At 32.4% G+C, this 144179-nt stretch overlaps 16 protein-coding genes, 2 long non-coding RNA genes and 2 pseudogenes across 21 annotated transcripts; 5 read left to right on the plus strand and 15 right to left on the minus strand.

Annotated features, from left to right (window-relative positions):
- Positions 1-1928: 1928 nt before the first annotated feature.
- Positions 1929-11449, minus strand: LOC146930979 (uncharacterized). The gene is made up of 8 exons (XM_085702473.1): positions 11306-11449; positions 11131-11201; positions 10989-11037; positions 4713-5077; positions 4480-4630; positions 4089-4364; positions 3894-4001; positions 1929-2549 (listed from the first exon to the last, which is right to left on the minus strand). Exons 4-8 carry the CDS (start codon positions 5075-5077, stop codon positions 2172-2174), a joined length of 1278 nt encoding a protein of 425 aa, XP_085558599.1. The 5' UTR covers positions 10989-11037; positions 11131-11201; positions 11306-11449; the 3' UTR covers positions 1929-2171.
- LOC146930980 (uncharacterized) lies at positions 5241-9270 on the minus strand. Its single transcript, XM_085702472.1, has 4 exons — positions 6756-9270; positions 6353-6667; positions 6172-6271; positions 5241-6095 (listed from the first exon to the last, which is right to left on the minus strand). Exons 1-4 carry the CDS (start codon positions 9182-9184, stop codon positions 5325-5327), a joined length of 3615 nt encoding a protein of 1204 aa, XP_085558598.1. The 5' UTR covers positions 9185-9270; the 3' UTR covers positions 5241-5324.
- Positions 11450-20384: 8935 nt separating the features above from the next.
- On the minus strand, positions 20385-20987 carry LOC146930981 (uncharacterized). The gene has a single exon (XM_085707626.1). The coding sequence runs from the start codon at positions 20985-20987 to the stop codon at positions 20385-20387; it is 603 nt and encodes a 200-aa protein (XP_085563752.1).
- A 3122-nt stretch (positions 20988-24109) lies between these two features.
- Positions 24110-28520, minus strand: LOC146930982 (putative calcium-binding protein At1g02270). 3 transcript variants are annotated; one of them, XM_085702474.1, is made up of 9 exons: positions 28054-28518; positions 27817-27976; positions 27613-27706; positions 27059-27137; positions 25978-26077; positions 25413-25524; positions 24926-25065; positions 24419-24805; positions 24110-24297 (listed from the first exon to the last, which is right to left on the minus strand). In XM_085702474.1, exons 4-7 carry the CDS (start codon positions 27127-27129, stop codon positions 25052-25054), a joined length of 297 nt encoding a protein of 98 aa, XP_085558600.1. In that variant the 5' UTR covers positions 27130-27137; positions 27613-27706; positions 27817-27976; positions 28054-28518; the 3' UTR covers positions 24110-24297; positions 24419-24805; positions 24926-25051. The 3 variants fall into 3 exon arrangements, 2 of the variants coding, with proteins under 2 accessions (XP_085558600.1, XP_085558601.1); XM_085702475.1 differs by having other exon boundaries at positions 24110-24805; positions 27613-27976; positions 28054-28520; XR_015006549.1 differs by lacking the exons at positions 24110-24297; positions 25978-26077 and having other exon boundaries at positions 24439-24805.
- Positions 28521-30390: 1870 nt separating this feature from the next.
- Positions 30391-32362, minus strand: LOC146930983 (uncharacterized). The gene is made up of 2 exons (XR_015006550.1): positions 30851-32362; positions 30391-30760 (listed from the first exon to the last, which is right to left on the minus strand). It is a non-coding gene; the product is annotated as an uncharacterized LOC146930983 (long non-coding RNA).
- Positions 32363-40673: 8311 nt separating this feature from the next.
- LOC146930984 (putative lipid-transfer protein DIR1) lies at positions 40674-41293 on the plus strand. The gene has a single exon (XM_085702477.1). The coding sequence runs from the start codon at positions 40726-40728 to the stop codon at positions 41035-41037; it is 312 nt and encodes a 103-aa protein (XP_085558603.1). The 5' UTR covers positions 40674-40725; the 3' UTR covers positions 41038-41293.
- A 3560-nt stretch (positions 41294-44853) lies between these two features.
- Positions 44854-47979, minus strand: LOC146930985 (uncharacterized; annotated as a pseudogene). The gene is made up of 5 exons (XR_015006551.1): positions 47176-47979; positions 46955-47090; positions 46168-46443; positions 45971-46078; positions 44854-45465 (listed from the first exon to the last, which is right to left on the minus strand). The product of XR_015006551.1 is annotated as an uncharacterized LOC146930985 (transcript).
- A 5777-nt stretch (positions 47980-53756) lies between these two features.
- LOC146930986 (protein neprosin-like) lies at positions 53757-56241 on the minus strand. The gene is made up of 7 exons (XM_085702478.1): positions 56079-56241; positions 55878-55964; positions 55597-55791; positions 55222-55389; positions 55026-55079; positions 54441-54587; positions 53757-54198 (listed from the first exon to the last, which is right to left on the minus strand). Exons 1-7 carry the CDS (start codon positions 56223-56225, stop codon positions 53824-53826), a joined length of 1173 nt encoding a protein of 390 aa, XP_085558604.1. The 5' UTR covers positions 56226-56241; the 3' UTR covers positions 53757-53823.
- A 3112-nt stretch (positions 56242-59353) lies between these two features.
- On the plus strand, positions 59354-59668 carry LOC146930987 (putative lipid-transfer protein DIR1 pseudogene; annotated as a pseudogene).
- Positions 59669-64079: 4411 nt separating this feature from the next.
- LOC146930988 (putative lipid-transfer protein DIR1) lies at positions 64080-65066 on the plus strand. The gene is made up of 2 exons (XM_085707627.1): positions 64080-64371; positions 64954-65066. Exons 1-2 carry the CDS (start codon positions 64080-64082, stop codon positions 65064-65066), a joined length of 405 nt encoding a protein of 134 aa, XP_085563753.1.
- Positions 65067-66133: 1067 nt separating this feature from the next.
- LOC146930989 (uncharacterized) lies at positions 66134-67562 on the plus strand. Its single transcript, XM_085702479.1, has 2 exons — positions 66134-67025; positions 67100-67562. Exons 1-2 carry the CDS (start codon positions 66810-66812, stop codon positions 67394-67396), a joined length of 513 nt encoding a protein of 170 aa, XP_085558605.1. The 5' UTR covers positions 66134-66809; the 3' UTR covers positions 67397-67562.
- A 733-nt stretch (positions 67563-68295) lies between these two features.
- Positions 68296-72816, minus strand: LOC146930990 (uncharacterized). The gene is made up of 6 exons (XM_085702480.1): positions 72602-72816; positions 71587-72503; positions 70262-71482; positions 69901-70134; positions 68962-69822; positions 68296-68873 (listed from the first exon to the last, which is right to left on the minus strand). Exons 1-6 carry the CDS (start codon positions 72799-72801, stop codon positions 68296-68298), a joined length of 4011 nt encoding a protein of 1336 aa, XP_085558606.1. The 5' UTR covers positions 72802-72816.
- A 2896-nt stretch (positions 72817-75712) lies between these two features.
- Positions 75713-79016, minus strand: LOC146930991 (uncharacterized). The gene is made up of 12 exons (XM_085702481.1): positions 78878-79016; positions 78459-78623; positions 78115-78382; positions 77933-78026; positions 77725-77849; positions 77470-77560; positions 77244-77385; positions 77006-77163; positions 76796-76916; positions 76495-76665; positions 76263-76349; positions 75713-76161 (listed from the first exon to the last, which is right to left on the minus strand). Exons 2-12 carry the CDS (start codon positions 78615-78617, stop codon positions 75934-75936), a joined length of 1644 nt encoding a protein of 547 aa, XP_085558607.1. The 5' UTR covers positions 78618-78623; positions 78878-79016; the 3' UTR covers positions 75713-75933.
- Positions 79017-80768: 1752 nt separating this feature from the next.
- Positions 80769-81229, plus strand: LOC146930992 (putative lipid-transfer protein DIR1). Its single transcript, XM_085702483.1, has one exon. It carries the CDS (start codon positions 80834-80836, stop codon positions 81149-81151), a length of 318 nt encoding a protein of 105 aa, XP_085558609.1. The 5' UTR covers positions 80769-80833; the 3' UTR covers positions 81152-81229.
- A 1343-nt stretch (positions 81230-82572) lies between these two features.
- On the minus strand, positions 82573-83282 carry LOC146930993 (uncharacterized). Its single transcript, XR_015006552.1, has 2 exons — positions 83049-83282; positions 82573-82745 (listed from the first exon to the last, which is right to left on the minus strand). It is a non-coding gene; the product is annotated as an uncharacterized LOC146930993 (long non-coding RNA).
- A 1615-nt stretch (positions 83283-84897) lies between these two features.
- DGL1 (dolichyl-diphosphooligosaccharide-protein glycosyltransferase 48kDa subunit family protein) lies at positions 84898-89962 on the minus strand. Its single transcript, XM_085702482.1, has 13 exons — positions 89659-89962; positions 89356-89492; positions 88697-88822; positions 88496-88549; positions 88279-88392; positions 87570-87625; positions 87426-87467; positions 86801-86876; positions 86609-86680; positions 86389-86514; positions 86197-86301; positions 85413-85496; positions 84898-85083 (listed from the first exon to the last, which is right to left on the minus strand). The coding sequence occupies exons 1-13, from the start codon at positions 89921-89923 to the stop codon at positions 85036-85038; spliced, it is 1305 nt and encodes a 434-aa protein (XP_085558608.1). The 5' UTR covers positions 89924-89962; the 3' UTR covers positions 84898-85035.
- Positions 89963-92303: 2341 nt separating this feature from the next.
- On the minus strand, positions 92304-95990 carry LOC146930995 (putative NAD(P)H dehydrogenase (quinone) FQR1-like 2). The gene is made up of 2 exons (XM_085702485.1): positions 94233-95990; positions 92304-92763 (listed from the first exon to the last, which is right to left on the minus strand). The coding sequence occupies exons 1-2, from the start codon at positions 94775-94777 to the stop codon at positions 92580-92582; spliced, it is 729 nt and encodes a 242-aa protein (XP_085558611.1). The 5' UTR covers positions 94778-95990; the 3' UTR covers positions 92304-92579.
- A 2068-nt stretch (positions 95991-98058) lies between these two features.
- Positions 98059-101074, minus strand: LOC146930996 (arabinosyltransferase RRA3-like). The gene is made up of 2 exons (XM_085702486.1): positions 100750-101074; positions 98059-99449 (listed from the first exon to the last, which is right to left on the minus strand). Exons 1-2 carry the CDS (start codon positions 100945-100947, stop codon positions 98334-98336), a joined length of 1314 nt encoding a protein of 437 aa, XP_085558612.1. The 5' UTR covers positions 100948-101074; the 3' UTR covers positions 98059-98333.
- An 8975-nt stretch (positions 101075-110049) lies between these two features.
- Positions 110050-114920, minus strand: LOC146930997 (arabinosyltransferase RRA2-like). Its single transcript, XM_085702487.1, has 2 exons — positions 114555-114920; positions 110050-111451 (listed from the first exon to the last, which is right to left on the minus strand). Exons 1-2 carry the CDS (start codon positions 114750-114752, stop codon positions 110333-110335), a joined length of 1317 nt encoding a protein of 438 aa, XP_085558613.1. The 5' UTR covers positions 114753-114920; the 3' UTR covers positions 110050-110332.
- Positions 114921-128553: 13633 nt separating this feature from the next.
- On the minus strand, positions 128554-134713 carry LOC146930998 (arabinosyltransferase RRA3-like). The gene is made up of 2 exons (XM_085702488.1): positions 134392-134713; positions 128554-129850 (listed from the first exon to the last, which is right to left on the minus strand). The coding sequence occupies exons 1-2, from the start codon at positions 134587-134589 to the stop codon at positions 128753-128755; spliced, it is 1296 nt and encodes a 431-aa protein (XP_085558614.1). The 5' UTR covers positions 134590-134713; the 3' UTR covers positions 128554-128752.
- Positions 134714-144179: the final 9466 nt, after the last annotated feature.

Below are 144179 nucleotides of genomic sequence, written 5' to 3' on the forward strand. Positions count from 1 at the left end.
AGCTGCGTTATCAGAAGATGTATCATTCAGAAGCTGCATCATCAGAAGCTATGTTATCAAGCTGCCTCATCAGAAGTCATTTCACCAGAAGCTGAATATCAACTGGATTTGCAAAGATTCAAGAACTGAAGAATCATCACTGCAAAAGCTGTCTATTGGATTCGAAAACACAACAAAAGATTAGTGGAATTTTGCAACGGTCATTTCAAAGGTGTTTGAAGGCATGTGCTTGCAATTTGGACGAAAGCGTTGACATTGTACTATTGTACGTGTACAACCACGTTCTTCACTACTCTGTTTTGTGTCCACGCTACAAGACAAGAAAACAGCTCCAGAATACGGCTTCGCGTGCATAGATGTTCCTTTGGATAAGGAATGGATTTCAAATTGGTTCTTCATAGGACAACAACCAAATCAGGCAAAAGATCAAAGGTGAAAGATCAAGCTTCAACAACGACTCTTTGATGTGCTGGCAATTTCACAACGTCTCTTTCACACCTCTATATAAAGGAGTGAAAACTTAGAGTTTTGGTAATGCTGAACGAAAGACTCACAACATTTTTACAAGTGCCAAACCTCTGCTGAAATTGTTCTGCATTCACTTAGAATTTCTGTGTCTCAAAGTCATATCTTAGAAATTCTTAAGTCCATTGAGTCTGTATCTGATTTGTATTGTGAGCACCTCTGATTATATATCAAGTGTTCAACCTTAAACAATTTTCTGTGTAATTTTGTTTAGTTAGAAGTCTCTTGCAGTTGTGCTTGAGCAGGAAGTCTCTTGATTGTGTTCTTGAGCAAAGGAAGTCTCTTGCTTGTGTGCTTAAGCAAAGGAAGTCTCTTGCTTGTGTGCTTGAGCAATTGTAATCAGATATTACTCTTAGTGAAATCTCCTTGGAAGTGCAAGGGGGACTGGACTACTTCCGGATTGTGGAAGGAACCAGTATAATTGCTTTGTGTCGTTCTTCTTCTCTCTCTGTTTTATTCCGCTGCATTTAGATTCTGATTACCACTTCAGAAGCTGTCTCACTTAGCTTCTGATCAAGTGTGTTCAGTTTGTAGGAGAAACGAAGAATTTTCCAAAACACAATTCAACCCCCCCTTCTTGTGTTTTTCTCACCTTCAGTATGTTCCTCCAGCTGTCAAATTTCACCTGCTGATCACTCTAAGGTAATATGCAACACTAAATGGTGCAAAGTCGTCAATCACACAGTGGTTAATAGGCTAACATAAGTAATATTAGAGTGGGGTCTTACTCTCTCAGAGGTAATTGAAACATAAAAGAATCGGGATTCCTAAATTTTCATATAAAGGCTACAACCTGATTTATGATTCTTAGAAGTTCATAACATATTCTTTCTTATCTTATTAGTTCTACTACTAGAAAAACGCAAATTAGAGAGGGTAGAATTCCGTAACTAAATTACTATAATTCCCTCACTAACGAATTTAGTGACGGATTTTGTGACGACCGGCAATCCCTTTCGAATTTTGGCCTTGCTAAATATTTGTGAGGGATTTTGGTATCCGTCCCTAATTGACACGGATAAAATCCGTCCCTAATCATATAAAGCCGTCACTAAATATGAACCAGAAATGTGCTAAAACTTGGACAAATCCGTCAGTAATTAGTGAGGGATTCTTGTTCCCTCTCTAATAGTGAGGGACTATTCCATCAATTTTTACCAATATTTCCGTCACTAATTAATGAGGGATTGGTTTTCCCTCTCAAATTGTGAAGGCATATTTAGTCACTAATTGTGATGAAACTGAATTCCCTCACTAATTCAAACAGAAATTTGCATCGCTGATGTAATGTTCAATTTCCTACCAGATTTAATTAATTAATTATATTAAGATTTTAACTGCATTTACTATATTAAACCATATTGAACATGTTGGAAATTATAAGTATACAATAAAAAAAACACTTGATAAATTGTCTTCATACCCATCACAGACATTCATCGCCATAAAAGTCATAAGGAAAATGTCAATAAGTTTACAACCATTGTTCAACTCTCAAAATACATAGAGTCATATGGAAACTCTCAAAATAAGTTTCATAAGAAACGCTTGAAACATTTTTAATGGTACTAGAAGTAGCACATTAGCCAAGTTTGCAACCAAGCTATCAAAATAACCATATATTATACATATTATATATCTATATATCAAGTAGATGGAGGTGGAGGTGGATGTAGATGACCTTGAGAAACCATTTCCATCAATTTAGTCATTTGCTCCCTAAGAAAACGTGAATCTTCCTGCGATGCACGAATCAACTCCTCATGAGCCTTCAATTTCTCTTTAAGTGATGCATTTTCAGCCCTCATTTGTTCAAATTCAGATTGTAAGATGCCGTCAGATCTGGAAGATCTAGACGGCTTATATTTCCCTGCTTCCGGGCCCAAACCATATATACGACCCTTCTTATTTACTCCTCCAACAACATCTAAGAAGATAGTGTTGTCACTTTCATGTCTAGAAACATCATCCCCTAGTGCCTCCTCATGTGAATCCCTCTCAATAATCCTTTTTTGAAACTCATCCTGCAAAATAATAATATTTTACTAACAAGTAATAATTTCATACTTCATTCAGTCAACATAAACAACTTTTTTTTTTTAAAAAAATATTGAATACATGAATAATTCCAAGTAAGTATATACAATATTTTGATAACTATTGTCCCCTGGTCTTAAACAGAGTACTTTGTCAACTTTGTCACCTGATAACTATATGAAATGTTGGCCTAAAACCTTATCTAAAAACAATGTTGTTGATTTTTACCCGGTATGTTGTCCTAAAAACTTATACTGTGTTCACTGCTTGCCTATATCAGTTTCCCAGAAGCATCAAACAAACTAGGGAAAATTACATTCAAGTGTTTTTCTTATTCTGAAACAAAATAAGAAAAACTAAAACACAGCTTCATCGCAATTATACAATAGAAGCATACAAGCCAATTTAAACACACAAAAAACTAAACCACATAAAAAACATATCCCTAACCTATAATTGGTAATCTGGGATCTGATTAAATGCATAATGGTTAATATCATGACCCTGAGTAGTTTCAGCTGAGTGGTACCCATCAGTTGAGCACATGTTCGTATAATTATTATTATAGTCAAAGGACATAAATAAACCATATCATACTGATCATCTAACTCATTCCATTGTGTGCTAACATTTGCTTCATTAGATGGAAGTAAATGACTCCTCTCTAGAGAAGTTGGAACTGACTGAACAAGCTCAACTAGAGGATATTGAATCATATAGCTAGGATATTGAGTCCGTGAATATTGGAGTGAAGGGGGCTCACGCTTCATGAACCCTTGTATTGACTCAAAAGAATAGGTTTTTGGTGTGGCGTGAATACCAACCATAGTGTTATCATATTCATGGAACGAATTGTAGCTATATGATTCAATATCCTCCCATGAAGAAGAAGGAGACGACATAGGATTTTTCTGATGCATTCAATCATAGAGAGGGATAATTCACAGCACCATTGACATGATAATTCACAGCAATATTGTTGGCTATTTACTGTAAGTTTGAACTAACAGATCATTAACAGAGTTAAATAGAGGGAGGTAATTGTATTTTCTCAATCTGCTTCTAAAACATACACTCACAGACTGCTACATATGTGCTTAACAATTAGCATCAGTGCAGAACCTCCATAAAAATAGCATCAGTGTATACTAGTTCCCAACAACTAGCATCAGTGAACAATTATTTCAGTGCAGAACTATTAAAACAATTAAAAATAGCATCAGTTCTTGCACAATTAGCATCAGTGCAAAACCTCCATATCATACTTCAACTACTTTAAAAATAGACTAAATATTCATCAAGTTCAATAAGGTAATGAGGTAATAACTTACAGCAACATCCTTTGATTTTGAGGAAACCCACTTGCTTGGATCACCTTTCAATCTGTGTGTGTATTCAAATATTTCCCAAGATGTTGGAGTCATTTCTGGAGATTTTTTCTAAAAACAAAACGGATCAATCAATTTTAATTGAAATTAAAATGCTTAACCTAACAAATACAATTAAACTCAAATTCAATTACTTACTATTCTCTTAGAAATCTCAAATGTTGGAATCGACCCTCCAGTGTGGAGTGGAGCATCAGAAGATTTTCTGTTTTTGCTGTTAGTTTGTGCCTTGCTTTTCCATTCATCCTCACTCCATTTTTCATCCAATTTCTTACGCATTTCAACTGGAATCCAATCACCATCATCTTCCCCTGTTCTGACCCTATACATTGCACTTGAGTATAACTGAGAGGCTTTATGGTCAAATGACTTCTTAATCTCTCCATTAAGTTCAGGTAGCCACTTAAACTTCCTCTACAATATAAAAAATATAGGTTAATAATAGAATAAAACAATATATTGAGAATAATCTACATGGAAAAAAAATATAACTAGTAAGATACGTAAATATTCATGAATACTTTCATACATTAAACTCTCTAAACCACATTGCAATCACACTATGTTTCCCGTTTTTTTTTTCATCAGCCTTTAGTTCTCCATACGTTGTCCAACATCCATCAAACTTTTGCTTCATAATTTTTGTTATCGCACGTGTAGGCGCAATAGGAGGGTCAAACCTATTAAAACAATATTGAAGAAATTGTAAGATACGAGTATGATATATTTAAAATTAAAGGACAAAAAGTAATAAAAGCATACGTGCTCTCAGGTCCTGGACGAATCCAAATACGATCATCAAGAGGGTCCTCACTCCCAATGTTTGGAGATGAATCCACATCATTTGATGATACATGTGGATCAGCAGCAGATGCATTAGATGATGGGATTTGTGGCAAGCTTGTTGATTGAGAAATGGGAGGGCTAGGAGTAGAGTGGGGAACTTGTGTATTTGTTGTTGTATGAGATGTGGAAGGATTTGTTGCTTGCCCAACAATAGAGTGTGATGGAGTAGTGGCAGCCATACCTCTCCCAGATGAAAGTGTGGTACCCCTAACTCCCCTACCTCTACTGATTCCTCTACCAGTACCTCTTCCTCCACCCGCCAGAGTATCATTTCCTGCCATCTATATATACATATAAAAAAACATATATTTGATTAACACATAAAAATCTGGACACATCTAAAAAACATATAACGCAGATGTCAGATCAAAATAATAGACGCACAAATCAACATTTACCGGCATAAAATTAAATAAACGCACAAATAATAATATTTTCATTGAATATGCATAAGAATAACACATCAAAATAAAAATAATACAAAAAAAAAACATGTGTGCCACTTTCAACTTAATTTAGCTCAATGACTTAGTTTGAATCTATATCTTCATAAATATCTTCATATTCATCTTCATCTTCCTCCCTTTCATATTCATCTTCCTCCTCCACCCCTTCATATTCATCTTCCTCCTCCTCCTCCTCCTCCTCCTCATCCTCAACAATGGGTTTGGCACTTCTCCTCAACAAAGAGTTTGGCACTTCTTCAGTTACACCATTAATGTCAACAAGACATTGCTGAAAATCATCATTTGAAACAACTATAGGTAGTGTATTAACATCATCATCTTGATATGCATCTGTTGTTTGCTGTTTTTTTTCCACAGTTTGAATGTTACTGCGTGCCTTGGTTTTTATGACACCTAGCCAACCTTGTTGCCCTTCAGGAAAGGATGTAAAGTAAACTTGATCCGCCTGTTGGGCTAATATAAAAGGATCATAATTTTGATATTTTCTAGATTTTTTTATTTCAACATTGCCATAGTTATCCGTCTTGGTCCCTTGAGAGCTCGGATCAAACCAATCACATTGAAATAAAACTACCTTCTTTGTAGGATGACCGGTGTACTCTAATTCGACAATGTCAGTCAAAACACCATAGTAATCATTTTCTAATGAATCTAATTGCCCTCCCCGAACACATATATTGCAATTGGTTGTACTCATCCCTTCATTTCGAGATTTTGTCACAAACTTGTAGCCATTAATAACATAACTATGCCACTTGATAACATTTCTAAGAGGGCCCCATGCCAAACTTGTTAACAGCACATCATTTATCCCATTCCTTGGATCAAGCACCTACATTAGGCAAAATATTGTAAATTCAACCTAATAAATTGGGTACTATAATTTTAAACTATGGAGATTCACATACATGTGTTTTGAACCAAGTTGGAAATGTTGCAGAAATTTGTTTGTCCAAATCTGGTTCACTCAACTCGGGGTCTAGTTCTCGTAACAAATCGGAGTACATGCTACACATGTAAAATATCCATTAAATTTGACTTCATAAACAATTAATACATGTGTGCAAATTTCAACTTGGGAATACTTACTTCAGATAAGGCACCACCTCAGGACAATTTAAAAGCACATAAAGGTGTGCAGATTTCATTTCCCTATCAGTCAAATTAGAATTAGTACGTTTTCCAAAAGGACGACCCGGATAGTTAAAGATTGACAATGGAGGATTCACTGAAAAATCTTCTCCTCCATCATCGTTCCGCGGCACTCTTGTTCTCCTCGATGGAATATCAGCGGGATGATAATAGGAACCTAATGTAGACATCTCCTCTAGTAAATATTCTTTGGCAATCGAACCTTCCACATTAGCTTGATTTGTTACCTTTTGTTTTAAAGTTCGTATGAACCTATAGACCAAATTAAGATTAAGCTTAGATAAATGAAGAAATAACTAAGAAAACTAACCAAGAGAGTATATAAGGTTGAACAATTAACCTTTCAAATGGATACATCCATCTATACTGCACGGGACCACCAACTCTTGCTTCATAAGCTAAATGAATAGGAAGATGTTCCATTGAGTCAAAAAAGCTTGGAGGAAATATTTGTTCTAATTTGCACATAATGATTGCGATGTTTTCCTCCAAACTACGCAATTTATCTTCACTCAACACTGATGATGTGATTTCTCTAAAGAATTGGCTGAATTCGGTAAGTGTATTCAAAATAGATTTGGGTAAGGCTTTAAATGCTAATGGTATCAAACGCTGCATGAATACATGGCAGTCATGACTCTTCATGCCAGACAACTTTGCTTCCTTGAAGTCAACACATCTACTCAAATTCGAAACATAGCCATCTGGAAGCTTAAGGTTTGTAACCCATTCACATACATCTGTTCTTTGTTGTTTGGTTAGTGTATACTGTGCCTTTGGTTTTACAAAGTTACCATTCCTACCAGGTTTAAGCTCTAGGCCCTTACGCTTACAATGTGCTTCTAAGTCCTTTCTAGATTTGTAAGTATCTTTTGTCTTGCCTTTGGTATCCATTACTGTGAACAAAATATTAAGAAACACATTTCTCTCGATGTGCATTACATCAAGATTATGTGGGAGAAGATGAGTTTTCCAATATGGAAGTTCCCAAAATATACTCCGTTTTGTCCAATGATGCTCTTTCCCATAGCCTGGTGGTTTACATTCTTGGGATTCCTCCGCACTTGGTATATTTTTAACACTTTCCCAAACTTCTTCACCACTCAGCCTTCGCGGAGGACTTGACGTCTCAACTTTATCTTTTGTAAATGCAGTCTTATTCCTTCTAAATGGATGATTTTGTGGTAAGAATTGTCTACTACAATCAAACCATGAGGTCTTTTTACTAGCATCTAGGGTAAATGCCTTAGAGTGCTGCTTCATGCAAATTGGGCAAGCTAGTTTTCCTTTTGTCATCCAACCACTTAACATCCCATAGGCTGGGAAGTCATTAATTGTCCACATTACAGCAGCCTTCATCAAAAAGTTTTGCTTCAAGGACACGTCATATGTCATAACCCCATCCTCCCATAACATTTTCAATTCATCTATTAAGGGACGCAAATACACATCAATGTTTCTCTTTGGGTCGTCCGGACCAGGAATTATAATGGTCAAGTACATAAATTCCCTTCTCATACACATCCATGGGGGCAAATTATAAGGGGTAACAATCACGGGCCAACAAGAATACTTTCGGCCCGATATGTCAAATGGAGCAAAGCCATCTGAACACAAACCTAATCTAACATTTCGAGGATCTTGAGCAAAGTCAGGCCATTTTTCATCAAAGTGTTTCCAGGCTTCTGCATCTGAAGGATGAGACAAAGAACCGTTCTCCCGAGGTTTATCACGATGCCATGTCATTTCACCAGCTGTTTGTATGGAGGAATACAATCTTTGTAGTCGCGGAACAAGCGGAAAGTACCACATATGTTTTTTTGGTACTAATTTATCCTTTCCTTGCTTTTTAACATGCCTATACCGCTCCTCTCCACACATTTTACAACTTTGGAGCGCAGCATTCTCCTTATAATACAACATACATCCTTTCGGGCAACATTCAATCTTCATACTTGACAACCCTAGTTCAGCAACCGTCTTCTTTGCTTGATAAAATTTTTTCGGCATGCGGTTATTATCAGGCAATGCATTTCCCATAAATTGCATCAACGCATTAAAACAACCCTCAGAAAAACCATAGTCTGCTTTCAAATTTAATGCTGTTAAAGAAGCTGACAACATGGAATATCTATCACAACCATCCCATAAAGGAGATTGTGCGGCCTTCAACAATTCAAAGAATCCTTCAGCTTCTTTGTTAGGAGATTCTTCCATTAGGTCACCTTCGTCTTCACCGTGTTGATCCAGATAGTTGCCAATGTCTGGTCCCGCGGCATCCATTACTAACTGCTCATAATTGTCAAACATTTCCCTTTGACCTCTATTTGCATAATAAGAGTGATTAACAGCCACTTGCGGAATCGGGGGAATTTCCTCACCATGGTTCGTCCAATGATAATAATTACTCATGAATCCCTTCAAACATAGATGTGCCCTCACAGTTGCTGGACTTTCATGTTTCAAACACTTGCAAATATTACATGGGCATCTAATATCCCCTCCTCCAATGTTATCTTTATCTTGTTCCAAAGCAAACTTAATAAACTCCAGAACTCCAGTATTAAATTCTGCAGTAATGTTCTTGTAACAATCAACTCTGTTATACATCCACTTTCTATTTTCAGGTACTTCCATTGCTGATGCATTATTTATGAGATAAAGCATTAGTCGTGGGTCATATATCGCTTGAAATTTTAACATCAAGCGATAGTAAACTAAATTACCCTCTAAATTATCCTCTAAATTACCCCATAACAGATGTATCATTCACAATACAAAGAAAAAAAATTCTAAAAAATAAACATATCAAACACAAATGCATCCTTCACAACTATAGCTGAACAATCCCAAAATGTCCGAGAACAATCCCCTACCCCAACAGAAAAAACAGCAGCCCCTATAGCAGTAAAAACTAACGATAGCAGCAGCACATTTTGCAGTTGCAGCACATTTAGCATATATAAACGCACAAACATACAACGTGTTCTACATCAAATTCAATCAATGCAAAATGGCCAATATGTGCACACTATCTTTTAATCAATCAATATGTTTTCAGAGCAAAAAAAAGATCATAGGGTCAGAGTAATGAAAAGTATATGATACTGCTTGAAAAGAAATGTTGTTGACAGAAATGTGCTAAGCTATAAACAAGGGAATATTCCACTAAAGAGGTACTAACTGCTAAGCTAAGCTAAAAAAAAATTGTTAACATTTCACCCTTTGTTAATCATTTTCAGAAGACACGAAAAGTTAAAAAAATTGTAAAACCTAACAGCCTTTTGTTCTTTTTGTACTAGTATTCTTAACTATTGTTCACAAGATAGAGAAAAAGAAAGTTTCATATATGATTTTATTTATAGAATACAAAACGTGCATGGAAAGTAGTAAACTAATGCATGGCAATAAACACAATAAGTTTCATTAGAAAAGTCTAGTTGGAACTAGTTTATGAAAAATTAGTAAGTAGTGCTAAAAACCATGATGCTAAAAATACTCTCTTTTTTCTTATACTTTGTGACAACAACTTGTCATCACATGAACTATGAAAGTAACCAATTATGTTATCGTTTGTAAAAGACATTCTATCTAATTATGAGTGAAAAATGAGACACATTATAAGGCATCATGACTATATATGCAACAAAGCCCCATAATTCTCAAGGACAAAAACCACTTATTTCTAAAACTCTGCAGAATAATAGAAGAATAAAGTTTCAAATTTTGCAAATCCCTTTCATGAGACAAAAGTTTCTTATTCAATAGTGGACAAAACAGATCAAAAAAAGGAATGGAATTTTCTCCATAATGTGGTTTCAACTCCACAAATTTTCTTATAAAATTGAAAAATAAGTTAGGGTACCCTCACAATCAATAAGTTGGGAAACTGCACTGCTACAGCAGCCTTCTAAAGCTGTAGACAGAGCTTGAATTTAACTTTATCTTTTGTAAAGCATTAAAAATTTATGAACTTGGTAGTGTCTTGTAGTTTTTTTATGAACTTGGTAGTGTCTTGTAGTTGAATTTTGCTTCTCTTTTTGAAAATGAAGGATGATTTAACAGGGGATATTAAAAGTGACATTGAAATGAATGATTTGAGGATGAAAGACCTCATTGTTCATTGACACGCAACAATGCTAAAAATGGTGCCCAAGTCCAACCAACATAAACCAACAAAAGTAGGACATACTAGCAGACGCAAAACTCCAACAAGACACGTAACAGTAACCATAAAGACACAACATTCACCAACATCAAAAGGCAACAATACAAATCAGAGAAAGCTAAACAAACTCAAAAAAACCTGCTAACTGTCATACAACCATAGTGCAGCCAAGGATAATAAATTGTAACCTCACAACATACAAAACCAATTCTAGCACAGGCCTAAGAACTGAAGGACGGCTGAAAAACAGAAAATTCAACACGAATTCATTGAAAAACAAGTCTTATACTACCAATCTTCAACAAAATCAAATGTTAAATAATCTCAGTCTTCAACAACAATCATTCAAAATACAAAATTAACAATCAAAATTAATAACAAACAGAAGGAATGGTTTAGATTTACCTGTTTCAAAGCAACTTCAGTTTTGGATTCAGAAATGTGAGTGAGTTCACTGTAAATCCCCACAAAACCCAAATCAGATTACAATAAAATGTAAAATAATAATAAATAAATAAATAAATTCTAAGATTTAGGGAGAGATTACAGTGAGTTTTGAAAGAATGAAGGAGATTTGAGGGAACAAATATCTGAATGTAGCAGCAGTATCAAAAACACCTATACCATGAGAAGAGTGATGCGGTGAGTACGATGAGAAGAGTGGAGATTACCAGTATGAAAAGAAGGAAGGATATTTAGAGAAAGAGAAGAGTGGAGATTACCGTGTGACGAAGAAGCAGTGAATACGCGATAGCGGAGTTGGACGAAGAAGCGGCGAATACGCGATAGCGGAGTTGAAGAGTGATACGGTGATGAATAAATTTGATTTTGGTATGATTTGAGGATTTGAGGGAGATTTGAGAGAGATTTAGTGAAGATTTTGTTTTGATTTGAGGATTTATGAGAGATTTGAGTTCATAAGCTGTTTGGAGTAGGATTTGGGGATTTAAGATTTGGGTTCATAAGTTGTTTGGATTGTTTGGAGTGTTCATCTGATTTGTGCATTTTAGAGTTCAACAAGTTGAGTGGGTTCTGAGTTTGGAGTAAAATTTTGGGGGAAAATTTTATTTTTAGGGTTTGTGAAAAAAAAGAGGGGGAATGTTTTGCATAAGAAGAGGGAAAGCCAAAACGTGAAATAATTGGGGGGGGGGAATGATTCAGTTTTCTCATTAATATCAAATAATTGTTTGTGAGGGATTAATTTCCTCACCAACTATGTAATTGACATTAGTGATGGTTTTAGTGAGGGAATCATTAGAGAAGGATCACTTCCGTGTCCCATTCCGTAGCCAACGTTTAACTCATCAATTTTGTGAGGGATTTAGTGAGGGGTATTTTGTGAGGGATATTTTGTGAGGGATGTTTAAACCATTCCCTCACTAATAATTGGAAATTCAATATTTGTAATTAATACCGAAATCCGTCCCTAAATCCGTCACAATTAGTTACGGAATTTTGTCCCTCCCTAAAATCCCTCTCTAATTCGCGTTTTTTTAGTAGTATACAAACGGGCAACCCTATCTCATCCACCTTACCAAGGGGATAATAATAAAATTCAATACGCAATGTTTAGAAAAAAAGTGTTTGCTATATTTCTAAGCTCATACATCAGTGCTAGGTATGTCACACTTCCTAGGTCAATGAAAGTGTTAAGTCTTTTGCATAAGAAAATTAAATAGAAATTATAACATAACTGAGAAAAAGAATTGAATTAAAGAGATCTAAAAAACAAATATAAGTTCATCTTAGATTTCTACCCAATTAGAGTTTAGTTACTCATGGTAACTAAAGACAATATTATAAAAGAAATAAACATACCCTAGAGACTAAGGTTAAGGAGAGACAACCTTCCCTTGAAACTCCTAGTGCTTGCCTTCCACTTGAAACACTTCATTCTGAATGAATAATTGTGAATGAGAGGAGTTTTAATTATAAGTTGATTTCCAAGTGAGTTTAGGCCGAAAAATGGGCTTTTTCCTCAAAACCACAGGAGAAAAACATCAAAAAGCTGTTTTCCCCCCGCAGGCGCACGCGCCTAACGTGTGGGATGGAACACCTCATACGTTAGTGCAAAGACAATGCTTTTCAATATTGTTTTGCACACCCGGGCGCTCAGCAGCATACCCGGGGCGCACAAGATTAATTTCCAATGCCTTTTTTTTCACTTTTTCTTGGTCTTTTTGATTGTTTTCTTCCTTGAAAGTCATCTTGGGACTTGGAGTAAAATTTATCCATTTTGTAATGAGAGAGGGTTGAACTAATTGCAAGCGAAAAATCCATTTGCGTTCAGGTGATTTGTGATGATGAGAATTCATTTACACTTTTAGAGTAAAAATATCAATAAATAATAATGACATTAATTTTATTTTTTGTGGTTGAAAATATAATTTCATTTTAACCAAACTAATTTTGTAAATCAATATTTCAAATATCAAATTTGTAAAATGCTCATCCACGTATGAACGCAAGACATCTTAAAGTTAATTTTAACTTAATATTAATACTACACAAATTGAAACATGATTTAGGAAATTTTGATGAAATGTCAATCAATTACATTATTGTTGTCACATCATCTATAAATAATATATTTTTTTGGCACTTTTAGCATTCACTAAAAAACAAACAGTAATATATTATTTTTCTCATTTTTCCACTTCAATTCAAAATTCAAAAAATTTCAAATCACTCTTTTCCTCCTACATTTACTCTTTATCACTATCAAATATTAAAATATATCATTTTATCTATCTACATAAGTCTTTTTAGCCACCTCTTATTAATAAACCCAAAACCAACTTTTTTTCAATGATCCAACTTTCTTTATTGATGGCAACCTCCCTCCCTCCCTCCCTCCCTCCCTCCCTCTCTCTCTCTCTCTCTCTCTCTCTCTCTCTCTATCTCTCTCTCTCTCTCTCTCTCTCTCTCTCTCTCTCTCTCTCTCTCTCTCCCTCCCTCCCCCCCCCCCCCCCCCCCCACACACACACACTCTACACATTTTCCCTAAGGCTCTGTTTGGATAACTTCAAATTAACGGAGCGGAACGGAATGGAACAGAATGGAATGGAGTGGAACGGAACAAAGATTCCATTCCATTGTTTGGATATTTACGATATAATGAAACTAATTTTCCATTCCATTGTTTGGAAAGTGGACGGAACAGAATGAATTATAGCTTTTTTATTCCAATTTTATCCTTATTTAAAAAAGCATAAATATGTTAAATTCTCAACTCAACTCAATTCAATACGTGGTTATTGACATAAAAATACACATCGTTTAAAAGAACTACATACATTTGTGCTAAACATACATATCGTTCATATCTGAAATTATATATCTTTCTCCCCAAGAATATTTTTACTTGTTAGAATGGAAGAAAGAATGCAACAAGGTGACCTGCTTTTGACATGCCACGTTCCTGTTTATATAACCGCAAGTAACTCTTGAAAAACTTTGGCCACAACTATCCCCCTCTGTTACAATGCAATATCATATTCAAGGCATGGCGAATATTATTAATCCACTGCAGAAGTTGGTTGAAAAACATGTTCATGTGTTCATATATCAAAAAAGCATGATGATAGCAAAATGAATAAGAAACGTGAATAGGTGAAGAGAAAAAACGAGGGAATATAGAGCAAGTAATGAAATAGGAAGTAGGGACAAAGTGGTAATTATATTATTCATGTGTTTTTATTTCATTATATACACCCCAGTTTGGGGGGAATGAAAAATTGGTTAAATGAGTGGGATTGGATGGAATGGGTTCCATCACACTCCATTTCATTTCATTCCTTTTTTACAAAACCAAACAATGGAATGTGGGTCTATCCCACTCTATTCCATTCCACCATCCTCCATCAATCCAAACACAACCTAAGGATTATACCCTATCCTTTCTCTCACATACCTTCACTTGTTTCCCTCATTAAAGGACACTTCTCTAACCATTTTTCATTGAATCCATGAAGTTGATAAAAAATAATAATTTTGGAGTTAATTATGTTGATGGATGAAACTCCTTTATCCAAAAGAACATGGATGGAGCTCCTATCAAGTGGAAATTGAACGGTAGATTTGGAAGAATGTGTGTGCGTTGTTGTGATGTTAATTAGTGCTACAATGAAGATGAGAGACAGAGAGAGAGTTGAACCAATTGCAAGAAAAAAACCTATTTGCGTTCTAATGATTGGTGATGATGGAAATTCATGTACACTTTTAGTGTAAAACTTCAATAAATAATATCACTTTCGTTTCATTTTTTTGTTGGGAAAATTTCCGTTTCATTTTAATTTTAACCAAAATAATTTTGTAAATCAATATTTCAAATATCCATTTTAACAAATGCCGATCCATACACACAAGACATCTTAATCTTAATAATATACAAGTTTTTTTTGAAAGGATAATAATATACAAGTTGACAACATATTTTAGGCAACTTTGATGAAGTGTCAATCAATCACATCATAAAATAATAATAATAATTTTTTGCCACTATTAGTATTCACTTAAACACAAACATCAAAATATCATTTCTGTCATTTTCTCACTTCAATTCAAAAATATATCATTTTATCTAATCTACACCAAAGTTGTCAACCACTCCCCACCACTCGACTCAACTCTACTCTCTCTCTCTCTCTCTCTCTCTCTCTCTCTCTCTCACACACACCCTCCCTCCTTCCTTACTACTAGGAAAATGTGATTCAGTGACGGAATATAGTGACGAAATAAAACCCCACACTAATTATGACAGAATTAGTGGTGGATAGTGTTGGGTTTCAAGTGTAAGTGATTATGTCCCACATCTACCAGGAATGGAGGAAATGTTGGATATATAAGAGAGGGGGCCCATATACCATTTGCCTTAAGGTTTTGGGTGGAGATATGATGTTTAAGTCTCTTAGAGTCCTGGACGTTTGACCCATTGCCACTCCCGGCGCTCCTCGGACTCCCCAACAGTGGTATCAGAGCCCTGGTTAGGCTCGGTGGGGAGTGGGAGTGGGGTCCTAGTGTGGATCAGGCTAGTGATGTGGGTGACTCACACTTGAGGGGGAGATTGTTGGGTTTCAAATGTTAGTGATTATGTCCCACATCGACTAGAAATGGAGGAAATGTTGGATATATAAGAGAGGGGGCCCATATACCCATTGCCTTAAGGTTTTGTGTGGAGATGTGGTGTCTAAGTCTCTTAGGGTCCTGGATGTTTGACACATTGCCGCTCCCCGGACTCCCTAACATATAGTTGTGTTTCTAATTACCTACAATATATGAAGCTCGTATGAAGCTTAGCGACGAATATGAAGCTTAGCGACGAATATGTGAAACATTTTTCGTCAATACTTTTCCGTCATATATTCTGTCGACGAATATGAAGCTTAGCGACGAATATGTGAAACATTTTTCGTCAATACTTTTCCGTCATATATTCTGTCACAAAAATAGGGGAAATTAAATTAGCATTTGTGACAAACTTTTTTCGAATCCAAACAATCCGTCACAACCTTTGTCATTAACGTGTAAGATGTGTTTAGCTAAGATTTGAGAGGATATATTTTCGTTTCTAGTAAAAAAAACTGCTAAAAAACTGAATTATAAATAAAAGACATGTTAATAAGAGATTTAGTGAAAAATAAGTACCCTTATTTAAACTTTTTTAAAGGAATACTAAACTTATTTTTTAACATTAGATATAGAGATCCGATAAAATATGAAATGTTTATTAAAAAAATTTCCACTTGTTTCTCTGAAACATAAAGAGATAAAAAAAACCCTATCTCCAAATTTTCATGTTCCCACTTGTTTCCTTCCTCAAAATTTAGATTTTTCCTTTCACTCATCCTTGTCTCACAACATCTCACTTGGCTGACTCATCTCATCTATCTCAGTGTTTCACGTCTCTTTCTCCTTTGACGGTGTAAATTGCACGGTGTAGTATTTCCCTTTTCTTTACACGGTGCAACAACTCTCCCTCTCATATGCACGCTGACAAGTTCCTTTCTCTACCATCTTATATCCCTCACTTGTTAGTGACAAAATTTCAAGTTTTAATGCTATAGTTTGGCCAATCATTAATGACAAATGATATATCTTTGTGACCGATTAAATTTCGTCACAATAAGTGATAGATTTACAATTTCCTTGCTAAAATTTTGCGAGGCCAAAAATCTTTACAAATTCTTGGTGCTCGCAAAATCCATCTCTAAAATTGTTTGTGAGGGAATTTTAATGATTTAGTGACGGATATATAGCGATCTCTCTCTCTCTCTCTGTGTGTCTCTTCTCTCTCTCTCTCTCTCTCTCTCTCTCTCTCTCTCTCTCTCTCTCTCTCTCTCTCTCTCTCTCTCTATTCAACACCATTTTTTCCCAACAATTCTACCATCTATATTCTCACATACCTTACATCGCTTCTATCATGAAAGGATTTCACATACCACCTCTCTAACTATTTACCATTGAATCCATGGAGTTGATAAAGGATAATAATTTTGCAGTTGATTATGTTCATGGATGGATCACCTTTTTCCAAGAGAACATGGACGTAACTCTATCAAGATGAAATTGAACGGTAGATATGGAATAATGTGTGTGCCATATAGTGATGTTATTATTACAACGAAGATGGGAGAGAGAGAGAGAGAGAGAGAGAGAGAGTTGGACCAATTGCAATAAAAAAATCCATTTGCATTATGATGACTGGTGTCTAAAGTGCATGTATAATAGTTCTTCAATTTTTTTCATTGTGTTTTTGTTGTTGAGTTTCAATTTCTTGTTTTGATCAACGGGTTTGTAAATCCTTGAAAATGAAAACCCTCTTGAAGATACCCACACCAATTTGAAATGTGTAGTTTATATGAAAAATTTATTGTGAGATAAATCTGAAAATCAACAACAATGAGTTATATGAAAAATTGAAAAGATCAAATTTTTGGATGTGAGGTTTGAGAAAAATTTTAAATTTTGTTAGGTGAGTAATATTGAATTATAGTTTTTGTATGAAAAAAATGGCTATTGGTGCATTTGTGTTATGCTGCACAACTCTTTTTTTTTTTTTGAAGTAGCTTAGTAGTTAGAGCTCACACAATTTAATTGTGGAGAAGTTGGGTGTCCAGGGTTCAAACACCTACGTAAATACTTTTTTTTTTTTACTAACCCATTGATGTGGGTATATCAATATGTCAAGTGTAACATTGACGCGTCATTTTTTCCAACAGATAAAAAGGAAAGCATTGAAGTGTGTCCTCATGATCAAGAAGACACATTCAACTCCTATGACAACATATTGCGAGGTTGTGATGACAATAGTAGGGGTGAAGTTGGGGTTTGTATTAAGATCCTTAGGATACGATAAGGTGATACGATAAGGTGATTTTTGAGCTGGATTGTAAAATGGTTATGGATGATGTGCACAACAATATAAGGCTTAATCTCTCTGAGTATGTTCGATTATCCAAAATTTTAGAACCATACTTGATCACTATAACGACTTTGTAATTTTTTGTTTTTGTTTTATTTATGGTAGCGCTCATGCTCTTGCACGAGTAGCCTTATTCCATACTTCTCACTATACTTATGATGTAATTCCTCCTTATATTAATACTATTGTTATTGTTATGTATTAAATTTACTTGCATATATTTTTTTAACATAATCGTATATAGTAAGGTGAAGATGGGGCGATTGGGTGTCAAGTGTCAATGAAATTATCAAAAGTTGAAGCTTTGCTTCCTTAAAAAAAGTTGAAGGCTTAGGCAGTTAGCAATGAGATACTAATATTACTGTTGTACCTATAGACGGGTGAGTGATGTTGAGTTTGATGACTTTATCTATATTTTTTTTAATTAATCATTCTTTTTCATTAAAATAATTTATGTTAATCATTCATTTATCAACTAAATATACTAAAATCACCTATTACCCAACTAATTTTCGTGCATGGCTTCTGGAAACAAGATAATGAGTTTCATTTCATCAAAATCAGCAAGTCATGACCACATATTCCAAACCATTAATTTTTTATTCAAGTAGGGGGCTTCATCCTGCTGCCACGTAACTGAGGATAACACGTGTTGGCAACTTAGTGGTTATTGCCACTAGTCCGAGTTTGAAAATCAAAAGTATAGTCCACCCTACCTCACGCACTTCTCTTCTCTTACGTGATTTCTTTCTGTCGTGCCATATCACATGCACAATACCTTTTTTTTTAGTTAAAAATTAATTATGAAAAAAACAAAAAAACGAAAACTGTTTTTTTAGTTAAAAATTAATTATGAAAAAAACAAAAAAAGAAAACTGTAAGACATCAGAGTCTGTTTACGACACATATGATAAGAAAATAGAATATAATAACAAAATCATATCCTACTGGAATTCGATGTTTAATGCATCAATAAAAAAAGATAAAATAAACCTATTAGTTAACATAATTTATTGGTTCTTTGTAATTTTAATCCTGTGACTATCTATTCACCAAAGAGACTCTTGTTGTCTAACACTTACACAGGTATTGTACAATTGGGATTTCTTCTACACATATTTTCCACTTCCCTTAAAAATCACCTTTGTAAAAGAATCCTCACTAGCAAATGGACGATTTTACGAATATCTATTCCTAATTGGTATATACTTTGTCTTTAGTAACCCTAATATTATTCTTTAAAAAAATAGTAACTCTGATATTTTCTTCTTAAAGAAATACTTGATCATTACCTCAAAGGCATGAACAACATTTACATTTAAATTTTCAACAATAACATAAACATTTGGATATGTGATATCAATTATAACCATAGCCCTTGAATACTTTCTACAATGTTCTCCCTTAACGCCGCATCATTTTGAGAGCCTGCAATACACACACACACATATATCCTGATAATCTTCTCTTTGTTTTTCCTGTGCTATTTTATGAGCATGATCCAAATGTTAGAACCAAACTTAATTTCAAACCCTAAAGTCGATCATGTACTTAATCATCAGAAATAACAGATCTATATGCGGAAGCGCACTTGAATCCATATTCGGAGATTGTTGATGTGGTAATGGCCTTCCAGATCAACACACACTCTCACTGAGAGAACCCTTTGTTATTCTCTTGATTTCCTTGTGATGATGGGATGTCAGCAAAGAACGGCGGCTTGGTGTGTGTGACCTGAGGACCATGACCTCTTTATTTATAGCACCCAAATTAGGGTTAACTATTGGTATTTCTATTTTAGCCCATCATAAAAATAGAAGAGAGTTGCTTTTCTGACATATAATACTTCATATTGACACATGGAAATGACCAAAATACCCCCAGCGGTTGTTAACTGCCGCTGGGAAACACGCCGGCTGTTAACTGCCGCTGGTACCCAGCGGTTGTTAACTACCGCTCACACCAGTTACAGAACCAGTGCAGTCTGAACTGGTTTTGCCCAGGAAATGTGTCCTGTTTGACCTGTAATTTCAAACGGCAATTCCGGAGGAAATCAAACCAAAACAACAACATCCAGCCATCACAAACATCAACATTTCATAGTTTATCAATTATTCGGTTACATTACATCAAACCGATAATGCGTTAACGTTTAACAATTGTTTGAAATTCATCAAATTTTCCACATTATGCAAAACATTACACGTAATGTACATTAATTACTAATAAATGCGAAACTCAAATATATTGATATACATATAAATAGTTAAAGGTTAGTTACATTATATCACCCAAAAAATTGGTCATTACATTATATATCCAAAAAAATACGTCGGCGCGTATCAACCAAAAAACGGATTAACACCGACCAAAAAGTGTCACATTTCATCTAATAAAAGCAAATCATCTAAATGTTCCAGAACATCTTCAAATTCGGTGTTTGCTTTAACCAGAGTGTCATCAAACATAATTGGATTGTCTTCATTTGTTGGCTCCTTTGGTGGAACCGGTCTCTCTTTGAGCTCAATGTCCATGAGTGTTTGGAAACGATCCTGTTGATCCAAAAATTCATCCTCCCATGTTGCCGCCTCTTCGCTCCTGTGATTTTTCCACTCCGTGCATGTTGGAGGTAGTGGGCAACCATCTTTTAATGAAAGAAGGATAAAATGATCTGGGATTAGACCAAGGCAAATCATGTTGCTTTTCGGGTTAACCGGAGGCCGTCCTCTAAGTGGGAAAAAAGTCTCGGAGATGTAGTCTTTCCATGTAGTCATCTCTAACACCGGCCTATTGTAACATGATGCAACGATGTGTCCCATATCCGGCAATGTCAACCATTTGTCGGGAGGTGCAAAGCTACTAGGATTTTTGGGAGGATACAATCCATCCAAGATGTAGTTGTAACGGTTCTCGCTCGCATACACCTCAATGTATTTACTCCTATGCTCTTTCAACTCTTGAATAAGTGCTCTCCGCACCATAACATGACTTTCTTGCGTCTAACCCAAGGCTTCCGCTATAGCCCTAAACCCACAATGACCGTCACCAATAACATCCACAACTCTCTCAATGTATGGTATCATGAACTCTCGCCGCTCCGTTCACAAACCAACTCCAACATAGCATTTCTTCCTTCACAAGATCTTCTAATGATAACCGTAAATCCAGCCCTATTTGCTTGTCGACGGACCCAACCGAGCAATTCGTTTTTATCTTTCCTTGTGTCTTGGGTTGAAAAGAAATGAGCCGTGTCCACATCGGAATTGACGCTTGAAGCCTCAACTTTAACGGAGACTTCGACCTTAGCGAGAGCTTCAACCTTAATGGAATCGACATTATCTATAAATAAACAACAAAAAAGTTGCTTATTTGACAAGGAATAAACAACATACAATTGCTTTTTCTCAACATTATCTATAAATAAACAACATACAATTACTAAACTAATTAATAAACATCTATCTAATATCATATATTAACATAAACAAACAAAAAAAAACAAAAGAAATTTTTTTTTGGAAAAACACTGTTTTCACAGTAGCTATTGCAGGAAATTTTTTGAAAAAATTTCTAAGTCTCCAGCGGCAGTTAACAGCCGCTCACTCCCAGCGGTAGTTAACTGCCGCTACAACGCGTTCCCATGCAAAAAAAAACCCAGAAAAATGCATCAAATGTAATGGATTTTAACGTTGTAATACCTGTTCTTTGATGCATTTTGTGTGCAGAAACGTCTTAGCATTCGATCAGCAATGATTTGGAGGCATGATTTTAACACAACATTTTTGAAATGGGATTTTTTTAAGGTTGGTAATGGTGAGAAAGAAGCTGATAAGTGAATAGGAGGTAGGGGTTTGCTGGTTTTGGGGGGGAACACTGGAGCGGTAGTTAACAACCGCTGGGTGCCAGCGGCAGTTAACAGCCGGCGTGTTTCCCAGCGGCAGTTAACTACCGCCAGGGGCAATATAGTCATTTCCATGTGTCAATTGGAAGTATTCCTTGTCAAAAAAGCAACCTTCAAAATAGAATTACCCCATTAGTCTCTACACATTAAAGGCTCACACCCTATTAGATACTCATAAGCCCACTTTAGCCAAACCTTATTAGATCACTTTAATTGGGCCTAACTTAAATGACAGTCCACAATACATAATTATTCACATATAAGGCCAATGTTGGATTAATGATCCAACACCAAAAACTCCATGAAAAATATTTTTAGAACACTTGAGCGAATCAAATTCTCATTTGAATCACAATTACGTCCTCCTTCCTTATTGGCTACAACTTTTAAACCAATTTGGCTTAATAGCAGTTTTTGCCCCCTAAAAAAAATCTACAAAACCGCCCCCTAAGTTTTGCAACTGTAGCAATTTTGACCCCCCAAGGCTAAAAAAAATAAAAAAATAACATGTGGCACCTCACTTAGGGTGCCACGTCAGCGTAGACCGAGTCAAAATTGGCCATGGAGGCCAAAACTGCCACATGTGCAAAACTTAGGGGGCGGTTTTGTAGTTTTTTTGTTAGGGGACCAAAATCGCAACTTTGGGAAAGTTAGGGGGCTAAAACTGCCATTAAGCCAACCAATTTTTCAATAATTTGAGTACACACGTCTTTATGTATTAAGATATTAACACTAACAACCTCTGCATCAAAAAAAGTTCAATGATATAATAAAATTTGTAAGGTTGAGTAGATAGCTTAATAAATAAAATTTGTAAGGTTGTGTAGTTCAATGATTTGAGTTAAGGATTAATGAATACGGTCCTAAATACTAATTTAATAACTAATTATTAACATTTGTCATTAAGAAAAATATAATAACATAATAATGTATAGTTGAAGGGAGTAAGTAGATATAAATAATAATGTATAGTGAAAAAAAGAGTAAGCAAATATAATAATTAAACGAGATACTAGGTAGCTATAATAATATAAGATAAGATATATAGTAAAGAGGTATGACTATATTTTTTGGAAAATGCCATTTCTCTAGAAAAATAGCATCAAGAAATTTTCAAGACACAGTTGACAAGTTTTAATTGCATGATTTATTTGTTCACTTCCTATTTTTCAGCCACACCTCCTTGAATTGTGGCAAATAGTGCATTGTGATTGACTGTTTTTTATTCTTGAAGAATTCTTGATGTTAATTTTTTAGAGATATAGCTGGTCATATTTGTTATAAAAAGAATTGCACGAACGTGAGGGATTGACTGATTAAGCATTGATATCGAATATGTGTTTCTATTCGAGCAATGCTATATCTTTAGAAAAATAACATCTTCTTCAAGAATAAAGAGCAGCCAATCACAATGCACTATTTGCCACAATTCAAGGAGGTGTGACTGAAAAATAGGAAGTGAACAAATAAATCATGCAATTAAAACTTGCCAGCTGTGTCTTGAAAAATTCTTGATGCTATTTTTCTAAAGAAATAACATTTTCCGTTTCTATTAAGGGGAAAATCTACTTGGTGCTTGTGGATTGAGAGAAACATTCTTTCTACGGGTCTCACAATATTTTAATATTAAAATATAATGATATAAAATTATTAATAGATAATATAAAAGTAACTGTTGTGACCTATTTAGAAGTGTTTGGTTAGAGTGATGGAGTACTTATTAGGTACTATTAGTAAAAATTATAATTAAATGATTTGTATAATTGTGATCCACTTAGCTACTCAAAAATGAATATCTAAAAGTGGTGTATTTACTATTAGAGTAAAATTGATTAAAATTGCTTAGAGATTGCAAGCAATGTGGCAGTTCGTGTCCACAAAAAGTAACACAAGCAATCAAGATTAGTTCTTCCATTAGAGATGCGCTTAAGGTGCCTAGTTTTTAAGAAATATTAGTATTGTGTTTTGGCCGGTTGATAATTAAAAAAATTGCATTGAGGATGAAGAGAAATGGCGAGACAGAGTTTCTCATTTATGTGAAAATAATAATACATCAGATCAGTAGCTCTACAAACTATGAGGTAATGTATAAGGTTATAGTAATACTAGATCTCCCTCCCGTGCTACCGCACGGGTCATATATATTTAACAGCTTTATTTGCAGAGATTAATAATTCACGTAATATCTCTGACAACACGATATAAACTAAATATTGTAAAAGGTACGATAAATGGACCTCATAGTGACAAATAATGCATCCAAAGTTCACACTTAAATCGATCATAATACATTCTCCACACAATAAAATAGAAAGCTAGTTCATATACTATGTATATCTGTCATGTAACAACAAATGCCTCCAAATGTTGTTAATAAGTTTCCAAATGACCTGCATTTCAATTAAAATATAAATAGCATGAGACATTACAGTACATATAGCATAATGTTAAACTAATGTTTAGCATCTTTAAATAAGGATTGTGTCTGCCAAAACTTAACAAACCAATAACCTCAATTTCCTTGAAATTCCTTCCAACAGTATCAGCAGCATAGTTCTTACGCAGTGGTTTTGAAATATCCCTAACATGTAGTGTTTTCTGGATCAAATTCAAAATGCATGGACCCACCAACCAGCAGTTTGGGTGTTATAAAAATGGTCATTGTAAAAAGATAAATAATCTATGCCAACAATGACTAACCATAGAACCACAATATAGGTAAGTCTTAACAGATGAAAAAACAATATACATGCACAACCATGAATGGACATCATATCCTACTTATGTTTCCACCTCATGAAATCATCTTCAAAGTATTTGTATCAGGCTATCAGCCAATAGTGGCTTTAATAGTTGGAATTGTCTTCAACAACGTTGTAACAGGTAATGAGTCTACACCTGCCAACAATCAAAATAATATATGGTTGGAAAGGACTTTAATTGTTGTAGCAAGTATGTATACAAACCTGAAGATTTATCAGCTATAGAATTGAAAGGACAATGATTGATATAACTTACCAATATAGGATGGCGGCCTTAAAGCATGTAACCAATTATCAACAAATCTCCATAGCCGCTGTTGGGATATGTTTGGTAATGTTTTTCAACGCTTGTTGAAGCTGTACTCAACACATTGCAGCAAGGTTATACATCAAAATCTGCGGATGTCAACAATAAACATGCATATTAAAATTTTAAAATGCATTGCTTCATATCAAGATGAGATATATGGAATAGAAAGGATATGACATGAACAAATTGGGATCCTAAATTGCTACAACTTCCTGCATTATCTTTGCAATTTTGACCAACGTATTTTTTTTTTGGAATATCAGAATATGTCTTTCATATGTCCTGCAACAATTATGTGAATGTGCCAACTTTTAAATGGCTTTTAGAAGTTAAACTCTAAGTTACAATAACAAAACCAAAACATTAAGGACAAAAAGGCTATTCCAAATATCACAAACAAAGAAGTTAGATGAGTATAGTCAATTATTCATACCTCTTCCACTTCCAAGATATATAGAAGCTTTGGAGGGACCTTCTCTTTTAGACTTAAGTTGATTTTCGGCCCTCAAATGTGGATATGATTCGATTGTCCACCGTATGCCTTCCTGCAGGAAAAATTACAGTCCCTTAATTAAACATGAAGAACACCCCGTAAAGAAGTAGGATTAACATATATACTCGTTGCAAAATGTAAGAACCTTTGTGCAAGAAACACCATCCATTTTAGAATCACATATCATGTCGGATTTCTGAGTTTATTTAGATAAATCTCAACTCCACATTATCAGTAATTTGTAGGATTTAGAATTAGCCAACTTCTCATGATTTTTTTTTCAAAGCACATGTTTCAGGCATGAAATAAGCTACTTCGGTAAAGTTTCTAAGAAAATTTAATGATACTAAGTAATTAAGCATCTCAACACAGTTCAGAGCCATGAATATTGAAGTTAAGACACAGCACAGATATAGTTTATCTGAGGAAAAATATAATTCAAAATTCATAGTCTTTTCTTGTATGATTTATTGTTGATTATATAATTTCAAGTGAAATACTTTACCATAAATTCTTTATAGTCAAGAACACCATTTCCATCTATGTCGGCTTGGACCCACAACTCCTTTATCTCTTCCTCATTCAACCCATGTGAATGGCCAAACCTATTCATTATTGTATATCTTAGAATAGCAATATGAAAGTTGAAGTCACGATGAAATCTTTGTTGTATCGTATAGTGTAGATGGATTCCAATCAAAGTTTCAAGTCAACAACCAATGTGAAAATGGGAAAATTACATTCTCAAGAACAATGAAACAAAACAACAATTAAAATTTCAATTAAATTTAATAAATAAGAATGAGACTTGTGTCAACTAAGTTATCGTGATCATTTTCTCAAACAGTTAGAATGTAAAGTACCAAATAAGCATAGAATCAAATGAATAAGCAAGCAAACTCGCGCACATTGGTACATACATATTTAGAAAGAGTCAGACATGTTCTTGCCAACAGGTACAACAATATCAGCCTAACACAATTGGTGTTGTTACAGGAATAGTAACACAAACAGAACTGGCACAACAGTGCAAATAGATTCCATGTGACCAGGACACTATACCAAGGCATTAGAACACGAAATCAGTGTAGCAGAACAATACATATCGAATAATACAATCTGATGCAACATATGACATAAACACCAAAAAACAGAAGCAAAACTGCAGGAAAACCTGCTACAGCTGAGGCAAATATCTCAAACACTAATCTTAAGTACCAAGGAAGTCCATAAGCGCTATATATAAGAACAAACTCAAATCGCATCACTGCTATATATAAGCGGAGTTTTTATTTAACAAAAGATAAAATAAATCAAAATGTTTTTAAATATCCTATATAAGTTGTTTATATAAGCTCTCCTAAGAAGTGTCATAAGTGCTTATGCTACTAAATAGATTCAAATAGGTCAATTCAAACATGCCTCATAATTGCTGGTAAAACAATGATATTCCAAAACATGTGGCCTGGATTAGCGTTAGCAAAAGTAGTATAATTGCTGGTAAAACAATGAGATGACAGAATATGTGGCTTGAATCAGAGTCAGCAAAAGTAGTTCAATTGCAGCTAAAAAAAATTGTTATTTACCAAGGAGTGTTGAAGTAATCATGTATGAAGATTGCCTTATATTTATGAGACGGTGTCCTCATAGAAGCCATACAATTTTCTGCAAAGTGAAACGTAGAATAAAACATTAAAATATGTTGAATGTACTAAACAATATCCAGCACCATTAAGATATTTGATGCAACACTTATTTGAAGCAGAGAAGATTTACAGTAATTATTTATAGGGCAGTAGATATACAAACGTAAAAGTAGAATATAAAAAAATTCAAATAGATCAAGTCCATAAGGTCAATAACAACTCACAAAAATTACAGAATTTTAGTCAATCAAAAACTCGTCAGATTACATATAACCAAAAATCAAATTAAACAAATACACTCCCTCAAATTGAAAAATCCTAATCTGCAAAATCAACAAATGAAACCCACAAAATCATATGAGCAACAATTATCTTCGTTTTAATAAAAGCCTAAAAAGCTATTTGAAGTCACTTTGAATAACAAAGAAATTGGCAGGGAAGAAACATAGAAGATGAAGAAGAGGAGCAGCTCTAAAGAGGAGAAAATTGAAAACCTGTTTTCCTTGATCGAATAATCACCTTCCGTCACCATATTTGCCCCCTTTGATACATCGTTGAAGAAATCCGGTTAAAAGAATAAAATTGGTCCTTTTCAAAAGTGAAACCAACCCATCAAATTTTGAAATTAAATCAGAATGAAATTGAATTTTATTTACTCTATACACCAGAACAAATCTAATGATTCTATTGCTGCTTACGTCGCTGGAGAAATTACTCCGGTGAATACGGCGGTTAACGGAGTTGAGGAGATAAGTAGCAGAGGAGATGGGAGAGAAAGAGAAAGATGATCGATTGTTGTTCTGAGGTAGTGAAGAAGAGAACAGCCTCCACTTCTGGCAAAATTCACAGTAACATGATCTGAAACCCAACAAAACTAAATAAAAATCAAAACATGTTTTTTGCAGCATAAATTGAAGGGATGAAAAATAACGTACCCAAAGTGATTTTAGGAATGGGGGCGTTGTAATCAGCGGAGAGAGATCGATGTTCAGCTTCTTGGAGAAGCTCGTGTACCTGTGAAAGCCGAGAGGATACTTTGTTGTTCCCAGAATCTGAAGCTGAGGAAGCGCATCGAATTGCAGTGGCGAGATGCGAGCGCTGAAATTGAAGAGAGGAGAGGAAGAAAGGGCGAGAAAGGTCGCGATTTCAATACGGCTAAGTAGGATGATTTCAATTCTGGGTCACGACCACCAATATCTATCGATGTCGTGAACTTTGCCGCCGCCGTTTCAGCCCTATCTTTTCAACAACTTCAAACCTTATAAGTTCTAGAAACAAAAATGGTGAAAAGAGAGTGGAGGGAGGAGACAGTAGGGTTGCAAAAAGTGGAGATTCAGAGGCGGTAGTGGTGGGAGAATATTGAAAAGTGGAAGAGAATATTTGTTTGAGTTTATTGGAATAGGAACCGTGTGTGTTACCAATGCAGTTTATTTTATTTTTTTGACTCAAACCAATGCAGTTTATTGGGACAGTGTTTATTGGGAACATATGGATTATGTGGAGATCAAGACAGATTGATCTAATGGCCAGAATAGTTTGGAGCCAAAACCATTAGGAATTAGGGTTGACACAATTTGTTAGCAATGTTATTCATATTAGAAACTAGATCGTCTACCCGTGCTACCGCACGGGTCATATACATTAAAAAAAAAATACTTAAACGTATTATCATTGCAATCACCATCTTTACCATTTAAAAAATAGAATCAAACAATTTTTTGGTGAAACTCTTGATAGTGCATCGTATATCCTTTTACAATCTCCAAGGTTAGAGAATATTTAAGACTTTCTAAACCCAAAGAAAATAATCTAATCATACTTTTTAGCATGAAATGAAGTCAAGTAATTTATCAACTAAGACTAAAATTAAACTGACATATATTAGATAAAATCAATCAAGACAATTTTGCCCCACAAACCTCGTCTCTTTTAAGAGCTTACGCATTAGGATGATATGAATGATTCAAACAACTTTGCAAGAGAAGAAATGCAATACCTGTAACCAAAAAAGGTTTTAAAAACTAAATTTGATGATTCAATATATTCGACTATGATATAATGTAAAACTTTAAAACCAAGTATTTGATGAAAGTTCACATTGCCATTAAATCAAACATATGGGGGATGCAAAATTAAATAGAAACAAAACACTAATAAACATTAAAAGGTGATTTGGATCAATTAGTGGAATTCCATAAATCGCAAATTGCTTGAAAATATTCACATTCATAAGAAAGAGTCTTACTTGCAAAATGAAATAATGAAGATGTGAATTAGACAAAGACCATTAGGAATTTCACTAAAATTTCCATTATGAATTACAAACGTTGAAGTACTTGCATTTTAATGAGAAAATATAAAAAATTTGAATACATTAAGTTATTGCAAAAAAATTATTGGTAAAAGTTATTACAAATTCCTTTAAAACTTGTTCTACATGACATTGTTCTTCTAGAAATACAATATTCGTCATTGATTTTTCTAGGATTGTAAAAAAATAAAAAGAAAAATAAACCAACTGTGCTTGCTTCTCATTTATTCAACATGTTTAGGTTCCAAACAATCCAAAGACCGCTCTATGTTGTAGAATTGTGACAAACAAATTAAAGTGAAATTAATAAAAGTCATTGTCATATGTGTCTACCATAAATTAGTAGTAATAACAGTAATTGTTTCATAAAACATGCAATACTGTTTACGTAAAAGATTATGCAATACTGTTTACATAATCTTCTATGCTTCATCAAGAGACCCTTCTTTTCACAATTACGTGTTATTCACCGTTTACTGCAACATAGCCTTAACAAACAATTACCAATCCATTAATGATATTTGAGGCAGAGATTCACTACTCCTATAACATGCCTTTCAACCCTTGCCATAAGCCCATAATGAGCTAATTTCTGCAATTGAATCAGCTCAATGACAACGTAAAAAAGCGGCACAAAACTTTGAAAAATCCTTTAAATAGTAAAATAACATCCTGACCAACTCCCTTGTTGCATAATTTTACAGGTAGGAGATGTGATATTTTGTCTTCAATCCAAAACTACTTCAAGAAGACCAAGCTACCAGTAACAGAGCGTGAAGACAATTTCAAAAATAAAAAAAATGACATCGATAATTAACAAAATATAATCAGATTAAAAGACATTTCCTTTATCATTCTTTAATTAGTACTAATCATTGCATTTGCATAACCATTTCACAAATATTTAATGCTTTCAAAAAATCAATATGATTTTGGGCAAATGGAAAAAAGAAGATAACAATAAAAATGAACCAAAATTAAGATTCTATGTATAAACAAAAGCATTTGCTGCCACAATCATTGTGGACAGAGTTGGAGACTAAGATACACCTGGAGTAATAAGAAACAACAAATCACTAAAACAAATTTATGTTGGAGACTAAGATAAGCCTACTTCCCCATTCATATATCTCTAAACAAAATCAGAGTTGGTGAATAAAAATGTGTTAAATTAGGGACAGAGTTGAAACTTAAAATGTCTTTCAACAATACTTCTTAACCATCACGACAAAAAAAAAAAGGAAGTTAGATAAACAGTTCAGCACAAACTCTTTTTTCCTATTTATACGCTTTTTCCTGTGTGTACCTCCATACCTAGTTTGATCATCATCCTGCCATAATAATAAAAGTAAATAACATTGATGAAAGGCAATCATAAGAAACCCCAATACATCTCTATAGAACTTTATAGGATGTCTTACCATAGAACTTTATGGAGTTCCAACCAGTATCCCACTACCCCTCAACGTAAATTATGTCTTGAGATTTCGTCTATGCTTTTCCCTCATTCATCATTCATGTTGTTTCGTACAAAGAACAGTTTCATTAATAACATACACCAAAAAAAAAAGAATGAAAACATAGATCACACAGTTGACTCGATATTTTGGAGTTAATGGATCAAAATTCATACATTTATGTTTTGCTAAGAGCATGAATAGCCTATAAAATATACACACAACATACATAACTCAACCATGAGAAATATGAAAACATGAAGAACGTCAAGTACACATGACATTTTCATGAAGCAGAGCAGATTGTCCCCTATTTTGCTCTATTGTGTAGATAAGGCAATGCGACAGTTTGACATTCGAATGGTAACATGGACAACCACATAAACACAACTGAAGTGAGTTTCAAACGATTTAAGTAGGAAATAATAGGTTACACACCAGAGCTTTTGTTCCATTTGTAGTTCCAAAAATAGAGGCTGAAGCTTGGGGAACCATAATAGGTTTTTGCAAAGGTGCATCACATTTTACATAAGGGTGGTCCAAGAATTAACTCGCTGAAGGGCGATCACGTGGATTACGTTGTGGACATTTTCTAACAAAATATTTTCCTTCATTTGAGAGATGATCTGGGAATGTTGGGAGCTCCTTGTTGTTACCAATTTTGAACATGGCAGCAACCTGCTATAGAAACACGTAAATACACCAAGTAAGAAGAAATAATTTATAGTTAACCTGAATGATTTGAAAATAATAAAGACTTGGATGTTAAAACACAGTAAAGCAAAATTTGGATAAGAAATGTTAAGAACCATCTATGTTTTCAACTTTTGACAAAACAAACAAAATTTGGAGAAGAAATGTTAAGAACAATAGCAAATAAAAGAACATCTGATATCATTGATCAAAACTTAGACATGTCTCATCTTGAACCAAGATTCATGATCAGGCATCAACACAATCATCACCAAACAACATGAAAAATCGGACACATTGACATCCCTTAGTTTGAATAAGTACACTTAACCAAACTTTTGTTAAATAGAAATAATATATGATAAGTTCACTCAAAATTCTCTAAGTTGTTTTGGGCATTTACCTACAATTGACAACATACATGTATAAAAATTACTCTTACATGTATATTGTGAACATATTACTTAGCAAATTAGTTGCTAATCAAATTGGTAAGAAAAAAGAAATATAAGTTAAATTCAGAGATGCATCCAATGAGATATAAGTTAAATTATAAGCTATCTGTTATTTTTAATCAAATAGAACCAAAGGGTCTGTTAAACATTTGCGAGGCAATGCAGGACAACTTATGGAAACAGCTTACGATAAATTATGTTCTGTTTGGATAAATAGCTTAATTAGGTTTGAACCCTATAACCATCACCCAATAATTCCAAATAATTTTGAAATGAAGAAGAATGAGAGGAAGAAAACCTTAAAACCGTATTTGGGGTTTCCAGGATCTTCCTTAAATAATCAAGAATTGCATGAATAGAAAAACATAGATAACAAACAAATTAATCAACACAAAATTAAAATTAAGATTAAAATAAATTTGAACAGTGTGGTGAAAAATAATACTTGAATATCACGATCCTATAGTGAGAAGGGAACTGTTGCAACATCAGCCATTTGAGTAGTCAATTGAGAATTTGGAAACGGCGAAGGTTGCGGCGCCGACGTAGAATTCTGAAACCCAAAACCAGTAGAAGATGATAGTTGAAAGAGTGGATTATGTTGCCGTCGTTGCTGTTGCAGTTGTTGTTGAGCAGAGAACAATGTTGAGAAGAGGGAATAACCACCGAAAGCTGGTGTTGAAGAAGAAATACCGATAACTGGGGTGCTGAAGGCTGAAGTCAGCGTTCAAAAGAGGGAAGATGAAGGAGAAATGACCAAAGTTGGTCCTGCCACGGGTAATGGTGGTGATACGGTGGAGCTCTGTAGTGGTTCTGGCGGCGGAAGTGGACGGTGGCGATGGAAGAATGGAATATATTTTTCAATGCATACGCGTCTTGGAAACAGGTGACAATAACTATTCGTCATCTACAATGTAGGCGCTGGCTGTTATGCAGGAGAGATAGGATGGAATTTGAAATTTGTAGAACCACTTGTATAAATCAATTTGTAGAGGAGACAATAAACAACATGTGAGGCAGAAGATGGGAGAGGCAGCGTTGCCGACGGGAAAGTGTAGAGGCGGTGTGTTGAGGTTGAGGCCAATGACCATGTGAGGGCAGGCGGTGGTGGACAGAGAGAAGCTTGAGGAAGAGAGAAAGCGCCTTGGAAATTACACGCTAGAAGGGAAGAGAAAGAGACTCATCTTCCCTATGCACGTGAATCAAATTTCAAAGAGTGAGATTTGATCAACGGCTGATATGATAATCTCCCCTAATTACAATGATCTAACGGTCCGGATAGATTGGAGCCAAAAAATTAGGGTTAGGGGTTGGGAATTAGGGTAAGCATGTTTGCTAGGATTAGATATAAAGGATAAGTATGATAAGGTAATATATAAGGTTACAATGTAACAGTAGCTATCAATTAATTATAAGTAATACTAGTGTATATTTTATTTTGTTCCAACTTTTTCTAGTATACTAGTAACATACCCGTGCATCCGCACGGGTACTGGTTGGTCGTGGTGATTTTTTGTAGTTAGAATTCGACATTATGTATTTGTTAACATTTTAAATTTAGACCATTTAAAAGTTAATTATTATTAACTTTGAAAAGTATAGAAAATAGATTAAAAAAAAGTTGTATTAAAAAACCAATTGTTTAAAAAATGTATATAGAAGTTTAAACAATAATGTTATATTCTTTCAAAAAATAAAATAATAATGTTATATGTCCATGTGAGCTTAGCTCAATTGGTAAGGACAATACATAATATATGCAAGGTCTGGGGTTCGAATCCCGAACACCACCAAAAAAACAATAATGATATCAACTTATATAATTTTTCTCCAAAAAAACAATATCGACTTATTAGATTTTGGAATATGTTTGCCAAATTTAAAATAAGGGAGATAAGGAAATTTGTATAATAATTAATTATAAATTTTAAGAAGTGGCAGCTTGTAATGTTTATAACAATTATTTCTTTTGTCAAAAAAAATTATTTCCAAATTTTTATCACCGGAGACTTAGCTCGTGTATAATAATTATTTTAAATTTTTTATCAATGTCAACATGTCCCGTGTATAATAATCTGGGGTTCGAATCTCGGACACCACCAAAAAAACAACAATGATATCAACTTATATAATTTTTCTCCAAAAAACAATATCGACTTATTAGATTTTGGAATATGTTTGCCAAATTTAAAATAAGGGAGATAATGAAATTTGTATAATAATTAATTATAAATTTTAAGAAGTGGCAAATTGTAATGTTTATAACAATTATTTCCAAATTTTTATCACCGGAGACTTAGCTCGTGTGTTTTTTTTTTTAGGGATTATACACACGTGTGGATTATACACACGTGTGTTATTTCACCGGAGATAATGCATTTGAATCACATGTTATCTCAAATTGTGTTTGTTCTGAAAAGGGCAAATATATGGTTAGTTCTCACGGAAAAGGTGTTGTAATATGTTGTAAAACTCAACTTTATAGTTACATGACATCATTAGAGTTAGATGACATAATCTTGTTAGAAAAAGTAAATTTAAGACAAAATTTACACTCAAATTTTACCTATACTTGATTGCATCGATAGAAAGGAAAATGTGACAGTAATATTTAGCAACTATTATAATAAGAAGGCTTAAATATATCTTTCGTCTCTGAAAATATAGATCATTTGAATTTTCGTTTCTAAAATTACTAATCCTTTCAATCTGCCATTGCAAATATTAATCATTTGAAAAATGGTCCTAATTACATCTGATTAGTAATTTCATGGACGAAAATTCAAATGACATATATTTGCTGGGACAAAAGACCTATTTAAGCCTAATAAGAATGTGAATTAGCATTTAGTTATCAATATTATTAGTACTTCGGTTGATAATAGTAATATAATTGTAAATAATATAAATAATTAAATTTCACAATTGATTACTTTTTATTTTGAAATAAAGAGTTTTATCACTTAAATTGGAATAGATCTTTTTTTCCTAATATAAAGTAATATAAATAATTAAATTTCACAATCAATTAGTTTTTATTTTGAAAGAAATAATTTTTATTACTTAAATTGGCATAGTTATATTTTTTCTAATATAAATATTATTGATTTTTTAACGGAAACCATAGTTGACATTGATTTATACATTAAATTACAAACACTTATACTGTTATACATGTAAAATTAAATTTCCTTAAAAAAAAGAAAATGTATGTAAAAAATATTATATCCTAGCTGCAGATGACTCCTCAATCCTCACCCACACATTTTATATTTATTTTATTTTTTATTTTATTCCTTCAACTCACACCACACAAACAAACACATTGAATTTTACTTTTCTCTCTCTTCCTCCTCACTTATCAGAAGGTTCTCTCTTCTCCAAACAAACCCTAGCCTCCTCTCCTCTTCTTCCATGGGCTGTGGCCGCTCCCCACCACCATTTGGCCTCCAATGTTCATTACAACATTACCATTCTCACTATATCATCTTTTCTCGCGTATCGAAGTTTGTTTAGTGAGTGACAACTTCTCCCATGCATTTACATTACTTTTGAAATTTTAGTCAATGTTCTCTTCCCTCATGCATTTCAGTTATCTACAAAATTTTAATCAATGTCGATTTCTCTCGTGCATTTTAGTTGATAAGTGTTCAATATCATTGCACAATTGAATTGAAGTGATGATATTCTAAATAATTTAAACGTTTTAGCAAGAAAAACTTATCTAGTGAATTTGATTTATTTCTCAAATTTTAGTTAATGCTCATTTTTCCCTTGCATTTTAGTTTATGAGGGTTCAATATCATTATAGAATTGAAGTGGGTGATATTATAAATTCAGGAACATTTTAGCAGGAAAAACGTTTTATAAATAACAACTGGTTATGTGTATCAAAGTTAGTTTCGTCAGTGACAACTTATCCCATACATTTACGTTACTACATAAATTTTAGTCAATGCTCATTTCTTCCATGCACTTCAGTTATCTACTAAATTTTAGTTAATTTCCACTTATCGCGTGCATTTTAGTTGCTAAGTGTTTAATATCATTGTAGGATTAAAGTGAGGTGATGATATTCTAAATAGTTTAAACGTTTTAGTATGAACAATTTATCCCGTGTATTTGATTTATTTATGTGATTTTAGTCAATGCTCAATTATTCCAGGCATTTTAGTTTATGAGTGTTCATTATAGTTATAGAATTGAAGTGAGGTAACGTTATAAATAGCAGGAATGTTTTAGCAGTAACAATTTTTTTATCAATATCATGTATCAACTATAAATATCTTTGATAAATTAATTATTTAATAATTATATTAAAATTTGTATCAACGATAACTTGTCCACGGTTAATTTTTTATTTTTTAATCTTTATCAAGAACAACTTGTCTTATATGTAATAATTTTTTCGTTTATCTGTCATAAATCATTTTGTGTTAGAGAATTAATTTCAGTTCATGAATCAATATGTTGTAATGAATATGTGTTTAGTAGTGTATTTCTTTCTATTATACTTAGTTTATACTTTTCACCAATTACTATAGATGCTCTATGAATTTACAAAGTTATTTGTAGCTATCCTTAATATTCAATTTTTTCAATTATGACGATGATGAATTATGCTCTCAAACCCCTATTTGATTTTTCTAATGATGAAAAATTAGTCTATTATTCTATTTATATTTCAAAACAATCTTTGTCTTTGTAAAAAACTTATCAATTAAGTCATTTATAATGTGAAAATAACATAGATATAGAGAGTTAATTTAAAAACCTTTGATAATATTTCTCAATTAAGTAGCTTCATGTGACAAAAACACAAAGATAATATTTTTAAAAAATTAATAGAGTCAATGACTAATTTGAAAATGACTTTAAAAGGCATCGACAAAATTGATGATTTACTCATTAATTAATTGTCCCATTAAAAAATACTCCTCCCGTTTCAAAATGAGTGTCGTTTTAGGTGTTTACACACATATTAAGAAATGCAATGATTAAGAGAAAGATAATGGTTATTTTACCAAATTATCCTTATTAACTATTGGTTAGTTTTAAAAGTAATACTTTGGAAGTAGTGTGCAAAGTATTAATTGGAGGGTACAATTGAAAAGAAAAAGTTATTATTGCATTGGAACTTGAAAGCGACACTCGTTTTGAAACAAATTTTTTTGGCTAAAGCGACACTCATTTTGAAACGGAGGAAGTATTAACTAATTATAACTTTTGATAAATTTGTTTTGACACGTACCACTAATACCACTCTCCAAATATCTACACATCAGTACTCTCTTTCTATTCCCTTTCTCAAATCCTCACACCTCTCACATATATTAATTTTATTTATTTAATATTATTTAATAATTTGTTTTATTTTTAACAAAATCCATCGGTACCCACATCTCTCACATATTTCTCCCCTCTCTCTCTCTCTCTCTCTCTCTCTCTCTCTCTCTCTCTCCGGAAACCATCTCTGTCTCATTCACAACGTTTTCTTCTCCACCATGAACAACCACCATCAGCAACTTCCGACCAGATCTACATCTTTCCGGCGACCTTTACTCATTAAAAATTACATATTATTCATCACCTCATTCTCATCTATCTTTCTATCAAATCAGATTTTCAAAAGGAAATAGCTTGAAAATTTCTCATTTTTAAAAATGAGATTTCCGGCCACCGTTTTGATGCACCACCACCACAATGAAACTAATCTCTCCATCCTTTATAAAACAGATTTTTTTTTTTTATATCTCTGATTTTTCATACCGCCGGTTTTGGAGGCCGTTTCTAGCAACCTCTCCGATAACCACCGAGGACAGACACCGTATAGTTTCTTTATTTTTCTTGGTAAATCATCCACATCTCTTGGTAAAGTCATTTTAGACATGTTTAACTATATAATTTATCTTTGTTTGTTCATCCAAATAATAAAGATTTGATTTTTATTTTAAACATGGTTCTTGTTTGTTCACTTTAAACTGAAAACTACGGTGTTGTAATTTTTGATCAATAACAATAAATAATATTAGAATTTTTGTCAAAAAAAAATATTAGATTTAGAGTTCTATCAAAAACAAAAAAGATTAGATCCTAAGCAAGTTTATTTTTAATTTCTCTAGATGTATTATGTGTATTTATATTGGTTAATGCAAATGGTTGTCATCCTGGAATATATGCATCTATGTTTTTATCTGGTTTTTTTTTATCTACTTACTTTGTTAATGGTTATTATTTTTTCTTTTTGTTGTTAAAAAAAACATAATTTGGTAGAAAAAAAATAAAATAGATGTTGTTGCTGCTAGCCTGTTGAGACTTACAATATCATGAGTCCTTAAAGTGTCATATCCTTCTTATATCAACTTATATAATTTTTCTCCAAAAAACAATATCGACTTATTAGATTTTGGAATATGTTTGCCAAATTTAAAATAAGGGAGATAAGAAAATTTGTATAATAATTAATTATAAATTTTAAGAAGTGGCAACTTGTAATGTTTATAACAATTATTTCTTTTGTCAAAAAAAAAACAATTATTTACAAATTTTTATCACCGGAGACTTAGCTCGTGTATAATAATTATTATAAATTTTTTATCAATGTCAACATGTCCCGTGTATAATAATCTGGGGTTCGAATCTCGGACACCACCAAAAAAACAACAATGATATCAACTTATATAATTTTTCTCCAAAAAAACAATATCGACTTATTAGATTTTGGAATATGTTTGCCAAATTTAAAATAAGGGAGATAATGAAATTTGTATAATAATTAATTATAAATTTTAAGAAGTGGCAAATTGTAATGTTTATAACAATTATTTCCAAATTTTTATCACCGGAGACTTAGCTCGTGTGTTTTTTTTTAGGGATTATACACACGTGTGGATTATACACACGTGTGTTATTTCACCGGAGATAATGCATTTGAATCACATGTTATCTCAAATTGTGTTTGTTCTGAAAAGGGCAAATATATGGTTAGTTCTCACGGAAAAGGTGTTGTAATATGTTGCAAAACTCAACTTTATAGTTACATGACATCATTAGAGTTAGATGACATAATCTTGTTAGAAAAAGTAAATTTAAGACAAAATTTACACTCAAATTTTACCTATACTTGATTGCATCGATAGAAAGGAAAATGTGACAGTAATATTTAGCAACTATTATAATAAGAAGGCTTAAATATATCTTTCGTCTCTGAAAATATAGATCATTTGAATTTTCGTTTCTAAAATTACTAATCCTTTCAATCTGTCATTGCAAATATTAATCATTTGAAAAATGGTCCTAATTACATCTGATTAGTAATTTCATGGACGAAAATTCAAATGACATATATTTGCTGGGACAAAAGACCTATTTAAGCCTAATAAGAATGTGAAGTAGCATTTAGTTATCAATATTATTAGTACTTCGGTTGATAATAGTAATATAATTGTAAATAATATAAATAATTAAATTTCACAATTGATTACTTTTTATTTTGAAATAAAGAGTTTTATCACTTAAATTGGAATAGATCTTTTTTTCCTAATATAAAGTAATATAAATAATTAAATTTCACAATCAATTAGTTTTTATTTTGAAAGAAATAATTTTTATTACTTAAATTGGCATAGTTATATTTTTTCTAATATAAATATTAGGGTTAATTAAGTTTTTAGTCCCTATAAATATTCACAGTTTTGTTTTTAGTCCCTACAAAATAAAATCACACTTTTTAATCCCTGTGAAATTTTCCTTAAGCATTTTAGGGACCAAAAATGTTGATGGAAATTTTTTACAGGGACCAAAATGCTGATGGAAAAATTTTATAGGGACTAAAAATGCTGATGAAAAATTTTATAGGGACTAAAAAGTGTGATTTTATTTTATAGGGACTAAAAACAAAACTGTGAATATTTATAGGGACTAAAAACTTAATTAACCCTAAATATTATTGATTTTTTAACGGAAACCATAGTTGACATTGATTTATACATTAAAACACAAACACTTATACTGTTATACATGTAAAATTAAATTTCCTTAAAAAAAAGAAAATGTATGTAAAAAAATATTATATCCTAGCTGCAGATGACTCCTCAATCCTCACCCACACATTTTATATTTATTTTATTTTTTATTTTATTCCTTCAACTCACACCACACAAACAAACACATTGAATTTTACTTTTCTCTCTCTTCCTCCTCACTTATCAGAACGTTCTCTCTTCTCCAAACAAACCCTAGCCTCCTCCCTCTTCTTCCATGGGCTGTGGCCGCTCCCCACCAGCATATTCATTAAAGGGCAGAAATGAGTTTTCATCAGCATATGATGTTCTTATATTAAGAAGGATTAGATTCTCCGATCAATGCACCTTTGGAACATCACATATATTACACTTCCTATAGTGTTTTGCAATAATATTATTGTTCGTATTATAGTATATATGTTTCATGGCTTTTCCATTCCATTAGACATTATGAAGTTTTCCGCACACGAGAATCTAACAGTGAAGACGTTCATTCACTTAATTAGAGACCATATATGACCTATAGTATTGCAAATTAGCCACCGCACACTTCAAAATAAAAATTTATTGACTATTGCAACAATGCTCAATTTTACATCCTATATATATAACTGTCACTTTATTACAACACTAGTGAAAAATTAAGAGTGAAAGTTAGAGCAAAGAGATGGAGGCATACAAGAAGGTTATGATTGTGGGGGTGTTGTTAGCCATTGGTCATGCTATATATGCTAATGGTCAGACAATTTGTAAGATGACAAGACAAGGGAGGGAGGCATGTGAGCCATATGTGAGTGGTGTCAAATATGCTGCTTTTCAAATTCCAAGTGATGCTTGCTGCCATGCTACTGCCAAGGCTGATCTTGAATGCCTTTGTAGTTACAAGGATTCAGGGTTTCTTTCTTTCTATGGTATTGATCCAGATCAAGCCATGGATCTCCCAGTTAAGTGTAAGCTTGTGGACTCCTTCAACTGCTAGACATGGGTAGTGGAACATATATATGCATGTACAAGGGCTACTAGATTAATAATGTAACCCGTGATTTTGCTCTTGTTTTCAGCATTTTTTGTTTTATTTTTGGTATATGCAAATGTTAGTCTTTAGTATGTTATGTTGGCATGTTGCTAGATGCCTAGACAAAGTTTAATCATCTTAAACCCTAGACCTTGTTCCCAAATTATGGATAGTGTTTATGTTTTGTATCATGACATGGTATGCTTTGTTTGCTTGTGAACTATGTTTTGCCAGTGGTTAGAAACTTTACATATGCTTGTAATTTATTCTTGGCCAAATACCATTAGTGGTTTTGAAGTTAGATATTTATAAGAAGTTAACCCTTTAAATTATTTTTGTTATAAATTGGTCCTTTAATTTATTTTTAATTATAAATTAGTCATTTAAGTCATTAAATATTTACGCTGATACCCTTTTGTTTAATCAACTTCGTTAAAAAGTGTTTATAGACCTTTTAACATCGAAGTAGTATATCTAAAAGTGCTTATGACATCTAACATGAGTACTTACACACATATTCTTCTTGTTTTTTTAATTCAAGCTTAATTTTACAGATAAATATTTCATCAACAATATTATAAATCAAGTAATCGATCAATTTAATTTCAACTCAAGACTGAATAATACACCTATGAAGTTTAGTTGTGAGAGCTATGAAATTGGAAATACCAACTTAATTAACATTAAACGTCCACATAAACACTTTTTAACTGAGGACCAATTTGTAAAAAAAACTTAAAAAACTAACTTGTTATAAAAATCTAACTTAAAGGATCGCAAATGATATTTGACCTTAATTCTTTCAATTAAAATCTTAAGCATTTCAATAAATCGATATGCATAACAAAACGTGAGGCGGTGGAACAAAATAATTTGAATCAAGTGGTTAATGAACTCCATCAAAAACATTTTTTTAAAGCTTGACTTCGATTCTTAAATGGAATAAATTTTAAACAAAATTACTTACCTCTCGGTGCCAAACTCCAAATCATCAAAGTCTGTTTTCTCCTATGAGAGCCAGATGGTTAAAAAAAAACTTGATGTGGTGCAGATAGAGAATAAAATAATTCTTTGGCCATCTTTTGCAAGATTTTAATGGGAAGAAAAAAAATGTCCTTTCACTTTTCACTCTTTAAGTAGGCCATGCTTAATATCAGTGTGGGCAAAAGTTATCATTTGTTTTCATAAAAATTGTCGTTTTCTTGAACGGTCGTAAAAATTGTCCAATAAATTACGTAATTATTTAAAAATATTACAATCAATTTTTATCTCATAATTTCATTTCTTTATTTCTCAATTTTACACTTAATTTTTCTCACTGTTTTCATCTCATAATTTCATCTTTTTGAGCTTCAAATGGCAACTATATTTACTCAATTTTTTTCATCTTACTTTTTTTTTTTGGTCAAATGGATTCCCAATTAATAAAATTTTCCTTCATAAAAAAAAAATTTCAGTTGATTTTGTTATATTTTATGCAAAATTATCAACATCATAATTTTTAAGATTCTCAATTTATGTTACCACCAACCAACTCCAACACATTATTTTTTATTTTTATATTTACTGTACATTAAATTAAAAAACTTAAAATAATTTTTTAAATTGAATTTAATAATAAATGTAAATAAAATTTGATATGATAGGTAAGTTGTGTGACTCATTCACTAAACCAAATAAACAAACCGTGGCTTATTGATGCTCTTCATGCACGGCTTTGATTTCCGTGGCAAGAAGTACAATAACCGGGCCGCCACGACTGGATAACCATGACGTTAATGTTTAGACAATGATTTTCGAACTTATAACCACAATTTTGTATCGTTGTGTAGAGTGAAAAATGTTGTATGATAATTCTTATGATTTTATCGAGAGAAAAAAATGCATGAGTAGCATCAGAGTGACGTGGTATTGTAGAGTCCATCCACTACAAGAAAACTGCGGTTTAGTTTTACAAATTCTAGCGTCAGATTATTTCTGACGCTAATAGTATATGTTAGTGTCCACTAAATCTTATTTAGCATCCACTAAATCTAACACATGTATTTTTTCGATTCATTTTTTAATCAAATTTAGCTTCAACCGAATAGACGCCATCGTTGACACTAATATTTTGATAGTTTAATTATTTAATTGGTGTCCATGTATTCAGAAGCTAAATTTGTTTAATTTTTTATTTTTTAAATAGCATATACTATTTTTTGAGCTAAATATTTTACTAATTTTTTCCAATTATTTTTATCTTTTTTTTTTACAATATTTCGTTCCTACATATTTTTTTGGTGTTAGCCTTCCGATTCTCAGAGGATAGGGGGCCTTGTAATTCGAAGTTCGGTCGTTAGGTAAGGATAGACTGACCAATAATTGTTTCACCCACGAATCGAACTCGAGTTCTCCCAAACGATTCGTCCTTCGTGAAGTTCATTAACTACTTCAATTGCTTGGTTATTTTTTTCTCACTTTTATTTTAAGATTTCCCACCCTTTTTTTTCTTTCTTTCACACTTTCGCGAAAAACCTTCAAAAACCCCAATTACTACCTTCCCTCTTGTTTTCTGACCACTGCAAGCTACCATCGAAAAAACTAAATCCATCATCTCCTTCCTCTTGAAATCGTCAACAAAACCCCAAAATTTATTTCGCGGCCGGAGCAACTTTGTTGGCGGCCACCGTGCCGGAAAAATTTACTCCCTCTCTCTTCTTCTTGGTGAGTTTCATCTTCTACATTTTCCTAAGGTTTATAATAATATAATGTTGGGATTATATTCCTTTGAATTTGAGTTGTTGCGAAGATATGTTGATGAAGATTAGATTTGGAATTCAAGTATATGAAATTCAGATTTAGGTTAGATGATTTTTTATGCTAAAAATCTTGTTCCATCGCTTGTTGTATCTGTTAGGGCCAATGATAAAAATCGTCCAGAGTTCCAATTGAATGAATATGAATACTTTGGTTTTGGTATTAATTACTTTATTTTTTAAGATTAAGTACTTCTATGTTTATATTTTATAGTTCTATAAAAGTGTCTGGACTTCACTTGAGTTTATTCTTCTATTCTTAAGCATTATATAGATGAGATTATAACAGGCGACCTGAAATTCTAGTTGAGTAATGTAACAATTAAAGGTAACGAGATTGAGAGAATCAAGAGCCTATGTTTCGTTGTCTGACATTGATGATTGCAGCAATTGAATTGAGTAATGGATCAATTGAAGGCACCAAGATTGAGTTCATTAGTACAATACTAGAAAACCGGGATTTAGCAACGGAAGTTTTCTGTCGCAAAATAGGCAAAAATCCGTAGCAAACGTTTTTCTGACTGATTTTGCGACGCGGCAGAAATCCGTCGTAATAATGGGGTCGGAAAACATTAGCGAGGGAAAATCAATTCCGTCACTCATTGCCTCGGATGACAAGCGATCGCAAATCACAAAAATCCGTCGCTAAACCTCTCATAATATGGATGTGTGTCACCTAATTTTCCGTCACAAAATACCGACGTTTTAGCTATCCGTCACAAAATTCTGAGGGATAAAACCGTTGCAAATTTCTGAGAGAATACTTCCGTCGTAAAATTTCTGGGAATTTCACTAGCATCGCAGAGTTGTTGGACGCTACTGGGCATTACAACTTTTGGGAGTCTTTAAAATTCCGTCGCAAATAGGAAGCTTTTTTTTTTTGCCCTAAAAATTAGATTAGGAAATTTCTCAATTTCTTCTCAAAACACTTTTGGAATATAAAAAAAGGTGATGAAAAATTACAATATAAAATACATTAATATGATAAGATATGATAAAAATCACATTAATATTTGATAAAAAACCTTTTTGGTTGCGTTCACAAAAATCACACTACTTATCTTTTGCATGAAAATATATTGAAATAATTACTAAATAGTATTAGAACATTTACTTTAAATTAAAAGTTATAATAAAATTCTCAATAATATGATAAATAATCAACTAAGTGGACACAAATGTTGATCCTAACTCGAACGATGAGGTCGATAAGGAGGTAGATGTGAATGGTCTTGTTGAAAAGACTCCATGAATTTCTGGAACTGCTCTCGGGCTAAACGTGACTCCTCCTGTGATGCACGAATTAATTCGTCATTAGTGTTCAACCGCTCCTTGAGTTCCATGTTTTCAGCTGACATTTTAGATATTGCAGTCCTCATATGCTCATATTCAGATGGTGTGATGCCGTCAGATGATCTGGATGAAGAAGGCTTGTATTTTCTGCCTCTGTCCCCAAACCATATATGCGTCCTTTCTTGTCGACTCCTCCAACTACGTCCAAGAAGATGAAGTTATCTGATTGATGGTCATTAGACACATCATCCCCCTCTGTTTGCTGTGAGTTCCTTTCAAAAATCTGTCTTTCATATTCATCCTACAAAATTAGAGTTCGTCTTAATTCTTACGTACAAAAATATGAAATTAAATTAATTACTACAATTAAATTCTTATATAAACCAACCAATAACAACTTAAACAAATTAAAACCAGCTTTTAATTAATAACTAAGTTATCATGACTTCTTTCCAAGTGAAGAAACATAAGATCATCATGTTCAGATGTCAGAACCTGATGAACAATAATAAGCATGCATAACGTTAAAAACTATGACACAAAAGCAGGTAACATAAAACAATAAACATGATTAGATAACCAAAAACAATTATAGCACATGATGACAGAGTTATAGTGTAACAGCATGCATCAATACACATGAGGACAATTATAAATACTAATTTTAAAGTTTTTCCAATTACCTTGACTTTCCACCAGCATACCAAGTCCACCAAAGGATATAACTAATTCTAGAAAATTTTCAATTGTTTTATGTTTATTTGACAAAAGGCTGGAAATGATAATCTCATCGAATTGTAACTTACCGCAACCATTTGAGATTTGGAGGATACCCACTTTGATGGATCGCCTTTCATTTTGTGTGTCCTTATATACACCTCCCAGCAGCTTGGAGTCATGTTTGAGCTAGTTTTCTATAGTACAAAATAAATAAATAAATAGATTAGTATTATGGTTAATTTAAATCACTATGCTTTACTGCAAATAAAATTTGTTTACTTACTAATCTTTTAGAATGCTCGATTGTTGAAATTGACCCACAAGTGTGCAATGGACCATCAGAGGATCTTCTATTTTGCTTATTAACTTCTGCCTTGTCCTTCCATTTACTATCTTCCCAATTTTGTTCCAATTTTTCACGCAATTGAACAGGGATCAATTCGCCTTTGTCTATTCCTTTTCGTACCCGATACATCGTATTTTGGTACCCATCAGATGCCTTATGATGATAAGTCTTCTCTATGTCTTGCTCATGCTCAGGAAGCCACTTATATATCCTCTGCAATACAAGCAATGTAAATAATATAGGATAAACCGGACATCAAACCAGGAGCTTTGCTCTGGAACTTGTAACTCTTTTTTGAGTTATTAATATTCACCACTATTCTCTTGTTTCTATTAATTTATTATGTTTTATTGGCTCTGCTCTATCAGATATGTTCATTAAAAAGAGATTAAGAAAAGGGTGATGCTCCACCGGAGAAGCTATAGTTAGTGCCAATCCGAAAACAACATCACCTAAGGGCTGTATATATGTTAATTGGTGTAACTTTTCATTTTATAATTTTCATAAGAGACTGGTAACAAATTCCATTCCATACCCTCCAAAGTTGGGAGGGAGCCAAAAATGATGGTAGGCAGTGCGGTGGAATATAATATATACCAACAATTCCAAATAAAAAATGGACTAGAGATAACTTCAACCGACAATTCCAAATAAAAAATGGATTGAGCGACAAATCTAACAACGAGGACGTTAAACATAAGTTAGAGGAAGAGAAGGACAGTACCTGAAACTCATTATACCACAAGTCCGCAAGATCCTTGTCATTTTTCCTTAACTCTGTATAAGTTGCCCAATTCCCTTGAAACAGAAGTTTCATAATCTTTGTAATGGCACGTGGGGGCTGAACAACAGGCTCAAACCTATAAAAACAAAATTAAAAAGTAGTAAAATACAAGGATACAAGTTATTATAGAATTAAACGGAAAATATTATAAAAAATCTTACGTTAACTGTGGTCCCGGACAGATCCATATACGCCTATCAGTAGGATCTGTACTCCCAGCTATCGGATACGAATCATCACATGATGATGATGATGATGCATGTGGATCACCACCAGATACAACATCAGATGGTAAATGTGGCGGGCCATGTGTATTAGAAAGATGTGGACTTGGAGTATAGTGGGGAGATTGGATATTTGTAGGTATTTGAGAAGTGGGAGTATGAATTGTAGACATTTGTGGACTTGGAACAGAGAGGAAAGGTGGGAAATTAGTACGTGGGAAATTTGTACGTGTTTGAGATATGGGATGATGTGTCGGTTACCTTGTAGGTTTGGGAGGTTGGATATTTGAAGGTATTTTAGATGTAAGATGATGTGTAGGTTTTCTTGTAGAGTGGGGTTGTTGGGTATTTGTAGGTATTTGAGAAGTGGGAGCATGGACAGTAGACATTTGTGGACTTGGAGTAGAGAGGAAAGGTGGGAAATTCGTATGTGTTTGAGATATGGGATCATGTGTAGGTTGCCTTGTAGATTGGGTTGTTGGGTATTTGTAGGTTGCTTTGTATATTGAGGTGGTTGGGTGTCTGCAGGCTTATGTGCTTGAAATCTAGAAGAATGTGACAAAGTAGTTTTATGCTTACCTCCCCCATTTCCCATAACTTTGTTGATGCTTATACCAACACCTCTTCCACTGCCCCTTGTAATATCATTGTCTTCCATCTATCTATACACATACAAAACTAGGTAATTAACTACTGTACATAAAAAAGTTAAAAGGCACACAAAATTAGACATGGGCATAAACAAGTTAAAAGGCACACAAAATTAAAACATAAGCACAATTAGCATTTTCCATTAATATGCATAAGAATCACACATAAGGATTTTTAAAAATTTTTTGACATAACAATAGAAAAAAGACTAGTTTGAATATGTATATTCATCATCTTCTTCTTCTATTTCTTTTTCTACTTCTACTTCTTCTTCTTCTTCTTCTTCATAATCCTTCTCCTCCTCCTCAAACTCGCCATATTGTTCTTCTATCTCTAAATCAAGTTGGTCCAAGACAGAGATTGGTACTACTTCTTCTTCTACACCATTAGTGTCAACAATGCATTGTTGAAAATCATCATCTGAAACAAACACAGACATTTGTTGTTCAGCATCATCCTGGTATGCATGAGTTATTTCAGGTACATTTTTTTCCAAAGATTGAATTGTGTTGCGTGCTTTGGTTTTGATGACACCGAACCAACCTTGTTTCCCTTCAGGAAGGGATGTAAATTACACTTGCTCTACTTGATGGGCTAATATAAAAGGATCATAATTGTTATATCTCCTAGATTTTTTTTATTTCAACGTTTCCATAGTTATCTATCCCTGTCCCTTGAGAACTAGGATCAAACTAATCTTTTAACCTCTTTTATTCTACAAAAGCCTCTATGTAATGTAATTATAATGTTGATTAAAACAATGAAAGTCTGCAATTTAGATTTAAACTTTATGCACAGACAATTATGAGTTGGAAATATTATTTAACTTTTTCAATTTCAAATGCGAGAATGAATATGTCAATTTTAGGAATTAATAAAACATTGTCTTGCAAAGGATGAATATATCAATTTGAGATTTGAGGAGGGCAGTAGTGTTCTAAAAGTTGAAAGGAGAGTTAATCAAACATGTAAATGAAGAAACATGGGATTTGACAAGTCTAGGTTTTATTTGATTTTTCCTTTTTATAGCACTTAAAAATGATTTTAATTGGTTGACCGTGAATTTTTTTTTAACTGTCGGTATTCTAATTAAACTCAAAACAAAAACAAAATTATCTATCCAGAATCTGTTCTCCCTAATTAATAATTAAAAATAATAAAATTAACCATCCAAATTCGATATACTAGTTTGAAGCAAACAAACAAAAAGAAAAACAAAATTATCTATCCAAAATCTGTTCTCCCTAATTACTAATTACAAAAAAAAAAATTAACCATGAAGCAAACAACACAGAGAAGGGGATTCAACTAAAAAAGACAGGCCAAAAAATCTTCACTAACTAAAACATATAAACCTATAAAACAACCCAAATCAAAACCTTAACATATAGGCATTCAAATTGTGCATACCCAATTCAGTTAACATAGTTTACAACATAAAAACAAGAGAAGGAGAAAAGAGTTTGGAACATGTTTGCAGCAGCCAAGTGAGATGAGCTAAGTGAGCAACGACCCGAGCAAAGTGAAGGATTCAGGAACCTGTTTGCGGCAGCAAAGTAAGATCAGCGATAATCTGATCGAAGTGAATTGATGATTGAAGGTTTTGGGAATTAGATTGATGAAGTGAAGATTTAGGGCAAATGAATTTGGAAATTAGAGAGGGGAAATCAGATTAGGAACCGATTAGGGGACCTGTTTGGGAGTTAGATTGATGAAGGATGAATGGATTTTGGTATTTGTTACAAATCTGATGAGCGATTACTGATGATGGATGAATGAGGAAAAAATTTAGTTTTGTTATGTATCTGTTTGTTATAATAATAATGAACGATGTGAGGGAGAAAGTGGTGTTTTGTTATTTATATAATAATAATAATAATTTTTTTTGAAATAATAATAATAATAATAATAATCTATCACAGTATATAATTGGGAGAAAGAATGTGTTATTGAAAAGATAAAAAAAATAATTATATATTTTTAATAAACAATTTTTATTATATTTGTTATTTTTTTTAATAAATTTTATATTTGTTATATTATTGTTAAAAGATTAACGCAATTTGTTACCTATAATAATGAAACCGTCGTATTTCAAAAATTCAAGTTTTTTTTTTATAACAAACTTTTGTTACATATAATAGTGAGAGTAGAAATTAGATAAATAAGACTGTAATGTTGTTAAAAATTTAAACGAAGAAGCGTATTATCAATTTGAGTTGAATTTTTTTCGAGAAATGGTTGAAGATTTATTTGAAAAGATTTCAAGAAAAAAATGGCAACGAAGAAGAAGAAGAAATTTTACCAAGAGTGCTAAGGGATTTTGATTTAAACGAAAAAGCAGGTTGCGAATTTGATTTGAACAAATTTCCAGAAGAAGGAGAAGAATCTTCCAAACATGAGTTTCAACCTTTGATTAGGAAGATGTTAAGAAACTTTTTCCTAAATTTTATTGAACGTCACTAAGCATAAGGAGATTTTCCGACGGACTCAGTGACGGAATATTTAGAGACGAACATATACCGTCGCTATTCCCCTCACAAAATCTGATCCGTTCGAATTACTGACGGAATTTGTGACCGAAATTTAGCGACGAATATAACCGTCACAAAATCCATCACTAATGGTATAATTATTAAAAACCTCACAAAATCCATCACAGTTTGTGACGAATTATATCTCCTCACAAAATTCCGTCGCTAAAACCGTGTTTTCTAGTAGTGGTAGTGTTCTTTTTGCTTCTCCTCTATATAATTACTCTCACATGTACCATTTTATTTTGGTTGGTTCCATTTGTTCCCTTGAAATTATGTGTTTGTATTTATGTGGTCTTGATTTTTTTTACTACATATATTAGCTCTTTGTATGTCTCCCAATTGTGAATTTTGAATCTAGATAATTTCTTTTTGCTTGTAAGTGTTGTAGAAGTGGGTTTGAGGATAACTTTTTTTTATGGCTCTTATCATTTGAGTTTCCTTGAGAAACGGTTTTTCAAATATTGTTGTGGTTGTTGGAGTCTCCTTCGTTTGAAAATATTGACTAGATATCAAGAAGACATCAAATTATACAAACATAGCTAGTTATGTTGATATTGAGGGTAGATAATATATATATATATATATATATATATATATATATATATATATATATATATTTCGTGTTATGGTTTCAATATATGTGTGTGATTATGTAACTATCTGTCTCTTGGTGGTGCTTACAAAAATGTTGTTATTAGAGTTGTCTAGATGAAGAAAAGACAATTATTTATTCAATTAAGTAAGTAATACACTTCAAGTTGTTGTGAGATCTTTAGTTCTCCTATCCAAATTTGAATTGCCCACTCAATGTCTTTTCCCTCCCTCTATTTCTATTTATAGACATTTAACTAATTACAATTAACTAGCTCCGCTAAAAGGCATACTAAATAATAGAGAAAAACTAACTCCCTATTCTTTTGTTTCTTATCAAATTTGGTTTGAATTTTAACATTATTTATGTGTTCTTTTTTAGTTTACGGCGAGGTTTTGGAAGAACGTGTGGTGTACAAAAGCTCCGTTCTTCTCTTTGAGAAGAGATTAATAGTGGTTTTAATGGTTTTTTCACTATACTGGAATGCTTGAACAATTGTACGATTCATAAAGAACATATATCATTTTACATGTCTATTAACATAATGAGAACCTGATAATTATTCTCCCACATAGTATATATCTTTTTAATTTAAGAATTATTAAAGTAATAAAAAAATATTTGCAGTTATATTGATGTGCAAATCTAAATAACCATGTATTAAGTTGAACATAAAACTCTAATGCTACATATGTATATTAAATTTTTGTTCCATGGTGTTATGTTTTGGTTGCGAAGTGTGTTTGTATAAAATAATTGCGGTGCAAGAAATTTAGGTTATGTATATTTGTGGGGAGAAAAACTTTTTTTTAAAAAAATAAATAGATATTTTAAGTCAGTTAAATTTGTAACAGCTGTTAAAAGTAATATTTTAGTGTCCACACACTCCTAACGTTTAGTGTTTAATTTTAGATGCACTTTAAATAGACTTTTAGCTTCAATTTTAGCTTCTATTTTTATAGAGGGTATTTTAGTGTCAGTAGAAAACTAGTGTTTAGCTTCAAGACTTTTATTGTTGTCAATTTTTTGGATGCTATGCAAAGTTGTTAGCGTCCAGTTTTTGTCTTACAGCGTTCTGGTTTTTGTTGACGCTAAAATCCTTTTTTCTTGTAGTGATCAAAACAATCCATGATATATATGGATATGTCTTCTTTAATGTTTATTTATTTTCTCTTTATGATTACTCTGCCATGAATGAAATAAGTAAGATGATATAATATATAACACATCTTTTTAAATTTGTAGGAAAGTAGTTCTATGCTGCATTTCTGAAAAATTGCATGGGATTGTTTGCATCAAAGATTAAAAGGGTCAAACAACACTTTATATGAATGTAAAAGGACAGTGTTAATGCCATCAATAATCAACATGAAAGCACCTCGGATTTGTCAGATAAACTTCCGTAAGGAGATTCAGCTTTGGAAATCAAGGAAGCTATTTTGGAATGTGGTGCATAAAATGTATAGGCAAAGTGAATGAAGTCAAGGAACTTAAAAGAACATTTGGTGATATAAAGCACGACACGAGGGGCCGTCACAACTTATACAAAATGAAAAAAACTCGCGAACTGGAAAATAGTGGCTGAAATACTTTCTCGTGATTTTTGGTTTGTATGTTTGGTCCTGCATAAGCTAAGCATATATTTGGATATACATCAAATTTTCCATGTTTGCTTGAAACCACATAGCTTCTTTGAAATCACGGTAGAAATATATTACATCTTGACGTGAGTTTGTAATCTCAAACGCCAAACCAAATGCTCACTTAGTATGTGTTTGGTTTGGAGGCGATAAGAATTGACTTTGATAGAATAGAGTTTGAGAGAATTGATTTTGGTTAGAAGCAAGTTAGATGTAAATTGATTTATGATTGTATACACTAACTTAAAAATGATTATTATGAGTTGATGTTGTTTGGATAGTTTGAATCAAAATTGATTTAAAACTAAATATCACATTATCATTCTCATTTAGATAATTATTTCAACTTATCTAAAATCATAAATGGATTTTTATTGGTTTACAAATTCATTTTAAAATAATATTAATTTAGAAGAGTTGTTTTTAATATAGTTTTTTTATTTTATCAATTGAGCTATTTTTTAATATAATGTTTAAGAATCAAAGGGTGTAAAAAAAAAGCTTCAAACCATAATTTCATCCACCATAAAAGAATATGTATAATATAATCGAGCATCATTGCTCCGTAAAAGGAAGCAGCATCCGTCATTATAAACAACTTCCGTCAAACAAATCTAGCACCAAGAAACCAGACACCTACTTGCCCTAAAAAACAAACTTAGCAAGACAACAATTTCTCATTCAAAACCCTCCACCCCTTGTTCTCTTCTTTGTCTTCTTTCTATTTTTCAACTATGGCAGCCACTTATAAATGGTAATAAAGAGAAGATGGCCTTGGGAAACAAAAATGAAATTCATAATTGATTCAGCCTAACGCAGAAGCTCTGAATCATAGCTTGAACTCACGTTTAAAGAGTCATCGTATGATTTCAAATTTGATTTTGATCTTGCCCAAACATCACAAAAAAGAAGAGAAAGTCGTGAAGGCCAGACTCGCGTTTAGAGAGCGTATATGATAAACCAAACATACACTTAGTTGAGTTATGTTTTTTGAGTTTGTTTACTTGATTTTTAATTGTTCTCATACCTCAAATTTAGAGTTGTTTGTAAGTTAGGTTAGATCAAATTTGAAAAATAAAAAATAAAAAAAATACATCGTAGTGGCGAGGGAAACCTTATTCTATTATGAAACTTGAATCAAGCTTGATCAAAATTTAAATTATTTTCAGCATACACCGCCAGGTTCTCCAACATGAATATTATACCCTAATATTTTCTTTTCATTGGTATCATCGTGATTATCAACCCCATAGCATTTAGGGGCATCCGTGGAACTTTCTACCACTCCTACTCCTGCAGGTATAGTATCAGATAAAGATTTATCACGGTATGTAACTTGCCTAAAATAACACGCATGATCGAATATGTTGTCGGGAAGGTATCCAGAACCCATTTGAGGACTAGGAGTACCCGCACGCGTCATTGTTTTACCGCTCCATCCGACTTCGCCAGCTGCATCCAAGTTATTGAATAAAGCTGCTGGAAAATAACCAACATTTTCATCTTCTATGTTTACCCACCAATTTTTGGTATTTCGGTCCTGCACAAAGTCCATAAACTTTTGTGAATATAAGTATGCAATACTTCATACATCATAAGCAAAATCTATCATTATGTTTATCAAGAACTTTAATTGTTAAGATCTTATACAGGTAGTATATAATCCAAACTTCTCTAGCTCTTATTTTAACATGTTCAATTTTGATAATGTAATTAGTTAATATTTTTCAAAATAATTATGTATAAAGCTTAATTTAGAAATTTAATAGTAAAGAGAATGACCTTGAAAATAGAAATTTTCATCTCAGTCATCTGTCCACCATAGACAGATGTGTCTTCCACTCTGTTTCCAATTGCATATGCACTGGAGATTTGGACAAAACCCGGACATAATGTGTTGTAGCATCCAGTATTCTTAGAATTATCTGACTGTCATGTTTCAATATGACATTTTTGAAATAAATAAAATAATTTTTTTCTTGTCAACCTCAAAAAAAAAAATAATACAAGACTCAAATAAAATAAAATAGATATTAATATAGCGAGTACAACTTTCTGTAAACCAACAATGTTTTGTATTGTTGTAAATTTGAGAAGAGAAAAAAAAAGAGTTCTAGGGACGAACTGATAAAATTCAAGTCTCTAGTGTAGGAATTCTAATGATTTAGAATATAATTCGATACAAAGGAGAAAATAGTGTTGAATGAGAGTTTTAAAGTTTAGAGAGAAAAGGATAATTGTTGAAATGATTGATTGATTGCAAATGAGACACAATGCCAAGTTTAAATACAACCCTCGAGACTAAAAGAGTAAAATGACGTAAGCTAAATATTATTTAAAATTATCCAATAGTTTACATTTTCTTACCGTCCAAAATGAGTAGACATGAGTTGCGGTATTTCCGTGTAACTGAGGAGATACCTGAAACCAAAGTTGTCATTAAATAGATTTTCAAATATCACTGCTCTATTTTGAATGCCATGAAAATGATTACGTTTAATACTTCATGCACGTTCATAATTATGGTACTAATATTTTCAAAATACGATAAATCAAAACTTACATGCCATCCAACGGCAATTTTGTTAGTAACACCTCCCTCTCCATTTTGAACCCACATATAAGATGAACTTGTTTGAAACTCTGAAACTCTTGGATTCCAAATGCTATTTATTCCACTAACTCCATAATAAGGACTACCGGGAATGTTTTTGAGAGAAACTTGAGCAACCTTCAAATTAAAAGGGTACGTTTACAAAATTAGTTAAGATTCATATCAAATTATTTGCATATATATTTTGTGTCAACCCTGATAATCTAAAGTTCAATTGAGAGAAAAGTAAAGTCTCAGCAATGATTTTTCAGTCAGGATTTATTAAATATGATTTACATAAATAAACCAAAATATTTTTATTTTTATTTATAACAAAAAACTTACGTGACTAACGAGACTATCTTGAGTTAATGTATGATTATACAATAAAGATTTGGCTCGAATGAGGTCATCTTTTCTTATCGTCCGAATAGGAACGGTTCCCTTTGGGCACATGTCTTTCTCAATCTCAAATTTGAGTTTCTTTGATGAATTATTTACACTTGAGTTTTTAATTATTCTTTCAAAGCTTGGTTTCATCTACAGAAATAAAATGTCAATATTAATTAAAAATAGTATAATTTAATAAAAAGGTAGGCAAAATATCAACCGTAAAGTTGTTCCACCTGCAACTTATGATACTTTAATAAAGGATGATCAAAAGCCGGTTGTTTATAAATGTCAATACAATCAACCATGTCTCCAAACTTTGTCTACAAAACCACAAAATCAAACACACAGAAACACAAATTAATCAAATTGCATCATATATTAATATCAAACTAAACCACAAATCAAGACTATATATGCATGTGTGTGTTCAATACATGAATACTTTTGATAGGAGACTTGTTAATTAGTTTTAGTTGTCTCTCTAACTCCAAATCTTGATTTAACGTACTATGCATACCATCAACTTTGTGATAAGTACTACTAGTCACCAAACACAAGATAAAGAACGATAAGTATATCATTTTCACAGTTTTCTCGTTAAACCAAATGACTCGCGAGGATAAATCTTAATTAGTCGAGTATATTGCCTATTTATAAATAGATGCACCGTGACAAATTTAAATATTTACTATACAAAGAATATAAATAGGAAAATGCTATTTATCTAGAAAAATAGCATCAAGAATTTTTCAAGACACATGTGGCAAGTTTTAATTGCATGATTTATTTGTCTACTTCCTATTTTTCAGCTACACCTCCTTGAATTGTGGCAAATAGTGCATTGTGATTGGTTGCTCTTTATTCTTGAAGAATTCTTGATGTTTTTTTTCTAGAGATATAGCATTGCTCATATAAATATAGTAAAATATCAGGTCGTTAATTTTTTTTTTTTTTGAGAGATATCAGGTCATTAATATGAGTTGAATACTTTGTTTAAAAAAAAATGAGTTGAATACTTTTTTTGTTTATACCTTGTGGGGGAAATATTTCTACACTCGTAATACATTTCCTGCTATTTTTTTCTTCAATCTCGATCTATAATCTACTTAATTATATCTACATTATAAATTTAGTATCTTTCAAAAAAAAACATGAAATTAGTAATTATTTGTTTCTACACTCATAATACATTTCCTACTATTTTTTTCTTCAATTTCGATCTATAATCTACTTAATTATATCTACATTATAAACATTTGTCAAGTAAACCATAAAAAATATATGCGACGTCTTAAACATGAATTTAGTATCTTTCAAAAAAAAACATGAAATTAGTAATTATTTGTTTACTTAACACACTACATACATCCCTTGCTACATGCGACGTCTTAAACATGAATTTAGTATCTTTCAAAAAAAACATGAAATTAGTAATTATTTGTTTACTTAACACACTACATACATCCCTTGCTACTGGATTTCGAATTATTTAAAAGCATCAATTTTTAAATTGTTCATGTGAGCTTAACTCAAGTGATTGTGACAATGCATTGTAATATGCAAAAGTCGGATTTGAAAAGGTGAATTTCTAACCACAATAATACTTGACAACAAAAACAATTTTTAGATCAAACCTTTCTTAGCACGAAACAATCAAAAATTTTAATAGCACCGACACAATTTGTTTTTTTTTTTTCTCTCCATAAAACCTGTAAATAAAATGAAATATAATATTTTCTAAACATTCAATTTGATTTTTCTCTCCATAAAACCTGTAAATAAAAGGAAATATAATATTTTCTAAACAGTCAAATGAACCTTGCTATTTTCTCCATATAAGATGAACTGGCAATGTTTACAAGGATATTTTTTTTTGAGGGAATACAAGGATAATTTTTTTTTTGAGGGAATTACACAATTTTTGCAATAAAAAATTACAACAAAATCCTATCAAAGCCACACATTTATCCAAGCACCTAATACATCCAAACGACTAAAGTTGTTGTGGTGAAGAAAATTTAAACTAATTTTTCATATTTATAATATCTCTCTATCTCTTATTTATTCTTACTATTCAATATGAGACTTAGATGAGCATCCACTTTGACACAACATATCCTCCTTTCATTTAAAGTCTGACATTTCGTAGCTTTGTTATAAACTTCATCAACACAAAGTAAAAATTATCCTCATTACTTAGCATATTTGTAGAATGAGCACTATTCATCTCTTCTTTCTTCTCCTTTTGACTTCACAAATCTTCCATTAACATATATGTGACCAAACTCTTCCCAATAATTGCGTACAAAAAAAAAAAACTTCACAATAATGGCACTCGGCAATACTTATATCTTTTGGTTGAAATCTTCCACCAAATTGATCACCATAATTCTTTTCATTGCCCACGGTTTAATTATTGTTATCTGATTGTCTTCGGAATATTTGTTATTCAACTTCATAAAGTAGCCAAAAGAAAATTACAAATAAGATGATAGCTAACATCTCTTCAAATGACTAGTGTGGCAAACTACTCTTCTCTTCACACAAGAAGCAAAAGGAAACATAAAAAACAATTTACAAAACAATAAAATATTTTATTGCTCTCAACTTGCAATTAATTACAAGGATAAAATTGCAAATCCTCTCAATTATAATTTTTGCATGTGAACATTTCAAACCTTCTCAACTACTTTTTATTCACGAAAAAATTGCAAACTTACTCAAAGACAGTACACCCCGAATGCCTAGTTGTTGTGGTGGTGAAGAAAATTCATACTAACTCTCCATATTATGTTTATTTATAATAACTCTATCTCTTATTTTGTTGTGTTTATGCACATGAGTAGCTTGTGGGTCGTGATTGGTGGTAAATAAAAAATTCAGTCATGATTTTAAACATTGATGGACAAAATTTACCAACACATAAACTATAACAATAATTGTCTCTCTCAAAAAAAAAAACAATAATTGTCTTTTTTTTATTTTACAAGAAACTAAAATAATTGTCTGATGAATGTACCTTTGAGACATCACATATATTTTTTGCAATAATTGTCTGATCATGCAATATATTATATCTGTTCATAGTATAACACGTTTAATCTTGTCTTTTCCATTCCAATTACGACATTATAAAGCTTGTCCCCACGGGAATCTAACGAGTAAACTACATAGTTATTTTTTGTTTTGACCAAACTAGAGAGCGTAGAATTAACTTATTATTATCTTTAATATATTATTATCTGCATGAGTAAATATAAAAAATAAATTTTTTTTTGAGGGAAGAAAATATAAAAATATTAATCACTTACTTACACATTTATATATATATATATAATTATTCATTCGCACTCTTATTAATCTTATTTAAAAATTCAACTTCCTTACTCAAATTACTCTTCATCTCATTTAATTGCATAAAATAAAGTAGACATAATACAAAGGATATTTTAATATACCGTCATTGAATAATATACGAAACAAATTATTTTTTATTTATTCTCTCAAAAAAAAAATTATTTTTTATTTATGTTTTTTTACCATTTATACGTGTGAAATTTTACTACAGAGAGAATATATTTCATTCACACTTTTTTCTTATGGTATATTCACACACACGTTAAACAACTGAAACCTCCACCAATATTTCTACTCAAATCCTTTTTTTTGTTGAAAATATACAATTTATTTTTTATATAGAGAGAGATCAATGGATTCATACAAGAAGGTTATGATTGTGGTGATGTTGTTGGCCATTGGTAATGCTATGTTTTCTACTAGTATAACGATTTGTAACTTGACTAGAGAAGAACGGGAGATATGCGAGCCTTACGTGAGTGGGGAAAAATCTGTTGATGCTACAAGAAAGACATCCAAAGCATGTTGCAACGTTATGGCCAAGGCTGATCTTGAATGCTTCTGTCGTTACAAGAATTCAATATTGCTTTCTTACTATGGTATTGATCCTAAACTTGCCCTAGAACTCCCAGTTAAGTGTAAGCTTAGGAAGTCCTTCAAGTGCTAGCCATGTGTAGGGTAACGTATATGCAAGGGCTACTATTTTTTTCTTCTTCATATTAGTTAATGATAGAATATCAAAAATATCTTTCATACCATGTTTATGCAATTAAATGATATGAGTTACTAAATTAATAATGTAATTCATGATTTTTCTTTTATTTTCCCAAATTTATGTTTTTATTTTTGGCAGCAAACTTCGTTGTTAGTATGTTATGTTATTGGTCTTCACAAATATTTTTTGATCTGAGGAAAGTCGGCTAAATCCGAAACATAAATAAATGTTTAATCATTGCAAATACGGGTAATCAAACAAGTTAATAGGTAAATACATGTTTTTATGGGGTTGTTTCAAAAATGTGTCCGGATTAGATTTGGGTTTTAGGAACGAAGTTGGTTGATGATGTAAGTTAAATAGATCGAATGTAAAATGACGTTTGAATTTGAAAGATGGAAATTGTAATGTTGCTTGAACTTAATTGTACGTGGAATTGAAAACACGTTAGAAAATAAATTTGAACTAAGAAAATGAAGGTACAAACAATGCCGGAACCGAAAACACGACAAAAAATGTAAATTAGTTTACAGTTAAATCACAGGAATTGAAAAGAATTTGGAAGCAATGGGAGGAATACATAATGTTATGGAAAGGTTGAATTCATTTCTCCTTAGGAGCAGGCTTTACAAATAGTAGTTATAAATAGTAGTTTGACAAATGACCAAAATTTGTGTCGATTGATGACTGAAAATGTCTACCACTGACATTCATTTCACGAAATGATGTATTTTTTGTTATGTGTTTCATATGTCACGAGTTCAATAAGAAGTCATACCTTTTAAAATTTGCGTCGAACTAGGGTGTTGAGTACAACACCTCTTAAAATATCGGGACTATTCCACTAAGGGTTCTAAGAAATGGTTTGATAGAGTAAAGAAAGCAAAGAGTTGTTTATTGGACTACTTGGGAATTTTTGACTTTATCAGAATGTATTGACCCCCTATTAAAGTTGATATGCCGATGGTGGAAGCATGCAGCTTCCTATTTCAACCTAATAATACTCACAATTTCAACCTCCCATACAAGATGTTTAGCCTAATACTCTTTGACATGTTGGCCATCACCGATCTTTGCCTAATGGCATTGTCGTTGACTCATTTGTCTATCCCAACAATGTCTTTCATGTTAGTTTCCGGCAACACTAGTTTAGAACCTTTCATATCTTACCATGCCAAAGATGAAGGTGACATTCTGGTGAAGAACATATGTCTCCTTCCTTCGTTATTGGTTGCCGGTTCATATTTTATGTAGTCGGTCTATGTCCATTAATTGTCAACAAACTTGCTCAATATGCCTCAAAATTGTGAAAATTGTTCGTCATTATTCACACTGCAAATATTTACTGTGATAGTTTGTTTCTTGCTTATAATTGTTTGCAATGATTTTTCTTAAAGTTGATCCTCTTTAATGTATTGATTCTCTAGCAAGTTATTGAAACTTTGACTGAATCAATTTTCAATTCAAATACTTTTTTTTACAAGAATTCAAATACTTCTATAGCTATTTTTATGTAGTGTTGTGTGTTTTGCAATCGATCTTAGCTATTTGTGTTACAATCGATCCAATTGCGTAAAATTCATTAAACTTTTAAACAAAACCACGCTTGGCCGTAAAAGAGACGAAAATCTACCCACCCCTCTAGATTTAGATAGGAAACATAGTGTAACATATATATATATATATATATATATATATATATATATATATATATATATATATATATATATATATATATGAGGGCTATTAACTTGCACCCACCTAAAAACACTAAGGTACAAGTTAACAAGCTGCACCTACTTATACTTTACTAAAACACCATTTTGTCTCTATTAAACTTTATTTTAATTAAAAGGACATTTTTGTAAATAGCATAAATAATATTTGTTTATAATAGAAAAACATGGGTGTTTTGGTAAATAACTAGTAGGTGCATCTTGTTAACTTGCACCTTAGTGTTTTTAGGTGGGTGCAAGTTAACAGCTCCCTATATATATATAGGGTTATGATAGAAGACACCTTTTATGAAGGTGTCTTTTATCAAGTTACTCTATGAGCATTTGCGAAAAGACACCAACTTACTTTTAGGAAGGTGTCTTTTATCAAAGTTATAACTAAAAAGTGAAAATCACACCTTAAGGTGTGACTTGATAAAAGACACCACCAAAGGGTGGCTTGTAACATAACCCATATATATATATATATATATATATATATATATATATATATATATATATATATATATATATATATATATATGGGGTTTGCTAGGATACACCCACTAGATTTTATTAAGGTGTGTTTTAGCAAAAATATAACTAAAAAGTTGTTAAATACACCTTAAGGTGAATGTTGCTAAAACACACCTTCTAAAAAAATAAGTGGGTGTATGTTAGCAACTCCTATAGGCATTTGCTAGGATACACCCACTTATTTTTTAGAAGGTGTGTTTTAGCAAGTTATAACTAAAAAGTAGTTAAATACACCTTAAGGTGTAACTTGCTAAAACACTCCCACATAAAAACTAGTGGGTGTGTTCTAGCAAATCCCTATATATATATATATATATATATATATATATATATATATATATATATATAGCAAATCATGTAAAGATCATAAATTAGGTTTAATACTCAAATTGACATGCATATCCAGTCAAATCAAATTGAAATTTGATTTGACACTCAAACTGGCTTGGGTTCCTTTTTTTTTTTTTATCATAACTGGCATGGATTCCTAATAAGTTAATTTTTTATATTATTTAAGATGACTAAATAACTTTTGTTATAATTTATCCATAATTTTTTTTAAACTAATAATTTCTCCATCCGTTTTTTGATCAAGTCTCAATCCGTTTTTTTTTTTTTGTTACATCTCCATCCGTTTTTATTATAAGACTCTGTAATATATAAATTTATATAAAAAAGTGTTACTTTTATATAATTAGCTCTAAAATTAATCATATCATAAAACCAAGAACTTTGGATTGAAAGTTTCTATCTTTTAGATAAGCCCTACAAACTGAAATATAAACTCATTTTATATATTGATACCCATTGCAAGATTAACGGTTTTATGAACTTTTATTGAATACCATTAATCTTTACTTAAAATTAAGTTATGATACCGCAACAACAATTTTGCCTAAAAAATATTATATTATGTTTTTACTAGTATATTATTTCCTATATATACATAATAGATTAGATATTTTAGCTCGATGGTTATTTCTAACATTCATTTGCAGTTTGACGTGATTGATAGATAACATTGACCGCTTGATAAAAGTGGAATGTACTTTGTCCAAGCGTATATCATTATCTTACTAGCCCGCAAATGCATCGGGCTGGAGTGGTTTCTGAGTTAATATGGCATAAGGATGTCCTGTTGAAGGTTTCCGTTTTTGTTTGACGCCTCCATCAGAACAGGTTGTCTACCAAAGATAATTTAGGTAGGCATGGTGTCTTACTTGATGAGGGTTCTCTGTGTGTTTCTGGATGTGGTGGGTGGAATCGGTTCACCATTTGTTTTTAAATTGTAATATTTTTTTTTGGTTTTCTATGGTACCTAGTTCGTGATTGGGTGGGGTTTCGGCAGTTGATCCAAATTCTATAGTGGATTTCCATCATTATGCTTATTTGTCTGGTGGTTTGAAAAAGCGGCAATCTTTTATGCGCTTATTGTGTCTTGATACAGTTTGAGTGAGTTGGCAAAAAAGAAATGATATAATCTTTAATAATAAGGCAAAATCCATGTCTCACTTGTTGGATAAGGTCAAATATTTATCGATGTGGTGGCTGAAGAAAAATGTTATAAATGTTTCCTTTGAGTTATTTGGGTGGCAACAACGTCCTTTAGATTGTTTGGACGTTGGTTAGATGTTTTTACTTTGTTTGTTCTTATTGGTGAAATGTTATATTTGAACTTTGTTGCTTTTTCTTGGCACAACTTGTACTTAGCGGAGCATCTTTTGTCGTTTAATATAAGTTCAAGTTTAGCTTGATTAAAAAAAGATTATATATTTTAGATTAGAATAAATTGTCCGATTGATGCACCTTTGAAACACCACATGTATTATATTTCGTAGTATAATATGCTTCTTGCCTTTTCCAATTCATTAAGGACATTATAATGTTCGTCACACCTGAACCTTACGAGTGAAGACGTTCCTTCACATAATTAGAGAGCATAGATGGCTAATAATATTTACAATTGGCCATAAGTCACGACTAAATTAAATTTTATTGACTAATGTTCAATTTTACATCCTATATATATAGTGGCCATTCTAATGACAATAGTGTAATGGAAATTAATCGTGAAAAATTAAGCAAAGAGATATCAATATATATTTTTAGAGATGGAAGCATGCAAGAAGGTTATGATTGTGGGGATTTTGTTGGCCATTGGTAGTGCTATGTTTGCTAATGGCGAATTGATGGTATGTAACTTGACAAGAAAAGAACGGATGGCATGTGAGTCGTATATTGCTCATCACGATCCATCCCCTACTTGCTGCTATGCTATTACCAAAGCTGATTTTCAATGCTTCTGTGAGTACAAGAAGAATGGGTGGATTGTCTTCTATGGTATTCTTCCTAGAATAGCCTTGCAAATCCCAGTTAAGTGTAAGCTTGTGGACTCCTTACATTGTTAGTCATGTGTAGTAGTAGATAGAATGCATATGCATGGGCTACTAAAATCAATAATGCATGTAATCCTTATTTTGATTGTGTTCCCTGTTTTTTTTTTTTGGTAATATGTTAGTCCTTAGTAAGTTGATTTGTTATGTTAGTACAAGAGTTTAAACTTTGGACCTTCTCATATTCCTTCAGATGTCTCAATTCAATTGCTTTAGTTATGTTTTATCTACAATGTTATGTTTTATTTTAATTTGATTTGATCGTTTCCATGATCGTGAATTGTATGTTGTAAAGTTATTGGATGTTTGTGATGGTGAATCCAATTTTATTGAGTCTCGACATCTTTCGTCAATGGACATCGTTGTGGATCAAATATTCCACAATCATTTGCATATGATATTAAGTTTGAGTTGTGTTGCTATCATATAGTTGCACGTGAAGTTTACTTGGAGTTGCATTACTCTTATGTAGAGTCTGCATTTTAGACTCATTGTGCATCATCATTTTTTGTATGCAGAATGTTTATCTTGATGTCATTTAAAATACCATGTATGCTTGAATGTTTTGTTTCTATATGTATGTTGTTTTTAGATTGTGACCCTTTATCTCTACCTGTGGAACTTTGGGCTATGCCCTTGGATGACTTTGAGCACGATGTTGTCGACTGTCACGCTGGTGACGGTGACAACCATAGACTGGCCTGATAGAGGTATGTGTCACATATAGCGGTTTGACTCAGCCACAAATGCCATGACGTATACAGGCATGGTGGTTCTCACTAGTCGGATAGTTGGAGAAGTGTTGCATGTGTCGAAAAAAATTGAGGAGGTTCCTTACTTGATTCCTACTGAGGTTGTGATCGAGGAGTTGAGGGCAGAGGCTAGGGGATCCGAGGAGTTTGCTGATGATGTGGTTGGAGGAGAGGGTTTTCCCTCGGCCGTTGGGGAAGTTCCACAATTTAGCTGTTTTGAGAGATCCTTCCGTTCTTGTGCCGATTGTTAAGGAGTCTAGAGTATATTGTTGTCAGTAGTGAAGATCTTGGTAGAGTCAATGACCCTAAGGTGCCATGGTTGATATCACCTTCTAAGGTGGATGTTGTTCCCATTAAGGAGAGGACACCGAGTGTGGTGGAGTCGGTGGGACAAACATTAATGTCTCTAGCTAGTTCGAGGTGGATGCTCCGGTGTGGACCCTGTCTTCTACGGTGGACTTAAGTGTTTGTTAGTTCCAGTGGAATTTGTGACTATCCTTTTGGCGAGTGTGGCAGCACCCTTGTTGCTGTTTGAGTTTTCCATATTACCGAACATAGGACTTGCGGTGTAATGTTAGGAGAAAAAACAATACATTTGTGATGTTAAAAATTCGGGACATTAAACGAATGCATATCCAAGGTCTCCGTATATGTAGTTTTGTCATTTTGAATGTTTTTGTTTCATTGAGTACTAGTAACATACCCGTGCATCCGCACGGGTACTGGTTTGTCGGGGGCGATTTAGGCAGTAAAAAATTTACAATTACTAATTATGTTTATTGCAATTATAATTCTAAATGTATTAGGGCACTTGTGTGAGTATTAATATTAGGATACAATTGTAGAATCAAACATTATGACTAATTCCATATGCATGTATGACGGTTCAAATTTGCTGTAGTTCAAAATATAGTTAGGAAATAATTATGGGATCTATTTGACAAAATATGTGTCACATAATTTAATAAAATTATTATAAGTGCATTGAAATTTTTTTAAAAAGTTGTTGAAGTAAATGTAGTAATACCTCTGCGTAGATTGTTATGAAGTATGGTAGATTAGACTAAGATGACATCAATGGTGCTACACTGCAATAGACCGATCTTTGATTGACTGGTAGTGCTCTTATTGATGAAGAACTGTATTCCATGTATTTTTTATTACTGTTGTATGTTTTGTAAATGAAGTTGTATTTATATTATATTATCCATAGGACATTTATTGTATTTTATCATTTATAGAAAGTGTATTATTATTAAAAAAAATTTGTTGTGTCTTACTACTGAAGTGTATTCGAATTATGTTGTATGCGTGATTTAATGGTAGCATTACAATATTTTTCAGGAATTGAAAATGAAAAATTATGTAAAACATTTATCTATCCTTCTTAATATAAGTTAAAGGCATGCATTGGCATAGTGTTATACGGAAGATGTATATTTTTTTATATTACAATGATAGACATATTGCTTACCTAATTACTATAATAGACATATTGCTTAACTAAAAGGGGTGAGAATATCAATAAACCGAATGTAAATGCTGTATAAGAAATAGTTGGGCCTTTTTGTTACCGGGTCATGAGTAATATCAAACTTAAAATTGGCCCGATTTCAGGTTATAAATAGTCATCGTCACATCCATTTGTTGCTTATTATTTAGCACTGCATACTTTGATCTGTCTTTGCATTTTAAGATGTCTTCTTCCAGGAAGTTAGATTTCGATGCCTCCAGCAGCAGTGTTTACACGGGAAAAACTGGGGCAGTTGAAGATATTGAAGCTGAGAAATCGAAAATTGTAATGGTTGACAATTATCGTGAGCCAGTTGAATTGCCTCCATTCTTGAATGTTAAGAAAAATTCTTGGGAGATTATTGTCAATGAATATCATATTCAACCTAATCACAAACTTGTAAGTGATATTTATATAACTTTGCTGACTATTTTATATTGCATTAATATCATTATATTGTTTAAAATATGCAGCGTCTCCCTAGTCATATTACTTATGAAGGTGTTTTGAGTTCTGAGAAGAACATTATGCTAACTCAAATTGATCGAGATCAAGATGCAGTTGATGCATTTAATTGCGAGGTTTGTGCTGAAGAAGGAGATCCTTATAAGAGATACATATGTAGTGGTTGGCATGCGTTTGTTAAGGCAAGTCAAGTTGAAGTTGGTGATAGATTATTGTTCTCCATTGAAGGTTATGATAAGAATATCTACGTTCGTTTTGTATATGAAAGTGACATTGATAGTGAATATGATAACTGGAGTAATTAAGTTGTTTGATGTAGTTTGTTTTAATTATTAGTATTTTGTAATAATGGTTGAACTCAATATCTTATTTATTCAGTTATAATTATGTATTATGAACTTTGAAGTTGTCAGTTTGTACTTGTGAAAAATTTATGTATAATAGTTTGAATTTATTTCATTATATAGTTAATTATACATGGTTAAAAGATATATAGATATATTTTTATATACCTGAATGAAAATAGCATAACATATAAAATGTTGAAATTTAATAACTTTCATAAAAGAAAAACGCATAACATGAAGTGACAAACATTAGAAATAGCACAACATATAATGTTGAAAATACAAAAGTCAGAATGCATGAAATATAAAGAACAATATAAACTAAAATCGGTACAATCATAAATGAAAAACGTGACAAACATAATAATTATTGGTTACAAATTTAAATCTTATATAGTCTCCAATAAAAAAATTCTGCTGAACAATAAATTGGTTCCACAGAATGTATGGAAGCAAGTATTATTAATGTTAAGTTATTTGTTGTGATGTTCACAGAAAATCTAATTCCAATTTTGAGATAGTGGACAAATGAATCTACAGTTTTAGTAAAAATAGTAATAGGATGTTAGTTGACAATGTAAAAAGGCAGGTAATGATAACTGTTATAAAGAGAATTAACATAAGGTGAATACTTCAAAATAAGTAAAGAACAGTAATTAGTTTCAAATATATAACATCATTGCTAATAACTTTCAGGTTGGACTTGGATAGTTGGAGCTGGCTTATGAGACGATTGGGCAGCAAACATTTTGTAATACGACATAGAACTCCTGTAATGTAAGTAAGCTAATATGAATTGTTGAAATCATGATGAGTTAAGGAAAAAATGCGCTTAAATTAAGAGCTTAACTTACATTCTAAACATGTTGGAAGATTTCCTTGTAAACAACATTAGTTGTAGTTTCCTTTGGATGTTTGTTTTCATCATGTATCAATAATTTGATACCCTTTTTGCTGGTGACCCTTGATATAGCGACATATATTTGACCATGACTAAACACATCTCTTGGCAAGTAGAGACCAACCCAATCCAGTGATTGTCCCTGTGATTTGTTAATAGTCATAGCATATGACACAATAATTGGGAATTGTCTCCTGCATAATTTGAATGGCCATGGAGATTGGGATGGCGACATATCCATTCGTGGAATGTATGTTATATTTCCATGATGTTTGCCACCCATAATTTTAGCTTCAAGTACATGAGTAGCCATCTTTGTGACAATCATTCTAGTTCCATTACACAAGCCTTCAGTCTGATCTAGATTCCTCAATAGCATAATTGGTGCTCCAATTTTTAATTTAATTTGATGATTAGGTAGCCCTGAAGTATGTAGAGTACTTAAGAATTCTGGAGTCAAAACCTCAATCATGTTATTATCATTAACTTCAGATCTATCAATGGAATTGGCACTGTAGTATACTCTCTCATCACCTAGATTGTTTGAATTAAACATGAATATCAATATCAGTAACATGTTACTTGGTAAAAAAAATGTTGAATGAGATTAAATGAAATTTACCTGGCATTAGATCAAGAACAAAATCATTGATCTGGTCAACAACCTCAATTGTTGAAGCTAAAATTGCTCTATTTTTTAAATAGTCATATGATTTGTAATTATCCAAAAAGTTTGGATATGTACTCTCTACAATTGCTAGAACAGGATCATTAAACTCCAAGATTAACATATCCTCCGGGATTGGTATATCTGCATAACCATCATTAGGTTCAGATATCTTGCCTTCGCCCACACTTAATAGCCAGTTAGAAAATTCTTCAATTTCCTTATTATCCTGAGCATTTGAACCTTGTTTCAATCTCATATTCTGTGTGAGTGTAAGCACTTGACAATGATCCCATATGTATGAAGCACTTATGGTAGCATGTACAATATCAGATCTATCACCTCTTGGAATAACTGGGAGTATTTGTCTAAAATCACCACCAAAAACAACAACTTTACCCCCAAAAATGGTATCACACTTTTTGTCATGTGTACTCATTATATCCTTAAGTGTTCTATCCAAACACTCAAATGTGTATTTATGTGCCATTGGTGCTTCATCCCATATAATTAATTTTGTTTGACGAAGCAGTTCTGCAAGATCACTGTCATGATCTATTTTGCATGTTGAGTTGTCTAGAGTTGGAACAGGCATTCTAAACTTAGAGTGTGCAGTTCTTCCACCAGGTAGTAGAAGTGATGCGATTCCACTTGTGGCCACAGTCAATACAATTTCATGTTTTGATCTTAATGAACTTGCCAGTGTACGCCACATAAATGTCTTACCTGTCCCACCATAACCATGCAAGAAGAAGACTCCTCCTTTTTGTTTTAAAACAGCCAACATAATCTTATCATATATCTTGTTCTGCTCATCTGTACATAGAACATTAAACAAAAAACATATATGAGTAATAGCAATTACATGAATTCATTTAATTTTTTCATAACAACTTTGTCTTATATTACCTGTCAGAGAAGCATGCAACTCAGCAAATTCTTGTTTTAAAACAGTTGGGTCATAGTTGCGCTCATCATAGATAAGTCGATTACCTAGCTGTTCTAAGACATATCCCTTAGGGTAAGGAATGCAAGGGAATTCCTTTAAACTACGCCTGCTTGATTGCATTAGCTTTTCAATCTCTAGCAAAGTTAAGTTTTGGATTTCTTCATCGGTAAGCAACATATCTATTGTGTAAATGAAAGTTGATGTCAAACACAATTCAAACATAAGATGTGTTTTGAAGTCTGTAAAAAACATATTATTAAAAAAACTAAACTAATTGTGAAATAATCATGAAATTAAGAAGAATACCTTGATTGTTAGCTAAAACCCTTTGACCATGTAATATTCCATCTGACAACCACTGAATGGTGCTGCGCCAAACATGATTTGGTCGATTCATTGCTCCAGATAGTAGCAATATTACAAACAATCTTCTAAGGAAAAAACCAGATCCCCATTGGTATGCGTCTCTTATGGCACCTATAAATTCCTTATCATCATCAAGGAAACCCATGGCAAAGCATGCATCTCTAAAACTATGATACTGGATTAGACCTATTTTTCGGATATCTTCATAACTTGTGGGACCTTTGACAACAGTTAGCATTAACCTCAGATAGAACAACTCTCCCGTAGTTGGTGGTACCCAGATAAGTCTACCAATGGTAAATCCCCTCTTCCTTGGTGTCCAAACTCTATCCTTTTTGTTATAAACAAACTTGGTTACAAACTGACCATAAGTGAGTTCTCTAGCAGCTTGATATTGTTGATTTGCAATTAGCCATGCTGTAAACATTGATTCAGTAACACTTGCTTTTTCTAGTACATTTTCCATTCGAGAATGATCAGTAAAGTATATGGCTTTCTCTCCAACCATATGAAAAAACATACGTTCAACTGCAGGTTTTCGGCCATGTGTTTTAAAAGAGAAAATTCTCCAACATGCCTCACTTGGGGAAATGTACCTACAATCAAGGTATTGTTTGATTTCATCAACTGGTTGTTTTTCAATTGTGGAATGTTTGTTTGTTGGCACAATTTTTGCACATATACGATCATATCCTTTGTGAATGTACTTGAATAAGTACTTTATTGAAGTGCTCTGATTACACCACTCCATGTTAATATGAGCTTGGTATTTCAATAGTAATTTGACGTTGTATGGAACAACATGTCTATTGTCTAATGAAATACCATTTTTTTCAATTGTCTGTGTATTTGCACTTCTCTTGTAAACTGGATAACCATTTTGATCCACAACAGTAGTTTCAGTGAACTGTTTTGGAAAGTACTTTGAACATTTATTGTTTCTCATGCAAGGCGACCCAATCCGAGCCAATCCACATGGACCATGAATCATATGTTTCTTGACTAAACTGTATAGCTCAGGATGTTGCTTTGGATCAGGTATTTCTGCAGAAATGATTTTATCTATATCTGCCGGTGCTGGATATTTGCTTGCTGGCTGTAAGAATATTAGAATATGAGCATGTGGTAACCCTCTCTTTTGAAACTCAATAGTGTACATGTCTGTAAAAAAAGAAAATATGTTAAGAACAGGATAAGAACAATGCTGATATATTAGGGTTGAAAACATTTGTTTGGAACATACAAAATGTAGGGTAAATACTTACGTGCCAAAACTTTGCCAAGTACATGTTTTTTGGTCAAGTCTGTCATAAGCTCGTCAAATTTAATCTTGAAGATCCTAGCAATAATATCTGGACGATCTTGTGGTTTTAGATCATTTTTGGCAAGCTCTCTTGTTATTTCTGGCCAGGTAGGATTACATGTAAATGTAATAAAAATATCTGGAAATCCAACCGCACTTGATATAGCCATACCATCAAAATACAATTGATCCATGTATCTCTTGCTACCAACAAAAGTTGATGGTAACACCACCCTTTTTCCTTGTAAAGTTGGCTGATTCTGATTTCCATTGCTAGAATTTGCATTGATCTGTCTGTATTTGCCTACTCTTAATTTGGATTGGTTCTTCCTCAACCAATTTAGCCTCTCTGCTTCCATCATTGTATAAACATCAACCAAGAATTGTTGAAATAGTTTTCTTGAGCAAATCAATGTCTTTGCTTCACCATTTCTGTTTTGTATTCTAAATGATATCCAATGTTTAATTGTCAACCTTTTTTTCTTAGTAACGTTAGTATCGTCAACATAACGTAGTAAAATGGAAGGACGATATCCATCTTCTCCATATGGAAATATAAGAGGATATTGGAAACTCAAATAACTGGCATGGAATTCATCTATTCTTTGCAAATTTCCAGTTTGGCCTTGCATGATGATATCTCTGTGGGAACCAGAGTCTATATCACCTAGGATTAGTGCAGCAACTTCAGATACTGTTGGTTTGTTGTAAATTCTACCATCAGTTTTTCGATCAGCAATCAGTTTCAATCTGACATCTTGGAAATTACGATCATGCAATATATCTCTTGCCATTCGGAAAACTTGTGCATGGACATTATTCTGGTCCAGCATAACTTTGAGTCTCTTCACAATATCTTCATCAATGTCTTTGTTTGATCTATATAACCACAAAAATTCAGACCTGTTAAGCAATATGAAATTTTATCCATAAGCTGAAATTTTAAAAAATTAATAATAAACATGTTTATGTTGTACCTGTAGGTTTTCATTCTATTTGAGATTTCATTCTCCGTATCAAATATGTATAGTTGAGCATATTTTGGACTCTCACCAGGTAAAGGCAACATACTTCCAATTCTGTGACATGCTTGTCCTTGCATTCTTAATATTGGGGGACCTCTTCCATTGTTGATGTCATTGTCCATTTTCATTCCAGGTGAGGTAAATGAAAACATTGCATTGTATGTCCTGATATTTGCTTGGTAATTCTTGCTACCTGGTGATTGGTTTCCATCTAAAAGATCTTGCAACAGTTGGGGAGGTGGGTCTAACAGAGGTAATTGCACTTTGCCACCACCGCAACATAACTGAAATTTTGGTATCGTAGTATTCCTTGATTTATCTTTTCTTTCATTATACCACATCAAAGCTCCACATTTTTCGCATTCCCACACAGGATCACCTATATCAGAATAAACTGTGGCAATGCAAATGCCAGAGACATTGGTTATTAATTACTGGCTAGATGTATATGTATATTTGATAATCAGTAAGTAGTTGGGGTTAAGATGGTACGTACCTTGAGCATAATTCTCAATATGTTCAGACTGATCTTGTTCACTCTCAGAATCTGAATCAGATTGTTGACTATCATCAGATTCAGATTCATCTGATGACGAGTCTGAAAGATTATCTACAGGATTTGTGGCATTAGGTTCATGTATGCCATTTGCAGCATAATATTGAGCATCTGTAGTAAAAGCTTTCCTTTTGGTTCTATTGGATTGACCCTTCCCATTTGTCTTCGTAGGTTCTTTACATGTTTCACCATCAGGAGAAGGAATCCGTGCTGGCATTGAAAATGGATTTAGTGGAATGCCATTTAAAATGGAAGCAAATGGGTTGTAATATGTTTGTGGTATATTTTCCTTTGATACATGTTTATTCCTCTTGGCAGTGTTCTGATTCGGTGCGGTTGATAAATCACAAACATTTGCAGTTCTGATCTCTCTTAAGATTCCAGCATGAGGATTAGTTGAAGTACTTGCTCCAGGATCAGAATACATTGATCGTGAAAACTTAACATTAGATGGTATTCTGTTAAATTCGGGATTATATTCTGTAACTAATTGTGATAGAGGGATTGGTTTGACATTTGCTCTTGAGTGATTGACTTGTTTAGCATAAATAGATCTTGAAGTTTGGAATTGGGGATTACCAACATTTGTTGAGTGTGTTTGAGTTTGATTAGACTGAATTCTCTGCAATGGTGTTGCATTCGGCCGAGGAATTTGTTGTTGAGGCTGAAGCGATCTTGGCAGCTTTCTTTTAACATTTGTGAACACAGGAGTTGTTGTTTTCAAACCAGAAACAGGTGTAGGATAAGTAGTTGGTTCTGGTCCATTAGTTGATGCTGAGGCAAACTTGTTGAGTAGATTAACACCAGATACATATTTCCTTGGTCTTAGGTTCAATTGAGAGATTCTATTTTGTTGATTAACTGAAGGATTTGTTTTATTTTCAAGAGATTGGTTTTCAGAATTTAGCTGGTTCAGTGTAACTGAAGTTATATCTGCAAGTGGTGTTGAAGAAGGATAACTTTTGATATCAAGTGATTTTGTATTGAGTTTGGAACTGGACACCTCTTTCTTTGATGTCTTTTGTTTAGCAACCTGGGACAATGTCTTTCTTCTTTTTCGAGCTTCTGCAGACTTTGAATCAGAGGTTGGACTTCCTACCTTGTCCATTTTCTAAAATGAAGTAGCTGAATGAAAAAGTTAATAATTGAAATCGAATTTAAGTTAACTATCAGATCAGACTGCATGAGCATATATCTATCGTAGACACTTGTTAAAATCACATATTGAAATTCAACATGAAATGTAGTTTGCATAAAAATGAATGATATAAAAGTAGTATGTTAAAATGGAAGTTGATATAGGGTCAAAAGATTAAAACGAATATGAATAGCATCTCCATTAAAATGCAATGAAGATATGAATGCTTACATCACAGAGTAACTAATACATGCAGATTTGGACAAAAGACATTACAGATGTGATATTGTAGTGGTAGACAAACATATAAGTATTGCAACAACATGTTAAAAAGTAGCTAGATTATAACAGGGATTACCGTGTTTTGATCTTAACCAATGTCTGAAGCACACCTTGTACTAATGTAGAAAATGAATCATATCTTGGCAAAATGAATGAATCTAATTACTTGATAAATTCTTAATAATGCAGAGAGAGTGTTTGTATGTTATAATTGTTTTATATAAGTCATTATTAAAATATAATTTACAAAAGTTGCAGGTTCCATACCACGTTTGGCAGCAGACCACAAAGTTTACTCAACAGTGTGTACAGTATAACAACATTTAATGCTTGGCACAATTTGCTATGATATTTCCCTCACATGTCAAGTCCAAAAGAAAACGTTGAGTGTAAAATTGTAGACATATAAGTGTAGATGTCATTGAGTAATATTGGCATGAAACTATTAAAAAAAAAAAAATTATGCAATTAAAAATGAAACGGCGTGACACAAAAATATCACACTAAGCCAAAAACATAATTAAATGCCCTTAGATCTGTATTTTTTATGTTGACCTCCAATTATAAACTTGGTATTTAAAATTATAGTGTAATGAGTTCTTAAAAGAGAAAATAAAATGTGAATGTGTAGTCAGCAAAAAAGCGACTGTGTAACCAGCCAAAAAAAATTTAGCCATTATGGTAGATCTGAATTGTTCATTTTGACATTGTCTAAAAGTTGGTATTTACTATTATATTGTAATGTGTTGTTAAAAGAGGTAAACATTTAGATACTGTGTAAATTGAGAGCTTAATGTATAATCTTATACTGTAATGTGTTATTGGAAGATAAATATATAAGATTGATTGTGTACTTGTTCGTTATAATAATTTTTAAGATTTGTGTTAATAGGAATTCATATATAAAGCTATGTTGTACAGTGCGTTGTACGTGTAAGCAAGATATGTATATGAAATCATTTTCATAAGATGTTGACCATTATAGAAATGTGGTAGATCAATAAAGAGACTTTCAAAGTAATAGTGGTGGAAGCAATTTGCAACATAATGTGGAACGTTTGCTCCTATCAGATATAACTCAGGAATATTGTTAAAACAGGATGAAATTGTTTATAAAGAGACTAATGAGTTAATAACATATATAGAACCCAAGGTTCATAATATAGATATAGATATAGCATCCTATATTGGATGAATAACTTGTCTATTATCACATTGGCAGAAAGTTTGGTACCAAGAGATAAAGCAATATTAGTAATATTACAAAACAGGGATCATCCTTAGGTAAGTAGTAACATAGATCATGTTTCACTTCTTTTCAGTCTTGATAACCTTAACCCTCTTTGACGAAGACTGTTTGGCAGGAATGATCTCTTCATATGTCGCAGTCGTAGGAAGCACAACTGTTTCGGGCATCTTCAAAGGGGTGAATTTATCAGCAGACGCATGATTGGTAACCTTTCCTTGAGACTTATCACTCATTGGGGTGAGCTGGCTCAATGTGTCCGGATCGTATTCAGCAGTTGCAGAGGGCTCCTGAAAATAAAAGGTAAAAAACCATGTCTCAAATAGATATATTTTAAAAAGTCTAAACCAATGCACTAATTATATCAACTTCACAACTAATAAATACTTACAACAGACATGGTGACCTCTTCAGTAAGCGCAACACTGTCGGGAGGTTTTTCAGCATCATCGGCTGACTCAGCGCGTGACTCGTTGATCTCGTGAATTAGACAATAACAAAATAATGTGGTAAGGCTCTCAACAGTTGTTGTTTGATCATATGGATTATAATAATGCAGTTAGATATGTGCATATATCAAAGTAATAACATAAATAAGATGTGAAAACTTCATTAATGCATACCACAGCTTCTGGGAACTTAGAACTGACCAACGTTGCCAAAACATCTCCTTCTCTATAGCAAACGACAGATATTGTCTTCCATTTTGGCTGCCATTTGATCTTAAAAGCCATATTCTTCCCACCTATGCCATCCATTAGCATTGGATATTCTAGTCGGTTTGTAATACCAGCCTAAATGATAAACCATATAATAATCAATAATATATGAAACACCTAAGGTTTTCTTTGAATATTTGAGATATATATGAAACTCATGAGAAAGGTCAAATTAGTATATAATAAAATATATTATTGATTAAACCTGGATCATGTTGCTTCGAAGCTGGGCAGCAGAAATCCCCAGTAACTGTGTGGATTCACGATCCCAAAGAACAAATGTAGCCTTCGTATCACCATACGAAACATCCAGCTCAAGTTTGTACCTTAAAAGGAACAATATGTATGAATCAGTATATGGGCCATCAGCTTATGTTATATATCAATTAGTTATAAAGCAGGAAATACATTTTACCTGACAATTTCTGTCTCAGTATTGTGGCCTGCATCACAAGTGTATGGAGGGTTTTCACCCTTAGCAATCTTACTACACTTGTAGCAAGCCATGTAGTACCAACCAAATTTAGTTGAATTGACCTTATCGATTTTTGCAACAGTTACAACATAAGAAATCTGAGAGAAATAAAAACACAGAATATCAGATGAAGTTACAATAAGATATTACCTTGCACACATCAGCAAATAAGATATACCTCATCAAGCTGCAGAATATCAGACAGTGGCATGATTAACGGATTAGATAGCAAGTCATCATCCGTACTAAATTGCGACCCAGCAGATGATTGTGTACACATAACTTGGCTTTGTGTCATCATCTGATCATTCTTGGGCAAACTGCAAAGTATTATGGATCAATTAGTATTACATTAAACAAATGTTTTTGTTGCAAGACATCATGAGTGCTATTAAGATACTTGCCTTTCCCTGAACCTTTTGATTTGGGATATATCAGCATTGATATACATTTTCGTAGCACCATAGGTGTTAGAAACACAGAGAGGGTATTTACCTGCAATATTAATCATTTGCAAAGATCCTCCTCAAAAAATATATATATACACATATTTATACAAACACACACACACACACACACACACACACACACACACACACACACACATATATATGCAATTTAAATATAATAGTATAAGATAAATATGAAAAATAAACAACCTTCTTCCTTAATCTTCCCATACTTCAACATCACTACAACTGGACCACACTCCTTGTTATCATTGTTAAATTTGATGAATTTTGCAGCATAGTCCTCCCAAAGAGTGCAGTGTAGAGAGATGTCACTAAACACATTATCACAATATTTAGTGATATTGACAATATATGGTCAGAAACAATGTAGTTTGAAGGATAATTTAAATTTCACCTAAGGTCTTTCAAAACCAAGTTCACTTGCAGTTTCTTAGACCCTCCTTGATTTAGTTGACAATGCCCAATTTCATGAACATATCCTATGACATCTGTTGGAAAAAAAGTGTTTTTTACAGTTGGAGTAAGTACTACTTAACAGAAGTAAATCAACAAAACACTGTAAGTTAATGTACTTACGAACTAATAGATCAGAACGCCATTTCCCAGCAACAATTTCAGCAAAGGGTTTGAACTTCAAGTCACTATCAGGGATATCATGAACATTAGGGTCTACAGCAGTTGTTCCACCCGTCCAAATCAACTTGTACTTGTTAACCGATGCTTTGAAAAACAAATCATTGGTCAATACCACAAAGTTGCTCAAGGTATAAGTTGTATTTTCTTCAATCTTTTTATCGGCTTCAGCCTTATATGCCGTTGGGATGATGACTTGAACATCAGTACCCTATTATAATAAAGAAAAACAACGTATTAGACCAACTTTCATAAAAAATAAGATGATATCCTTGTAACCATATTACCTTTGCATCCACGATGACCATTTCTAAGTGCTCCCTTCCATCCTTAACAACCGTCCATTTGTCCCTAACCCTCACAGCAATTTTCCAAAAGTCCTTCTTTTCGTTGATGTCTTTTAAAAACACAAAAGGTCTAGTTTTGACTTCAAAGGGTGCAGCCATTTTCAGCTGAAGGAAAGTTCAAACAAATGATATTACAACTCGGAAATATGGTGAAGTAAATCAACAAACAAAGAAAAACAAAATGAAAGCCACTAAATCAAATGTTATTAAACTATGAACATTAAACAGAAACAATGAAAACATCATATTATAGACAAAAAAATAACATAAACAAAGATATCAGATATGAACTATGAGACATATAAAATGACACACATATTTTTTGTGAAAAATTATTGTTATAACTGAAGAAGGATTACCAGGTTATGTTTGAAGATCTATGAGACGAAAATATTGATAGAGTGAAGAGAAGTATGAAATGTGTATTGTCTTAACCAAATGGATCTGTGTTGTTTTGTGTGATATAGAGTAGTAGCAGAGCACAATGAGTTCAAATATTGAGAAGTGTGATAGTTTGAAAAGAGTGACCCATTGTACCGTCGATTTGATTGGTGAGGCATATTGTTTTTTAAACATTTTACTGTAGCATTCAGTTCGTCCAGGATTTAAAACGTCACATGTGCAATTAGATTGCAAGTAACTAAATATTATGAAGACACATTTAACCAAACCAAGTTGACCATGACCTCATTAAAGTTAATCATATCTAGTTATACATATTTAGTTAGATTTTAAGTTTTACAGACACCTTTTACCCTTAATTTGGCTGCCTGGCAGAAGGGCAGATTGGGTTATAAACGATAATTCCACAACAGGTTTTTTTCTTATATTAAGAAGGATGAGTAGATAAATCCCAAGACTATGTGTTTGTAGTTGGTTTTTGGTCGATGAGTAAATTTATCAAATCTGAAATACAGATATTTAATTAGTGTGAATGTGGTAGTCCGAACAAGTTATGTGATCTTATATGCATGGAGGACACTTTCGAAATTATCTCTTAAATAAGTCCAGGCTTTGGGGTTAAAATTGGTTGAAAAGGAAAATGGATAACCAGGCGGAGAGAGACAGAGAGAGAGAGAATCAGTCGGAGAAAACAAATAGAGCAGCAACAATACAGGCAGGGCTCTTGGCGAGGAGGCTCGACGGAATAGACACACAACAACTTGGCATTGTCGACTCCAATGTAAAAGGTATTTTCAAATCAGTTCGACGATTTAAAAAGTTTTAATTTTCTACATCGTTTGAATATATAACGGACACAGAACCAATTTAAAATGTCTTTTTTAACCTATTTATAAAATCTAAAGCTATAACTAGTAGCCTGACACTTACCAAACGTTCAGCTGTTATTATCAAACTGTAAAAATAATTGTAGGATTGATATGTGACTTTGAGACATAGTCACATAATTCTTGTAATCAAGGGAGAATTGCGAATTGGTACGTGAGTACCGAATTCGGGTACTTCGGCGTATTGGTACGCACAAACCAGCGAACCAAGCGTACCAAAGCATGGTTACCGCTGATTGGTTGAAAAAAAGGTTTAGACTCCAAAGTAAATATAAAATGAATCACCATGAGTTGAGGACTGAGTGAGAAGAACATGAACAAAGAGTGGAGAGTGAGAAACTTGGTAGAAGAAATTAGGTAAAAAAATACTTTTTTTTTTATAGCTCACTATATTTATTTTGGTATTATTACTACTACGAACCGGAGCGTACCGAAGCTGTATACCCCTATACGTACCGAATTCTTCTCCTGTCGCGTACCGTGAACCCGTACCCGTACCGCGTACCGGAACGAACCGCAAATTATGTGACTATGCTTTGAGATATCACATATTTTGGTACCTAGTAAAGTACTGTTTGTCTTTTCCTATCCATATGAACACTATGCAGTTTGCCCCACAGGAATCTAACCACGTTCATGCACATAATTAGAGAACATATATACTTAACTTATTATCCTTTACTATATACATGTATATGTATTGTGTGTGTATACATATATAAAAAATTTGAACAACTAAAACCTCCAATGTTAATACTAAACCCAATTCCTTGAAAGCACCAAATGCTCACCCGTGATACAATGGCACATAGTATTGCCAATTGGCCAGCGAAGCCTTGGTCACGGGAGCATTATGTACATACAATATAGTAATAATATCCTGCAAATTGCAATTCAACGTTACATCCTTTGGTTCATTTTCACACTATATATATATATAGTTCTCATTCTCATGAATATCACAGTGTACGTAGTTCTCATTTTCACCATATATATATATATATATATATATAAGTTTGAGCAGAGATGGAGGCATACAAGCAGGTTATGATTGTGGCGATGTTGTTGGCCATTGCCAATACCATGATGTTGGTTAATGGTCAGTCGTTATGTCACATGACAAAACAAGGACTGAAGGCATGCGGGCCGTATGTGAGTGGTGACAATTCTGTTAATGGTCAAAAGCCGTCTGATGCTTGCTGCTCGGCTATTGCCAAAGCCGATCTTCAATGCCTATGTCGTTATAAGGATTCAGGGTTGCTTTCTTTCTATGGTATTGATCCTAACCAAGCCATGGAACTTCCTGTTAACTGTAAGCTTATGGACTCCTTCCACTGCTACTAGTCATGTGGTTTCGGACGAATGCATATGCAAGGGCTACTAAATTAATAATGTAATCCATGGTTTCGCTCTTGTTTTTTCCGTTTATGTGTTTTATTTTTGTAAGCAAATGTTAATTGTTAGTATGTTGTGTTACTAACTGGACTTTGAACTCTGGATCTCTTGGTTCTTAGTCTCGGTTCAACCACTTAAGCTACGTCTTGAGGATGTTGTTTATGTTTTTTTATTTATTCCGTTGTATTTGTTGCTAATGCTAATTAATGTCATGTTTCGCTCTTTCTTGCACTAAAAAGTTTTTCCATTATGGATAATGGATCAAACCGTGAGTTGAATTAGCCTACTGTTTCGACCTAGCTAGTATGATACTACTAGATGTATTCGAGTATTATTACATGTTTTTTGCATTCACGTAGTGAAAACTATATCGGTGGCCGTTGGACAAAGAAGAATTCAAACATGTTTTTTTTTAAAGAAAAAAAATTGCTTGAAATATACACGTCCAATCACTATAACGGCCACACGTGGTTAACTACATAAATGGAGAAAACCTACAACTGCAACGAATATTTGCTTGCAAGTCATTTTTCTCAACCCACACATATTAATAAATTTAATCAACTTGCATAGCAAACCAGAGGAGGTGGAGAAAAAGAAAACAACTCTCAAACTTGTACACCATACATCTTTGTCTTGTTGCATGTCTTATTGCATTGAGGTAATCTTTTACAGCCAATCATGTTAAGTCAAAATTAGATATATGCTTTGCATGTGTGCTCATAAGTTAAAATATGACTTCTACCTTAATCCACATTCACCAATTAGATCAATAGCATATGCTTGGACGTCAGCTATCTTTGCATGTAAGCATGTGTGTTGTCTTTGGAAGCTGTATACTTTAGTGACGATCCTCTACAAATTCAAGGATGACAAACTTTTAAGGCGAAACAAGGGTGGATCCACCATGTGGCATGGTGTGGCTATAGCCACACCATAACTTTTTGAAAAAAATTAGGAATTTCTTATTTAGTGATCGAAAGTTCGGTTGCTAAAGTATTAAATATTAAAAATCGACTTTAGATGTGAATGAAAACATCTTTCTTGTTTGTATTTACAATCTTTCTGGGAACAAACAAACATACATGATGATATAGTACTTTTTTGTTTTTGTTATTCTTATTCACATAACATCTTTTTACTCTAAATCCAACATGAGCACCATATACGAACCAATATTGATAAGCAGCATCTATACTGTCAAATTATATATGAATCATTGGCTTTCAATCACCATTTGAAGGTGTCATATATGACCAAACTCTCCAAATGAAAGATCCTTACAAGTGCATAGAAGAATTAAATTGGGTTAGAATAAACAGTGGAAGCAAACTATTAATCAAGAGGTTTTCATAGCAGATTTGATACTTAATTGAACCATAAAATGTTTATTTTCATGCACTATGTGTTCAATTGGAGTTGTCATATATGTTTATTTTTCGATACCTCTCACTATCCTCAACCTTACACTGGCTTGAGAGTTTGAATGTTTACTGATTCACCACTCCTTCGGAGACATCTAGCCACCACGTTCCACCACTTTCTGCCATGTTTGAGATACACCTCAGATCAGGAATTGTATTTGTTTTTTTGTTAGTATTTTCAATATATACTACTCAGTATAATAGATTGATAATTACGTACAAAAACCAACTTAGAAGTTAGAATAATTCTCAATTTACTATTCAAATTTTGATCAATATATTGCATTATTTTGTGAAGATATATGTCAACCAGTGTTATTTTGATATTTCATAATTCAATATTTCAATCAATATAACTTGGAATTCTACTATGATACACAATATATTCTCCACTCATGATACTGCTGCTATTCTGCTATTACCTCTGCCTACGCGTAAATTTGTTGATACTCGCATTTGGCAACACTGTGGAAGGACTGTCTACTGTCAAGACCGCATACCACAGCTGTATGTCTCTCGCTGCCGAAACTCAGCCAGCAGCTGATCATCGAAACTGGAATATGATTTGGAGGCAACAGATTCCACATAAAGTCCGCTCCTTCCTATGGCGGCTAGACCACACCTCATTCAAAAGGGGGCCCCTTGTCCAGATGCTTGTGTAACTTGTGATATTATGGGTGAAACTCATATCCACACTTTCTTTATCTGTCCCAAAGCTTCGAGTTGTTGGGAATTAGTGCAGCTAGACAAGATCATCACTGATTTGATATATAATATCAAGAGTTAAATATGTTTTTGGTCCATGTAAAATTGGGAACTTCTAAGGTTAATCCTTACTTAATTTTAATAGGTTTTTAGTCCTTACAAAAAAATAATTACTTCTAATTTTAGTCCCTGTTACAATAAAGTTTGTTTAATTATCCTTAAACTCTTAAACTTTTGAACGATTTTTTTGAGACGCGTTTAGAACACTATGAAAGGTTCAGTTACTAAAATTTAAAATTTTTTAACATGAAATGAATTAAATATGAATTTTTTAAAACAGCAAAAGTTAAAAATAAAATTAACAAAATCTGGACGTAAAAATCAAATTTTACGACAATTTTTTGCAGAGGAGCTTTTAGTAATGTTCTTAACACGTCTTCAAAAAATTGTTCAAAAACTCAAGAGATTAAGCATATGTTAAACAAATTTGAATTGAGGAGGGACTAATACTGAGTGCAGAAAAAAAAAATTGGGACTAAAAGAACTATTAAAATTAAGTAAGGATTAAACTTAAAAGGTCCCAATTTTATAGGGACCAAAAACATATTTAACCCTAATATTAATGATTTTACCACGCTTCTGTTTGATTTCTATGACAGGTTATCTGTTCAACAACAATCTTTGGCCTCCATGATTCTTTGGGGCATTTAGAAGGGCCATAACTCTAAACTTTGGGAAGGATCGGACACACCTCTTTCAATCATTTTTCAAAGAGCAAAGGAGTGGCGATGTATGCAAAGAGCAAGACAACCGGGTCAGGGTACATATCTCGAAGCCAATTGGTTGAAACCGCTGCCTCCGGCTATGAAGTGCAATGTCGATTGCACACTATTCAACAATAACACCATTACTGGGTATGGCATATGCATCCGTGATTCCTCAGGTCAATTAGTGTTGGGAATGTCCGACTTTGCTTCCTTATCCTCTTCTCCACCTGAAGCCAAGAGATTGGGGCTGTTAGTAGCAATAAAGCTTGCTATTACACGTGGTTTTCCATCTTTTATGTTTGTGTTAGACTGCAAGCTTGTTGTTGATGCGGTAAATTCTTCACAAATTGCCCAGAATGAAGTTGGAGATATTATTAGTAGATGTAAGATTTGTTGTCATCTCATAGTTATTTCACTGTCAATTATGTTCGGAAGTAAGCAAATAAGGTTGCGCACTCTATAGCTAAAGAGTCATTATCTCACCCTATCCCCAATATTTTCTATGATTATTATGACTAGATTATTGATTATAGTTGCCACATTCATATGATTGTACCCAAAATGTTGCATATTTGTCTAGTTCAAAGAAAAACAAGTTGTATGAGGTTAAAATTCAGATTTCCAAATTTTAAGTTTATTTCAAGGTCCGGGCGTTCCAGACTATCTTGGTTTTATGATAACAGTAAACCATCACTCATTTCATCAATGTTAAGCAGTGATGCTCAAAGACCGAAATAATGACCCTTAATATTACCACAACTAAAATACTACGATGTTAAACTTAAAAGTCAAATGACTATAAAAAATTACCACATCTATATTAAGTTAGAAACACACGTTTTATGATTTTTATAAATGCCTAATCAAAATTTTTGATCTCAAAATAAGTACAACTCCCATGTTACAGACTACATTAACTTCGCGCAATGGTTTACATCTACTTGTTGTAAAGATGAACAGCACTGAAGACGAAGAAACCTGCCATCTGCATCACATTCAAAAAGTTATTACATAAAAGCCATAGAGTTCTCAAGATTCGGCTACAGAACAGAACATATATAGATCTAATTAAATCTTCCCAGCTGAAAAATAATGAACAATAGCAACCTAATAACGGTAACTTACATACAAGGAAGAAGGGGGGCTTCAGTATCTTAACAGTACTTAAAGCATATCAGTTATTAAGAAGAAAAAAAATGCACTTTTCCGGATTTTCCCTTCCTTATGCGTTTTGAATGTATTAAAGATGAAACTCAAGATCATATTTCATTTTATTGATTATTCCATCCCAATGAGAGAGATAGATATTCTTACCATTGAAAATGCTGCTCCATAGTAGGGATAAGCAGCTGGGATAAATCTCTCGTATTCATTGTGTCTGAAAGGACGGACAGGAATCTACAAGGGAAGTTAAACAATACACATCATGAATTGTACTTGCAGTTTCTTTCTTATTACTATTAGGAAAATGTTAACAAGTGCCCTAAGGGCATTGTTTAAGCATCTAAAAGTAGCAACTTTTGCATTGGAAATTGTACAGTTATAACTTCAACAAGTGTTTGACTTATATTTTCAAGGCATAATTTCTTTTTATGGGTTCCTTAAACAATGCCCTTAGGGCACTTGTTAACAAGACCCTTATTATTATTATCAATAATTCCAGTGAAAAAAAAAGTTTAACTACAGGTTGCCAAATATTGGAATTTAACGTTTTCAAGAATAGTTTGACTATATGCATATGCAAAGCTAATAAATAATGCATAGCTATGTACCATAAGAGGTCACCATCTAAAAAGAGTCAAAGGAAAGAGGAATTCTAAACCCATAAAGGCGTAGCGTGTTTGTTGCTTGTATAAAGCTGCTATATTATATATAATGTAGATCACTGAAGAGAAGTTTTGATGTGATGCTACTCAAATACAAAGGAAAATCTAATGATGCAGAAAGGTGTGGAAATTTTGTGAGGAAAAATCATGTTTGGGTAGAATGGTTCTTAAAAATATTGATATATTAGAGGATCGGAAATTACCTGCTTTGCTAAAGATATTGGGTAGAATGGTTCTTAAAAATATTCATATATTAGAGGATCGGAAATTACCTGCTTTGCTAAAGATAAGCTTGTATATCCAAGTCTGTCATACTCCACTTTGAACTGGAAAACCCCATAGACATCTGGAACCTTAAATGATGTGAAATAACGACCCTGAAAGAGAACATGCAATCCCACGAATTTCAATCAAGAGTTTATTTGAGAAAAATTAAGACTGTTCAAGTGAAAATTCCAAAGAACCTTGTTGTCATTTGATAAAGTCTTCAAGACATAGGGGCTCATCATGTAAAATTGAACTTGAACATCATCAGCTACATAAGGTTCCCATGTTGTCCCAGACCACTCATAAATCTCAACAGAGTATTCCTTTAAAAAGATTGAAAAGCGAGCATCAGCCAAAGTACAGTTTTAATTAAAGAATACATGGCATACATCAGCAATGAAATAATATTCAAATTACCAAATCATCGTTGACCCTATAGATGGATGGTTCGTTAGTTTCCCCAACTTTGTGGTGTTGCACATTCACCGCCTTGATGTCAACACATTAAGCAAAATCATATCAATTAACAGTAATGAAGCTAAATGACGATGTCAAATATCAAATAAATGAACAATGAGAATAAAATTGGCTAGTGTATTTTTATCGTACCTTGAGGTGACCTCTTTCGTGGAAAACCCATTTGCTAACTTCAGTTGAGAACTGCTCATTACCTGACTTGTCGTGTCTGTTGTTCCATAAAAAAAACAGAAATTACTAAATTTTCTGTTACAGAGAGTATGTTCCACAAAAAAATAATATCCTAGAGTGTGAGAGAGATATTGGCTAGTGTAGGTAGATTGGATGCAGCACAAGTATACTACAATAGCTATAAAAAATATATTATAGCAAGAGTAGAGCCTAAGTAGTAACTCCGGTACCTCTAATAAAAAAGAAGTAACTCCAGCAGTGAACAATTTTTTGACAGCAATAACAACAACAACAACAACCAAGCCTTCTCCCACTAAGTGGGATCGGCTACATGGATAAAATTACACCATAATGTTCTATCATAAACCATGTCTCGATCCAACTCATTGATCCCTAGATCTTTCTTAATAGTTTCTCATATAGTTTTATCATAAACCTTGTCTCGATCCAATTCATTAATCTCTAGATCTTTCTTAACAGTTACTCATATAGTTTTATTTTACTAGGTCTTCCTCTGCCTCTAGTTTTTCTTTTATAATTTCTTGACAGAAAACAGGAAAAAGAAAATGCTTAACACTTTACTCACTTGGTTGGACTGCCAGCTTTCTGCACACCTGAATTGAAAAATCTGCCAAAAAAATCCAAGTTAATGAAAGTAAAGTGAGCTTCAAAGTTTACACATTTAGTATGATTAAACCCAGGCTAACAAGATCAAGTGAGTATTCCATACCGGTTGCTGAACATGCTCAATGAGCCAGAGATCAATATCCGAGCATTATTTCTAGCCTGACAATTAAAATTGAAATAATAAACAAGGAATCACAACTTAGTTTCAAAATAAATCTCTTCAAAAATCATAACAGCATGCAATTAACAGTAAAATGTATGCAATGTATGTCCTATGAATGGAAACAACAAAAAGATAAAGGTGAAAATAGTTGATATATACTTGACACCAGATACACATAAACATACTCCCTCCGTTTTTTATCTTTTGATGTTTTAGCTCTTGGCACAAGTCTTAAGGAGTAATTAAAGTATAGAAATATTTGTATGTTTTGGACTAAAATGTCCTTATTTATGATTAAATTCACATGTGATAAGCCAAAGGTCTCAACTAGTTTTATGGTGTGTTTTTCAACAAGGGTAAACTTGGGAAAAAATATTAAATATACTAAAACATCAAATATTTTGGAATATAGTTGAAGTCCTAAAACATCAAAAGACAAAAATGGAGGGAGTATATATTTTTGCATGTATACTATTCCATGAAGGAAATGGATAACTTCAAATGAAACAAAAGAGTCATTAAGAATAATTCTTCCATGCATATTTCAAAAGCGAGAGAACAATGATATGACAACGAGAAAAGTTCAAACTAGGATAGCAAAAAATACAATGGCACACATACACAGTAGGAGGATGAGATATTGACATACCTGTATAACTGAAACTAATGAGATTGAAGATCCAAGGAGTGATGGCGGACTTGTCAACTTAGATTTCGGGTTGGCAGAAAAAGCTGTAGGAGATGCTGATAGAACTTTCAACACCTGAATTGAAATACATAAAAGAAGTGTAAACAAACTAATGCAAACTTATCAATGCAATAATGCTTGTGATGACATTTGAACTAAGATTCAGAAATATTAATACCAGGCTATTGGAAGGATTTAATGAATGTCCAATTCCCTGGAAAAGTACTGGAGCCTGTTGCACGTAATGAGAAAAGGAAATAAGCAAAAACAACTTCAAGGGCTCAAACAGTCAAGACATTGCAGAAATGAAAGTAATATCAATGCCCTGAATGTTTATGAAGCATAATGCAGTTAACTATTAAATTAACAATGCACTTGCCTCAATTTTTTTGCTTCCCAAGATCACATCAGACTTGATAAAATCATCGCTAGCAATCAATGTATGATCCCCTTCGGTAGCAGAGACTGCATATCCAGCATGATCTACAACCACAGCACCATAATCCTAGGAAAAATAAAACGAATAAAAATACATAAGTAAAGAGGGATCTGTTTAGCAAAACATGTTTCTGAGCTTATTACTTCTAACTTATAAGCTGGTAACTGTCATTTTCTCACGAGGTTACAATTTATTTTTACTAGCTTATAGCGTGTTTTGATAAACTAATTCAAGTAGCTTATAGCTTATCATTTTTTCTCTCAATTTAACCCTGTATCATAATTGAAAAAAATTAAATATACCTTTTTTACGTCATTTCATATTTATAAACTAGTTCAATTGCTAAATTTATCAAACAATACAAATTCAACCAAGAAGCTAGTTTATTAGCTATTCACCATAAGTTCATCAGTTATAAGCTAGCTTATCAGCGATTAACTATTTTTTACCAAACAGAACCTTAATCACATAAACAACAAAAACCAACATACAAATAATAGTAGTGGCCAAGCACATTGCACCACCAAAACATAAACACATAACTGAGAAAATGTTAATCTACAAAAACTCATTCATCCAATAAATTAAACTATAATCACCTCATCAAAGTCAACTCCACACTCAGTAGCAATTTCCCTGATTAAATCAGATGCATTGATATCAGCAGCAACTATCAAATCATGACCAGAATCAACAAAATCCAAAATAGCAGCAGCATCAATTGATCCTCCAAAACCTACACATCACAACCCAAAAAACACATTTACATAAAAATCGAAAATTTTACACATACATAAGCTAAAATCAACATTTCCTAACGACCCATTTCAAAAAATGTTCCAAAAACCAAGATCTAATAAACAATTGAAAACAGGGGCAATTGAAAAAATTGCGAAACTCACGTTCAATTGTTGGTGAAAACAAGACTAATGCATCGTAAAGATACTGTCCGTATCTCTGAAGCGCGATTTTGGGGTCATCAGCGAGCTTGAAATCGAGATCGAATCCACGAGATTGAAGAGATTTGAAGTAGAGAGAGTGGGAAGATTTGATGGCGAAGTCATCGAGTAATACAAGGATGCGTCGATCTGAAGGTTTATCGGGAGTGAAGGAATTGCATAGAATTGGAATGAGAGTGAGGAAGAGAAAGATGATGAGTTTCGCCATTTTTGTGAGAGCAATGTAAGAGTGTGTGTGACTCTGTTTCTGAGTCTATGGTGTTGTTAAAGTCGTCTTCTTCTTTCGTTGGTGTTTTTTTTTTTTTTTTTTGTTAATTTGGTTTTAGACCCTTGAAAATGATTATTTTTAGATTTTGACTGTTTGTTGTTGGATTTGGGGTGGATTTGATGGTTCAATTTGATTCACTAAGCTTGGGAAAATTGTTAATTAGACTCTATAATTTAGATTATACCCGCTTTCAATAATTTGGCTTGGGAAAATTATTAAGTAGACTCTATAATTTATATTATACACCCTCTCATTAATATTTTTTTTGTCAAGTAGTCTAATTGTTAGATTCACACACTTCAAATGTAGAGAAGTGGAGAATCAGAGATTGGAATTATAACCCCTACAAATAATGTTAGTTGATAGGTATCAACTAAACTACACTTACAAGACTCCTTTCAATAATTTAACTTAGGAAAATGGGGGTAATATTTTGAGTTTTTTATTTTGTTGACAAAGGGTAATATTGTGAGTTGGAATTCACATATTCTCATTTTCATTCTTAACAAATTTGTACCGATGATTAATTCTATCGACAATTTTATTGGATTTCACTGGTGAGAGACTTAATAGAGCTCTCACCTTATAAGGCTCCTGACCTAAGTTTTGTTAGATAATAAGTGAATAATGTTGCTCCACCTTGTATGGATAGAGATGTGAATATACCAAGCCAAGTTAGTCGTAGTAAAGCCTATATCTAATTTGATCAAAATAATTAATGTGTGACTTATAGATTGTCATAGACTTATTTTTAACTCTAAATTTGGTCTTTTAGAAATATATTTAGTTCTTGCTATCAAAAATATTAAATAATTGAATGGGCATTTGGAATGTCAACTTTCCAGTTTAAAGACGTGTCCATATTTGATATCAGGAATAAATGATTTTTGGGTTAAATATGTTTTTGGTCCCTATAAATATACCAACTTTTCGTTTTAGTCCCTCTAAAATTTTCCTTCAACTTTTAGTCCCTATAAAATTTTCAATCACTACTTTTGGTCTCTATTTTTAAATTAATTTTAGTATTTTTTAATGAAATTGTGCAGAAATGTGTAGAATATTGTAAAAATATTTTCCAAAAAATATTAGAATTTTTTAACAAAACATAAATTTAATATGAATTTTTAACCATAAAAAATATAAAAATTCATATTAAATTCATGTTTTGTTAAAAAATTCTAATTTTTTTGGGATAGATTCTTATAATATTATGAATTTTTCTGCAAAATTTTATTCAAAAATATGAATTCTACATATGAGTTTACTTTAAAGGAGGGACCAAAAGTGAAGATGGAAAATTTTATAGGGACTAAAAGTTGAAGGAAAATTTTAAAGGGACTAAAACGAAAAGTTGGTATATTTATAGGGACCAAAGACATATTTAACCCATGATTTTTTATGTTTATTTAAATTTAAATAAAAAAACGTGCAAGTGTTTTCAATTTTTTGGGTCATAAACTAGTACAATGCACCTTTTATATCGGGTAGTGGAATGTGAGGGCTAAATAATGGGGTTGATCTAGTGAGAGACATTAAACTTTCACAATTTAACGAATCAATGTTTGAATCTCGATCATAAGAGGTAACTGCTTTAGTGCCCCGTAGTGCTTACCTATGAAAAAAATAATGTGAGAGCTAAAAATTTGATTTTTAAGAGGGCTAAAAATTTAAGATATACAATATGGTTGTACAAACTTAGTCTTGCTTTCAATTTACTTACATGATACTCTCTCCGGTCCTTTTTATAAGAAACAAATGGGTCAACAAAAGTTAATGTATTTGGTCTATATTATGAACCAAATACATCAACTTTAGTTGACTAATTTGTCTCTTGTAAAAAGGTCCGGAGGGAGTATATTTTAAATGTTTAGGTAAGTTGGGTTCTAGAGGCTCACTAGGGACAGAACAAGTTTTAAAATTTAGAGAACGTTGATAATGATACTTACAAGTTCAACGAGAGTTGAACGTAAGTTCTTGCGTGATATGAGTCAACTCCTTAACAACTAGACCAACTTACGTTCTCACTTCATACTATTATTTGATAATTAATTAAGCGGTACTTGATTTTACTAGAAATCTCATGTTGACTTTGTTTTGTGAAAAAAAAGTGGTCTTGATTGAAGTTACATCACTATTGTTGATATTGTAAAAATTTGCACAGTAATGAACTAATGTTGTCTCAATTACATTATAATGAAATTGCAGAACCCCTTAAAAACCCATATCTTGTGAATATGATTACTGTTATAAACTGCAATCAATTTAAAACCTTAAGCAACATTAATATTGTGGATCCTCTAACAAATGAGCTAGTTGAAAATACCAATAAACTCCCATGAAATACATGAGTCATAAATTTATTATAAAGTGCACATGATCACAAAAGTATGAACTTTACAAAGTGTACATTTTTTTTTCCTCCAGAAGAGAATGAATGACAAGGTTCATGATCCTACCAATCTTATACCTCCAACAATAAACACAACAAGATTTCAATTTGAATATCATCATAACAATTGAATAAAACATTTTAGCTCTTCAAGAGAAACTAGCTTTTCTGGCCTAACTTCTTGACTATATTAGCCATGTATCTACCTTAATACTCAGCAAGTGCCAACTCAGCTTCAGTTGCTTGTCTTGAACCATCTCCTGCATAGGTTCCAGCACCATATGGAGATCCACCTCTAATTGAGTCCATTTCAAACATTCCAGCACCAAAAGTATATCCAATAGGAACATAGAGCATTCCATGGTGGACTAATTGTGTTATTGCTGTCCAGCTACATAACAATAGAAATTACATAAATTAATCATATAAATATTACTAGGGTCATGTTAACTTGTGCCCTTAGGGCACAAGTTAAGGAACTTAAAATAGAATTAAGTAATAAATTTTATGTTGAAAATATAACTTTTGAAACTTTCAAGACATTGAATGCACAATTTCAAGGAAAAAACTTCTACTTTTGGTTCCTTAACTTATGCCCCAAGGGCACAAGTTAACATTTTCCATGTTACTATTACTAGTCACAATAATACATTGCTATCAACATAATAATATCTATTTATTCCTACCCCATATTGATTCATTGGCTTGTGGAAATTTTGCTACAAATTAAAATCCTCTATAGTCCAAAAAGTCCTTCAATCATACCCCACCATTGACCCCTACCCCCAACTAATTAGTTCCTCCAGTGCCACAAATATTTGGTTGGCATGACACAAACCACAAGCACATGTGGTATCGTACAAAACTTACTCGTTTTGCAACAAATTTTCACTTTTAAGTGATTCCAAAGTAGTCTAAAAACACTTTATGTTCTTTTTAAATATATGTAATTAGTGTCTTCTACTCTAAAATTACCTAGGTATTCCTCAAATTTGACTATTTGAGTTCGCCAGATGGACGGATATAGACATTTGATACATGTGGGGCTAAAATAGTCTCTCAATGTATCAAAATTTTAAATTGTCTCTGATTGTACATTTCGTTAGTCAAAATATTCTCTAACATTAAAATACTTCGTTAATATTGTCATATTAGTCTTTCAATATATTTACTTGTTATTTCAGAGACTATTTTGACTAATAAAGTGCAAAATCAGGAACTATTTTATAATTTAAATACACTGAATGACTATCGTGATTATTCGTTACACATTTAAAGACCAAAATAACTATTACCCGTACTCATACTAAAAAAAATAGAACGGTTGAATGTGTAGCTTTAGCCACACATAACCTTTGAATAGATCCGCCCTTTGAATAGATCCGCCCCTGGTTCGCCATAACATTAATCCTAAAGTCGAGGTTTAATCACACTTAAAAAGCTTATAGCTCCTCTGATGAGTTTGTTTTGTGGAGATCAAATCATCATCCTCTCACCCACAAGCTCAACCTGTCTTGTCAATTGAGCCACAACATTTAACTAATAACAATATTTTTGTTGTTAGTTGAAGGAGTTAAATGTGTGACTTCCTTATTACTCCAACTTCTATATTCCTCCTTCCAAACCACCAAATCACCTTATTACTCGTAATAACAGTGTATTCTAATCTAACAAGTAATAATAATGATCATGATATATGCATATAATCTCAATATAACAATTTATGCAAAATCTACTTTAGAACAATTTTTTCAATCTTGTGAAGAATGAATCAAATTATAATCATATAAACTTTAGAAATTGAATCAAAGAAAATTATAAAAACTTTAGGAAAACAAAAAAAATTAAAGGCCCTCTTACGCTGTAGTTTCTTGGCCACCACCTTGAGTACCAGTGCTAACAAAAAACCCAGCAGGAACACCAGCAAGCTTCTGTTCCTTCCACAACTGCCCCGTGGAATCGAAAAGTCCCTTCATCTGTGCCGCCATACTACCAAACCTCGTCGGAAACCCAAACAACAACCCATCAGCCTCCACCAAATTCTCAGCAGATATCAAAGGAACCTCATCATCTTTCTCAGGTGCTTTCATTAGTTCCAACACTTCCTTTGGCAGCGTCTCTACGACACGGTACAAAAACCCTTCAACTCCATCAACAGAATCAACCCCTTTTTTCAATGATCTTGCCAATGATTCCACATGACCATACATTGAATAAAAAACAATGTAAACTTTGAGCTTTTTCACTGCTTCTTCTGATGTTGTTGCCACATCTATTGTTGCTACATCTATGCTTCTACTTGTTGTTTCATTCTGTGGAATTTGGCTTTCAACACTAAGAGGTTCATTCTCTTCTGTAGTTGGTGCTTTTTTCTTGCTTGGTATGCAACCTCTTCCTTTCCCCATTGAAATTTTGAAATATCAATTGGTCAACTATATTTTGGTAATATAGTTTCTAAATGTTGTACAAATAAAGCAATGATTAGTTTCTTCTTTGTCTTTCTTGCTAAACAAGATATTATGATAGAAATTGATAGAAGAATGAAAGAGATATTGATTAGTGTGTATTAAAAAACAAATGTTGGATTTATGAAGGTTAATTTGGATTATGTGATTAAATTTTGTGTAATGGTAATGACAAAAAGAAAGAGAAAAGGAAAAAGACAGAGAGGTGGGTGGGTGGAAAACAATGCAACGTGAAGGTGCTTGGATTAGACTTCACTTATATGAGCTGTTTTGATTTTAATAATTTAATTAACTAAGATAAAATGAATTAGCAAATGGTTTATTCGCTGGCATGCTATCTTATGAATTAAAAAGACAACTTAATATTATTTATTTGTGAATGAAAGTCGAAAGCACAACGTGGTGTGAGCATCTTTTTAGGATATTATTTTTCCTTTTATCAATCAGATTTGTGATTAGAAATTCAACTATTAAAAATAAATAAGTGAGATGTCTGTTATTACTCTGGCCCTATGATATTTTTTGTTGATAAATTATTTATTATTAGAAGTATTTTTTTAGGAGGCAGTATTATTTTGATCAAATTAAATTTTCCAATACAGTTTTATTTTCTACTTTTATTAAATATTAATTTGCTTTATGCCTCTAAAAAAAATACTGTTTTATTATAATCATAAAAATTATATATACTGCTGCATTTTTTCTTGCTAGTTTTTTATTTGAAAATTTAATATGAGAGATGGTAAAAATAATAAAACAAAAACACAGAATATTTGTCCCTATAAGTTTAGAAAAAAAAATACTGTTTTATTATTTTCATAAAAATTATATATACTGCTGCATTTTTTCTTGCTAGTTTTTTATTTGAAAATTTAATATGAGAGATGGTAAAAATAATAAAACAAAAACACAGAATATTTGTCCCTACAAGTTTAGTTTTTCTTTTGGTGGTGGCCGGGGTTCAAACCCAAGACCTTGCATATTTTTATGCATTGTCCATACCAACCGAGCTAAGCTCACGAGGACCTCTAAATTTAATTTAGTTGGTAGAAACATTACATAATATATAAATGTGTGAACATTGAATTTGTTCCTAGACACTCCACTTATTTTCTGTGAATTTTTAACCACTATACTATTTAAAAAAACAAAACATTTTCTCAAAGGAATTGGACCTCAATGCAGATAATTAAGGGACATACAAAGAAATTTAAAAAAAAAAAAAAAAAGTAGAAATATGATATGGGTGTGTGGACTGACTAGAGGTTAGGTGACCTTTGAACCTTACATTAGTAGATTAAAATTTCTTTGCCGGCTTCCAGCTCTATTTTCCTTTATAGTTTTTTTATTTTATTTTATTGAGATCATCCTATTCAAGATGTGTCTCATCCTAAATATGAAATGAGTACATCACTTAGTCAAAATTCAAAAATTGATTTTTCATCTCATAAAAGTTTGGTTCATTTCACTATACCTAACATTTGTGGGTAGCTTTCAACTATTATTAGATTTAAAAATTATTGATTTCATTTACCAAAAATGGATTAATTATATGGTGAGGAAGTAAGACAAATTTTATACGATGTTCGAGTTAGTTTCAATCATCAGATTAATAAGTTTTATTATTGGATCAAAAGTGATAAGATATGATCTATTGATCTAATGGTTGAAATATATTTGTGTATGATGCAAAACTAATTTACATGTACACATTAGACTAAAGCTTAAAAAAATAATATTGATTTCTATAAAATGATTATATTATTCAATTTCTATATATAGGTTGGATGTCGATATTATTTTGCAATTATTGGTAAGTTACACCTAACTACTCCATCCGGTCTCATAGTGGTAGGAATGATTCCTGGAAGTGGAACAAATACAAATGAACAACCTTATTACAAATTTGATTATTATTTTTGTATGACTTGGAAAAATTAATTATTTAGTCAACTAAGCCTTCATTTTTTCCTTCATACTTTTGTGTCACCAGTGACGTTTAATACTGATATTCACAGCGAATGTGGAAGATACTTCCATTCCATGATGTTGAGTTTATCCCATTAGACTCTTAATTACTTCTAATGCAATTTTTTTACGAAATAAGTGTATTTTAATATAGCATTGATACTTTATTTTAATTCTCTTCAAATTTGTATTCTGGATTGCTCTTTTAACGGTAATAACGGTTGTGGGTTGTTCTTTTTTTATCTGGATTGAAATCTTGAAAATATCTTATACGTTTGATTGAAATATTCTGCAATCAAGTTGGTCAAATCATACGACTAAAGTGTAGCTTAGGCTGAAGAGGATATGTATGGTTTTAGTTTTGGAGGATATAAAATTATGAATAAATGATTTTGATATCTTTAGATGCTTAGGAACAAAATTGATTTTTCTTTCTTTCAAAAATGATTATAACTTGGGGTTCGAATTTGAAACTTTTACTACTACAATTGATTTTTGTTAAATTTGTTTTCAATTTGTTTTTACACTTTTTTCTTCGACACACTCAACTTTTATCACCGTAAAACCAAACAGACATGTGGTTTACAACTTTCACTCACTCGTCCATCTCTAATTTTTGTGTCCTTTAAGTTTGAGTGCACATAATAAAAATTAATGTAGATAGTTTCAACTTTTTTATACTTAATTCATTTAGTGAAATTAAATTTATTTAATGCATTTTTTATTTTTCATAGGTTTCTTACACTAGAAATAATCATATTTGAGACGTGTCAGAGTGTGGGATTGAGACGTGTCAGAGTGTGGGATCCTCTCTCAACCAAAATTCGATCTTTGGTTTGCCACACTGCGGGAGTTCAGACTCAACCCCTGTTGGTATCTTTTTATAAGGGTGCAAAAACATCATTAGTTGTATCTTGATTTTCTAAAAGAACCAAAGACTAGGGAGGAAGAGAGTAATAATCTTTATAGAGAGAAAGGGACTGATAATTGAATACTAATAAAAGTAAACAAACAATTAAAAAAGATAACATGAATGCATACTGAACTGCAATATACCTTATCCTGGTTTTGCTTGAAGGCTTTGAAAGCAAAAAAGACAAACCCAATGCTCTAAAATTCCCAATATAAAAAACAGAGTCTAATACTTTGTTTACAAATGTGTCTGATTTTATGTATTTTCCAATGCCTTTGCCCAAAGTTCCAAACCCCCCTAACATTGCACATAAGCTTGCTAACGATGTGTATGGATGAGATAAAACAGTAAAATATTTAAATTTATATTAGCATACAACAAATGTTACAGAAGAAATCATATGTAAGACTAAGACCAGCTTAGAGCAAGTACCAAAAAACCACAGAGAAAATAAATAAAGAGGGAAAAGGGAAAAACTTGCAGTCTCAAAATGAGGGTAAAACCATAATTCAAATTGCTCATAAAATGATATCTTCTTTTTACCTACACCTATGCATTATCACTAATGAAATGTACTGTGAAACTGTTTTGAACAACTAAGACATGGAAATAAGGTTACCAATCTGAGCCATCAGGGAAAGGTTTGAGAGCGTCTTGTTTCCCATTGACATAATATTCAACAACTGCTTTCATTCGCGGAAGCTTATCAGGGTGGTAATTCACGTGAACAATTACCGGTTTCAATTTACTGAGGTTAGCATCGTTCCTCACTGTCTTGAAAAGAACTTTGCTGTTCATAAAGAGATACATATCCATAGTTCTTCTAGCAGCATGAAGCCCTTCATAACCAGGGTGTGACGGATAAAAGAGTTCCTCGTTGAAAACGGCTTGGTCCCATGCGACCTCCTTGGAAAGCCGTGTTGCTACACGGTCCAAAAGTTCAATTGAAGGAATGGTTGGTCTGATATAGAAGAAACCGGAATTGTAAACCCATATCCTCATGGTATGAGCGTATCGAGCCCAACCCATCGCAGGTTCGTCGAAGACATCGTTATAGCCGTAAGCTGTCATGTTATTATGGCCATCGCTCATGGACTCAACATCTGAATCACGGTATAGATGATCAAAAGGATTCTGCAAATATACAATGTCAACGTCTGATAGGAGAACACTATATCCCAACTGCAAAAATTCTCTTAGAATACGAAATTTAAGCCCGGAGACAGCATGGTTCCCTCCTTGTTTTCCAATAGTGTCAATACCATCATCTGGGTCTCTTTTGTAAAATGGGACTTGATTCGATTCACAAAACTTCGAAATCTCATCGTCTAAAGCAACAACTAGATAATTAGTTATACCAACTCTCTTGATATTGGTGAACCAGACCTCGAGCATCTCCTTTACATTGGAATTTGCAAGTGCAACTATGATCTCTCTTTTAACTGCGTTTTTCTCCAATATCTTTGCCAGTCTTGGGTTCACAGATTCATCGGGAACAACAGTAGGATTGGTTCTTAATCCCTTGACAGTACCAAAAGGTCCGGCTTTTTCTTGTTTACCTAATGCAAGAAACTGTTTTTGAGCCTGGTCTTTCCCTTGCTCTGCAAGCCGAAGCCTTTCGGTCAACTCCCTCACCTGTTTTTTCAGCTCAGCATTTTTATCTGATACTGCCACAAACTCTGATTTTAACATGTTGACTCTATCTGAGGATTCACATTCAGCTGAGTTTGCCTGGCAAAAAAAAATCATGATAAAAATTATGTCTGTTATTCATCTTTTCTGGAACGATACCCCATCTTGTAAACCAAAAACCAGTGAAACAAAAACAAATGTTTGTCTATACAAGTCAAGGCAAAAGCTAGCTTTTTATGTATTATTCAAGAACACCGCTCATAAACTATTGAGCACTAACACAAACATTGGACACAGTACCGACTTTCACAGGTAGCACCAACGCCACCAATAATAATTTGAGAAAATAGAAGTTATTATATTTGTTAGAATGAATAACAACCCCATTTCAAAAGAAAACAGGTATAATAACAACGACGACGACGACGACAACCAAGTTTTATCCCACTAAGTGGGGTCGGTTCAAAAGAAAACATAAATGAAAAAAATGAAAACAAATAACAGGAGAGATTTGATCATCGGATTTGGCCAATTGTGCCATTATGTCTCTTGATTGCATAGCAGCTGCAGTACCTTTCTATCATTCAAGCTTAGGGTTTAAATACTAAGGCTCAATTTACAATATCACCTATGAACCATACCCACCCGCTCGAGTGACCTACCCACTTATCAATAAACTATGAACCATACCCAACAACATGTAACCACAAGTCAAGTATCCGACACTCGCAAACTTTTGAGAAATGATATTTGTACAACCATTCTGGGACAACTTTCGGACAATTCTCTTTCTCTCTCTCTCTCATACTCTCATTGTGTTTTTAGTCTATCTCTTCATCTTTCTATCTCTATTGCTTTTGACCATAAAAAGAGAGAAGAATAAGGTTGTCCCAAAAGTTGTCACAAAATGGTTGTACAAATATCATTACTCTTCACTTTTAATCTGAAGTGTCGATGCTACATAGCCTATAAACCTCTTAACTTAAGCATTTGTGAGAATTTAACAATATCAACCACATCTAACAACCCAAATCTCCAATATAAACAAATGTAGGCAAAATGGCCACATTGAACTATAGATTCAAAATTAGCATCACTTTTATCCCACAATTCTAAAATTCTGAAACTTAATTTATAACTATCAAATTCTAAACTTTGAGTCAACGAAAATCATTAAGATCAAAACAATTCCACAATGACCCACAATTATTAAAAGCATCAAGGTCAAACATTCAAACACATACACACAATTACACAAAACACAACAAAAACAGTAAACTCAGAAGCAAAAAATTTCGACTCAACGAAAATCATGCAAGAGCTTAAAATTCAAGACAAGACCCAAAATTCAAAAAAGAAAGAAAAACACAAAAGCTACAATCTTTAGTGAAAATAAAACCTGGGTTTTGGATCCAACAACATGGATGCGACGATTTGATGCAATAGATTGAGAAACGAAGAAGCCATTGGGAAAGAAGAAAGCTAAGATGCATCCAATAAGAACTCCAATCACAACAGCGGTAACAATCCTTGATTTGCGTAGAGAATGAGGATTGTTTCGCATTAAGGGTCCTTCTCTTTCTCTGCGCCCAATCATTGTAGCTACCACCACCTCAAACACTGAATTGAGATGGTAGTGTTGTTCTTCTGGTTTTGAAGGATTGAGCTACAAGACTATAAAATATTCTTGATATCAAATTGCAAGTTGAAAAAGAATTCCTTGTAAGAATTGTATTTTTCGATTAAATTAAAATACCATTCCCTTTGTTTTTTTGACTAAATTAAATTATAATCTAACTTTTTGATTTTGTCATTTTTTTTCTTTGATAAAGCATTTATTTCTCTTTGATTAGGCAAATAAGAGGAAAGTTATAAATAGAAATAATTTAAACAAAATGTAAAAATCAAAGAAATCATAATTTTACCTTATACTCCCAAAAAATAAAGTATTCTAACAAAAGTTGGTACTCCTCAAAAAATAAAAAAATAAAAAAGTTGGTACTCATTACTACATACAACAAAGTTGGTACTCCTCAAAAAATAAAAAAATAAAAAAGTTGGTACTCATTACTACATACAACAAAACAAAACAAAAGAAAGTGATTTGTCACTGTGAACTTAACTCAGTTGGTATGGATAAATACATAATATATACAGCAAAGTATTTAGAATGAATAAGATGTAAACGTGTAAGAAGAAAAAATATATTTCCTTCTGACGGAAAGGTGCTTTGATATGGAGTTTGGTAAAACAAATTATTTCTTTATATATAAAATGGATTAAAATAAATAATTTAATTTTAATATAATAATTATTTAAAAAATTTCTATCAATTTATGATTTAAAAAATGAATAATCTATTAAAAATACAAAAACGTCAGATGAGCTCCAGGTGCTCATCAAGGTCATGACAAACCTCAAGCTACAAATCACCGTTAAAGATGTCCTTGCATTGATAGTGGTAATTGAATCCACGATCTTGCGTGTGACTCTACTCCTTACCAACAGAGTTAATCTCCGTTGAAAATTATCAATTAAATTTGACATAAGTTATGATGAGTTTAATATTATTTAAACAGAGGTTTAATGAGGGATAAAAGTGAAAAGCAAATAAATAATTAGAATTAAAATGTAGGATTATATTTAAAAATAAAAAATATCTATGTATATATAATCAATAATAATCATAATAATATATTAGTTGTCCAAAAATATTTGGATGATATGATAAGGGGTCTGTTCAAACTTATCCAAAGGTTATGTGTTTAAGTCTAACTAAGACCATCCACAATGCAGCACTCTATTTGGGTGCTTAAACGGGTCCCGACTATACACGTTATTCGTTTTATAATTAATACTTAATAAACATTCAATCTCTCCAACCCAACACCTCTAAATAATTATTAATTGGGTCCCTACTATAATTCTATATCATTAAATTTTAACATTAATTTATATATTCATCCATAATTATATAATTTTAAAATATTGAAGTAATTTAATTATAAATTATAAAAAAGTTAAAACTTGAAAAAACAATATAAAATAAATGATGGTAAATTATTTGTTGTTTTGTTTAAATCCAATCATTGTATGTTTGTTTTGTTTTTTTCCATTCAATTATTTATTTAACGTTGATTGATTAAATATTACTCTTGCAACTAATATATAATTTACTTTTTAATATTAAAATAATACAACAATTGAATAGAGAAAAAAATAGAATTAATTGTACATGTGGGACCTATGAGTAATAGGGGAGAGAGAGGGTGCCTATAAAAACACTCATCTTTATAAGCACCGTATTAATTGGTGTCACAATGGGGTGTCTATTTAGCATGGTGCTAAATAGGGGGGAAGGACTCCCCATTGTAGATGGTCTAAATAGGGGAAGCACCCATATTTATGAATGCAACAATATTAAATCTCTTGAAGAAAATTTTATCTTAAATCTCTTGAAGAGAACTTTGCCCTTAAAACAAAAATAATAGTAATAATAGCAGTTATTAAGGACGACAAAAAGAAATATATAAGCTAAGATGCGCCGATAAGATCAACCATGGGTGTGAAGTGGATATTTCAAGTACCCTCGATTAATGTATCCATTAATCGAGGTACTTAAAATATCCACTTCATACCCATGACAGTAATGATATTTGCACTCAAAGTTTATAATGATAATTTAGAATTAAAAAATAATGTTAAACTTATTGAATCAAATAATATTAAAAAATAATAATTAAACTTATTGAATTAAATTATTTTATGGTTAAAATTTGAATCCAATTATTATGCTAAAAATATAAAGAAGTTATAACTTATTAAACCCTATTTAAAAATTTAGGTCTAGAGATAATATCTTGAAATGTTTAGGTGATTTTTTTTTTAACCAGAAAGGAGTAGCTAGCAAAGTGCTAGGCCTACCAAAATACATAGATAGCAAGAAAGCAAACAACAAAAGGATAGGAGGGAGACCAAGCCAAATCCTCCTAATGGTAAACAAACTTAAAATTAGGCAAGCTTAATCTAATCTTTACATAATAAAATTTAACGCAATCAGGATCTCTAATTATAAGCCGCAAGTGTACGACTATGTCAGTTTTAGTATAAAGAGTTGTCGAACTCACAATGACAATTCATAAATACTGATATCTGTCGTTTCTTTGTCTATCTAAGGCTAGTTCAAAACAATTTTAGTTTCGCTTCGCCCGTAAATTGCACTATTTAATTATGACGTGAAAACAATTATTTGTAGAAAAATATTAAATTAGAGACACCGTCTTGCTTTCGTAAACGTTATCAGATTCTAGCGCATTGTTTCCCACTTTCGTAGTGTTTAATTATGTGTCTAAAATTCCTTTTTAAAATTCAATAAGTTCTTGATTAATTAGAAAAAAGTGCTTTCGCTACTTTATTTAATTAATAACCTGAATTTTCTAAGTCCAATATCGTTTCCGCTCTTTCCGATGCGTAAAGGATAGTTTTATATTCCTACTTTTGTAGCAAAACTTTAAATTAAAAACAGAATTTTCAGAACAACAATTTCATTCCCGCTATAATTAAACATGCGTGCGTCCTCGTGAGCTAAGCTCAGTTGGTTAGGACATTGCATAATATATGCAAGGTCCGAGGTTCAAACCCCATCCACCACCAAAAAAAAAAACATGCGTGCAATTTATATGAGTTCGGTTGATACGATGATCCTCTCGTTTTGAACTCAATTAAAGATACTCCAAACATGATAAAATAATAATTTAAACCTATTTTTAATAAATGGGTCATGTTAACTTGTGCCCTAAGGGCATAAGTTAAGGATCTAAAAAAAGAAATAAAACATAAGTTCTGTATTGAAAAAATAAGTTTTTAAACTTTCAAAGCGTTGAATGCACAATTTCCAAAAATTAGTTTCTACAATTGGCTTCTAAACTTGTGTCTTAAAGACACAAGTTAATATTTCCCTTAATGAATTCATATTAAAGAGCAGTAATAAAAGTGGAAAAAAGACCGAACCTGCATTCATTCAGTTGCTAACTTTAATTAAAGAAAAGCAACCGCAGCAATTTATATTTCTAAACATCTTGAAAATGATTACCAAGATTAATTATATGCTCAACAATTAGAAAAGATTGGCACGGCACAGTGAAAATAAGCAATTGGAATTAAATGGCCGCGTGAATGGAAATAACCATAATTCAACACGGCAGCCGCCCACGAACATGGAGGATATATGTATAACAGCACCAGCAAACGGCATAGGAAACTAGCATTAAATTTAGAAAAATGATATTCGTACAACTATTTTATAACAACTTTTGTGACAACTTTTTTCTCATATTCACATTATTTTTTCATTTTATCTCTTTATTACTTTGATTTTCGTGCAATACATATTTTTCCTTGGAAGAACATGGTTGTCTATTTGGTTAATTGGTTGTCAAACAAATAGATATTCAAATAACACTACTCATAAATTTATTAGAGAATACGACATACAACACATCACGTAATTCCCTCAAAAAAAAAAAAAACACAGCACAAAATGGATTTAAGTTCAGCTCGGTAAAAATAACGGATGACTGATAGTTTATACTCCCTCCATCTCACAATATTAGTCGTTTAAGGTTTGTGCACGATTATCAGAGAAATGATTAATTGTGTTGATTTCAATTGTAAAATTAGTAATATTTACTAAAACACCCTTATTAATTGTAGTTGGTGTGGTAGTTAAGTTAGATGAAATTCAATAAATAAGATATAATAGTGGAAAAAATAAATAAATACTGCATTGGTATTGTAAAATGACAATTATTTTGAGAAAAAGAAAAAATGCTAAAGAGACAATAATTATGAAACGGAGGGAGTAGCTGATAAGCTAATTAAAGTGTTTGGTAAAATTAGTTGTTCAATTAACTCATAAATGTAAAATGACATAAAAGGACAATTTGTAATTTAATTGTTTTAATTTATTTTATTTTTTTGAGGAAAATTGTTTTAATTTAATACATATCTTATATATTTTTAAATTAGTTTTTTTGTTAAAGTTTTATTTTAAATTTATTCATTTTAGTTTTTATGATTTATAAAAATTTAAAATATAAAAGTTTATTTTTAAAAGCAAAACCTAGCACAATTTTATAAAAATCCATAAGTCATGACAAATTAAACATCCAAAAGATTAAAAACAATAATAATAAATAAAAAATAAGTATGTAGACGTTAATGTACATTTTTTTTAAAGAAAATTAAATCATGTTCATAGAAACAAAAATATTAGCCATGCACAGTATTTTATTTAAAGGGACGTTCTATTAGCGTAGTAGCTAGAAAATGATAATAATATAATAATTACAATAATAAGATTGTCATTTAAATAGAAGGGTAAAACTGGTATCCAAATAAAATAATAAGGATAAAAGTGGAAGAAAAAAAAAGCTATAAGCTCAAACGCTACTTAAAATAGCGTTTGGAAAATAAACTATAAACTCGTGATGAAATGATGAAATGATGTTTATCAAACGAGTCTTTTTTAGTCATACGAGCTTATCCGCTACAAGCTCGTTTCATAGTCTTGCCAAACAGATCCTTATAATATACTAATACAGCAGTAAAATTGTCAAATGTTGTTGGACTGATGACACCCATCATTGTTGGGCTGGTCATGCTCGTCATGACTTCTCTTTTTAACATTTTTCTTCATTCTGAAACACATTAAAATATTAGCAGATACCATGCAAAACACGACAAATGATCTTAAAATAAATGAAAATTAAGCTACTTAGACATTGCATTTTGCATGTTATCCACCCTTCATATGTGACTATGGTAACACCAATGCTAGGGTTAAAGATGATAGGATGAATGCCATTAAGGAATTAGTTTTCAACGTAAGTTAATTAAGTGCGAACATCAAAACTTGGTATGTTTAATATGATATGTTTTAAATGATGATTTGAATTAGTTTCCATCGTTATTTAATGATAACTTAAGAAGCTTTCAAATAAGAAGAACCTGAAAACAAAATAAACACTTAAGCAGGAAAAAATGCATAAAATCTTCAATGTGATAAAAAAAAAATCACCAACTTAATATGAGAATTTGAAGGAACTGTTTTTTTTTTTTTTTTTGCATTACTATATAAATAATAAATATGGGGAAATGCAATATACTCATATGCGGGCCGACTTGATAGGTCTGATAGGCTTTCTTATAAGCCTAAGCCTAGCTTATTTAAATTAGGCTTTTTAAATAGCTCATGATTGACCCATTTATTAAACGAGTTAGACGGGGCCATAGGCTCCTGACGAGCGGCATGGTCTATTCTCACCCTTACATAATCTGTACAAACCTTCTTCCAGACCACATTCACCATTTTTCTTTTAGAAATGTCACCACTCCATATGAATTTTTTTATCCACCTTTCCATTTCCCTTAGGAAGCTAACTGGCCAAATATAAACATTCATAGTTTGAATAAGCATGCTTTGTATCACTGACTGGACTAATTTCACGCTGCCATCTATAGATAATAGAGAAGTTTTCCATTTAGCAAGTTTTAGCTTAACTCAATTAGCTATGGGTTGAAAGTGAATTTTCTTTGGATTGCCTTTAAATATTGGAGCACTTAGGTAAGTGAAGGGAAGAGAGCCAATAGAAAAACCTAGGAGATGCAACATCTGATACAATCTGTCATCTGTAACTACACCAACATAAATATATGACTTATTCAAATTCATAACTTGTCCTGAACATCTATCATATCTAGTAAATAAGTCTTTTAAAGCTTCAAGACTGGAAAAATTTCCTTTGCAAAAAACCATAAGATCATCAACATAAAAACAGTGTGAAGGAATTTGAGCCTGTCTGGAAGCTTTAATTAAATCATCCTTTCCTTCATCTACTAACTTGGTGACTCTCTTACTAAGCACCACTTCAGCTATGCAAAAAAGAAGGGGAGATAAAGGATCTCCTTACCTTACTACTCTTTTACATTTGACGTATCCATGCTGAGATCCATTAATAAAAATAGAGATATTTGATGAATGAAGAATATAGCTAACCCAGTTGCAAAAGGTCTGATGAACTCCAAAGCTTTTCAAAACCTTGATAAAAAACTCCCAGCTTAATGTGTCAAAAGCTTTTGAAACATCAATCTTAAGAGTTAAGTTTCCCTGAAAGCATCTTTTATCTAAAACATTAGCTGCTTCAAAAGTGAGGGCTATGCAATCTTTAATATTCCAACTAGGGGTGGACAAACAAACCGTACCCGCCCGAAACCGAAAAAACCGAGTGGACAAATGGGCGACGGGTGGGTTGTGTCGGGTCGTCGGGTTGTCGGGTCAGACATTTTCGGTTTAACATGGCCTGTCACGGACGAAAACGGATGTTGAAACTCAGTCCATTGCAAACCGAGAACCGACCGAATACACATATTTGTATTCTCATCATTCACATTTTATTAGATAGACATGTGATAGTGTCAGCCTCGAGACACACAATCACACATTATTTTAGAAACTTTGGCTAAATTATTTTTTATTCCTCTTTTATTACTACTAAAGTTGAACAACTGTAACTCTTTTTTATTTTTTTACTAATAATAACAATCAATGCCCTTGAAAAGAAGTGGAAATTGGACCACCATTAATCTAGTACATGCTTCTCTCTCTCTTTGAAACCAATGTTGAATGCTTTTAACTTCCAGAACTTACTCTCTCATCTCTTTTTCATCTTCTATTCATTTTACTAATACATGCTTCTCATCTCCTGCACTCTCGCGACCATCTCTCATATCAAGATAGTAGCTTCATCTTCTAGGTCACTCTTGTTTCATGTTTCATTTACTCAAACAGGACATCCAAAGGCCAAACCACAATGAAAGCACATATTATCCTCTGTTTATGGCAGTGATGTTTGTGAGATTCTTGATTTTATTCTAGGAGTATAGATCAGGAATTTTAAAGTATAGTTCTTCAATGTGGTGGCCGGAATCCACATCCAACCTCGTATCCTTTCTATTTCTCATCATTACATTCTGAAATTTTTTGTGTTGAAACTGAAACCGAAACAAACCACCCGTACAAACCGAAATCCGTCAAACCCGTCATCCGAAAAAACCGAATCTGTAAACAGACGATAACAGACTGGAATATTGAGACCGTCGGATTGGTCGGTTCCGGATTTCGGAACCGAATCCGACCGGAACCGACCGTTTGTCCACCCCTTCCAACCCTTTATGAAGCCTCTTTGTTCTTTGGAGATCAAGCTAGGAAGGATTTGGGATAATCTATCCCCCAACACCTTTGTAATAATTTTGAACTTGAAGTTTGCAAGGGCTATAGGTCTGTATTGATCAATGCTATCAACATTTGGAGCTTTAAAGTTGAAAATGACAGTATTCTCTTGCACGACTGACACAATCTCGAAACTTTGAAACCCTGCAGATCTAAACAAATTTGTAATGGAATCAGGAAAACAAAGCCAAAAAAAGAATCACAACCATCTTGCAAGTAAAACACGGAACCACCGCTACCTCCAAGGAAGATAACGCGACTTTAAACAACAGCCAAAGAAACCGACCCAAATGTTTCAGATCTAGCAACATCGATTTTCAACCATTTAGGACCCAAAAAAAATAGAGCAACGTGTGTTGATAACACCTAGGATCAAAACCCGTGTGGGTTTTCAAACCGACGACTAAATAGAAGATCATCGATGAACGAACAATCCAACCCATAATGATTGGATCGGTGATGCAGAGCAGAAAATTCGTCTCACCACCACCAGGAACCACTACATGAGGACGATGAGAGGTTTGGAGAAGAAAGGAAGGGGTGCGGCGGCAGTTAGGTTAGAAGAGAGAGGTGAGAGAGTTTTTAGAGAGAGAACGAGGTGAGAGCGGTTTTCCGACTCAATTAACTTGAGCGATGAAACTTACACACAAAGAAATATATAAAAATTTAAATTTGAATTAAGATTAAATAACAAAATTTATTGGAAAATATACGTCAAAAGAAAAGTATAAATTAAAAAATGGTTAATATAATTAATTTTTTTGTCCATTTTGTTTAGTTGTTTATGATACTTAAAACATCAAATGAAACATTTAGTGGACAATATCAAATTAATGTCTGTATTTTGGTGCACTTTTTATTATATATAGAAAACAAACTTTGATAAATAGAAAAAAGTTAAAATTAAATTTACATGGGAGTAACACACGTACGTAAAAATTAAAATAAATATATAATATTATTTAAATAGTAATTAGGATTCCTTAAGAAACTAAATTATGATAATAATTAAATTTATGTAAAAAATATGTTAAAATAAAATTAGAAAATTTTAAAATACACCAAGTAGTTTATTGAGATATTTGTGCAATATAAAATATTAAAATTAATTAAAACTCATAAAGTGTTTAGTGGATTAGATCAAAATAATATATGAAGTTTGTTGAAATGTTTATACTAGTGTATACGTTGAAACATTGTGAATATGTCAAAACAAAACCAGCGTGAGTTAACTCACGTTGGTGTTCAGAACGTGATTCAGCGTGACTTAACTCACGCAGCGTGAGTTAAGTCACGTAACGTTTAACACCTGCGTGACTTAAGTCACGCGGAGGTATTTTCGGAAGTTTGGTTGGGAGCGAGCACAACGTGATAGGAGAAGAGCAATTTTCTAATAACAAAATATAAACATGAGTCCAAGACCACTATAGTTTCGTATAAATTTTATTCCAGGTTTCATACTTTGTTTACAAATGTGTCTTATTTAATGTATTTTCCAATGCCTTACGCCCAAAGTTTTCCTAATTCCCCAACATTGCACATAAGCTTGCACAATGTGTTTATGAGGATGAGATAAAACACCAAAAAAATTAAATTAGCATACAACAAATGTTACATACCGAAATAAGGGGTAAAAGCACAAGTCATTGTGCTCCTAAAGTTTTTGAACAACTTCTAAAACACAGAAACAAGGTTACCACTTTGAGCCATCAGGGAAAGGTTTGAGAGCATCTTGGTTCCCATTGACATAATAATCAACAACTGCTTTCATTCGCCGAAGCTTATCAGGATGGTAATTCACGTGAATAATTACCGGTTTTAATTTACTGAGGTTAGCATCATTCCTTACTGTCTTGAAAAGAACTTTGCTGTTCATAAAAAGATACATATCCATAGTTCTTTTAGAAGCATGAAGCCCGTCATAACCGGGATGGGACGGATAAAAGAGTTCTTCATTGAAAACGGCTTGGTCCCATGCTTTCTCCTTGGAAAGCCTTGTCGCGACACGATCCAAAAGCTCAATTGAAGGAATGGTTGGTCTAATATAGAAGAAACCAGAATTGTAAACCCATATCCTCGTGGTATGAACTAATCGAGACCAACCCATCACAGGTTCGTCATAGATATCGTTGTAGCCATAAGCTGTCATGTTATTATGACCATCGCTCATGGATTCAACATCCGAATCACGGTATAGATGATCAAAAGGATTCTGCAAATATATAATGTCGATGTCTGATAGAAGAACACTATATCCCAACTGCAAAAATTCTCTTAGAACACGAAATTTAAGCCCAGAGACAGCTGCTCTCCCTCCTTTTTTTCCAACAGTATCAATACCATCATCCGGGTCTCTTTTGTAAAATGGGACTTTATTCGATTCGCAAAACTTTGAAATTTCCTCGTCGAAGGCAACAACTAGATAATTAGGTATACCGACTCTCTTGATATTGGTGAACCAGACCTCGAGGGTCTCCTTAACATTGGAGTTTGCAAGGGCAACTATGATCTCTTGTTTAACTGCGATTTTATCTAATATCTTTGCCAACCTCGGGTTCACGGATTCATCAGGAGCAACAGTAGGATTGGTTCTTAATGCTTTGACAGTACCAAAAGGTCCAGCTTTTTCCTGTTTACCTAATGCAAGAAGCATTTTTTCTGCCTGGTCTTTTCCTTGCTCTGCAAGCTGAAGCCTTTCTGTCAACTCACTCACCTGTTTTTTCAGCTGTTCATTTTTATCTGATAAGAGTGCCACAAATTCTGATTTTAACATGTTAACTCTTTCTGATGATTCAGATTCAGCTGAATTTTCCTGCCAAAATAAAATAAAATAAAAAATCATTGAGAAACTAATAAGTCATTGGGGAAAGAAAGAAAGCTGAGATGCATCCTATAGGAACTCTGATTTTCGAGTTATGGGGTTTTGAAGATTTGGATTTGAGAACAGAGATAAAGTACTTCCATTACGACTTTGATTGAGTTACACGCCTCTCACATAATCTTGATAATGATGAAGAAAGGTATTATAAAATTACAAGTTTGAAGTTAGAGAATTTCGGTAAAAAAAAATTGAAATCAGAATTCCTTATTACAATTTATTTTCCAATTAAAATATCATTCCCTTTTCCAATTAAAATATCATCTCCCTTTATATGTTGCACTAAATTTGATAGGTAATTTATCTATAATTGGTGGAAAGATGGAAACTGATTAGTGTATTAGTTTATCTGCTTTTTTTATTGCGCTTATATGAAAAGAGATACTCATTTTAACATAAACAAGCATAAAATAATTTTCACAAATAAGATCAAAATAAGCGTTTTTAAAGTGTCCAATGTTGTTCTTATTGTTGCGGATTGTTTCTATTTCAATGGAGATTTAAATAATTTTTTAATTTATAATTTAAATAATATCATGAAAATAATACCCCCTTACAATATACTACTGGCATTAAGACATGCACATTAAAATGGTAAAAAGTAATTAAGTCTAGGGTAAAATTGAAAGAAAAATGGTTAAACTAACACACAATATATTTTTATATAAATTTAAAATAAGATATTTTTTATAGTGTCCAATTTTATTCCTATTTTTGTGCATTGTTCATTTCATTGTTGTTGACGGTTCATATATTAATGGGGTTTACTTAATTTTTTAATTGATAATTTAAATAATATTATAAAAAATGGCAAAATGGTTTAAATGAAGGCAAAAACTAGAACACAAAATTCTGCCCAAAAGGGTGTGTCCCATTTAAAGCTACTACCGTAATGATGAACATTAACTTGCACCGTTTATTTGATTTTCTACTGCACTTAATTGCATATAAAAAGATATATCGGTTTTGGCATATAGTACTTCTTCCGATACTATTTATAAGAAATAATTGACTTTCAAGATTCATTGAATAATTGATGTATCTGGTCTAAAATATAGACCAGATAAATCAATTATTTAATGAATCTAAAATATGAGTTGTTTATTATAAATAGGACCGGAGGAGGTTTTTGGCAAATAATATTAAAATAAACATTTTAAATATTGTCATATACTGTTTCTATTGTAGTGGTGCTCTTCCTATATTAATGGTTTTAAACTAAATTTTAATTAATAATTTAAATTATTATTATAACGGTGTTGTTCTTATTTTAAAATAAAGTAAAGGGTAAAATTGTAAATATAAAAAAATTACAATTTGATGATGTAATAATTGAGTTTTTATATAAAGTAAAAGGGTAAAATTTAAAGTATTTTAATTAAAGTAAAAGGGTAAAATTGTAAATATTTAAAATTTTAATTAATATCATGTAATAATTATATCATTTGGATAAAATTGAGTTTTTAAATTATTCATTTTTGTAATTCAATAAATCCCGTAAAAACTTGAGTTTTTAAATTATTCATTTTTGTAATTCAATTAATATCATGTGATAATTAATTCATTTGGATGATTTTATATCATCTTGTCGTATATTCCGTCTTTTAAAATATGTCACATCATCATTTGTTAATATAAAATTCAAATGGATTACTATGAGAAATGGGAGAACCAATTCCGTGAATGAGTAAAAATATGAATGCTAAGATTGCAATATCAAACACGTTATTTTACTATGACTTTATGATATTTTGTGTTAAGACTTCGACTTTCAGGTGAATGAGACTCTGGTAATCCAAAGTTTGTCTCAAAAGATTCGTCATTTGGTGGAGCTCATTAACAAGCTAACTCAATTGTTTGGTTTGTGACTTTATCTATACTTCTATACTATATATAAAGAGAATATATGATTTTTTTGCCGAGTTTTTTTACTTCCGATCATATCCTTAAACAACTGGACTGTCAATAAATTCCTAAAAGACCTCTGAAAGGGCTTTTAGACCCTTTCAGAAGCCTTAGCGCCTCCTAAAAGGGCCATGAGGCTCAAGGCGCGTTCCTCCCCATGACACCGCCTCTACTCGCTTCTTGAAGCCTTTAGAATGCGCCTAAATACCCAAAACACCCCTATTACTTACTGCCTAAGTAACGACAAATCAGGCTCATAGAGGGCTATAAATACAGCGCTTGAGAGCCTTCTCAAGCCATCAGATAAACAGTCTAAATCCTAGATTCTATTACCGTACTTTTGCAAGTACAACAACTATATATAAAGATATTATATGATTTTTGGCTAAATTTTTTACTTCCGATTATATCCTTAAACAAACTTGCCTATACGAATGCTATTTGTTGATGTCATTAAAAAATATATGAATTTATATTATATTTGCTATATCGTTGGTGTCCTTGAAAAAGATAAGTATAGTTTGTTAGTCAAAATCTATACCTACAATTTTAATTAAAATCAAAATAGTTTTAATTAAAATCAAATTTATAAAAAGGGTTTGTCTAACATGTGCAACATTGTACATGTTAAAACAACTAATAGTAGTAACTTTTTCTTGAAAAACAACAATTATTTGTTCAAAGTTTATGCATATAATTTATAAAAATTATTGTTCATAATTTATGCATATAATTCAATAAAAAAGTGGACAAACGGACACGGAGTGTGAAAGTTGGTAATACTATTATGGTGTTAATAGATTTTTTTTATACAATTCTACGATTCATGATTCACCCAATAGAATTTGGATTATCCAATTAATTAAATATGCTTAAATTCGTTTGAGTCGACTAAAATCAGTAAGATCAAACACAACTCCTCAATGACCCACATCATGTAGTAAAGTAAAAGCATGCAAAATCAAACACTATCACAAATGACACAAAACAAAAAAGTAAAGTAAGAAGACATAGTTAAATTTCGACTCAACAAAAATCATGCAACATGCACGAACTTAAAATTCAAGAGAATACACAATTTAAAAATGAAAGAAAAACAAGAAAGATAGTTAATCTTTGGTGAAAATGAAACCTGAGTCTTGGGTCCAGCAATAGGTAGGTGACGATTTGAGGTATTAGACTGAGAAACAAAGAATTCATTAGGAAAAAAGAAAACTATGATGCATCCAGTAAGAACTCCAATGATTACAGCGGCAATGATCCTTGATATCAGTAGAGATTGAGGGTTGTTCTTCATCAAAGGTCCTTCTCTTTCTCTGCGCTCAATCATTGTATCCACCACAAACACAAAGACTGAGATTGAAATGGTAGTTTTGTTTTGTTCTGTTTATATAGGGTTTTGAAGCTTTGGAGGGTTAATTAAGAAATGAAGAATTGGGTTGTTAGTTTGTCTTGAGCACAGATATTCAGTACTTCGACTTTGAAACTGAATTTGATTGAACTAGCTACTAGCCTCTACTATATAGATAAAGGAATTGTGATTTTGAAGTGATTGTTTCACTTTCAAATTTATCATTCATTTAAATTATTATATTTACACTCATAACCCTTTTATTAATTTTCTTTGGTCAAATTTGGTCAAGTAGCCTAGTGGTTAGAGCTCACACAGTTTAATTGTCGAGAAATGGGGTGTCCGGGATTCGAACCCCGGCCCCTGCATATAATATGCAATATCTCTACCAATTGAGCTAAGCTCACGGGGATTATTAAATTATTAATTGTAACGGTATGAACCTAGCACGACCGACCCAATTATCCTTTTTTTTTTTGGTCAAGTAGCCTAGTGGTTAGAGCTCACACAGTTTAATTGTCGAGAAATGGGGTGTTTGGGGTTCGAACCCCGACCCTTGCATATAATATGCAATATCCCTACCAACTAAGCTAAGCTCACGGGGATTATTAAATTATTAATTGTAACTGTATGAACCTAACATGACCGACCCAATTATCCTTTGGGTCGTCCATAATAAACGGGTTAAGTCAAGGTCACAAAGGTGACTAGCTCGTCAAGCCATATGAGACTGGACCTCCTGCACCACCTTAAGAAAAATAGCACATTGCAACGACGTGCTAGGCAGGGTAACAACCTTCTTCACCACCTCGTCCGCACTAAAGCGACGATGCGCTCTGCCACCTTGAGCGTAACCATCATTTGGATAGCTATTGGGTCGTTCCTACGTAGAGGGACCTAACCTAATCCGGATAGGTGCCTCTGCCTATCTCGGATATAGTTAGACTAAACAAACCTTCAAATATAGAAGAGTTATTCCTACTTACAAGGCATTCATCTTAATCTGATAGGCACTTCCACCTATCTTAGGTTCGGTTATTCTGATCATCCAGATTAACCTTGTAACAAACGATATTAGAGTTAAGTAGAGAAGATATAGAAACAAACAAGGAGATCAACATCAATTCACTATAATAAATATAGGATCTCTCTCCCCTAGGTACGATCATCTCATAACTTAACTAATATCTCACTTTGTCACCTGATAGCTGATGGGTTGCTTTAGTGGCATCAAAAATAAGTATTCATAGAAAATTTGTATCCATAGAGACTCATGCGATACCAAAGCTATTCAACAATCAAATTGGTTTGAGTATATAAAGTGAGTTGTTTAAACATATATTTTGGTTTGTGCAATGTAAGTGCTAAAACCAAAATAAGAAGATCGTATTCTCAGGGTTAAACATCATTAACTAATCATCTAATGTCATTCCTTAGTTGATTATATACTCATTCTATTTATGTCATACCTTCACTTGTCCATCAACAATGTTTCCATATCTGACATACAACTGAAGATCTATTGTATTAATTAACTTCTGGTGTTGAGAAAAATAGTTGAATAATTGATGACATGTCATCTTACATTATTTTCAACATATTTTTCAGTCATTTTATTTAGATTTTGATCCAATTTTAGAGGAGTTTTAGAACAATTGCCTATGATAAGTTTTAGTCCCAAGACAAGTTTCAAGGATGAAAATACTTAGAAAGACCAAGAAAAAGGCGAAAGTGCGCTGCCGAGTGCTGTTGGTGCGCCCCAGGTGTGATGTTGTATGCCCCGGGTGTGCGAAATTTGCACTATCGCTCGAAGCACGTCATCCCATGCGCGAGGGGTACCACCTCCGGGTGAAAAACAACTTTTTGTTGTTTTTCTCTTGTGGATTTGAGGAAAAAGTCTGATTTTTCAGCCCAAACCCACTTGGAAATCAACTTATATATATACAACTCCTCTCATTCACAATTCCTCATTCAAAATGAAGTGGTTCAAGAGGAAGGCACTAGGAGCCTATGAATACAACCCCTCTCATTCACAAATTCTTTTGTAATTTGTTCTTTAGTTACCATGAGTAACGAAACCTTTGTTTGGAGGACGATCTTAAGAAAAGAAGGAGCGTACAAGAAGATGGAGTATAAGACCAGTCGTTGTGATTCCAGTCATTAGCAAAGGAAGAACATCATATGCTTAGGAGGTACACCCGTCTTGTTCATACAAGAATATTAGGATCCACCGTAATAACCGTTAAAATTTATCTAGGCATCAAGATGCCGTAAGCATGATGATCACTAAAAGCAACGCTCCTCGGGAGCCATTTAAAGAAAGTTAACGTAATCTTACTTTTACTCACGTGATGATGATCGATAAGGTGAAACCAATGGCTGGTTCAAGTGACAAATCGTACCCATAAAATACCAAAACGACAATTAAATATGAATGTTAAATCCGTAGTCAAACGACACTTAAAAAGGAACAAAGGGAGTAGTTTGGATCGATTCAAGCGGGTTGAGATTTTCAAAAATTAAAAGAATTTATATTGACAAATCTAAAAAATTAACTCTTTTTCGAATGACATAAACTTTTATACTATTAAAACAAGTAACGTAAACTAATATTAATAGAATAATACAAAATAATTAAAAAAATATATGTTTATTTCTTGACAAAAAAATATATTTATTTTCATGAAAGAAAATTTGATTATTTTTTACGATAATATTTATTACACATTACAATAATATGTAACATAACAATAAGTGTGTTGGTAAAGAAATAATTAATAGAGTTCAAAATTTGAAAGAACACTTATAATATAAGTTTACGTTAACAAGTGTCTTCAGTGCATTGGTTAAGAAACTCATAACAAAATTTTTTATCTCGAAAACATAGCTAAAACACAATAAAAAGTGATAATTTTACAACTTTCTATGCAAAAGTTACTATTTTGATTGCTTAAACAATGTCTTAAGAGTATTTTTTTATTACTATTTTGATTGTTTAAACAATGTCTTAAGAGTATTTTTTTTTAATTAATATTAAAATGGAAAAAACTTAGGTGTATTTTTTATGTGCTTTTTGTATGGTTCTCGATTAAACTACTCGTAATTTTCGAAATCCACAATTTTCTCAAAGTTTGTTATAGCCACAAAAAGTATATTTTAGTTAAAAACTATACGAAAATGCACGTAAGGAGATACACATAAGTTTTATGCTATTAAAATATTACATATGTATAGTGTTTTTTTTTAAAGGATATTTATAGCGTTACGTGATTTAATTTCATACTTGTTCCTTTGGTTTGGTTTGGTGGAAAAGTCATATCTATCTGACTCATTGTAACAGGTTCGTTTCTTCGGAAAAATAAAAATAATTTATTGTGACTATTTTTGAGTGTGAAACAATTATAATTATTATTGTCATGCGTCCGTCTTTCTACATTTTTTTTTAATAAACTAAGCAAATTATATTAAACGAAAAAACTAGCAGCCCCTCAAGCACAAGGCGTGCTAGAGGTAACTGTTAAAAGTTTACGTACAAAACAGTCAGGCTACCAACAACTAAAGAAGCAAAAAATAAAATTACATCATAGCTTGAAAACAACATAAAAGATTTTACCTCCAAAAGGGGTAGTCAAAGTCGAACGTCATGTAGTTCGTCTTTCCACTTTTATATTGCGTATAATTGAATATTTATTTGTATAATGTTATAAATTTTTTCTAAAATATACAAAATAAATATAAATTTAACATACATTATTCCTATTGTGATGAAATTCTTCCTATTATAATGAGATTCAATTTACCATTTTAACTAAAAATTTAAATAATATAATAAAAAAGATAATATATAGGTTATAATTGAAAGAAAAATACTACACCAAAAACATGTATTATCTTTGTAAATGGATAGATAAAATAAAATGTGCTTTGACTTTTTTTCTTTTGAATCATAAAATGAGCTTTGACTGGGTATTGCAGTGCAGTGTACTCAACTTTAGAGTTGATAATATATAGGGTGCAAGTCTTCAATTTGAGGGTGTGCAAGATAAAAACAAAACATAGTATAACAAGTATAAAATAAAATAAGAAGACTGAGACTGTGCCATATGCCAGCGTTCTTTACGTTAACTCCATCGATAAAATTTCATGACTCATTCTTATGGCATTTATATAATATTGCAATATTTTTCCTTTTCTTTCGTATGCATCAACCAAAAACAAATATTCACTACTTGACCAAAAATAATAGTATTCACTATTACGCATAACAGGTTGCTTCTTCCCAGATACAAATGAAACAATTTCACTTGAGTTCATTATACGATAATTGGACATGTGCATGTCTCAACATGACACCGTTAATTGGTTGGGCAAACAATTTTTTAATTATTAAAGAAGTATACATGCTGCAATTATACATGAAGGTCTTTAATTTTAATCACCATATTTTCAACTGTTATGGAAATTCACAGTGGGGGACTTTACGTCTATTGAGTGATTCTATTAGAATAGTCATCTTAACGACTATTTCTGCTAGATATCGAACTATCGTCTGAATTTTTAATACCAACTATTGAACTCTATGGTTTATTATTTTTTTTTGAAACATGAACTCTATGGTTTACTAATCCTAGTATTACGGGAATTTTAAAATCAGTTGAGTGACACTAAAAAAACTAACACGATATTGTAAGGTGACATCTACATTTTAATATGTGTTTTGAAGCACGTTACTTAACGCCATCTGTACTATGCTATTCCCACATACTGCTAGTTTACTAGCTACATATTTTTTTTTTTTTGAAATTGAAACTAGCTGCATATTTACTTTTGCATTATCGTCAACTACTAGCATGTGAAAATTCATGAGCATGATGAATTATTAAAAGATATATATATATATATATATATATATATATATATATATATATGTCCAAAAATTCTTTCCAAAGGCAGTCAGTATATGAAATTAATTGTATATGTCAATTTGATTGTCACGGGTTAATTCCCATATAACCTTACGACTCATAGTTCTTCCTTTTTTTATTTGAGGGAAAAAAAAAGAAGGAAGAACTAGAGAGAAACGAGAGACATATACATGATGTATGCACCACACGCTGCAATTTGTAATTTTTTTTTATGAAACTCTTTGAACAGAACAAGTACAAGTACAAGAATAGAGAGAAGGAGAGAGGAAGATAATAGAACAAGAACAAGAATAGAGAGGAGAGAGGAAGAGAGAAGAAGAATATTTTATTATTCTCTTGAGTGTATATGTATGTTACATATGAGTTTTATTTATAGAGAAATACAATAATATGACATGAAGTGAGTAATATGACCCAATAACCCAAAAATTAATGGACATCTATTTATAATATTCATAACATTGTCTCTTGGATGTCCAACGAGCCTTAATAAAACCTTACTAGAAAAGAAATACCAACAACCCACGTAAAAACAATTATATGAGACGAAGTAGGTCAATAATCTTTTGCATTATAGTTATTCAAAAGATTTACTTGACTGTGACTTTGTAGAAAGAAATGATCTATCTCCAGATTTTCTAAATTAACAGTGCTTGAGATATTATACTCATATTGAGTTGTTGTCGGTGTTGCCATAAGAAAACCACAAGTTTATTGTATGTGTAAAATTATATTCCTTAATAAAAAAGCATTATCCACTTTTCTTGATGTAATCCTAACATTTTCAAATGATCAGATGATATTGTTGTTTGTCTAAGATTCAAATTGTATACTTGACTTTGTACCATTAACTTAATGTTTATTAATAATATCGACAAAAAATAAAATACCACGATATATATAATTAGGAAAATACTGTAGTGCCCTCATTTGAACTAAGATATGATACTCCAGGACCAATTTAAGTTGTTCATCATTTTCTTGAGGACATGTCACATCAAATGACATCATAATTATTATAATACATAATCAACTAAATTTCCATATCAAAATATTTTAACACATTTGTTATATAAGTTTCTTGATGCATAAAATCTCATTTAAATATTAAATTTTCTAATCCAAACAAACTTTGTGCTTCCAACGTATTCCTTTTCAAACCTTTCGATAATCAACATGTTTTAGAATATTTTTAGGAGTTATGATAATATTTTTACCATTCTTATGAAATTGATGATAACAAATTCATTTCTAAATCTTTAAAAATAGATATATGATATCATCTTTTCAATAGTTTTAATAGTATGTCTCACGAAAATTAAATGTTTCTTATAATCATCACTATCAAGTGACCCATACAGTTTCATTGTAACACATTTTTCATATAAATCAAGTTTTTCAGTTGGAGCTAAACATAATCAAGCAATAAAAAAAAGTTCTTGATCTCACTTCAGACAACATGTCTCTTAAAAATAAATGGTAGACATTTACACATTAATTTCTAGCAAACATATCTGTTGCGGTATAAGCCAAAGCTCATCCACTGATGAGTTCCAAAGGGCTCATCCTCGAAGATGTTTAAGGGCATGTAGTATGTGAGCGAACAAACCTATAAGAAGACAACCTAATCTACCAACAACGTAGAAGAACACATACCAAGGCGAACAACCGACAAGGTCCGTAACACAAGAAGACACAGGCCAATGTAAATAACTACCATAGTATGTTTCATACGAGTACCCACGAACCAAAGGTGAGCTATCGATATGATATGTGGAACAAATCTTGGAAAGAACAAGAGTTACAACTCTCCTTTAAAGGGCAACTATTGTCCCTAAAAGGACTACGATTGTCCTTCCAAGACAGCTATCCAAGAAAGGATGTAAGAGCGCAAGACCTAGGACCCTACTATAAATACTGGCTCTAATTGAATCATCTTCAACCATCTCAACCATTCTCATGGTCAAGTCAGCTATTCATATCCTATACTGACAAGATAACAAGAACCAACGCTCCAAATGTCACCTACCAGATCTATTGAAAAGATGAGAGACTACCACGACAAAAGGGCATGTGGGTCCGAAGACAACCATAGATCCCCGTAACCTTCACAACATCATGAAAGGCTCAAAATAAGAAACTCCCCCAATAATCACCGCCATCATTCCATTTCTTCAGAACCTAGTGAGTATGGGAAGATACGGTTCCAAAAAATGTGTTTTCAAGAAGCATCAATAACTACCTCTTACAATGGTCTCTTTAGAAGCCACCGGTACTTCATTCCTATATGGGAACTTCAGACCCCATCGACCACCTTGAGACAACGGACACCTACTCTTATTCAAAGGAGCCCGACTTCCGGTGAAGTGTATGTTGTTTCTATTAAATATATGTAAAGGGGATGTGGCTTGATTCAAAGCCTTAAGGACATGATCTGTCAGATTGTTGACCAAACTTGTTCGAAGTTTTATGGCCCATTTCATCGCATTTGAAAAACAACCTAAGCAAGTGGATAGTCTTGGGGAAATTCTTCAAGGGAAAGAAGAGTCCTTTCGTAGTTACATGGAGAAATTCAAAAAAGAAGAAATATGGATAATGACAAGATGAAAACTTATTTGTCGAGGAAAGGGCTAAGAAAAGGGATCAAGTTCACTTGAAGCATCTGGCTGAAGGCACCCCAAGACTTCAACCACCTACTACGATGGGCTGAGAAGTACATGCAATCTGAGGAAATATTTGAAGCTAATAATGTGATGAACATTAACAAGGATTTGATCGACCCATAAAGGCTCATGGGGCAAAGTACCATGAGTATACCCCCACTCAACATGTCTAGAGACCGCATTCTCCAGGAGTGCATTAACGTGTAATTCAAAGAAGAAGGCGTTGAGCATACTCATAAGACCCGCAAACTACCCGGGATGGATAAAAGCGGGTATTTCTGTTTTCACTATTTTTATGGCCACATAAAGGGGAAAGCTGAAGAGGTTCGAAGCAGGAAATGATTGGGGAGCCCATTCCTTCTATACACAAACCCATACTCTCGTGTCATCAGGGCATATTAGCTCTAAAAGAAAGTATGAAGAATAAGGAATGAACCCCGACTTGGGGGTGTTTGATGATAAATTTGGTAAGTGCACAAAGCTGTAACAAGTAATAAAGTGATAAGTTATCATCTCCACATAAATTGTCGTTATCTCAGAAATTTACTAAAATTGTTGAAATTAAAAAACAATAAAGGGTTTAAGAGTTGCAAGTTTGATTTGTCTGCATAATAAAAGTAGTAGTTGATTGTTTATAACCAAAGAGTTTGATTCATATGTTTAATGGTGATTAGGAGTTTTTGAATCCCATCTACCTTGTTTATTGGATTAATGAAAACCAACTACTAATTAAAATCAAAGGATTCTATAAACAATGGTTCATTCATAGTAAGAATATTCTTATCCCTTCAGATGCCAGATTGCTTCATAACTGCCATAACTAAGTTATGAAAGCCATGGACATATATCCTTTGACATCAACATTTTGTGTGCCTCCTAAATTGTCATCTAAAGGACATACCGTCCATGAAGATGTCTATCGCTCGTACCCTAAGGATCCCTAATTAATTAAAGAAAATGTATGAAAATACATGTAACAATTCTGGTTTAAAGAATAAGAAAAAGTCTAATTAACCATAACCTTGTTTGTAGAAAGAATTAAGTGTGAAATATATGAAAAGAAAATAAAACCTGAATGAATAAAGAAATTGCATTAATTTGATCCAACAAATAAGCAGAATTTCATCATATAACCCTAATAAAATAATACAATGCTTAGTTACTCATGGTAACCAAAAACATAATCAAAAAATAAATTACAACTGGCTTAATTGATCATTTGGTCCCCCAACGAATTTCTTGTTTTCATTTTGGTCATATAACTCTCAAAACGTTTGTTTCGGTCCCTCAAGTTAACCTCCATTTGTTAAAGTCGTCCTTGTCGTTAGTCTTTAAATGTCTAATATTCATGATGTGATTTTAACCATTTGATTCCATGTCTATTTTTCTGTTTTAAAAATTCAAAAATACTAAAAAATAAGTTCGAATCGAGTCAATTTTTTTAGAGTCTAGTTTTATGATATAGTTTATTTTTATTGGTTGTTACTAACATAGTTTATTTTTTATTTGCATTAATTTATTTTTATTTTCTCATTTAGTACTAACCATTTTTCTTTTCTTTTAGGAACTAAATTTTTTATTTTTTTAGAGTTGTAGTTTTAGGTATTAATTAGTTTGCATGCATATAGTTAGTAATAATAATAGTAGTATTTAATTTTTTATCAAAAATAAATAAATAATAGTAGTATTTAATTTAGATCGAGTCTGCATAGTATATAGGTATTAGGAGTAAGTTGAGTCTAGAAACTTAGAAAATTAACAATAGGATTACATGTAATCAAAACAGCAACTTAAAATCAGTCAAAAAAACAATTATCATAATCTTTGGCTAGAATACGAACTTGTTGGTATTTGCATTTAGTTTATTTTTATTTTCTCATTTAGTACTAACCATTTTTCTTTTCTTTTCTTTTAGGAACTAAATTTTTTATTTTTTTAGAAATGTAGTTTTAGGTAATAATTAGGTCATTTAATATTAGAAGTCAATCCATTTAATTTTGCATTTAGGACTATGATTGACATTTAGTAATAATAACAATAGAGTCATAGTTAGTAATAACATTAGTAGTATTTAATTTAGATCGTGTCTGCATAGTATTTAGGTATTAGGAGTAAGTCGAGTCTAGAAACTTAGAAAATTAACAATAGGATTACAAGTAATCAAAATAGCAGCTTAAAATCAGTCAAAAAACAATTATATAATCTCTGGCTAGAATACGAACTTGTTGTTATTTGCATTTAGTTTATTTTTATTTTCTCATTTAGTACTAACCATTTTTCTTTTCTTTTCTTTTAGGAACTAAAATTTTTATTTTTTTAGAGTTGTAGTTTTAGGTAATAATTAGTTTGCATGCATATTTAGAGAGTCGTAGTAAAAATAACAGCTGTTATAATAACTACAGTCATTAATTAGATCAAGTGTAAGGTAGGATTAGGTCATTTAATATTAGAAGTCAGTCCATTTAATTTTGCATTTAGGATTATGATTGACATTTAGTAATAATAACAATAGAGTCATAGTTGTTAATAACAATAGTAGTATTTAATTTAGATCGTGTCTGCATAGTATTTAGGTATTAGGAGTAAGTCGAGTCTAGAAACTTAGAAAATTAACAATAGGATTACAAGTAATCAAAATAGCAACTTAAAATCAGTCAAAAATTATCATAATCTCTGGCTAGAATACGAACTTGTTGTTTTATTGAATCATGTTAACAGTTGATGTTGAAGATGTCAAGGGAGTTCAGTTCAATAGAGAACATGTGACCTATAACCTAATATGAATTCGGACAATTTAGGAAGGTGGTAAAGAATATTATGAGGTTAACTACTAGGAAGAAATCAAGGAAGAAACTGAAGAGAAGATCCAATTGAAGCAGATAGCGAAGAGGAAGACAAATCCAACAAGAGAAAACACAAAAAATTGATGTAACAACTAAGGAAGATAAAGAATTTCAACAACTCCTCAAGGTTTTAGAGAAGCTCAATGTGGAAATGTCGATAAAAATAATGCTAGCACAAAACCCATGTTATGTTAAGTTCCTCAAAATTCTTCTCGTGCTAAAAGTCAAACCACCGGATGAAGAGTTGTTATATATCTCTAACAAAGAAGTGTCTTGCAATATTTAGAAGGAAAATCCCACGCAAATTGGACGATCTAGGCAGTTTCACTGTCTCAAATTTCCATTGGTGATGTCTACATTGGTGAAGCTTTATGTGACTTGGTCAAGTGTCAATCTGATTTGGACTGGTAGATGTTTCACAAGGTAATGCAGAAGGCAAAGGTGGAAAATGTGATAGTTACGATCAGTGGCGGAGCCAGAAATTTTAAGTAGTGGGGGCAATATTTACATATAAATTTCTAAAATAAAAATAGAATAAAATAAGTGTTACAAAAATATATTGACTATAATTTTTTTTTTATAGATAATATTGGGGACTGCTAATTTACACCTACCTAAATACACTAAGGTGTTAATTAGCAAGATACATCCACTTATATTTTACTAAAACACCATTTTGTTTCTGTTCTAATTAAATTTAAATAGAAGTGCAGTTTTGTAACTATCGTAAGGAAGGTCCTTAAAAAAAGAAACAAAAAAGACAATGACATTCTTAAGGTATAAAATATGTAATAGAGACAAACTTTTAAGGAAACAATATTTGGAATGATGAAAGTGGTCAGTGTAAATTAGTGAGGTGAGTGTAAACAATTTGATAAAATTTATAAAAATGAGTGTATATAATCAAGTGGGTGTAGGTTGCTAACTTACACCTTAGTATTTTTAGGTGGTGTAGCTTGCTAATTTACACCTTAATGTTTTTAGGTGGGTGTAAATTAGCAGCCCCTATAATTATAGAGGTAATGTTTTCGAAAAATGAAACTAAATAAAAGAAACAAAGAGTAGGAAAACACATAGAGGAGAGGTGCATGTATTATTTATAATATGTAATCTAGTTATCATAACTCTATCATCATATTTATAATACTGTGTGTATATATGTATGTGCTGGTGCTGGAAATCTATGATGTGATATTATATAGGATGGATTTGAAAAAAATCTCAAAATTAGTGGGGGCACTTGCTTGCACAAGAGCCAACATGGCTCCGCCCCTCGTTACGATGGACAACTTTGCATTCCCAACAGGCACAACAGTGATGGAGATGAAAGAATTTTAGGAGTGTTATTGATCAAATTGAAGAACAATTCTCCGATGCTGAATATTGCATGGATAAGGTAAAAAACACATTCAAAAATGTCTAATAAAAGAAGAAAATAACAAAGGTGAACCGGTCAGAGTTGAAGTTAGTAGACGAGCCTCAAGAGGTAGAGTTTACTCAAGATGATGAACCTATGGAGAAGAGGTTAATGGGCACAACATAGACTCATCTGTCAAGCTATTGACGTTAAATGAGCGTTGATTGGGAAGCAATCCATCAGGTTTTTATTTTATTTTCTAGCTAAATTCATCATATAACTTACTATTTGCTACTCTTAACTAAGTAAACTTTATTTGCATGAATTGCATAACCATTTCAGTTCCGAAAATTTCAAAAAATTATTTTTGTCACACAAAATTGTTCGTACCACTAAGGGCTAGCTTATCTCAAAATTTCACGAGCACGATAACTACCGGATCTTATTGTGTAAGATACTCACCATAATCACCATATATTTATTGCCAGTGAGAATTTGAGCCAAATATTTTCTAATTTTTACTAAATTATTTCATATTTGTGTGTATCCATGCATAAATGTTATTTTCTTGGAGATTGTGGTTGTTCTCTACATTCTATTGGTCGTAGTATACACACAAGACACTTCTTTGGTACTCTGAGCCTTTTTCAAGACACCCTTATTTATTTTTATCCTATCTTAAACCCCTTTGAGTCTCCGTGCAATAATTTCTTTGTTGTCCTTGTGACGAATCATGTCACAAGTTTTGAACCCAAAATGCTATATCTATTTAATTTCTTTTAATTTAGATAGAATCTTAAGTATTTGGTATGATTTGAAACTATGTTTAGGGTTGCTCTTTGAATTTAACAACATCTTAAGTTTGAGGTTGGATACTATCAGAACTTAATTGGTTATAAAAAAAACGAAAAAGAAAAAAAGGAAAAGAAAAATGTAGACAAAATCATTGAAAATTGGTTTACATAAAAAAAAAAAAAAACAAGAGCCAAGAATTAAAAGTTTGGTCTCTTTGAAAAAAAGAAAAATAATACGTAATCCTACTACAACCCGTAGTCCGAACCTAAGTCCAAATCTCATGGAAGAAAGAGAATAAAGAACAATGGACCTTGAGAAGTTTTTTGATAACAATACAAGGAAAACACTGAAATAATGAAGAAAAACGGCAAAATTGACATGTTTTCCTAGGCCATGTGCCCCAGGACGTACCTCAACTTCCATTAGGCAATGAATTCCATTCCCCATGCCCTGGTGCATCACAGCCGGAAATTGCCTTTTTGCTTGTTTTCTAAGTTGGGTCGCTAGATAAAGCCAAGAATTCTTGTGCAAACCTATATGGAATTATGTCAATAAATAGAGCCTTGCCCACACTATTATTCATTCAAAAACTTCGCAGTGCAAGGTGAAGCAGGCTAACATCGAGGAGGAACAAGAGTATGTTTCATCCCCTCCTTTGTTTCTAGAGTATGTTATATACTTTTTCTTTGCTGATGTATTCGACTACCATGAGTGATTAAACACTCTAAGGTAATTAAGGATTCTAAGATGAACATCTATTTATCTATTGGGTCAAATTAATGCAATTTATTTATTCAGTTATGATTAAAGTCTTATTTTTATTTTCAATTGTTCTGATCGTTATAGTTCTTTTAGACCATAGGTTTGACAACCCTAAATATATATGTATGTCCTCTAGGTTAAGGTATAAGAATGAAGATCTTGCTTTAACCCGTACAAGAACAATATAAGCTTTGCTTAATTATCTTTAATTAATTAAGGTTAATTAGGGATTTTACAATGTGGGAAAATTACCCACCATTTTTTAAAGGCAATTCAGGCCTCACCAGAAAGATTTCATGTATTTTCTAATGCCTTTCAGTGACATTCAGTGACATTTGGTAGGTAACATTCATAAAAATGTTACTATTTAACAATATTTGAAACATTTAAAAAAAAAATGTTATTAACACAATTACAGTACAATTTTCTTGATTTAGTAATAATTTTCAATTGTTATTAGATCTCAATTATGTTGTAATGAGCTCGCTTACAATCTGTTCATGAGGATGAGATAAAAACACCTTAAAAAATTAAATTAGCATACAACAAACATTATAGTGCGAAAATGAGGGTAAAAGCATAAGTATACGTGCTGGGTAAGTTTTTGAACAACAACTAAGACATAGAAACAAGGTTATCGAGGTGTGCCATCGGGAAATGGTTTGAGAGCATCTTGGTTCCCATTAACATAATATTCAACAACTGCTTTCATTCGCGGAAGCTTATCACGGTGGTAATTCACGTGAATAATTACCGGTTTCAATTTACTGAGGTTAGCATCGTTCCTCACTGTCCTGAAAAGAACTCTGCTGTTCATAAAAAGATATATATCCATAGTTCTTTTAGCAGCATGAAGCCCGTCATAACCAGGATGTGATGGATAAAAGAGTTCCTCGTTGAAAACGGCTTGGTCCCATGCATTCCCCTTCGAAAGTCGTGCTGCCACACGGTCCAAAAGCTCAATTGAAGGAATGGTTGGTCTGATATAGAAGAAACCAGAATTGAAAACAAATATCCTCGTCGTATAAACGTTAGTAGACCAACCCATCCCATGGTCTTTGAAGACATCGTTGTAGCCATAAGCTGTCATGTTATTATGACCATCGCTCATGGATTCAACATCCGAATCACGGTATAGATGATCAAAAGGATTCTGCAAATATACAATGTCGATGTCTGATAGAAGAACACTATATCCCAACTGCAAAAATTCTCTTAGAATACGAAATTTAAGTCCGGAGACAGCCGCCCCGTTTGGAATTTTTCCAACAGTATCAATATCATTATCCGGGTCTCTTTGGTAAAATGGGACTTTATTCAATTCACAAAATTTTGCAATCTCATCGTCTAAGGCAACAACTAGGTAATTAGGTATACCAACTCTCTTGATATTGGTGAACCAGACCTCGAGCATTTCCTTCACATTTGAGTTTGCAAGGGTAACTATGATCTCTCGTTTAACTGCGATTTTCTCTAATAAATTTGCCAATCTCGGGTTCAAGAATTCATCAGGAGCAACAGTAGGATTGGTTCTTAAGGCCTTGACAGTACCAAAAGGTCCAGCTTTTTCCTGTTTACTTAATGCAAGCAACTTTTTTTCAGCCTGGTCTTTTCCTTCCGTCAACTCCCTCACCTGTTTTTTCAGCTCTGCATTTTTATCCGATAAGAGTGCCACTAATTCTGATTTTAACATGTTAACTCTATCTGATGATTCACATTCAGCTGAATTTTCCTGCCAAGAGAATAAAATAAAAAATCATTGAGAAACAAAGAAGTCATTGTTGGGAAAAAGAAAAGAAAAAAAAAAAAAAAAAAGCTAAGATGCATCCTATAAGAACTCTGATTTTGGGGTTATGGGGTTTTGAAGATTTGGATTTGAGAACAGAGATTAAGTACTTCCATTACGACTCTTATTTTGATTGAGTTACAAGCCTCTCACATAATCTTGATAATGATGAAGAAAGGTATTATAAAATTACAAGTTGAAGTTAGAGAACTTTGGTAACAAAAATTGAAATCAGAATTCCTTAATTTTTTTTTTTTGAAGAAAAAATCAGAATTCCTTATTAGAATTTATTTTCCAATTAAAATATCATTCCCTTTGTTTTAACTAATATATCAAAGAAAAACTTGTAATTATAATTGTTTAAATAAATGGTATAAATGGAAGAAAAGTACTACACTAAAATCATGCATCCCTTTATATGTTGCACTCTAATATTTGATAGGTAATTTATTTTATTATTTATAACCGGTTGAAAGATGGAAACTGATTGGTGTGTCCATTTATCTGCTTTTTTATTGCGCTTATATGAAAAGAGATACTCATTTTGATATATGCAAATATAAAATCATTTTCAGAAATAAGATCAAAATAAACGTTTTTAAAGTGTCCAATGTTGTTTTTATTGTTGCGTATTGTTCCTATTTCAAAAATATAAAATCATTTTCAGAAATAAGATCAAAATAAACGTTTTTAAAGTGTCCAATGTTGTTTTTATTGTTGCGTATTGTTCCTATTTCAATAAAGATTTAAATAATTTTTTAATTGATAATTTTAGTAATATTATGAAAATAATATCCCCTTTACTATATACTACTAGTATCAAGACATGCACAATAAAAGAAAATTGCTGTTCACACATTTGAGAAAGCTGTGACACACATGTAAAATACGTTTTTGCCCCCTCGGCAGTTAACTGCCGAGTAATTCAAAATCCGGCTGCAGTTAACTGCCGAGGAATTCCTCGGTAGTTAACTGCCGAGTAATATGTTTCATCAGATGAAACAGGAAACCTGCTCCCCCTACACACTATTTTCATCATCTTCCATGCCATTTCATCCCAAATCCAATAATTTTTTTTTCATCAAATCTTCATCCAAATGATTCAAGCATCAAGCATAGGAGCTATCAACACACTCTTGACGTAAAAAAACAGGTATTGAGCATTTTAATCGGTTTATTTTTTGATTATTGTATGGGTATCTACGTCAGTTACGTAGAACCCTGTCATGGGGAATCTCGGTAGTTAACTGCCGAGGAAAAGGTACTGCGCGTTTAAGAAGACGGTTAAAGTTATGATAACACCGACGGACTCTCTTGATGATTGAAGACACAACTTAACACTTATTTTGAGCATCTTGGTGAAAATCAATATACACGTCAGTTGTCTGCTCTAATGCCATGCATAGACCTAGGAGAAGATGAATTCGCATGGAAAACGGCAAGCTATATGCCTTGGCTTATTAAAGATGATAGCGACGTCGGATTTATGTTTAGGAATATGGTGGAAAATAATGTATTATATATGTATGTTCGTTCCATATGCAATTGTGATGAATGTAAGTAGGGATTTAATTTAATGATGTGTAATGAGTTGTAATGTGTTGTTTAATTATGGACAAATGTAAAAGATATTGTATTTTTCTTGTTTATGACCGAGTTTCTTTGTTGTATAATTTGAATTGCCTTTGGAAATGCTCTGGTAAAATTACAGGTAAAAACTGGCCGAAAAATGGCTTGGAAGTGCTTAGCATTATGCAGAACCAACTGTCTGCATTAATGTTTTACTCGGCAGTTAACTACCGAGGAATTCCTCGGCAGTTAACTGCAGCCGGATTTTGAATTACTCGGCAGTTAACTGCCAAGGAGGCAAAAGCGTATTTTACATGTGTGCCACAACTTTCTCAAATGTGTGAACAACAATTTTCACAATAAAATGGTAAAAAGTAATTAAGTCTAGGGTAAAATTGACAGAAAAATGGTTACATTAACACAAAATATAATTTTATACAAGGTGAAAGTAAATTGTTTTATAGTGTCCAATTTTGTTCCTATTGTTGTGGATAGCTCATATTTTAATGAGAGTTTACTTAATTTTTAATTGATAATTTAATTAATATTATAAAAATTGTCAAAAGTTTTAGACGAAGGTTAAAACCGGGACAAAAAATTCAGCCCAAAATTGTGTCTCCTTTAGAGCTACTATCAGAAAGACGGACACTAATGTGCACTGTTTATCTGTTTTTCTACTGCATTTAACTGTATATAAAAAGATATATCGGTTTTGGCATTTAGTATGATTAGATCTTTTCGGCAAATAATATTAAAATAAACATTTTAAATTGGGTTAATTGTTCAAATTGTCCCTGTAAAATATACTATGTTTGAAAAATGTACCTATAAAATAAAAAACATATATTCTAACCTTGTAATTTGATATTCTTCTTATTTTTTACCCTATATTATAGACGTAGTCCAAAAAAGTGACCTAGAGGTTGAATTATTTCATGATTTTTTTCAGGCATGTTTAGGACGTCAAAATGGCTTTGCACAAAAAATTAGATTTTTTCGACTGGGGATAAATTAATGGAAAATGTTATATCTCTAGAAAAATAACATCAAGAATTCTTCAAGAATAAAGAGCAGCCAATTACAATGCACTATTTGCCACAATTCAAGGAGGTGTGGCTGAAAAATAGGAAGTGACAAATAAATCATGCAATTAAAACTTGCCAACTGTGTCTTGAAAAATTCTTGATGCTATTTTTTCTAGAGATATAGCATTGCTCTTAATTAATTATGAATATTTATTTCCCATAATTATGAATTTCTTAGACAATTTATAATTTATTTGCCTATCGTTTCAAAACTAAAAAACTTCATTGTGATGGTTCTTATTACATTCTAACCATGCCTACAAAATTAGGGAATGAAATTTGACATGTGAGTATACGCTTAGTAGGAACGAAATTTCAATTTTGCACGTTTTGGTTGAAAAATAAAAATAAATTGAATCATCTTCGAAATGCTATGTTACTTTGCAAATCATTTTTATGTATTTTTATAGATGTCTCTGCATACAGTGAGCTCAAAATTGGATTTATAGGTTGAAATTTCCGTTGTTTTGTTTTTTGAGTTTTTCATGCTTTAAAAATTCATAATTAATTTGTCGCTTGTCTAAAATATCATAAAAAATTTCAGTCTCTAGGGTGATTTTTTGGACTTCGCGTATATTAGAGTATCATAAATAATAAGAATCTCGTATTACAGGGTCAGAATATGTGTTTTTTATTTTACAGAATCATTTTTTAAACTTTGCGTATATTACAGGGATAATTTCAATAAAAAACCCTTTTTTTTTTTTTACAAGTAAATAACCCTTTTAAATATGATCATATATTATTTCTATTGTAGCAGTATTCTTCCTATTTTAATGATTTTTAACTAAATTTTTAATTAATAGTTTAAATTTCCATTAGAGTGGTGTTGTTCCTATTTTATACTAAACTAAAGTAAGAGTGCAATATCAAACATGTTATTTTACCATGACTTCATAATATTTTTGGTGTTAACAATTCAATTTCCAGCCGAATGAGACTCTGCCAATTCAAAGTTTGTCCCAAAGGATTTGTCATTTGATGGAGTTTATTCTTAACGACCTAACTCAATTGCTTGATTCGTGACTTTATCTATACTTCCATACTATATATAAAGAGATTACATGATTTTAGATTGAGTTTTTCACTTCCAATTATATCCTTAAACAAGTTTTTGCCTATAAGAATGCTATTTGTTAGTGTCATTAGAAAATATAAGAATTTGTATTATATTTACTATATTGTTGATGTCATTGTAAAAGATAAATATAGTTTTTTTTTTGTTTGTGGTGGTCGGGGTTCGAACCCCGGACCTTGCATATATTATTATGCATTATCCTTAACAACTGAGCTAAGCTCACGAGGACAAAAGATAAATATAGTTTGTTTCAATATGAAAGTGTAAAAATCTATATCTATGATTTTAATTAAAATCAAATTCATAAAAACTATTGTTCTATTTCAAATAAAAAAAAAAACTATTGTTCGTAATTTAGGCGTATCATTGCGATAAAAAGAACAGACAAACCGACACGAAGTCTGAACGCTGGTAATATTATCATGATTCACCCAATTCCACGTTTGGACGACTCTCTTATAATAAACTAGTCTTAATAGAATTTGATTTATCCAATTAATTAAATGTGCTTGAATTCGTGAGTCGACTAAAATAGCAAGATCAAACACAATTCCACAATGACCCCACATGCAGTAAAAGTCATAATCAAACACTATCACAGTAACACAAAACAAAAACAGTGAAGTCAGAGGACATAGTTAAATTTCGAGTCAAAAAAAAATCATGCAACATGCAAGAACTCAAGAGAAGACACGATTTAAAAATGAAAAAAAAAAAACACGAAAGATGATGTTAATCTTTGATGAAAATGAAACCTGGGTCTTGGGTACAGCAACAGGTAGGTGACGATTTGAGGTAATAGATTGAGAAACAAAGAAGTCGTTAGGAAAAAAGAAAACTATGATGCATCCAGTAAGAACTCCAATGATTACAGCGGTAACGATCCTTGATATGAGTAGAAAATTAGGGTTGTTCTTCATCAAGGGTCCTTCTTTTTCTCTGAGCCCAATCATTGTACAGGATTCTTAAGCTTTGGAGGGTTAATTAAGAAATGTAGAATTGGGTGGTCAGTTTGAGAACAGATATTGAGTACTTCGACTTTGATACTGAATTAGCCTCTCAAACATTCTTGATGGGAATATAAGAATTCATCTATGCCTATATATAGAAAAAGGAATATGTGATTTTGGAGTGATTTTTTGACTTTCAAATTTATTATTCATTTAAATTATTATATGGAAAATGCTGAATTCAGCGAATTTTTTTTTCAAGAAAACATCAAGAACCGCTATTTCTTTTATCATGGCAACCCACATGTTTGGTAAGTGGGACCTCTTTTTTTGTTTTACTTTTTTGTTACAACTGCATTTTGTTATTCTTGAGGAATTCGCGAGAAATCTCTCGCGTTATATAGCATTCCTGTTATTATATTTACAATCATAATCCTTTTATTAAATTATTAATTGTAACGGTAACAATACCAACCCAATTATCCTATGGGTCGTCCACAATAAATGGGTTAAGTCAAGGCCCAGGGAGGTGACTACCTCGTCAAGCCAAATGGGGCCGACCTACTCAACCACCTTAAGAAATATAGCACCTCACAACGACCTGCTAGGACGGGTAATGACCTTCTACTAAATATCAGTAACCACCTCATTCACACGAAAGCACCGACACACCCCACCACCTTGAGCCTAACCATCATTTGGATGTCATCAAGTCGTTCGTACGTAGAGGGACCTAACATAAACCAAATAGACATCCCCGCCTATCTCAAATCTAGTTAGACTGAACAAACCTTCAGATATACATGAGTCATTCCTACTTACAGTGATTCATCATAATTTGATAGGTGCTTCAAGCTATGTCAAGTTCGGTTATTCCGATCATCCATATTAACCTCATAACAAACAATATTAGAGCTAAGTAGAGAAGATAGAAACAAACAAGGAGTTTAACATCAAATCCACTACTATAAATATGAACTCTCGTCCCCTAGATACATTCATCTCATAACTTAACTAATATCTCACTTTGTTACTTGATGGTTGATGGTTGTTTTTAGTGGCGTCAAAAATAAGTATTCAAAGAATACTTTTATCCATATATAGTTTCATGCGATACCAAAGATGTTCAACAATCAAAATTGTTTTGAGTAAATAAAGTGAGTTGTTTAAACATGTATGTTGGTTTGTGCAGTGTAAGTACTGAAACAAGAATAAGAAGATCGTATTCTCGAGATTAAGCATCGTCAACTAATTATATACTCCTCATATTTTAGTTATATCTTCACTTGTCTCTCAACATTGTTTCTATGTCTGACAAACAACCTGAGATCCATTGTACCAATTAACTTCTGATGTTAGAGAAATAGTTGATTGATTCAATGACATAAACTCAAACAGTATACATGATTGTAATCATAGCCCTTGTTGGTGTAAGTCCTAGAGGCCAATAGTTTTATGTCAAAATTATATTTTGTATCATGGCTTTTATTAAATGATATAAGATATTATTTATTATACTTGTTGTAATGAAGCCCTAGAATAGCTAGTTTGGCTATAGAACATTAAATGTAACTTTATCGTGATATATGCATCATTAACATGTATACTTAAAATATTTGTAGTGAAACTTTAATATTAATTGAGATGATAATAAAACACAAAGATTATTATGTATGTAAGTTGATGACCACATCTTGCGGATCATGCATATAAGATATCAAGTACATACATATATATATAAATAGGGAAATGCTAAATAGTGTCCAAAAGGCACTAGTTAAGAAGATTAATATAGAAATTATGCATTGAGAATTGGTGAAAAGTGGAATGTTTAACTTTATGAAAGTCAAAAAATTGTTTTTAATGATTTTTTTATTTATTTTTGACATCCTTAACCATTGCCCTTAGGACACTGGTTAGCAAAACCCATATAAATAATAGGAGTAATAATTATATTGGATTGACCCACCATCAGAATATACATTGTATACTACTCTTAGATCTGAAACCACTATGACCTCAAGATGTGGACTCAATTGCTTTATTACCATTCAAACGTTATCTGTAACAAGATAACTATAAAGTTCGTTAATAGGTACTTTACAAATCATTATGCTTTATTATCATTCAAACGTTATCTGTAACAAGATAACTATAAAGTTCGTTAATAGGTACTTTACAAATCATTATGAGGGTCATGAGTAACATAAGATTTATTCCTTCTGCATAAGATGAGAAATATCTTTATGCCTCTTGATGGAGTACTAATGTAAAATGCATGGCCAGGCTGTATTAAGTCAATAATGAAATTTAACTTATTTGTTACTTGGTATATTTTAGGATCAAGCTTATTTTGGCTCTTTTGGGCTGACCTTTTCTTTTTCACAAATTATCCTCAACTTTAAATATAAATAACAAGTATAACAAATATATAAGAGTAAATTCAAATATTAAAAAAAATTAATAAACTCAATCATTATTGTCCATGATATATTAATTTTTTTCGTATCTTTCATCCTTTGAAAAAGATAATGAATGAGAGTGAATTTAAAATTAAAAAAAAAAATATAACAAACACAATATGAATATATGTTGAGTTTTTTTTTTCCTTTTTACTTTAAAAAGTGTAACAAATTAGATCGAGATATCTATACTATATATAAAGAAAATATAAGATTTTGGGCTGACTTTTTCATTATCCTAATTATACCATAAAATAAATTTTTCTACAATAATGATTGTTGTTGTTGTTGTCATTAAAAAGATAAGAATTTAGATTCTATTTTTTATTATATTGTTGGTGTCATTGAAATAGATAAACAAGGTTCGTTTGTCATGATTTGAAAGCAACATTTATTTATATTTGTACTTTTAATCAAAATCAATATTTCATAGAAATACACCGTTCGTAATTTTTAAACTTTAGCACAATAAAAAGAGCGGAAAGACGGGCACGTGAGTGCCAGTCTTTTCGCTAGCAAAAATAAAATAATTTACTGTGAGTTAGAAATAATTATAATTATTAATGTTATGCGTTCGTTTTTCTGCTTTTATATTGCGTATAATTGGATATTTATTTTATTATCAACGGTTAAATTTTTTTCTAAAATATACACAATCAAATAGAAGTTTAATATATATTATTCTTATTGTGATGAAATTGTTTCTATTATATCACATTTAATTTATTTTTAACTAAAAAACTTAAATAATAGGTTAATTAAGTTTTTAGTCCCTATAAATATTTATAGTTTTGTTTTTAGTCCCTACAAGATAAAATCACACTTTTTAGTCCCTGTGACATTTTTCTTAAGCATTTTAGGGACTAAAAATGCTGATGGAAAAATTTTATAGGGACTAAAAATGCTGATGGAAAATTTTATAGGGACTAAAAATGTTGATGGAAAATTTTATAGGGACTAAAAAGTGTGATTTTAATTTGTAGGGACTAAAAACAAAATTTTGAATATTTATAGGGACCATTTACTTAATTAACCCTATTTTTTAAGGTAGTGTAACCGGTTACACAATACATGGTAACCGGTTACCGATGTCGATTTTTTGAAAATATCTGAACCAATACCATTTCAAATACGTCTCTCTCTCTCTTCTATCTCTTCACTCTCTTCTCTATCTCTCTCTCTCCCCTCTCTCTCTCTGAAGAATGGGTAATTATGGTTGCAAAATGACAATAGTTTAAATAAATGGTATAATTGAAAGAAAATACTGCTTTAAAAACATGTATTATCTTTGTAAATGAATAGATAAATTAAAATTGTAACCAAAAAAAAAAAAAATAGATAAATTAAAATGTGCTTTGACTTTTTTCTTTTGAATCATAAAATGTGCTTTGACTTTGAACCTCTCCCTAGCTGCCATGGGCATTGCAGTGCAGTGTACTCAACTTTAGAGTTGATGATATATGGGGTGCAATTCTTCAATTTTGGGTGTGCAAGATAAAAACAAAAATAGTATAACAAAGTATAAAATAAAAAGACTGAGACTGTGCCATATGCAAGCGTTCTTTACGTTAACTCCATCGATAAATATTTCATGAACTCTTGACAAAAAAAATAATTCACGAACTCATACTTATAGTATTTTTATAATATTGCAATATTTTTCCTTTTTCTTTCGTATGCATCAATCAAAAACAGATATTCACTACTTGACTAAAAATAATAATATTCACTGTTACGCATAACCGTTGCTTCTTCCCGGATACCAATGAAAAAAATTCACTTGAGTCCATTATACATAATTGGACATGTTCCTATCTCAACATTGTTGAATTTTAAGTATGAGTGATTATGTCTCACATCGATCAGAAATGAAGAAAATGCTGGATATATATAAAATAGGAGATTCTTATACCCGATCCTTTAAAGTTTTAGGTGGAGATGTGACGTCTAAATTTTAAAATCATAGACGTTTAGTCCATTGCCAGTCTCCGTACTCCACAAACATGACACCATTAATTGATTGGGCAAACAATTTTTTAATTAGTAAAAAAGTATACAAGCTGCAATTATACATATTTTCAATTGTTATGGAAATTCAGTGGGGGGCTTCACGACTATTGAGTTGATTCTATTAGAATAGTCAACTTTACGACTATTTCAGCTAGATATCGAACTCTATGGTTCATAAATCCTAGTATTACGGGAATTTTAAAATGATTTGAGTGACACTATAAAAAAACTAACAGGGTATTGTAAGGTTACTTAACGCCAATTGTCCTATGCTATTCCCATACTCATATTTACGTTTGCATTATTGTCAACTACTAGCATGTGAAAATTCATGAGCATGATGAATTATTAAAAGAATATGTCTAAAAATTATTCCCAAAGGCCGTCAGTATGAAATTAATTGTATATGTCAATTTAATTGTCAAGGCTTAATTCCCATACAACCTTACGACTCATAATTCTTCCTCTTTTTTTTTTTTGTTACCATCATAATTCTTCCTTTAATGCACATATACATGATGTATGCACCACACCTGCAATTTATAATTTTTTTTTTTTTTTTTTTTTATGAAAATCTTTGAATAGAACAAGTACAAAAAATAGAGAGAAGGGGAGAAAGGAAGTGAATAGAACAAGAATAGAGAGAATGAGAGAGGAGAAGAGTATTCTATTATTCTTTTGTGTGTATATGTATTTTACATGTGAGCTTTATTTATAGAGAATTACACTAAGGGTCCTGCTAACGGGTGTCCCAGGCACTGGTTAAGCATACCGTAAAATGGAATTATTACCATAAAAGGAAACTGCTTTTGACTTTATTATAAATTAATTACACAATTCCAATGCATTAACTACTATATAATTTCCTTTTTCATACCCATAACCAGTGCCCCGAGGGCACCGGTTAGCATTTCCCAATAATATGACATGAAGTCAGTGGTATGACCCAAAAACCTAAAAATTAATAGACACCAATTTATAATATAATTCATAACAATGTTTGGATGTCCAACGAGAAAATGCCCTAATAAAACCTTACTAGAAAAGAAATTCCAACTGCTTGAGATATTATCTTCATATTGAGTTGTTCCTAGGGTTGCTATAAGAAAACAACAAGTTTCTTGTATGTTTAAAATTACAATCTTTAATAAAAGAGCATTCTCCACTTCCTTGATGTAGTCCTAACATTTTCAAATGATCGGATGATATTGTTGTTTCTCTAAGATTCAAACTGTATACATGACTTTGTACCAATAACTTTATGTTTATTAATAATATAATATTGACAAAAATAAAATAGCATGATATTTATAATTAGGAAAATACGGCAGTGCCCTCATTTGAAGTAATATATGATACTTCAGGTCCAATTTAAGTTGTTCATCATTTTCTTGAGGACATGATTTTTACTCACAACAAGTGACATCATAATTATTCTAGTACATAATCAACTAATTTTCCATATCAAAGTATTTTAACACATTTGTTATATAAGTTTCTTGATGCACAAATTCTCATTTAAATATTAAATTTTCAATCCAAACAACCATTGTGCTTCCAATGTATTCCATTTCAAACCTTTTGATAATCAACATGTTTTAGAATCTTTTTAGGAGTTATGATAATATTTATACCATTCTTATGAAATCGATGACAATAAATTCATTTCTAAATCTTTAAAATAAACAAATGATATCATCTTTTCAATAGTTTTAATAGTATGTCTCACGAAAATTAAATGTTTCTTATAATTATCACTATCATGTGAGCCATACAGATACACTGTAACACATTTTTCATATAAATCGAGTTTTTCAGTTGGAACTAAACATAATCAAGCTATAAAAAAATTCTTGAACTCACTTCAGACACCATTCTCTTAAAAATTAATGGTAGAAATTTACACATTAATATCTAGTGAGCGTATATGTTGCGGTATAGGACAAAGCCCATCCACTGATGAGTTTCAAAGGGCTCATCCCCGAAGGAGTTTAAGGGCATGTCGTTTGTGATGAGCAAACAAACCCGTAAGAATAAAACTTAAGCTACCAACAACATAGAAGAACACAGACCAAGGCGAACAACCAACAAGGTCTGTAACACAAGAAGACACACAAGCCGAGGTGAATAACTAGCATACTATGTTTCATATGAGCACCCACAAACCAAAGGTAAGTAACCAATATGGTCTGTGGAATAAATCTAGAAAAGAACAAGATCTACAACTCTCCTTTAAAGGACAACAATTGTCCCTAAAAGGACTACGATTGTCCTTCCAAGACAGCTATCCAAGCAAGGATGTAAGGGTGTAAGACCTAAGACTAGGGATGGGAATAGGCCAGGCCAGGCCAGGCTTTGATAGGCCTGAGCCTGGCCTACGAAAAAATTTACAGGCCTAAGCCTGGCCTATGGCCTATCATAGGCCGTTTTTCTTGGCCTGGCCTGGTCTATTTAAAAGCCTGGACTGGCCTGAAAGCCTACTTACAGGCCTACTTTATATTAAGGCCATCAAATAGTTCATTTAGCCTACTAAATAAGCTAAACAAGCCTTAAAGCCTACTTAAAAGCCTATTTAACTACAAGTAAATTTTAACTAGATTAAAGCCTACTTAAAAGTCTATAACAACAAAGCCTATTATGGGACTACTAGATAGAGAAAAAGATATTTATATTTTTAATATATGCAATTATTTTAATATAAAAAAACATTTTTTAATAAATAGTATTAATAGGCCAGCCTATTAGGCTTAACAGGCTTTTCTGGAAGCCTAAGCCTGGCCTATTTAACTAAACAGGCTTTTTAAAAAGCCTAAGTCTAGGCCTATCTACTAAACAGGCCAGGCCAGGCCAGGCCAAAACAGGCCAGGCCGTAGGCCCCTGTAGGCCGGCCTGGCCTATTCCCAACCCTACCTAAGACCCTACTATAAATACTGGCTCTAAAACCCTGAGTCAGATATGTACACTATTCACTATACAAAACCTATCATCCCAAAAGATAACAGAAACCAGCGCTCCAAAGGTCACCTAACAAGAAACACTATTCCACTATACAATATGGGCTCTAATTGAATCATCTGTGATTTTAGAAGGACAATTTACTATTCCATGATGTACAGGATAACGTTTTATGGGAGATGCCCTCTGTGATTTTAGATCAAGCATAAACACTATGGCTCTATCTTCTTTCAAGATATTGAAGGGTTTTAAAAATAATAAGAACACAAATGCATATATAACTCTCCAATAATGGAGTTTGTATATCCTTGTGGAAAGGTTGAAAACAGGTTGTTACATATAGATAAATTCTTGTTCCTCAAGATTTCATGATACTGATCATGAAGACTCTTGCTTCGCACCGGTTTTACTTGGACGACCTTTCCTAGAAACTACAGAAACACTGATAGAAGTGGGTCAAGGTGAGATTATCATAAGACACGATAGAGAACATGTGACCTATAACCTAATAGGAATTGAGAAAAGTTAGGAAGGCGGTAAATAATATTATGAAGTTAACTACTAGGAAGAAATTAAGGATGAAAGTGAAGAGAAGATCCAATTGAAGTAAATAGCGAAGAGGAAGACAAATCCAACAAGATAAAACAAAGGAAATTGATGTAATAACTACGGAAGACAGAGAATTTCAACAACTCCTAGAGGTTTTAGAGAAGCTTAAAGTGGAAATGTCGATAAAAATAATGCTAGCACAAAACCCATGTTTTGTTATGTTCCTCAAAATCTCATGCTAAAAGTCAAAACACCGAATGAAGAGTTGTTATATATCTCTAACAAAGAAGTGTCTTGCAATATGTCGAAAGAAAATCCCACATAAGTTTGACGATCTAGGCAGTTTCACTGTCTAAGTTTCTATTGGTGATATCTACATTGGTGAAGCTATATGTGACTGGGTCAACTGTCAATTTGATTTGGCTCGCTATTTTTGAAAAGATAAGAGAACTAACCCTACAGTCGAGTGTAAGAGAACCAATGAAAGAAGGCCAGGTCAGCACTAGAGGAAAAGAAGCAAGAGAAGTGGCTAGGCAAGGAAAGAGGACACGTACCCCAAATATCAGATTGAAGGATTTTATATGATGAGGACACGTGCCCTGTATTCTCTATACCAGAGTGGTAGTGATTAGGCTAAGAGTAGTATAAAAACAGTGGGGATTGAGATCCAGAATTATGGATGAATTGAGTAGAACTCGTTTTCTCTTCTTTCCCTGATTCTAAGTTCTCTCCTCACTACTTCATATCATTCATCACTTGTAACTGAAACTACTAAGTGATTGCTTAGAGTGAATCAATAAATAGAGAAACCTTCAATCCAATTTCTATTATTCTTGCAATTATCATTGTTCTTTACTGTCAAATATTACATTGGTGCTTTCATTCCATCATGGCTGATGCTGCACCTATGAAGCAGATCCAAGAAGAAATCAAACGTGATGTTCAAGGGCAATTGAAGAAATTTGTTGATGCTTTGGACATCCGAGAACGTGGTTACGCCGCTCGTTTCACAGAGATCGAAGATAATAATGAAGATCGATTGAGCAGAATCGAAACAGCGGTTGAATCGTTGTTACAACGTGCAGTAGAATCACAACATGATGATTTGAACTCTTCCAAGCCACAAACTCGTCCTCCATTTCAGATGCGAAATGTGAAACTCGAATTTCCCCGATTTGACGGTACTCATGCGATTGAATGGATTTTCAAAGCAGAGCAGTTCTTTGAATATTATGCAACTCCAGATGCGGATCGATTGACTATTGCAGCTGTTCACTTGGATCAGAAGGTGGTACCTTGGTATCAGATGATGCAGCGCACCAACCCGTTCCAATCGTGGCAGATTTTTGCCAGAGCTATTGAGGTAGATTTTGGTCCTTCTGTGTATGAATGTCCTCGAGCAACCTTGTTTAAATTAACTCAGAAAAACACTGTTAATGAGTATTGTATGGAATTTACATCACTAGCTAATAGGGTTTATGGTTTGAGTACGGAGGCGATGCTTGACTGTTTTGTGAGTGGGTTGAATCCTGAGTTGCAGCGTGAAGTTATTGCACACACACCACCTTCAATTCAAAGAGCTATAGCCTTAGCCAAATTATTTGAAGAAAAGTGTAA

This window comes from Medicago sativa, chromosome 4, assembly GCF_051527215.1.
Source record: "Medicago sativa cultivar Bolivia chromosome 4, Bolivia_mono, whole genome shotgun sequence".
Classification (NCBI taxonomy): domain Eukaryota; kingdom Viridiplantae; phylum Streptophyta; class Magnoliopsida; order Fabales; family Fabaceae; genus Medicago; species Medicago sativa.

What these genes read in the sequence shown, in the direction of transcription:
- LOC146930988 (XM_085707627.1), top strand. Translation starts at nt 64,080, where the DNA reads ATGGAAGCATGCAAGAAGGTTATGATTGTGGGGATTTTGTTGGCCATT. An exon ending in GCTTGTGGACTCCTTACATT is followed by an intron (nt 64,372 to 64,953) that starts GTTAGTCATGTG and finishes TGTTGTTTTTAG; the next exon opens with ATTGTGACCCTTTATCTCTA.
- LOC146930980 (XM_085702472.1), bottom strand. Translation starts at nt 9,184, where the DNA reads ATGATACATCTGTTATGGGGTAATTTAGAGGATAATTTAGAGGGTAAT. An exon ending in GAGGTGGTGCCTTATCTGAA is followed by an intron (nt 6,272 to 6,352) that starts GTAAGTATTCCC and finishes TTACATGTGTAG; the next exon opens with CATGTACTCCGATTTGTTAC. An exon ending in CAACTTGGTTCAAAACACAT is followed by an intron (nt 6,096 to 6,171) that starts GTATGTGAATCT and finishes TGCCTAATGTAG; the next exon opens with GTGCTTGATCCAAGGAATGG.
- LOC146930982 (XM_085702475.1), bottom strand. Translation starts at nt 27,129, where the DNA reads ATGGCTTCTATGAGGACACCGTCTCATAAATATAAGGCAATCTTCATA. An exon ending in GATTACTTCAACACTCCTTG is followed by an intron (nt 26,078 to 27,058) that starts GTAAATAACAAT and finishes AATAATGAATAG; the next exon opens with GTTTGGCCATTCACATGGGT. An exon ending in TTGACTATAAAGAATTTATG is followed by an intron (nt 25,525 to 25,977) that starts GTAAAGTATTTC and finishes TTTTTCCTGCAG; the next exon opens with GAAGGCATACGGTGGACAAT.
- LOC146930992 (XM_085702483.1), top strand. Translation starts at nt 80,834, where the DNA reads ATGGAGGCATACAAGCAGGTTATGATTGTGGCGATGTTGTTGGCCATT.
- LOC146930996 (XM_085702486.1), bottom strand. Translation starts at nt 100,947, where the DNA reads ATGATTGGGCGCAGAGAAAGAGAAGGACCCTTAATGCGAAACAATCCT. An exon ending in TTGTTGGATCCAAAACCCAG is followed by an intron (nt 99,450 to 100,749) that starts GTTTTATTTTCA and finishes TTTTTTTGCCAG; the next exon opens with GCAAACTCAGCTGAATGTGA.
- LOC146930991 (XM_085702481.1), bottom strand. Translation starts at nt 78,617, where the DNA reads ATGGCTGCACCCTTTGAAGTCAAAACTAGACCTTTTGTGTTTTTAAAA. An exon ending in TTGGTTTTGAAAGACCTTAG is followed by an intron (nt 77,850 to 77,932) that starts GTGAAATTTAAA and finishes TAATGTGTTTAG; the next exon opens with TGACATCTCTCTACACTGCA. An exon ending in ATATTCTGCAGCTTGATGAG is followed by an intron (nt 77,164 to 77,243) that starts GTATATCTTATT and finishes TATTTCTCTCAG; the next exon opens with ATTTCTTATGTTGTAACTGT.
- LOC146930998 (XM_085702488.1), bottom strand. Translation starts at nt 134,589, where the DNA reads ATGATTGGGCTCAGAGAAAAAGAAGGACCCTTGATGAAGAACAACCCT. An exon ending in TTGCTGTACCCAAGACCCAG is followed by an intron (nt 129,851 to 134,391) that starts GTTTCATTTTCA and finishes TTCTCTTGGCAG; the next exon opens with GAAAATTCAGCTGAATGTGA.
- LOC146930989 (XM_085702479.1), top strand. Translation starts at nt 66,810, where the DNA reads ATGTCTTCTTCCAGGAAGTTAGATTTCGATGCCTCCAGCAGCAGTGTT. An exon ending in TTCAACCTAATCACAAACTT is followed by an intron (nt 67,026 to 67,099) that starts GTAAGTGATATT and finishes TAAAATATGCAG; the next exon opens with CGTCTCCCTAGTCATATTAC.
- LOC146930979 (XM_085702473.1), bottom strand. Translation starts at nt 5,077, where the DNA reads ATGGCAGGAAATGATACTCTGGCGGGTGGAGGAAGAGGTACTGGTAGA. An exon ending in CGTCCAGGACCTGAGAGCAC is followed by an intron (nt 4,631 to 4,712) that starts GTATGCTTTTAT and finishes TTGTTTTAATAG; the next exon opens with GTTTGACCCTCCTATTGCGC. An exon ending in CAAAATCAAAGGATGTTGCT is followed by an intron (nt 2,550 to 3,893) that starts GTAAGTTATTAC and finishes ATTATTTTGCAG; the next exon opens with GATGAGTTTCAAAAAAGGAT.
- LOC146930997 (XM_085702487.1), bottom strand. Translation starts at nt 114,752, where the DNA reads ATGATTGAGCGCAGAGAAAGAGAAGGACCTTTGATGAAGAACAACCCT. An exon ending in TTGCTGGACCCAAGACTCAG is followed by an intron (nt 111,452 to 114,554) that starts GTTTCATTTTCA and finishes TTATTTTGGCAG; the next exon opens with GAAAATTCAGCTGAATCTGA.
- LOC146930984 (XM_085702477.1), top strand. Translation starts at nt 40,726, where the DNA reads ATGGAGGCATACAAGAAGGTTATGATTGTGGGGGTGTTGTTAGCCATT.
- LOC146930990 (XM_085702480.1), bottom strand. Translation starts at nt 72,801, where the DNA reads ATGTTTTCATTTACCTCACCTGGAATGAAAATGGACAATGACATCAAC. An exon ending in AATAGAATGAAAACCTACAG is followed by an intron (nt 72,504 to 72,601) that starts GTACAACATAAA and finishes GTGGTTATATAG; the next exon opens with ATCAAACAAAGACATTGATG. An exon ending in GGTTTTAGCTAACAATCAAG is followed by an intron (nt 70,135 to 70,261) that starts GTATTCTTCTTA and finishes TTTACACAATAG; the next exon opens with ATATGTTGCTTACCGATGAA.
- DGL1 (XM_085702482.1), bottom strand. Translation starts at nt 89,923, where the DNA reads ATGGCGAAACTCATCATCTTTCTCTTCCTCACTCTCATTCCAATTCTA. An exon ending in TGGGAAGCAAAAAAATTGAG is followed by an intron (nt 88,550 to 88,696) that starts GCAAGTGCATTG and finishes TACGTGCAACAG; the next exon opens with GCTCCAGTACTTTTCCAGGG. An exon ending in ATAGGGTCAACGATGATTTG is followed by an intron (nt 86,515 to 86,608) that starts GTAATTTGAATA and finishes ATCTTTTTAAAG; the next exon opens with GAATACTCTGTTGAGATTTA.
- LOC146930986 (XM_085702478.1), bottom strand. Translation starts at nt 56,225, where the DNA reads ATGATATACTTATCGTTCTTTATCTTGTGTTTGGTGACTAGTAGTACT. An exon ending in CTCCTATCAAAAGTATTCAT is followed by an intron (nt 55,965 to 56,078) that starts GTATTGAACACA and finishes GTGGTTTTGTAG; the next exon opens with ACAAAGTTTGGAGACATGGT. An exon ending in TGAAAATTTCTATTTTCAAG is followed by an intron (nt 54,199 to 54,440) that starts GTCATTCTCTTT and finishes GACTTTGTGCAG; the next exon opens with GACCGAAATACCAAAAATTG.
- LOC146930995 (XM_085702485.1), bottom strand. Translation starts at nt 94,777, where the DNA reads ATGGGGAAAGGAAGAGGTTGCATACCAAGCAAGAAAAAAGCACCAACT. An exon ending in GGTGGCCAAGAAACTACAGC is followed by an intron (nt 92,764 to 94,232) that starts GTAAGAGGGCCT and finishes ATTGTTATGTAG; the next exon opens with CTGGACAGCAATAACACAAT.
- LOC146930981 (XM_085707626.1), bottom strand. Translation starts at nt 20,987, where the DNA reads ATGGTGCGGAGAGCACTTATTCAAGAGTTGAAAGAGCATAGGAGTAAA.